The sequence below is a fragment of the Netta rufina genome, assembly GCF_964035555.1.
Source record: "Netta rufina genome assembly, chromosome: Z".
NCBI classification, from domain to species: Eukaryota; Metazoa; Chordata; class Aves; order Anseriformes; family Anatidae; genus Netta; species Netta rufina.
In genome coordinates, this window is record NC_140126.1 from 52667574 (window position 1) to 52811752 (window position 144179).

Genomic DNA, 144179 nt, shown 5'->3' on the forward strand with positions numbered 1-144179 from the left:
AAGTATTGCTATTCCTTGATTGCAGTATGAAAATACAAAGGAAGCAGAATCCATAGAAACCGAGAGGAAGCTTTGGGATTATAAAATGGAGTGCTTGCTTTATCCTGCTAAACTTGAAATTGGTGTGGGTGAAACCAGACTCTTTCTTCTGTAGTACAGAATGATTATCAGCCTTGATTTACACAAGGGAGGAAAAAATGGGACTGCTATAAAACAGAAGTGATATCCTGAATGTCTCAACACACATGTTTAATAGTACTAAGTGAGTGAAGTGTCCTTAAGGACCATTCTCAGGATTACTTCTGGATTTTAGCCCATGACAGCTTTATAGGTAACACTCAAAGCAGGACAGAGCAGTGACTATTCCCCAGGTGTCCTGTCCTAATGTTTCAAAATCATGATTCTTCTTTCTTGAATCCCCCTTTATTTTTGAGGTGTACATACGTAGCATGTATTTCAGTGGGTTCCCCAACTCCTACAGAATGTGTGTGCACACATAACAGCCCAAACATATATGCCTACAGACAGACAATCACTACAAACAGACACACACATGCTCATTCTCTAGCATTAGTTTGGGTGCTGCAGGCTCAGATTACTGAAGTCTCAGGCACCAACCATTCTGCACAGATCAGGAGATTAAACTGTAAGAGTTCTGTTTGAAAAGGGGGTTTTTATCCACAGGCAGTTGTTGGTTCTTTTTTTAAAAAGCAAATAATTTAGTTGCCCATACCCAACTGTGTGAGATAGACACCTAATACTGAACAGTTTCACAGTTTCTGCCACTGAGCCCCAGTCTCAAAGAGGAACTTTCCTCAGTGTTTTTATTAGCCTACTAGGAAGGAGAGAGCACATTCAGTTCTTCATTACTTCTTTTCAGATGTATTAAGGATTTTGGTGCTCAGTATACTGTCTTCTGTGAATGCCTTTTGGAGTGTCTAACTCTGCTCAAATCGCAGTAGAGAATTTAGTTATTTCAACTCAGCATTGTGAATTTTATTTCTAAGAAAGAAATCTAACTTGTAGACATGGTAGTAGATGCAGCACAATATGTTATCCCCTCCGGGCATTTGATCCAAGAGCTTTGCAAAGATGTAGTGTAGGAATTTTCAGACAATCTTAAGAGTCTCTCAGCTCAGCCTCTTGTATGTTCACTAGCTGTCAATTATCACTTTTCAGTAGTGTTACCTTTTTAAGGTATGTGCACCTCGATTTGTGAATGTATTTATGATTCTTTCTATCCAAGAATGTTGCAAACTGAATAAAATATTTTGGCCTTTAAAATAGTTATGGAGTAAATACTTTATAAACATTCTGTATTGCTGTTTCTCTTGAGGAATTTCCCGGTAGGGGGTTAATGAAAATAATGTCATTCACTGTGATAACTATAGCAGTTTCTGTGCAGATAAGGCAGCTGGAAATGTGATCAGATTCTCCCAGGCTAGTTCTTCACAGAGTTGTCTCATAGTCACTTATCACAAGCTCTGTTGTGGTGTGGAACCAGGTATTACAACTGTGTTCCCAAGCTTTACACCTTATCATATGTTAAGACTATCCAGGTGGCAGGTAATATAACAGTAATAACAATCCCTTCCTCTGCTTTCTATGTTCACAATAAATTGCTGACAAGTTTTCCTGATAACCTAATAAAAATAGAAAAGATCAATTATATACAACACATGGTTAAAATGTTGAGCCCATGCTGGAGTAATGGAGGAATGGAATTGTTGCAGCTCAAAGACTGATGTAAAATTTACAAGCACTATCACTAACTTCTCATGAACATTTTTTATTTTTATTTTTTTAAGAAAAAAGCAAATGAAAAAGAAAAAAGTGAAAGTGCCAATAACAATCCCTCTACATTCCTGTCACATACCGAATTTTACTAAGGCTTCCCCCCTCCAAATAGATGAGCAGGCTGAAAGGATCAAAGAGCTGGACAATCTTTGGAAGTAAATGCAGCAGCTTGTATTTCTTAATGGATAAAAAGATCATGAAGGAAGAGGAATTACCTTATTTATGAACATTTGCCAAATCTAGATGTACAAACAGGACTAAAATAGCTGTGTAAACATAAACATTGCAGTAAGAATAGAATGATCCAGAAGACCAAATACTTGGGTTCTTCTGTTTTATGGGAAAGCAGCTCAGATGCCTAACGAAAAGCTTGGACAACACAGTCTACCAGAAGAGAATGTACATATTCCAGACTGGCAAGTGTAATACACCCCAGACATGAAATGAAGAGCATATTAGCAACTGTGAAATCACTTTTGGAAAGGAAACCACCAAGATAGTGAAGTCTTTATAGAACAGTACAAGTTTAATGCAAATTCTAGAATGTGTGAATCAGATTACCTCATGTGCACGCTAACATATAATTCTGCAACATTTGCACAAAATGTACATATTTTTGTAAGTATAATTCCATTAATCTAGTCTCTGAATCATTTTTTCAGTGTCAGACACGTCAAATGCTCTTGCACTACTTTTGACAGTTTACCAGATACAAATAAGGGTATAAAGTTCAACAGACTCTCAGATTTTGGTAACATCCCACCATATAGATCACAAACCTGAAAGCACTGAAGTGTGACAGGCAGAATTCATTGGGAAACACAAAAAAGTGACACAGATCTCTGAATAATTTCTGCTTCTTCTCTAGCCTGATTATTATGCTGATCCTAAAACGCACGAGGTATGCCACAGAGACATTGCTCATTCATGTCAGATCATGGTTTATGTGTTTCCTTCTAATTACACAGAAAACTAAAACAAAGGCTGACATCTCCGTTATTGCACCTTCACACACTGAATTTTCAACAGACTGCATACTGCTGCTTTTATATTCCAACTACAGCTATCATATAAGGATCTTGACAGTCAACTGAGATAGGAGTTTGAGCAGTAATAATTTCAATAACATGGAAGAAAAAGTTAAACATACATTATCATGATCTGCTGCTAGAAGACACTGAGAAAATGCATTAGACACACATCAGCTATTTTAATTACCATTTTTAAAGCTCCACCAGTTCTTTTATCCTTTGTGCTTAATAAGCTTTTATAGTAGCTGTATATTATCTTCAAATTAAATTTTTTTTCTACTCTATTTTTTTCTGTAGAAACTAAGAAGCAAGTCAAATATTTTGTTTCCAATACACAACCATTAAAAAATAATAATAATCTTAGTGTCTCCTTACCACAATATCGTCTGAATAGCTAATGAACATCTTCTACAGGGACAATATTTCTCATCTATCTGTCTTCAGAATACAAATAAATATGGATTGATATTCTACTTTCCTAAGGACTTCAGAGAGCTTACGAGCTAATTAATGTCTTGAGAACAGGTTGATACTGCAATACAAAGTCCTAATATTCAAATCTGAAATGATGTGAAACCTTCTTTGACACATGCAGAAATGTGTTGTGGTTGACATATACATCCCTTTAGTTGGTAAAATTCTTCACAGTTATTGTACTCCATGTGTTTTTCTAGTACCTTCTGAACAACAAAGGCCATGATTTGTAGTAGAGGATTTCTCTCAGGTTTGTTGCCCTTCAAAGGAAAGGTATATTCTAAGAATTTTAGAACATTAAAAAGATCAGTGAGAAGTCTAGGGAAGAATATTTATTTTGTGGAAGACCTCTTTCAGAGTTAGATAATTAGAAACTGTTGGTTTCTGTTGCTTCTGCTGTTACGTTGTATGATGATTCACAAGAAAAGGAAGGAGAAACTAAAAGAGGTTTCTCACAAACAGTCACACACCATGCTATGAGTGATTAATTATTCTGATTTCTACATTCTATATATTATTATTATTATTGTCAAAAAAATAAAAAAAAAAAAAAAAGGAAAAAAGAAATTAAGCAGGAGATTCAAAACAGAAAATGACATACCATTTTGGAAACAATTGCATTTTCAACTTTAGCAAAGTATTCGATCTTGTTATTTAAGTTATTGGTTTTGTTGACAAGACATCATTATTGGTGCTGCTTGCATTGCTTAAAGAGAACAAAGAAAGAAAAAAAGGGAGGGGGGACGGGGCTTTGCAGACAGACATATTAATCACAACAAAGATCTAACCAAATGAAAAGTTAGCACACAAGTTCCTTGACTTTGACAGTCTGCTACATTTTGATTTTAAGAAATCAAAATGAAAAAGATAATGTACAGAATTAATTCCTGGTAGTTATGGCTGTTATTTCAATTATATGAATATTCATTTTTCAGCAAACTGCGTTTTAAAAGCTTTCATCTAAGAGAAAGATAGTAAAAAAGATTTAATGACTTCAAATTATTACCATTCATTTTCAGGGCCTTTTAAAGTAAGGGGCCTCCCTTTGCTGCTGCTCCTCAGGATTACGTTCACAAAGCTCTGTGTTTCTGACTGCAATTATATCAGTTAGTGGTAATCAAGGAAGACTAAAATACTCATAGGCCATATTTCTTCTACTTGCATCTAGGAAAAGGCATAATAAAATCTATAAGGACTCCTTGGAGGGATTTTTACATGTTTTATTCTGATCATTTTTAAAAACAGACTGTTTAAATATGTTGTTTTTTCACTTTTGCCACTGTAGCCAAAGATATATAATTTGGGTATGCAAATGACTTAGCAATGACTCCAACATTGTTAAATGCTGTACCATACAATTCTGGAACATGATGTTGTTTTTGAGGCAGACCATGAAATAATTCTGAACATCAGACTCAGGGATAGGTTCTTCATTGAGACATCATTTGAACTAGGAAAATGAAAGTTGTGCACACAGTAAAAATAGAAAGATGGACAGTGAAGTGAGTGGGGCTTTCTAAAGAGACCATTCAATGTTCTTTTCACCCACAAATCAGTTCAGTTCTAATCCTGTGCTGCTCAATCCTTAGTCTCCTCTTCTCTAAGCTAAACAAATCAAGTATCAGCTTCTCCTTCCAAGTGAGGCACTCTAGAACTTTCACCATCTTTGTTGCTCTCCACTGGACACATTCTAGTATTTTTATATCCTTTTCATATTTTTTAGCCCAAAACTGCACACAGTAGTTGAGGTGAGATCATACCGATGCTGAGTATAGAGGGACACTCACTTCCCTTGATAGGTTAGCTTGATGCACCCCACGATATGGTTGGCCCTTTCGGCCAACAGGGCATATCATTGACTGATAAGTCACCAGCCAAAACACTCAGATCCCTCACAGTCTTCCAGCCACTTGTCTCCCAGCCTACATATCCAGGATTGCACTGTCCCAGCTGCAGAATCTGGCATTTGTTCTTATTAAATTACACACTGTTCATTATTGTCAAGTGCTCCAATTTATTGAGATCTTTCTGAGACTGTGTTGTTGGCTACAGGTGACCAAGGGAGTCTTGGTCAGCCTTGACAACACAGATGTGTGTTTGTGTGTATGTGTTTGTGTGAAAATGTCTGTGGCAGCCAGAGGAGTGGGGCTGTGGCCTCAGGGGCTTGTATACCCAGGTGCCAGCAGCTACAGAAACTGGAATTCAGGTGCAGCTACTGGGCAGTGCAAGTGTCTGAGCCCAGCTGCTGAAGGGACCCACAATGTAAATACATGTATAGATGTGCTCTCTACACATATGTCTGCTGGGAATGCACCTTCAGTCCCACAACTGGCCATACCTGGGCTATGGAGCTGCAGTAGCTTCAACTACCTAGGGCTGTCAAATATGGATAGTATATTTTTCTCCTAATAATATTGACTACAGTGATAAATGTGAAACTGAATCTGTACATGTCAGGCTTACTATCCTGGGCATGGAACAGAGTATCTTGAAGACAACTTATAAAAAAGCTGAGATCTGGGACTCTGAGCACACGGATTGTTTCTACTTTTACCTATACTAAGGAAAAACAGAATGTGCATCTTATGGGGGAGGGAGGAGGTACGAGAGAAAGAGAGAGAGAGGGACGGAGCTGCATAGAGAAACCTAACTTGTCAACAAGCATTTACATGCTGAAAGGTCAAATGTTCAAAAAAAAAAGTTTGTTTGTCTCAAAAAAGACACTATAGCAGAATTTAAAATATTTGACAAATCTAAAGTATTGTAGAGGATAACCTAAATGTACAATCGGTTTTAAAATGAGGAAGAGCGGACTGTACTAGTCCTGTGAGCTACTCTGACCATGTGCAACAAATGCTCCTATTATAATCCATCTTTTCTATTCTTCATCTAGGGTAAACAAGTGTCTCTTCTTCACAGAGTTAATCAAGATAGTTAACTGGTTGCCCCTCTCATCCATGTACTTTATGGTAAACTTTACTGTGGCAGCAGTATGGATTGAACAGCATATTTTGCAAAGAAAATGCAAGACAAAGACATGCTTACATTTCAGCTGTCTTTCCAAAAGAGGCAGTTGTTCTCCCACATTCTACCAGCATGAGATCAGAACAGCTCACCTTTGCTGAAGCATAAACTAACAAGGAATATATCCCAGAAGATTACATATAACAAGAGGAAATTACACCTGAGTTCATCTAGCACATCATTGCTGCTGGAAAGGGTGTTAGATTGGTTCATTCCATGTTGTGCAATTTTACCCTTGATGGAATACCTGTGCAGCAGCAATAAGACTCACTAGGTATTGTCAGTTAAATCTTTGCATCCAAATTTATAACAGAAATGTGGTTACATTGAATGCTGTCTCTTATAATCTATACCTTAGATTTGTTTAACTTTGTTCCAGTTCTTAAAAGAGGTTGGATCTGTCAGATTAATCAAGTTGCTGACAAAGGAAAGACTAATGCATTTTTGTTTGTTTGTTTTTGCTTTGCTGTTGTTGTTTGCTTGTTTTCCCCACATGTTAAGACTTTATCCAATTTCCTTTCAGATGGAAAAATAGTTTGTTGACTTGATCTTCAGGCAGTACCTTTATGGGTTGCAGACCAAGCTCTGGAGTTTCCATCATTTTGCTTGTTTTGCTCATTACTAAACACATAAGGATATATAAAAAGGAACAACAACATGCTCAAAGCATTTAGTATGACTGCCTAGTACTTTATTTTATGCACTACAAAGCTCTTCATATTAGGCAGGTTTATTACGGATTTTGCAAGCTCAGTCAGCTGCAATACTGTTTCAGAATTGATCTTTATGGTAATATAAATGTTAACTAATAAAGTAATGGTTATGTTCTTGGGGCATGTTCTCCTTCCCTAGTTATCTTTTGTTGCATTAAGATCAATATGATGACAGAAAGATAGATTGCTTTTCCACTTCCAAGGGCACATCTGGCAAGCTTTTAACTATGCAGTTATTACATCATAGTGTTTAGGAAGATATCAAAAATAACAGTAATGCCTAAAATACCAATCACTTTCGTCTTCCCCTGTCCATTCGTGATTTATTACATTCACGGCAATAAAGTCCAGAGGAAGATAACCAAAATTATTTGTTCTTTGTGTTTGATGTTGGTAAGAGCCCCTGAAGGTCCCAGCAGGAAGAACAAGACAGGAGTACTTGGAGGGAATTTAGGCTACGTAAAGTTGAGCCAACTTTTTTTGACTTTGTGCCTATTACTTTTTTAAATCTTTTGGCTGGCATTCTTGTGGACTTCGAGGGTTTGTTACACTTTGGATCTTTGATAATGTGTGTCCTTCACTGAATGAAGGACATTTTTCATCTTGCAAATCAGGCACAATGGCTCTGCAGCTTCCAGAGGTGCTATTAACTTCTGCTATCTAGCTGTCATGCACTACATGACCCAAATAATTCTCAGCGCATTCCTCTGTCCTTCTCAGTTTCTGCTGTAGATACTGTCTCCAAACAATGCTAATTCTCTTTGCCTGGTGTCTTATTGTGCTCACATTGCAGCAAATACATCAGCCTATATATGTACTACTTTCTTCAAAAGCCAGTGTCTCGTTTAAACATTGTCTTAACCTTTAAGGTCCTAAAGTATTCAACCCAGAACCCTCATTCAGAGAATGGAGGATAAGTAAGATTGTTTCATTTATCTAAATTTAGAGTTCACTTACAATTTATTTATTTATTTATTTTTAATTGACAACAGCATGCACTAAAACCCCATTTACTGAAGTCTATTGTTGCAGTGAGGTTCACTATCATTTGTGGACCTCACTTTTTTTTTTTTTTTTTTAATTTATTTTTGTGCATGTGTGTGTGGTCCATTTTGTGGACTCACCTTTTAGAGGCTATAAACCCTTGTATTGCTAACAGCTAAGGATCAATACCTCAAAGATCAAAAGAAAGAACTCTTTAATTTTGGAGCCAAAGACTTTAATTCCACTGTTATATGAGCAGTACACATGGAATGGGATATATGATAACTTTTGATTCTTCTTCTTATAAACATCTTACATGACAAGCAAATGAAGCTGGAAGATATTTAAGACGTCAGATAAAAGCATAAAGTACATGTTATTTGTAACTTCACAGAATCACTGAATGGTTGGAAGGGACCTCTGGAGGTCATTTAGTCCAAACCTGCTGCTAAGGACACCTAAAGCAAGTTGCCCAGGACTACATCCAGACAGCTTTTGAGTGTCTCTGAGAAAAGAGACTGCACAACCTCTCTAGGCAACTTGTGTCTGTGCTCCATGACCTGCACAGTAAGGAAGTGCTTCCTGACCTTTGTACAGAATCTCTTGTGTGACAGTTTCTGCCCGTTACCTCTTGCCCTGTCCTTGAGCACCACTGAAAAGAGGCCACCTCCATCCTCTCTACACTCTCCTTTCCAGTATTTACACACATTAATGAGATTCCCCCAATCCTTCTCTAGGTGGCAGTCCCAAATCTCTCAGCTTCTCCTCATAGGAAAAGTGCTCCAGTTTCTTGATCATCTTTGTGGCCCTACCTTTGATCTTTTCCACCTAAACTCATTTGGTTTAGATGCAAAGTAATGAAGAAATGGATCTAAAAATATTAAAGTATTTGGTACCTAGAAATTCTAAAGCATTTGGTGAAAATACTAGTAAATTGAGATAGACAACAGTGTGAGTTTGGAAACATACTCAAGTGTCTTACAAATGGAATAAATCATAGTTGTAAATGTTTGTTGTAGTTCAGTGAAAATGGACTGTGTATTCAACTTGAAATCCTAATGAATACTTAACTATAACTGAAACTGAACAATATTGAAATCAAATCAATATATCAATGAGTTAATAATAACTGGGAATTAAATCAACAAATCCAATTAATAGAAATCTTCAAGCATGATGTTATCCAATTTAGTATAAGCTCTCTGAAACAGCAACCCCAGATAATCCGAATAACAGCGCTACTCTGCAACACATTTAGGCTGCAACTGCACAATTTCAGAGTACTATTTTCCAAGCAACAGGTGTAGCAAAATCTTATCCTGCCAAAATAATTTATTGGGATACAGAACAGCTTGCAACTACCACTCCCACTTTTTAAATGTTGTACTAGTTTTATTTAGATCCTCCAGACTCATGGTGAGCAGCTAGTTAGTAATTTCTAGAAATATATCCATGGACACACTGATATTTTAATTCAATTTCACTCATTCTATGAAATTATGGATTGAAGTAATAAGTAAACAAAAAGTTACTGATAATAATGAATCTTTCTTTACTTTGCCTATTATTGTAGCATAGATTTACAAACAACCATAGAACATGCCTGTAGAAGCCTTTCCAGAACCAGTATGATGTTCAAAGCAGACCAAAAAATACACAGTCAATGAAAGTCTCCCCTAAGCAACACCAGTTCTGCAACAAGCAAGAATCAAAGCTGCCATTTCAGGTACCACAGTTTTTAGTTAGTATCTCTGAACAGTTATCCTATGGACCCTTAACTCTTGAGTTGATACATTAAGAAGAATTTCTCACTTTTTACTGCCTTTTAGACTGATAGGATAGCAAAAGTTTGAGTCTTCCAGAATTATGAATATGCTGAAGGAGGACATATCTTTCTAATATGTTTGAATACTGAATTTCACAGCTGAGACATTAGGCATTTCTCCAGAATTATTCTAAACCAAATAGACATTCAATTGTTTGCTGTGATAGTTCTAATAGGATAATAGTTTGACGGCAGACCATATAGGTACATCCCAAAGCTCACTTCCCACCAGTCGAAACTGTTTTTCAAAGATGTGAAAAGAAAGGTTGAAAGGAGATATTCTCACAGGCTCAGTGTTAATGTCATCACCTCCCTCCAAGTGCTATTGGCACAATCCCTGATGATTAATCTGCTTAATGTCCTCTCTCATTCTTTTTATGCTCAGTTACCAAATAAGTAATACTCAATACTCTTGTTTCTTGTTTTTCCTCTTTTTTTTTTTTTTTTTTTTTCCCCCCTCTCAACTGAACTCTCACTTGTATTAATACAAGTTTCTTAAGTATCAGTTGCTGCACATCTTAAGGTCAAGTTTGCACGTGTTCATTTTACACACATAAAACTCTGCTCAACTAAGCCAACACATCGACAGTAGCGCAGGTTATAAAATAAGATTTAAAGTATTTTATATAAAGGGCATGTATTTGATTTTGCAGCAGTGAAAATATATATGAAAATAATGGAGATTATTTTTAGGAGATTTTTCTTTAATGTTAAATGTTATAGTGCTTCTACTTTTCCTACAAATAACAGTTTTTTAATATTTTTAATTGGTACTTTACAGTGTGATCTATGTCTGTGAAGACAAAATCATAAACTGTAAAAAAAAATCCTTATTCTTGTCATTCTTTAGGAAGTACAGAACTTAAAGGCTTAATTACTTCATAAGGTGAGACAGATTTTTTCTTTGTTGGAGCTATAACTACTGGTCTATTTATTTATTTATTTATTTTACTCTGAAAGGCAGACTGTGTAAAAACATAATTTTATCTCCTCTTCAAAGTAGGGCCCACCATCCTTTATTTTCACCTTCTAAATTTAGGAACCATCAGTAAGCACTATGGAAATAAAAAATCAAAATCAAAAACCTATGGAAATTTTGTTTTAAATACGCTGAAGATATTTCCAATAACCAATGATTTTTGTTTGTTTGTTTGTCAGTTGGTAGGTTTTTTTTGATCAAGTTTAAATTTAAGACCACTTTTAGCAGGAAACCAAACTGACAGAACCTTTTGTCATCTTTGCATATGATGATATGAACACTGCAGAAGTTTGCTGTGGTTACAGCATGGTCCCACAAGCTTATATAAGAATAATTTTTATAAACTCAATATTAAAAAAAAAAAAAAAAAAAAAAAAGAGCAATGATCTCACCCTAAGTGTTTTCACTGTCAGATGAAATTTCCAAATGCAAACTCTTGCATTGCATGAAACCACTCTTCCCTCACCCTAGTGTTTCCACATCATTCAGATAAGCACTGGTCCAGGAAGTGAAAGAATGAGTGAGACTTTCATTTCTCCAATCTATCAGTGTGGAAAGTTTTTGCAGTCTGATCTGAAAGCATTGATTTTAGAAATGGCTACTTTCCATCATATCCTTGCTTTCTGTTGAAAGAGGGACACACAGAGCAAAAACTAAATGGGGTGAAGCATGCCACTGGCAGAGCACACACGGGGGCATTAACAAAATCTGGAGTAAATCATCCCTTTCCCAGCAAACTTCACAGTTCTCTGAGAATATGGCCAGGCTGAAGGACTGCTCTGTGTTGATTAAAATGCCAGAGAGAAGTGGACAAAGATGGGACATGCTTGCCAAAATTAGAGTAATTGGCCCAGTAATGATTACCAATGGTGTAGACAATGCACAGCTAATGAAATATCAGCCAATATCATAGAAGGATTCCTTTTTCATCTAAGTCCACACACCATGGGCTTTTACAGCCTTCAAAAACAAAGGTAGATAAAAATTCCAGGACAAAAAAATGTGAATAATTAAAAGATAACATGTAGCACACATAGAACAGAGTAATAAAATGGCACTACTTTTCGAGGAACTGAAAATCTTGAAGAATCATATGCAATTTGGCTAGGCTATCTATATGTATATCTATTATAAACAAATTTTGCTTCAAAAATTCACTGTTCTCTCTATATGTATCTATGTACATCTATGTATATGTATGTTTTAAACCTATCAGATAAAAGGTACAAATGCACATTCAGAATTAGTAAAACAAGAAACTAACTCCATGTCCATTGGGAATTAGGAAAATGAAGAACTTCTGGGCTTAGAATAGAAACCGATTTAGAAGACTTCTGTGTTGTAGAGAACCTGATGTGAAACAGACTGACTTCAGCAGTAAGACAACAGTTCCCTAATACCTTAGTTTCCTGAAGTTACAGAACACAAAATATCTTAGTTTTTCTGGGTGTGTTGTCAGGGAGTCCTGAGATTCCCTAATGGCTAGGCATAGAAAAAGTAGGCACCAGACCTCAGAAACCCAGCCATGGTGTCATGAATAAAAGAGTAAAGGTCAGGCATGGGAACAGTATCCCCAGTGCACTGGTCACAGCACCAAGCCTGCTGGAGTTCAAGAAACATTTGGACAATGCTGTCAGACATGCGGTCTGATTTTTGAGTGGTCCTGTGTGGAGCCAAGAGTTTGACTCATAGACCCTTGTGGGTCCATTCCAAATTGGGGTATTCCATGAGTCTTGATTCTATGAGCAAAGCACACAGACTCCATCATTATTTGTCATGGAAGGCTAGAGAAATACAATTTTGCCCTTTCTAGGGACTAGATATCTTCCAATTCCCCAGAAGTTCCCCTTTTTTTTCCTTGGGATAACAATGTTTTAGAGGCCTGTCAAGATCTTCTCCTGTTCCAGCTTAGCTGTGTACCCACCATTCTCCAAACTTAAGTTCTGGGGCAACCATGTGAGGGAGACTGTAGAGTAGTAGGCTCCCTGTTTATACAGCCATTCACCTTTATTAAATCCAATTTTTAAAGTGCTTTTTTTTTTTTTTTTTTTCCCAATGGATGGTGGATGGTGGGCTTGTAATATATAGGAATGGAACAGTTTCATTTTAGAAGTTAACAGCTGTGCTTTCAGGTCCTTATACAAGTCTCTGTTACAATACTAAATTCATGCATTTAGAAACAAAAGCTGAGCTGACAAAATATAAACAGGAAAGCTTGTAGTTGCCAAGTCTCTCATGTTTTCTTAGTCTGTGTGCCACTTTATGGTGAGCAACCAGGATGGTCTTAAAAATATATACATATGTGTATATAAGTGTGTATATATGTATATATTTATAATATATATATATATATATATTTACAAAAAAAAATAATAGGGTGAGATAAATTGTTTTAAAATCCCAATCTCTGGAGATTTTCAAAACTTCACTGAACAATGTAAATAAACTCACCTATGCTTCCATCTCCCATGAAAAGTTGAACCTGATGATCTTTCAAGGTCTTTTCCAACCTGGGCTGTTCTATGACTTCACAATTTAAAAATCCTTACAATAGGCTTTGGAGACTTCAGAGAAAGTCTCTAGCATCATGAGGGTGAGCATATTTCCCTTCTCATGCACTCAGTTTGTAATGCTTTCATGCGTTACAAAAAAGGGTGTTTTTTTTTTTTTCCCCTTTTTTTTTTTTTTTTTTCTTCCCCCTTCATCTGTTTTGCTTTATGCACACACAAAATTCACAGTAAGTCTCAGTAAGTCTGAAGGGGAGGGAAGTGTTTCCACTATATATTCCTACTTCACTCTGTCGCTCCATGATATAGTGCACATGTTTTTGTTTGTGTTTTTTAACCTTCTTTCTGATTCTTAAAAACTCAATTTATTCTGATATAATCAGTTATAATAAGTCAGTCAAGAAACGTGTTTGCCTCAGGGGAAGGTTTCTGGAGTATCTAGAAACACACGTTACAAACTCCCCTGCAAACCATGGTATGAGCCTGGGATTAGACAGAGGTCAGTTTAAGCCTTTCCTTAGATGTGTGATGTAGATTATGCATTCCTGGTTGCATATGTAAAGTGCTCAACAGCACATCAATTATACACCATCATTCTAGATTTTATCAGCATTAAATGGATGCACATCCCGTAGTTATTAAGGTGTCCACTCTGGTGCACCTAGGCATGTTTGCTACTTGCTTTATTCTCAACAGCAGTGAATGAGTTAGATGACATGGATAAATTGTACTAAAAGGAGAGTGTTTCTAAGGCCCTTTTCCATTTCCACAATGAGTGGCCTAATGACCAGTCAGCTAATGCTTTGACTGATAGTCACTTTGCCTCTGGTTCATCTTCTTCCCAAACATCTTGTTCTTTTTAGTGATTCTTCAGCTTGATCCTTAGATCTTGATGTTCATGTTGGCTCTCTACAGAAATTAAAAGATCCCAAAATAAACCTGCACAAACCAGTTGAAATGAAATAACCATAAGAAGCAAATATAAAGATTAGCTGATACTCCCAAAAATCAACCTCAGCTAAATACTGAGCTGAGAAAGAAATATACTTGGTTGCAAAGCTGAACCAATTAGAAGCAAGTAAAGGAGAATAATAGTATCTTTCCATTTCAGACACTGGTTTAATATATCATCATCTGCTATAAATGACTATTCAAGACTTACATTTTTATGTTATTCTTCCTTTTCTATCATTATAGCTGACTAAGATTAGGCTGAAAAACGCTTTAGTCTGTTTTATGCACTCTTTAGTAAAGAAAGAAAAAGAAAAAACCTAAATAGTTTCATATCCCCCTCTAACCTGTAACTTCAGGAAGATTTGTTTAAAGAAAATTTCAAAAATAAAAATTAAAATAGGGTAATGTGGTGTGGTGGTTTTAAGCTCCACCACAACCAAACTCTCACTCTCCTTCCTCAAACAGAAAGGGGGAGAAAATATGATGAAAGGGGCTCAAGATAAGGGCAGGGAGATCGCTCAGCAATTATTGTCACAGGCAAAACAGATTCAGCACCGGACTATTAATGTAATTTATTACCTCTTAGTAACAACCTAGAGAAGTGAGAAACAAAGGAAAGAAACCAAAAATGCCTTTCACCCAACCACTCTTTTCCACCAAGCCGTACAGGGAAACAGGGAATGAGGGCTGCAGTCTGTCCCTGATGCTTGGTCTCCACCACTTTTTCATAGCCACTCTCAGCCCCTGGGCTGCCCACAGGCATCAGCTCTTCAAGCACTGCTCCCACACGGCTCCGTCCCATGGGCTCCATCCATTCCCCAGGAGCAAACTGCTCCAGCATGGGTCCCCCACGGGTGGGCGGCAGCTCCCCCCAGACCCCCTGCTCCTGCGTGGGCTCCTCTCCACGGGCTGCAGCTCCGGCCCGGGGCCTGCTCCTGCAGGGGCTCTCCATGGGCCGCAGCCTCCTCCAGGCCACATCCACCTGCTCCACCGGGGGCTCCTCCACCCATGGGGGGGCTGCAGCGTGGAGATCTGCTCCATGTGGGACCCATGGGCTGCAGGGGGACAGCCTGCTCCACCAGGGGCCTCTCCCTGCACAGTCCGCAGGGGAACTGCTGCTGCCTGCCTGCAGCGCCTCCTGCCCTCCTGCTGCGCTCACCTGGGGGGCTGCAGGGATGGTTCTCACTACTATCTCCCAGCTGCTGTTGCTCAGCTCCTTTTTTATTTATTTATTTTTTTTTTATTTATTTATTTATTTTTTCTTCTTCTTTTCTTTTTCTTAAGTCTGTGCTCCCAGAGGCACAAATAACATCAATTATTGGCTTGGCTCTGGCCAGAGGCAGGTCCCTTTGGAACTGTCATACTGCCCCTTATCTAATATGGGGCAGCTTCTAGGCTCCTCACAGAGGCCATCCCTGCAGCCTGCACTACCAAAACTTTGCCACGTAAATCCAATACATGGGGAAAGAAGGCGTAAAATATAAGAGTGAGATTGGAAAGGTAAAGGAGTACAACAATTCTGAATAAACATTTAGGAGATCAAAAATGAAAGACAATCATAGACATTCCCTGCAAGACATCACCTACATGTTTAATTAAACAAGCATTAATTATAGCTTATTTAAATGGGTCATCAGTTAAAGAAATAGTATGTGGGTGAGAAAATAATTTCTACATATCTTGTCAAAATGCTGTTTACCTTAAACTCAGAGGGGGAAAAAGCAGCATTACTAATTGAATTTTCCGTTTTGTTATTTTCACATGAGCTTGATTAAAATGCCTTCCATTGATAAGAGTTTGATGTGAAGACATAGGAAATGCAAGTGTCATTATCAAAATATAAGAGACTTTTACAAGTATTATAGAGTAAAGTAAATATTAAGATTTTGTACTTAATCTCATGTATATATACTCAGAAGCTTCATATCAAATAAGATTTAATCAATGTTATGAGCTCAGGGACACAGCAAGGAGACCCAGGAGAGGGCTTTCTACATTCTTAATTGACTGAACTTCAAGAAGCAGAAATCAGATCATCAGAAGTCAAGGACCGAACATCCAAATCAGCTGCTATTCATATAGCCCAGTTTCAGCTGAGACACTCTGCTGCAAAGCAGCTTATTTGTCTTCAATTTTGGACTTTATGTAGGCAAGTAAAAGGGAGTACTGATCACTGGAGCAGAGACCACAGTATCGTATGTTTAAAAATTGCAATGCATTCCTTTTATCCCAGGACTTTTGTTTTGATTATTTTACCATGTCTAAGTCTCCATGTTTACTATGCTTATGACTTCCCTGACAAAATCCATTACTAAGGTTTTCAAAAGGCTGGGAAGGATTAAAACAAAAGTAGGCTTTCTTACTGTAACTTGCTGTGGCAGAAGGGTTGATAGTGAATCTCTGTGTTCAAGAATTTAGAATTGTGAGGCATCCAGAGGAAATCTGTTTCCAAGAAAGACTGAAAGGGAAGGCAGGGGTGGAGGGTAAGAGGAGAGAGAATGAGAGAAACAGAAAGAAGGGAAAGTGAGAGAGGGAGAGGAGTAAGAAACTGAGTGAGAGGGCATGAAGGGGGGAGGGGGGAGGCGTGGAGGAGAGAGAGAGAGGCAGAGAATGAGAAAACAGAGGGGGTACAGGTGAGAGTGTGTGAGAGAACATGAGGAGAGAACTTTATCTTGGTATAATCAAAAATTATTTCAGACATCTAACCAGCAACTTTCTAATGAGAAGTAAACATATCTTCACAACAAACATTTTCCTGCCATCATTTTTCCTATTTTGTTAAATTAATTGTCATCTTTATTTTTCTGAAACTCTTCTAAACCAGAAGTTTTCCCCTTTTTTGCTGCCCATGCCAACTGGCCATATCCACAATCCACTGACTGCCACGTCCTTTCAGGGTAACTGGTCAGCCCTGTCAGAGGCTACTACATTTGGACTACCATGCTGCAAAGCTGTGACATCAAAATGTTTCCAAAATGCCTTTCTACCACTAAGCTGGTCAGTGAGTTCAAGTGCAACATGGATTTTTGCACTTAAAACATGGAGTTTAATCTCTTTGCTACACATTCAGCTGTGAAATGGTGAGTGGCTATTCAGGTTCTGTCCCTTCAGGCACTGTGATGTACTTAGCACAAAAGCTGTACTTCTGTCAAACTGTGTTTAAGGGTCATTCTATAATAATTTAGTTTGAGAATCATTAGCAGTTTTATAATTTAGAGTACAGAAGTAACAAGTAAAAATATAAAATAAAATCCCCACAAACAGCCCACCCCCTATTTGTCACCTCCTGAAGATTCAGTCTGCAAGAGGCAGTTCATTGTGTGTCCTGTGTGCACTATATAAAATCTATTATAGCCACTGATTATAATGAAGACAGTGTTTTAATAGGGTGGCATCATCTGCAGCACTTCAGCTGGGCTATGGCTGCTTTTGTTAAAAGAGTTTGATTTGTCTAATCACAGCCATTTTTCTGGGATGCTAACCACAGACTTCAAGCAGAACACATTCATCCCTCATGGTGTCTTGCAGCATACAATGTGGAATAATATAAATGGGGGCCTGAAAAATGGGATCAACACAGAACTAAAAGCCTCTGCTAGAACAACCGGACAGCCTGAAGGTGAGTCACAGGGATGTGAAGGGTTATTGAGAACTTCCCAATGAGCCATCTTAACTCTGAGCAACTGGTCATAAATTAAATGCCCGTTCAATACTTTTCATTAATGTGATTTGCATACTGTTTTCCACTTTTTTTTTTTTTTTTTTTTTTAACGAATTTCATCTTAGAATATCTGCTAAACTGCAAACAAAAAGACATACAAAACACCTAAAACACCTTGAAAATCATGATGGTATTATGTTTTGATCCATTCCTGTATCAGAACATAATACAGAATGAAATGGTCCCATTCAATTGGACAGTTTCTCTACCAATATTCACAGTCGTCACTGGTGTTCAGGCTATTCCACGCTACTCCCAAGTACTACTGTGCTACTGTTCCCTGTGTCTGTCCAGCACAGTAGCCTCTGAAATTAACAGGATGCAAGAGACATCCTGTCTGGCAGTAAAGCTCTTTTCGCTGGCTGTAACTTAACAGCAAAACCAGATTTAACTTCCTCTTCTGTCTGTTACTGGCAGGGAAAGGAAAAGGGTGTGGTGGTATGATAGGGGCTGTGACTGCATCATATCACTTATCTTGCATCATGCTTACCAGAATAACTTAAAACACAAGATAACAGCTTATTAACCTTTCAGATATTTTTTTTTTCCCTGTATATTATTTCAGTTAAATTTTCAGTCAGGAGGAATGTAGATTCTTTAAAACCCATTGCTAAAAATTAACAGTTTTCACTCTAGCAACAAGAAGCATCAAAGAGTTATGTATTCCTTTGATTCTCACTAGCAGTTATGATTATTTTTAAAACTATATGAATGCCTGTGGTATACAAACCAATTACATACACATCTGCCTAACAATGGGTTAGCATGAGGGTATTTGATGCCAGCAATGTTTAGTCCTATAGTCCTCATCCAGGCACTTTTCAGAAGACACTAGCTCTCTCAAATAAGATTAACAGTGCCAAGCTGTGTACAATAGAATTACACAGATGTCCTTTTCTAACTGCACACTGCTACCTGTTTTTGAAACACAAGGAAAAACAGGGAAAATTAACAAGGAAACACAAGGAAAAAGGGAAAATTAACAAGCTAAAACACATGCAAGGTGACTTTCTCATCAAGATGAGAATTGCCCACAGAACCTCTGCTGTAGGCATCTCACCACTAGCCACAGACACTGCCAACTACCTTACAACAGCCAGGAGATCAGTAATGCAAAGTAATTCATGTTCTGCATAGAGCGATCAGGGACTTTGTCAGTCTTTGTAAACAGCTCTATTAAAAAGGAAGATATACCTCTCTACTGTATTTTGCTGATACCAGAAAAAATTTTGCAGGTGCTGGGTTTTCTATGGTGCTTCCCATGCTGTTTTCTGCAGGCAGAATGACCACAGATCATAGGATTTCTTCCTTCTAACAGTTCAGTGACTGACAGGTCTCCCAAGGCCACTTCAGGTCAACTCAGCTGAGCTCCAAGAATACTTTGATATTTCTGAGGGGCTGCTCCATGGATCAGGGAACACAAAGATGGACAATCTGACTTTGCAGTTTGTTTATTTTATCAGTCAAACTTAAAATGCCAGAGTTGCAGCCATCCCATTAAATTACATATATTTGAAAGTTATTGCCCTCTGAAAATTTGCATAAACATTCCATGCATATTTTATAGAAAAACTGACAAAACACATTTACAGAAAAATGGTATTAAGCAGCTGAATAGTTTTGGGGAAAGAATATATGCAGGCCAATTATGATCACATTCATTTAGTGATATAAGATAATGAGTTAGGAAAATGACAGTATGAATGTTATCTGCTTTCCAAGGACAAAGCTTGTGGAACACAAACATGAAACATCATTTTAGATGAGAAAGCCATTAAGAACCCTTTTCCTTTTTTTTTTTTTTTTTAAGATAATCAGAGTAAAAGGAGTAGTTACAGCCTTCTCAATGATAAATGTTAAGAATATATGTGACAAATAAAGACTTTATTTTTGTCTTTGGCATTTAGGGCTTGCTCTGATCCTTGAACATCAAACATACACCTTCCCTCACCCCCCTATTTCCCTTTACTCACTCCTATATAAAATGAGATTTCACAATCACAATAAGACACACAGATGCATACATACAGACCTTTGTTATTAAGTACTGAGTTGTAGTTTGTTGTTTGATTTTTAAATACTCAGAGGAATGAAAAGCTAGTGTTTTACAGTCTTTTAAAACCAAGCTTTATTTTAAACAGCATTTCAGTAAGGAGCTCCCTTTCCAATAGACTTGAAACTTTTGAATATATTAGCCAATTGCTTTTTACACAACTTGTATTAAAAGTTGTCTTAAAATAATGAAAAACAAACAAACAAAAAAATATATGATATTTATTAAATAGGTTTTACCTAAAATATGCTTAAATAGACAGAATGTATGCTTACAGTCCTGAAGAAGGGTAGCTGCACTGCCCCAAAAATGAATTAATAATACAGGAGGAAGTATTCTATGCAACAGCATGAAAATATTTTACTGTAAAAATTGCAACTATGTGCACTTCTCAGCAAGCTGATATGTGTCTCTGTTGGGAAAACTTTTGTTATGTCCCTCACAGAAACCAGGCAGGAATGTCCAAAAGGCATAACTTCCACCAGAGATGAAGGTTGTCTAGAAGAGTGATCTTGCATATTTATAACCACCCAGTTTTCCCTGTCATGACATCTTATACTTTCTAGTAAATAAATTTCACCAGGTAAAATCCAGCTGAATATATATATATATATAATATATAATATTATATAGAAATATAGTTATATATAATATTAATTAATATTATAATTATTAATTATTAATTATTAATTATTAATTATTAATTATTAATTATTAATTATTAATTAATATTATAATGTATATAATATATTATATAGTTATAATATATAATATAATATAATATATTCTATATAATATATATAATATAATATATATAATATATTCTATATAATATATATATATATGTTATATAATATAATATATTATATAGTTATATATAATATATAATATTATATAGAAATATAGAATATATATATATATTTCTGTTTCTGTCACTGATATTTGAAATTGTGATTAACTATGTGGGTAGAAATACAACAGAAAACAAATGAGAGGGATGATCTGAAAATGGGTTTGCAGTTCTTAACCTACGTGAAGATAATTCATTTTCTTACATAGATAAATACAGTACATATAAGCAATGGTAACTGTAGGTGAGCACTGATAACTTCAGTTAAGGAAATATCATTTCTTGTTTCTTTCCTGTCCTCTGTTATTGTTAAGACTAATTCCACCATCCCTGAGGTACATAGTTTCCAAATACCAATTACCTTTATCGAAAAATTGTTTTTATACATAAGCAGTACAGAATATATGTCTGTACATATATTTCTGCATTTTCCCAGAGTAACGTAAGTCCCTTTCAGTAATGGGATCTACTCAACATGGTAATTTCATCATTTATAAATAAATTAATATATAGACTCTTCTGAAATACTTTTAGTCATCTCCAGTCCTTTTGAACAAAACTTGTGTCAGCTTTCTTCTATCATCATGATAGAAGATATTTTCTGACGATATTTTAAGCAAAACAGAAGGAGCCTCCAGAAAAATAAATAAATAAATAAATAAAATAAAATAAATCAGAATGTCTTACCAATCAAGTTCTGAAAAGCATACCCTTTGAAACAGTTTCATCTTGAATATTAGGCTTGTATGGCTGGTCATTTGAGAATACTTTGTGTTGAATATTTGGAGTAATTCCACATCTGCTTCACCATCAAAATGTTTTCTAATACCAATTTAGCACAACCTTTCACTTTATTCTACATGACCGAAGTGGAATATACTTTGTTAAGGGCTATATGATTCTTCTAAACCTCGTGGAAGTCTTGCTATGATTGATGTATTTTTCTGGGGAAAATTAATGTTCCCATTCACTGTTCTAGACAAGTATACATGTGAAGTGATAACACCCGAAAGAAAAGAGGAAAGGATTGGAAATATATAAACCAAGGGACTGATGTGTCTGCAAATTTACACCTGAATGAAGATAAATAGGCTTTACATTATAGACATTTATTCTCAGTAAGTGATAATAAAACATTGCTCTTTTTATCTGCTATCTGGCCATGTACAAAAGAGAATTTGTTTTAAAAGCATGAGGAACCCGTCAAAAACCAGGACTGGACCGTAAGTCTGGAGAATGCTAGAAAGGTTGCACTAATTCCTTACTTTATACAATTAAGAGAGAAGTGAGCCAGCTAACATTTCTTCTTTCACATATATTTGCGAAGTAAACAGGTGGCTATATTGCTTTTTCACTCAGCAAATCTTTTAGGTAGGCTTACATTATTTTGACATTAAAGAGCCTGAAAATTGAAAATCATCTTCGACCAGCTAATCATTGCCTAATATCTGGGAGCTTGAAAAAGATTGATTAAGATTTTATTGACTTTCCAGTGTCAAATATTACATTTGAAGAGATGCTCTGTCATTTCTCAGGCAATATGATAAATTTGATAGTGATACTTTGCAAAAATATAGCTTACAGTAATGGCTTGTGCTCTCTAGTAAATCTAGTTTACACCTATGTATATATACTTATATACCTATGTAAGCTCACAAAAAGCAGAACATTACTTGAAGACTTTGACCTTTTGCTTTAAAAGAAAGGGCAAGGACTTGGCCAGAGAGAAATAATTGAATTGCTTACCCTTTTCTTTTTTATATCCCAGTGCTGGTTGAGACACTGGAAGAGGAAAAAAAAAACAACAACAAACAAACAAACAAACAAACAAAAAACAAAAACAAAACAAAACAAAACAAAACAAAACAAAACAAAACAAACAAAAAAAAAACAAAAACAAAAACAAAAAACACCTTTATATTAATATGTATACATATGCTAATTAAGCAGAAATTGAATTGAATTCCTCAGCACTCTGTAATGATTCCCAAACTGTTTTGTGTGTGTGTGTGTGTGTGTGAGAACAGTATATGGACTACAAAGTTGTGATATCCCTAGTTAAGAAACACTATATCTCTTCATTTCTGGTTCTATTTCCTCTTTTATTTCTGTATCTTCAGCATGCTTTTAGCTTCAATAGTCTTCTTAGTGTGGTTGTTCAATCAAAAATGGCATATTTTATGATTACAAGTGTGTGACAAAGTCAAAAGCATTTATTCTGTGCTCTCTTAACCAAAGATTAATGCAACACAAAGGTATTACATGTAAAAAATAATCATCAATATCACAATATCTTTAGTCCATAAATTTTTCCTGAAGCAGACTTATTACAAATCTGCAACTAAATTCAAATGCTGTACTTCCTTTCCCTCCCTACCCCAACCTGATTTCAACAAATAAAGAATTGAGAGGCATTCAGGTTGTTTTTCTAGTTCTAAGATGAAATTTGTGGTTTAAAATAAATAAATAAATAAATAAATAAATAAATAAGTAAGTAGGAAGAGAAACCACTCCAGAAACCACTTCAGAAGACAGAAGTGTTTGGTCAGTGGTACTTGAAAGATGGGATTTCACAGGCTGCTGTTACGCTTGTGCGTAAACAAACAGCCCAGTAAAACCCTATTGACATTGCTAGTAATATGCCATGAGCTTTGCAACTAGTCTTCAGGGCCACAAGACTAAGGTCACTAGCTAGCTCTGATCTTTTCTTCCTTCTTCTTTGCAGTCTGGTTTTGTGGCAACAGCAATTTCTAACTGACCAAAAGTCTATGGCTAATTTGTTGTAACACATATGTATCCTTCTATGGCACAGTAGTGATTTTTCTGTAGATAGCAAGCAGCAGTCATCAGATATAACATGAGATAATATTCTGACTTTGTGCTGAGAAGGTCAGGCCTGGAACCACACCAAAAGCCTCACAGGCATGAGACACAAAATGTGGCATAGGACAATGGGGTGAGTGTTGGGGCACAGACTTGCTCGTGGAGAACCACCATCTCAAATCACTCACCAGTAATTAGGTAAAAAAAAAAAAAAAAAAAAAGCAGACCTGGAGCTAGAAAAAAAATGATTTTATGTGTAAAAAATAAAAAAAAGTGTCTAACATACACCGGCATCTAAAATATACATATAGTAAATTTGGGTATAAACAGAAGCTGCAGGCTAGTGAAGAAATAGCAAGATGTAGAGGTACATTAGTAAATATAAAAATGTCCCCAAGTGGATTTTAGGGTGAGAAAGAAGTAGCCACCAACGTGAACACTGCACTTATCATGGCAAACAACTCCAGAAGCTCATAACTCCCCTTAACATACCATGAACCATGAGAATGACTATATTCACTTAAGGACCTGAAGGAGAAGAGGGAACAGAGAAAAAGCAGAAACTAAGTGATTGTATTATAACATAAACTGTGTTGTTACTATTACTGAATTTTTTTTTCACCTTGTAGTCTAACTGTATTATTGTTCCTTTTCTTTAGTAGTGAGATCTAGCGTAATAATGATTCTTAAATAAGACTCTTTGGATTTCATTGATGCTGAAGAACCTTTTTGCTGACCTCTGCCCTCTGGGGAAAGCGACAGGACCCAAGAGAGTGGCATAGTGCTGGGACAGGAGAGGATCAGGCTTGGTATTAGGAAACACCCAGAGATGGTCAGGCACTGGGACAGGCTCCCCAGGGCAGTGGTCACGGCACTGAGCCTGCCGGAGTTCAGGAAGCATCTGGACAAGACTCTCAGACACATGGCCTGATTTTTGGGTAGTCCTGTGGACCACCCAAGTTGGACTCAATGATCGTTGTGGGTCCCTTCCATCTCGGGATACTTTATGGTTCTATGACCTGCTGATCACAAGATTACTTTCAGCACTGAAATAGGCCAGCTTTTTTTTTTTTCTTTTTTGCTCCTCACCCACTGTGGGAGTAAGACAGACAAGAGCAGAATGGAGAGCTCATCAAACAGCCATCACAATGTAATTTACTATTTTTTGTATTGAGTTGGAAGTGGCCTGGCTGGTAAATTCAACAAGTTAAGGTGGACTGAAATATGTTTTAATAGTTATTACTTGGAGACACTCCTTCTTTATATTGTTACCTCAAAATTTCTAGCCCATTGATTCAGGCTTTTGGTTTGGTTTTAAATGCCTGTAGCCAAAGATGTCATTGTCATCAAGCAAAATATTTTTTTCATTTAACTTATCAGATTCAGTATTTAAGATCTTTAGGATCAGTTACGAATGTATTTAGAGAAGGGAGACTGATTTCCACTCACATTTATAGCCTGTCACACTGCTATAGACATGCAAGCAATCCTCAAGAAAAAATCATTAATCTCCTTTCCACCTCAAAGCTTCTGGCAGTGCAGCAGTAATGTAAAATTGCTGCAGAATCATTTCCTGTACTTCAAGTCTGTGTATGAAACTTCGTTCCATAAGCACTGAACTGTTTCCCAAAGTATGCAGAAAGGCTTCTGGTTACTGGAGTTTTCTGAATTGTTTCTATACAAGGCTTAATAGCTCTTTGTTATTTAAAATTCATGTTCCAGAAAAGACCACAATAAAGGGAGAAGTCACCACTTTGCTCCTTAAGTCCTTTGACATAAGTGGACAAAGACAGTGGTGCATAAATTCCTTACATTTCAGTTTTGCTTACACCCTTGTTCAGAGTCCTGAGAAAACGAACAAAAGTTCCTGGTGATGAACGAGGTAATTTTTGCCTTCTAATAAGCAGAAATCATTGGGCTTATTGCAAGACAAAAGCCACCACAGGGTAGTTAAAAGGACTAACAGGAATTTTCAAAATAATATGGTTCCATGATCCTAAAGATCCCTCTTCCTCAGTGAGGCAGCAGCTGCCTCTGCTGCACTCACCAGGAACCCTGTCTTATCCTAGCTGAATTGACAGGCAAAGGTGACTGAACTGCCATGACTCTTCTGGTGACACGACTGCCATGGTCTGCAGGCACTGCCACACCGGCCCCTCCTGCTGCACTAAGGGGATGTGCAGCACTGAGGGGTTGTTACCTGCTTCTTCTTAACCCATGAGGTTCACAAAGTACATTCCAGCTTTATAGCTTTATATACCCTTTTTCGCTGGTCTGTAGCTTCTCACGTTCATATTGTTCCAAACAGAACATTTTTCTACTTTAAAGTAAAAGACTTGTTTCTGTAAAACAGAGTAGGAAAAAAAAAAAAAAAAAGTTTTTTAAAAAACAAATCTAAAAGCCTTGCTTCAGACTTAAACCTATTACACCCTGTGTTAGTCCTTTTCTTTCTACTAGATTCAACAGGGTACTTCTTCCAGAATGGTTTCATTCTTCCAGGCCACCACACCTATCTCCAGTGTATGTCAGAGTCTTTAACCACCCTCCCTGCTACAATGGTATTGATTCTGCTTTTGAATTTGTCTGCCTTCACTTCTAGACACTCATTCCTTTCAAAGCTTTTTTTACACTTTTTGCTCCTGGTATTTTCCCTGTGTAACTGTATATAGAAAATGTTATCTCCTGGATTATTTCTGCATCCTACTAGCTATTCACAGTGGTATATTAAAACAAACAAACAAACAAAACCACCAAACCAACCCACAAATGTGTGTTTGTCACACATAACATACTAAAACCATCTAGCTACCAGCTATCTCTAATTCTTGGCTTGCTGCAAGATATCTTCTAAGGTAAGAGAAAGCCTGATGGCCGTCACCTGTGATGCATACTTGCCTGCTCCAGAACTTGCTCATTAACCTAAAAGGTAGTGTTTTTGTTTGTTTGTTTTAAGAAAGGAATGATAGGCATGTGGTAATATGTGAACAGAATCATGGTTGCCCTTTGTCCACACTAGGTATTGCATAGAAAACTTTGTTTTTTCATGTTTTTTCATTTCAATACATTTGTGTAGCATCACAATAACTACTGTGTTAAAGGACCCGTAAACTGAAGGTATGAACAGGAATGTTTATGAAGCTTCTGTGCTAATGAACCTCATTTAAGTAGCTTATGATTCAAACAGCCTGAGCACTCCAGCTCAAATTCAAATCAATGAATCAGTGACGTAGAAGCTGCAGTCAATGCCAAGAAGGTAACACTAAATTTAACTGATTATCAGCCTATGGATGCCTCATGAATTTACCCAAATGAGAATGTATTGGTCTGTTATCCTCAAAGTCACCGTCTGTAACTGGCAGTTCTTAAGGGGCTAAGCATATTCTTCCTCCTCAATATTTATTGTTGAGAAATTTGTGCAGCCAAGAGCACAAGGACCCATTCCATTAATAACATGAACAGCTTTGTTGTGACACTATTCCAAAAACAAATTCACACAGAAAACATTTGTTGGAAGCACTTAAAAGAGCCACACCCCTGCCGTTCCCTCTGTACCCCAGCAACGCCCTCAAACAAAAAGTGACCATGATGAGCAACCCTAACCCTGCCCCTTTCCTTACAGCTGCCAAGAGGCTCATGCAGCCAGGCTGCCCCAGCTGCTGGAAGAGCACATTTGCACATCTGATCACACTCTACTTACACTACTACAGCTACAGGATCACTCCATTAACATCAGATTTCTAAACACCCACTGTCTCTCTCTCACACACATTATTTTTATAGTCCTCATAGTTTGCCAGTTACCTCACTGTTACTGATGGCTTTTTTCAACTAAGTTTCCTTTCATTTGCTTATCTCTGCCTGTATTTTCAATCTTTACTCCAGAATGCCTTTCCTAAAGTGGCAAAATTTCTGTTCTTCAATAAAACTAATTTATTCACATATTAGCTACTTCAGACACATGTCAAAATACCAGTACTCAGTTACTATGCTCTTGCTGCATCTGCTTCCCATCCACGCTCTACCCTAACTGCAATAAAGTGACCACAACAGTGACTGTGCTCTAATTTCACTGTCTATGGACTATAAATTTCCACTGGCAGGAAATATTTCAATTTATCCTAGAAACCAGCAGAGAAAAGCTGTAAACACACTGTTAGCCCAAATCAAATCTAAAAACAAATTACATGTTTTTCAGATTTCTGCATTACGTGTTTGGGAATTTGTGTGCATGTGAAAGCATGCTCTGGAAACTCCTTTGATTAAGTACTGAAGAAAACATACTTTCATCAGACACAACACACTTTCAAACAGGTAAAACCTAAGCCAGTTCTATGTCCATATTTTGTATGTTTTACTCCAGTATTAGCCAGGACAGTGACACAGGTGAACCTGGGGACTTCACCTAAGTCAAGCAACAGAAGTGTAACAGACTTCTTTCTTATGTGAGCATAAAAAATTGTAGGACAGCAATCCTGCCTGCATCATTATCAGAAAGTAAGCTGGCCTCATACGTAGGCTGATAATCAAAAATAACCCAACGATTTACAATGCATTCTGCATTCCAAAGCAACAGTTTTTGCCTTTTGCAATTTAGAAGTTTGCTTAAAATTCATATTGATCATCTTTACTGATTCAAACATGTTTAACTAATCTAGACAGTCAACAAAATGTCTACACTTTGTAAATTAAGTAAATATGTATCTGCGTGTTTTATATCTGCGTGTTTTATATATTCTACTCCATAAAATATTTACTAGCTTGTCAAGGCAACTCAAGAAGAATTGTCTTACATTAGAATCTCTACACTTCTCTTCATCAGCTAAACAAAACAGCACTACCATCAACCGGAGACATTTCAGAGCAATAATTCTGCCATATGGTGTTCTGCCAGAGGGTACTGTCATCTCCCGTGAAGTCCAAAGACTGTTATAAATAACACAAGGGTCATTTCCCATAGAACTTCTCCTATTTCTTTCTCAATAGCTGCATGTCTAACCTTTCTTTCCAAGTTTTGACCTGGAAATAGGAGCTGTCTGTATGAGAGCTAACAGGGCATTACTCACTGTTACTGACAGCTTCCCCTCAGGTTACACAATTTTATTGTTGCTGAGCTCTCCCCACTAGTTGGAGCTGAGAACCTACGTAGGTGAGAGTAGAGTGACTGCCCTGTAACAGAAGATTGGCTGCAAACAGGTTATCCTGGTCTGCAGGGTTTCTGCTAACTTTCCTCTCCATGATGGCTGGTATTTATTGGATATAGACCTTACATGTTCTATTAAAAATATCAAGTCAGAAAGGAAGCAAGAACACCTTGAAGAGAAAAACACCTCCATTAAAACAAGCAAACAAAAACTATCCACACAATGAAGTCAGAGCACCATCCTTGAACTTTACATCATAAATTTTAATTCACTAGAAGTATTCCTATATCAGATTAGATCATCTGCTTACTGTCTAGGCCCCACTTAGATGTGCACAATATAAAAACAGAAGGACATTTGTCTTAACTCTGCTACTTCTTTTCTGTGCTTCAGTTGACTTTCATTAAGGCAGCAACTGAACTGAAACTGGAATTTAGTAACACTTTGCTAGTATACTAATTAAAAAAAAAAATCAAGTAATTGCTAGGAAATAGAATAGAATAAAGAAGAACAGAGAAAATAGAACAGAACAGAACAGGATATTCTCTATTAGAACTGTTTTTATGCCAAACGATTGCAAACATATATTCTAGCGTTATGGGCTATACCACAAATAAACAGGATACAGACAAGAACAATCTTTCCGACTTTTAGAAAACCACTTGTTTTCCAACCACAAAGTTCTCTTTTTCTTACTACTGGTTTCAACAGGAAATTGGAGCAAATCCAAAATCATCGTCTTCTTTCAGCAAACACTTTTGTCTGCAAACCATCTCCCAGATTTATTCCTCTATTTAGCTCTATAAACGAAGATCAGAAGACAACCATGTGTTTTAAATACATTTCCTATTAATTGAAATCCTGTTTAAAATATTGGAATTAACCAATACATAAGTGTGTCTAGGGCTCATTGCTTTGACATAGTCAGCTAAATATGAGCTCAAGCGTATTGTGGTTACATGACTATAATCTATTCTAGGGATTAACCGGAGTCTTGGAATTTTTTTATCAGTATTTTCACATCATCTTTCCAAACTTCTTCATATGCTCAGAATAAGAAGCCACTAAAAATGACAGGTAGAGAGTATGGACTGGATTTCTACTCACCTGCCTTTCTTTCTCAACTGATACTCACCAGTGAGGGGGGTTTGAAACACTGGGAGTACTAGTACAGACTGAACAAGGATTTACTTTTATTGACAAAATAAACACTTAGCTTCTCTTCAGGCACCTGATTTCCGTCTAGTCATATATCTCTGCCCTTACCTACAGCTCACTTCAACCTGTTTTGCTAAGTCAGTAAGGATTATATGACACCATTGCTTGTCTGTCAATTCATCTTAATAACTTGACAAGAGAGTTCAGCACAGGGCCATTAAAATGGTTAAGCATCCTCTCACATGAGGAAAGGACTGTTCAGCCTGCAGAAGAGAAGGCTTAGAGGGGTCTCATCAATGTGTATAAATACCCGATGGGTGGCAATGAAGAAGAGGGAGCCAGACACTTCTCAGTACTGACTGGACAAGAGGCAATGAGCACAAATTAAAAACAGGAAATTCCATATGAACACAAGAAAACACTTTTTTTTTTTTTTTTTTTTTTTTTTTTTTTTTACTGTGAGGTTGGTGAAACAAGGAAACTGACTGCTGAGAGGTTATGGAGACTTCACCACTTTCAAAATCCAACTGGACAGGGTCCTTGGCAACCTGCTTTGGCTGATCCAGTTTGAGCAGCAGAGTTTGGAGTGGATGATCAAAAGGTCTCTAACAACAACAGTAATTCAGTGATTCCGTAATAAACTCTTGACCAAATTTAGCCACATTTGCTGGAATACTAGCTGTCATTAAGATCCTAAAACTTTTTGAAAATAAGTTATAGGACAGAGGGACAGTGGGCACCTCTTATGCTACTGCAGGGGAGAGAAGCTACATTCTGTACTTCCTCAGCAGCAACAGCCAGATCCCTAATTAGGGTACAGGTTTGTTAGGATGGTTATATCAGCCCTTGCATAGCTGTAAACTGGAATTATAGACACGTTTATTTGCCTGACTTCAGCTTCTCCTGCCTTCAAAAAAACAGTCTTCTGTCACGTATTGCAGCAGTGGGTATTGGAGGGATATGGGATTGTTGAAGGGGGAAGCAGCTCAGTGAGAGGACTCTGGAAAACTGTGGAAGCAGAAAAGTGAAAGGTGCACACGCAGTGATACTGCTGTCATATGAAGAGCGGAGGTTACCTCAGGACACTGCTTAATGTAAAATCAAGCTTTAGACACTCTAACAACTCATAGGGTGAATTGTCTGATGAACAGAGTTAGAACTATTACAGCACTGAATGCTGTTTGTATATTACAGAGCACTCTTCTATGCCCTGTAGAAGCAGAGTAGAGAGCATTACCATGATGCAGTGCCCAGGCTACTCCATTCTTCTTCTATAAGAAGCAATTCATCCACATGGAGTACCATACTACAGCAGCTATTCTTCCTCCAGGCTGATGCATCACTACATAATGCTGCCTCATTCTTCAAATATTCTCTCTTTGCACACAGATTTAGGAGTCAGCTTGCATTTGCCAAGGATTCAGCAGGAGTAAGGACAGAAAACTTAGAGAGCAAAGGGACTATCCCAGAGAGGAAAGTGTAAATCCTGTATATTCATTAGGAGTGGAACAGAACACCTGAAGGCATCTGCTCTTTTTTTTTTTTTTTTTTTTTTAATGTTGTTTTTTCTATTATAATGGCATTAACCTTCAGTTTCACTGTTGCTTTCTTTTATCAGGGGATTATACAGGAAAATAATGTGGGAACTAACTGCTCAGTCACTGTTGTTGAAGTTATTGGACCCAAGGCTGTTTTTTTGTTAGCCCAGCAAAGCACTGGATGGAGATAAGGTTTTGTATGCTCCAACAGATGCTGAGTCATGAACCTACATCTGAGAAAGCTGATAGCAAGGCAGGCAGGTTAGTTGAATTTGATAGCAGTTGTCAGTCTCTGAAAGCAACAGAAGCCTCTGAGAATAATGTTTACTCAGACAAGACAGAAGTCTGAGTAGCATTACGTGGACAGCACACCTAGTACATGCATATTCTTTTGTTTGTTTGTTTAGGTACTATTTGAGAATAGGTGTGTACCAGCAAACCAAGACTGTATCTACCTACTCACTAACATCCACTAAAACAGCCCACTCCAGCCTTTCTGTTTTATTGAAACATTTTGTGAGTTTAAAGCTAAGACAGTCTCCATCACATTTGAAAAACCATGACAGTCAGGTGAAGTCCCCAGTGACTGGAAAAATGGAAACATCACTTCTGTTTTTAAAAAGGGTAGAAAGGAAGATCTGGGGAACTACAGACTGTTGAGCCTCACCTCTGTGCCTGGAAAGATCTTGGAATAGATCCTCCTGGAACAATGTTAAGGCACATGCAGGACAAGGAGGTGATCTGAAACAACCAGCATGGCTTCATGGTAAATCATGCCTGACTAATCTGGTGTCTTTCTATGATGCTGCATCAGTCAACATGGGAAGACCGACTGATGTTTTCTACCTGGACTTCTGTAAGGCCTTGGACACAGTTCCATATGACATCCTAATCTCTAAATCTGAAAGATATGGATTTGAAGGGTGGACCATATGGTGGACAAGGAATTGGCTCGATGGCCACACCCAAAGAGTAGCAGTCAATGGTTCTATCTCCACGTGGAGGCCGGTGAAGAGTGGTGTCCCTCAGGGGTCTGTCTTGGGACAAGTGCTTTTCAATATCTTTATCAATGACATAGACAATGGGATTGAGTGCACCCTCAGCAAGTTTGCAGATGACACCAAGCTCAGTGATGCAGTTAATACCAAAAAAGGAAGGGATGCCATCTAAAGGGACCTGGACAGGCTGGAGAAGTGGGCCCATGTGAACCTAATGATGTTCAACAAGTCCAAATGTAAGGTGCTGCATCTGGGTCCGAGCAATCCCAGCCAGGAGTAGACTGGGAGAAGAACTCATTGAGAGCAGCCCTGCAGAGAAGGACATTGGAGTTAAGGTGGATGAAAGGCTCGACATGAGCCAGTAGTGTGCACTTGCATCCCAGAAGGCCAACTGCGTCCTGGGCTGCAAACAAAGAGGTGTGACCCTCTTTGTTGAGGATGGAGGTGATTGTCCCCCTCTAGTCTACCCTCATGAGGCCCCACCTGAAGTACTGCGTCCGCGTATGGGGCCCTGTTGTGGTTCCACTGGAGTGGGCAGCCGAGCTCCACCACAGCCGCTCTCTCACTCCCCCTCCTCAAAGAAGAATGGGGAGAAAATATGTGAAAAGGGCTCAAAGGTTGAAATAAGGATGAGAAAATGCAGTAATTATTGTAACGGGCAAAACAGACTCAGCATAAGGAGATAATAAGATTTATTGCTTATTACTAACAAGCTAGAGAAGTGAGAAACAGAGGAAAGAAACCAAAAGCACCTTCCCCCCCCATCCACCCTCTTCCACCTCCTCCCCCCGAGCAACGCAGGGGAACGAGGGAACGAGGGGTTATGGTCAGTCTACAGCACTTCTCTGCCTCTCCTTCTTGGTCACTCTCGTCCCCTGTGCTGTAGGGTCCCACCCACGGGATACAGCCCTTGATGAACTTATCCGGCATGGGCTTCCCACAGGCAGCAGCTCTTCCAGAACTGCTTCAGATATGGGTCTGTACCATGGGGTCCATCCCTCAGGAGAAAACTGCTCCAACCTGGGTCCCCCACGGGCAGCAGCTCCTGCCAGGTCACCTGCTCCTGCGTGGTCTCCTCTCCACAGGCTACAGGTCCGGCCTGGAATCTGCTCTGGCAGGGGTCTTCCACAGGCGGCAGCCTCTGTCGGTGCAGGTCCACCTGCTCCACCGTGGTACTCCATGTAGTACCCATGCAGGGGGACATCCTGCTTCACCATGGTCCTCACCACAGGCTGCAGGGGACTTCTGCTCTGGTGCCTGGAGCACCTCTCCCCCTCCTTCTTCACTGACCTTGGTGCCTGCAAGGCCATTCTTCACTCCTTTCACTCTCCCAGCTGCTGTGTGGTGCAGCGTTTTTTTCTCTGTCTTAAATATGCTCTCACAGAGGTGCAAAACAACATCACTTATTGGCTCGGCTCGGGCCAACAATGGGGCCCTTACCAAACATGGGGCAGCTTCTAGATCCGTCTCACAGAAACCACCCCTACGGCCCCCCGTTACCAAAACCTTGCCAGGTAAACCCACTACAGGCCCCCAGCACAAGAAAGATCTGTTAGAATTAGTCCAGAGGAGGGCTATGAAGATGATGAGAGGGCTGGAGCACCTCCCCTTTGAAGAAATGTTGGGATAGCTAGCACTGTTCAGCCTGGAGAAAAGAAGACTCTGGGGAGACCTCACTGCGGCATTTCAGTATTTAAAAGGGTCTTATGGAAAAGATGGAGAAGGACTCTCGGGTAGATAATGATAGGATGAGGGGGAATGGTCTTAAACTAAGAGAGGATAGATTTAGACTAGACATTAGCAGGAAACTCTTCACTATAGGGGTAGTGAGGCACTGGAACAGGTTTGCAAGAGATGTTGTGGATGCCCCATTCCTGGAGGTGTTCAAGACCAGGTTGGATGGGGCCTTGGCCAATCTGATCTAGTGGGAGCCATCCTTGCCTATGGCAGGGGCATTGTAGTTAGATGATCTTTAAGGTCATCTAACTTCTAACCTGAGCCATTCTATGATTTTTCTATGCCACTCCAGGCATTTTTCTGTGGATCAGACAAAGAGCTGAGAGCTGAGCTGAGATGATTTTTTTTTTCTTATTTGTTTTATTTTTATTTTTTTTTAATTATATTTGGAAATGCCTATAAATGTACTTTTGGCATTTGGAGCACTTTGCCATTCCTGACTGGAAATAACTTCTTTTATAATGTTTGCCTAAGCTTTATGGGACTTGTATTTTGGATGTGTCCACATTTTCCACTCTAGGATAGAAATTCAACCTTCACGCTGCCTCTCAGAAAGGAGATGAGTCCTAAGATGCCCCCTGGCTCTTCAGCACAGGATGGTTCAAGAGGTGCTCATCTGTAGAGGAAAAGGATGAGACAAAACTTCTCATCTAACTCTAGGCATAAACTTTAAAAGCAGCAGAATCTTTGAGGTACATGTAATATCTGATGTGTTTATTTACATGTATATGTCTATGTATTTTTTATTTTTATTTATATTTATATTGCACCTATCACCATATTGATAAACACTCTGTTTCCAACCAATTACAAAAACAAACAAACAAACAAACAAACAAACAAAAACAAAAAAAAACAGCACTTTGCTGCCAGCCTGGCTGGCTGGCTGGTGTTTAATAGTGCTACTCCATCAGGACTGGAGGGAGACCTACTGCGAATGGCAACAGTTTGCACCGTGACTCCTCCAACTGTGCTGCAGAACACAGCAGACATCACAAACAGGCAGTGGGCTGTGAAGGCCCAGATGTGTTACCAGCCAAAACATCTCAGTAGCAGGAAGCATCTATTAGGAAAGAGCAAGCTAACTTTGTGCACAAAGCTCTCGCTCTGTCAGTGAACCATCTGGATTCTTGCCATGTTTCAGTAGATCACCAGACAGAAATAAATGTCAGTTATATACATGTCATGTCAGTTTTGGTGTGTGTGTGCGTGTGTTTACAACGGATAAAGGGAAGAGAAAATGTCAATGGATATGATTCTGCAGGCATTATATAAATGGCATTTCTTCAGGTATCGCCCAGCGTAAGTGTGCACAAAATCTGACCAACAAAAGCATATTCCAGGTTTGATCTCGGCATAAATTACTACTGTATTCAAGGAGACATGCTTCCTGTTTACTCTAAAACCATCAAAGAACATTAAGACTTGAATACTATCTCCTTTAGAGCAGATTCTTTTTGTTCCATCTTTGCCATTTTATGTTTCCATAACACTTTAAATACATTTTGGTCTACAGAAAAGAATTATTCTTTTTCCTTGAGATCACAGCCTCTCTACTGTGCTGTCTAGCTATCTGTACACTTGGATAGCACCATTATAATCTAACTGCCATAAAGGGACGACTAAACTGGAAGTGGAAATTACACTTTCCATGGCAATACTCCTTTGAGAAACAGTCTTTCGTATTGCTAATCAGGTTTCTTAAGGCTTAGAGAATGTGCTTAAATCATTTCAGATACCTTTAAAGTGCAGTTATCCATGAACAGTTACCCAAAGATCCAGATGCAGTCAAGTGCATGTGACCCACATGGCAGAAGTTTGTACAGAGCACACCATCAGTGTACGCCAACTCATTGGAAAATGGAGACTTGGTGGATGAATTGGTTGGCCAACTCCAGCAGTATGAAGAAAGTCTCTCTTCTTTCTTATAGGTCTGCATTTTGTCTGTGGTGAAACTAGTTTAGCAGGTTAAAGAGAGAGAGAATAAGTCTTTCCCCTCACCTCTACAAACCTCTGTCTCAGCTATTAGAAGTAAGCATTCCTCTGCCCAAAAGCGAGGATATAGCAGGTACACACCACAGGTCACCCTCTAGTTTTATCTGCAGGACCACAGGGAGGACATGAGGAAGTGGGATGGAAAATCTACCTTGACCTTAGAGGTGCAAGGATGCAAGGAAAAACAATGGAAAAAAAGGGGGTCCTTCCAAAGAAATTGTTATTCCAGTTTCCAATGTGCAGTTCTCCAGACAGAGTAGATGGGTTGATCTTATTTCTGACTTTAATGAAGGGACATTTGATTCACATTTACAAAAAGTGAGTAATGAGTTTGAATGCAATGACCAGGACTAGAGGGGTCCTGCCTGCAGCCAGGTGGAGGAAAGGTTTATTGGACTGTGACAGGGGGATCCTAATAGATAACTATATTGGAGGCTGAAATGAGCTTACCTGGAAATACCCTATTGTGACTGGCTCAGAGGCTCTGAGCATCCTTGGCATAGACTGCCTCAGGAGAGGGTATGTACAAAAACCTAAACAGGTACCAGTGGGCTTTTGGCATAGTTGCCTTGGAAATAGAGATGACCAAACAGCTTTCTACCTTGCTGTGGGGAGGACCCTTCTGTTGTGAGGTTGCTGAGGGTTGAAGAACAAGAGCTGCCAATTGATCCAACGGTGCACTGGTGGCAGTATCACACCAACAGACATTCTCCAATTCCCATTCATAAGCTAGTTCATCAGCTGGAGAACCAAGGAGTGATCAGCAAGACTTGCTCACACTGTAATATTCCCTTATGTACAATATGAAAATTTTTGAGAAAAGGAAGAAAATAGTCCAAAATCTTTTTGGTGCATAATACGGAAAGGTGGTAAAGTCCAATGTGTACCTCAAGGGGACGTAATTTGGGGTGAGAATAGCCAAGGATTTGACTTGTGTGATGCAAATTGGTATATAATGCTATATTTCATGACTAATAAGGTTGTTATATGTCACATAGTGGTATTACAGTAAGAATCACACAGATTAATGAAGAATGAATTTTGATGGAATTGAGCAAAGTGCAGTGGAGAAAAAACAGAAGTGTAGCAATGGTGGAACTAGAGCTGGCATCAGCATGCAAGAATCCCATACCACACAGCATCTCTTCTACCCCAAAGAACTGCTATGAAAGTTGGAGCCCAAGTCATAGACTAAATCAACTCACTGGGCATTTGAGAGGGACTATATGATATCTGTGCATATATATCAAAAGGCAAGAGAGGTGGTGATGACTTGGGATGTAACAGAAAGTATGGGACTGAAGCATAATGTAAATGGTATGGAATAAGGGGTGGATATTGTCCTGGTTTCAGCTAGGATAAAATTAATTGTCTTCTCAGTGGCTGGTATAGTGTTCTGTGTTGGATTTAGGATGAGAATAATGCTGATAACACACTGCTGGTTTAGTTGTTGCAGACCAGTGCTTAAGTCAAGGACTTTTCAGTTTCTCATGCTGCACTGCCAATGAGGAAGCTGGGGGGGGAGGGAACAAGAAAGTGGGAGGGGACACAACCAGCACAGCTGACCAGAACTGGCCATTGGGATGTCCCATACCAATATGACATCATGCGGAACAATACAAACTAGAAGGGTTGACTGGGATTCAGGGGTACGGGCTTGTGATGGTTTTGCTCAGGTAGGGAGCTGCGCACCACCACAACCACTCTCTCCCTCCTAAAGGGAAAGGAGGAGAAAATACAATGAAAAGGGTTCAAGGGTTGAGATAAGGATAGGGGAGATTGTTCAACACTTATTGTTATGGGCAAAACAGACTCAACACAGGAAGGCTAGAAAAATGTATTGCCTATTAACAAGTTAGAGAAGTGAGAAACAAAGGAAAGAAACCAAAAGTGCCTTTCCCTCATTATCCAATCTCTTCCACCAAGCCATACAGGGAAACAGGGAACGGGTGTTGAAGTCTGCACATCTATAGCACTTCTCCTCTATTGCTCCCTCACGGTCCCTCTCTGCCCATGCTCCCCTTGGGGCCCTCCCATGGGATCCCGTCCTTCCAAAACTGAGCCTGCGGGGGCTGCCCACAGGCAGCAGCTCTTCAAGCACTGCTCCCACACGGCTCCATCCCACGAGGTCGATCCATCCCCCAGGAGCAAACTGCTCCAGCACGGGTCCCCCGTGGGTGGCTGGCAGCTCCCCCCAGACCTCCCGCTCCTGCGTGGGCTCCTCTCCACGGGCTGCAGCTCCGGCCCGGGGCCTGCTCCTGCGGGGGCTCTCCATGGGCCGCAGCCTCCTCCAGGCCACATCCACCTGCTCCACCGGGGGCTCCTCCACCCATGGGGGGGCTGCAGTGTAGAGATCTGCTCCATGTGGGACCCATGGGCTGCAGGGGGACAGCCTGCTCTGCCTACAGTTGAACATACACCCTGAAAACCTCTGGCAGCATGAGAACCTCCATATGTTGCCACAATTTTCATATGTATGTGTGTGTGACCCTACAGTAAGAATACGACAATTCTCCTTTCTTCTCCCTCCCAGCATCAATTCTTCTGTGCCTTGATTTCTCTTTCTTATTCTTAACCAATTCTTTTCCTTTCACTCTCCATGAACTCCAGCAAATCCAGTTCCCTCTCTAGCAGTTCAGGAGGTTCAAGGTGCTGGTGGTTTTCCCACTGGCATGTCTTTGCTTCCACACAACAAATTGTCTTGTGCTTGTCTAAAAATAAAAATCCACGTCAGTGAGGAAACAAGCAACATGGAAAAGAACTAGAGAGTAAAACCTAGCCTCTGAACATGTTGCCTCCTGGCTGCAGACATGTTGGCCAGAGAGGCCGTAGCCCCAGCCACCTGTGGTACCCTGCATACCCAGTATGCCTCTCCCTGCACAGGCCACAGGGGAACTGATGCTGCCTGCCTGGAGCACTCTCTCCCAGCTGCTGTTGCTCAGCTTTTTTTTTTTTTTTTTTTTAACTTTCTTAAGTCTGCACTCACAGAGGTGCAACAACTTTATGTATTGGCTCAGCTCTAGGCAGCAGAGGGTCCCTTTGGAGCCACCTGAAACTGGCCCTTATCTAACATGGGGCATGGAACCTTGCCATGGAAAACCACAGCTGGTTGTCAGTTGGCAGGAATTGCACTGTGCACCACATGTTTTATATATAATATAAATAATATATAAATAATATAAATGATATATATATATATTATAATAAGCATGTATATACACACACATTAATAATTAATAATAATATACATTATTATTATTGTTATCATCATTATTATTGTCTTTCATTTTCTATCCTGTTAAACTGTCTTTATCTCAACCTATAAGTTTTAACATTTTTTTTTTTTTTCTGATTCTTTCCCCTATCCCACAGTGGGAGGTGTTGGGTTAGTGAGTGAAGGGCTGTGTGACACCTAGTTGCCTGCCAGGTTAAATCACAACAAATCAGCTCAAATGTCTTTAAGGTTTGGCAATAATAAAATGGCAGAAACATCTACATGACTTAGGGATATATTCGTGTTGAGTTGTAAAAGACAAAAAGAGGATAAGAATGCATAAACCAAGTACAGAAAGGTAAGGCTCACCAGTTTGCTGTTAAAGGACGCAGGAGAAAGCACAGCTAACTATTGTCAGTGTAAGTAGATCTTCAATATAGTGCAAGATTTTTTCATGGTCGCAGTTACTAATAATCATTTATATGCTTACATTTTTGCTGTGGTAGGTAATCAAAAGGCACCAGTTTTCCAATAAGTACTGACAGTCATTTAAAATAATCTAATCAATAGCACAGTACTACCATAAGCAGGATTCAGCAAAATCTTGCATCTGTGCTATGTAAAAGAACACACATCAGCAAAATATTGACTGTCATAGAATACTCAAATACACACAAGCTCCAACGGTGTTTGAAGGCTGAGTCTGAAATTATAGAATAAAAATAACAAATACATTATGGAAAGGAGATTTTTTTTTCTGGTTTCTTTTGTAAGGATGGGGTTGTGTATTTGCTTCTGCAACATGGCTGGTAAAGGGATAGAATTTTTTCTTGATTGATTTAAGAGTCTTTAAAGCATAGTGTAGGTTTTTTTCAATATTTTGTCAGATTTCTACAAGCTATTTTTTCATTTTATTTTGAGCTTTGAATTTTATATAGAGGTTAATTCTATCCCTCATAGGGTAAGTTTTGCTGTACTGTGAACCACCTTCAGCATTTTATAGTAATCAGGATCACGGCCACCCCCTTCAGCCACTAAATCCCAGGCCGCTGTTGCTTGGCTGCTGTGGCCCAACCTGGCTCCTGGAGTCCTAGTGTCTTGCCCAGGCATGGCTGCATCTTTTCCCTCAGCCAGCAGTGAAGCTGAGCACCTCTCTCAGAGACTTTCACCTCCGTTGACCTGCTGGCTCCAGTTTGCTCTATACTCCCTCCCTTGACCTACTGTTCTCCAGTGCAGCCAAGAACACTGTTAGAGTTCTTTGCATCAAGGGCGCATTGCTAGTCCATGTTCTACTTGGTGTCAACAAGGAGCACTGACTCCTTTTCTGCAAAACTCCTTTGCAGCTGGGCAGCCCCAGCATGTCCTGGTGCCTGGGGCTGTTCCTCCTCAGGTCCAGAGGAACAACAGAGGTGCACCTGCCTTTCCCCTCAGTGAATTCCATGCTGTTCCTGTCTGGGCAGGGCACAACCCTGGCTTGCTGCAGAGAGAAGCAGCACCAGGCCATGACTGCACTCTGGGGGTATCTGGGCACCACCAGTGCCACGATGTGCCCAGCAGGGCAGGCTGACAGGAGAGCAGAACCCCAAGGCCCCCTGGTGTGGGTAAGGAATTTGCAGGTGGCTTGGCACAGTTTCACATGTCCCTGGATTCAAGATAATGAGGAAACAAGCAGTAGAAGTAAAAACTTGAGCAAGGTCGAGATAAAGAAAATTGGCTACAGTGTTAAAGATGAGCTTTGGGGCAGTGGCCAATTGCTGGCTGGCTCGAGGCACGTGTCTGAGGGTCCCTGACCAATTGTATGACAGATTCAGGCGTGTGGACAGCACGTGGGGCTATGGGAAAAGTATATGTAGTAGTGAAAAAGGGCAATAAACATCTGTTCGAGAGCCATCAGGAGTCCGTGTCTTGCATCCCTACACCATGGGGCAAAACAGGGGTGATGAGCAGGAGCCCAGGCCAGGGGTGATGGGGATGGGGCACAGGTTGGCCTTCTGGTAATCTCACACACATCTGGGGCTACAACAATGCCACTGTCCACTGCAGCCACCACATCACTTGCAGGCCTGCAGCTGGGCAGCACGCACTTTCAGGGGGAGCACAGCAGTGGTGCTGGGCACCTGGGGAAAGAAGCACTGAGACAAACACCCCAGCCCTCCTGGTAAAAGACATCATTACCCTCTCCCACCAGACCAACCCCATCAGACTCCGGGTGCAGTGGGCATGTGAGGAGGCCGTGGGCACAGCAACAGGAAGAGGGGGGAAAGGCAGCAGGGGTGGGGATGGCAATAACCAATGTGTTGTTGGCAACACTGAGACTTTTTCTGGTAATTTTATTGCTTTGCTACCCTGTGTGATCAGGGTCAGGGTCCCTCAGGAAGCAAATCCTCCCAGCTGTCCCAGAAGAGGTGGCCCCACACCGCTCATTGCTGCTGCGAGCACGCCTCATGGGTGCCCTGGCTGCCTGAGCCTGGCAGGGCCAGGGAAGATACAATGACTCTGGAAAGGGCACTAACAGCTGCTGTCAACAACTCCCAGAGCATGACACCAGCACCAAGGTGATCCTTTATCCTTGTGTTAGCACTCAGCCGGAGTGCAGGCACAAGCCAGCAAGGTGAGACTGCACCCAGATATAAGCAGCGAGGGCCATGTGGTCACAAGCGATAGCTCGGGGATGTCATTGTCCCTTAGCGGTAGACATCACAACAGGCTCTCCTTGCCTATAGCACACACTCTGGCAGCACTCTGGTCAACACACATGTGTCTGGTGCTACACAGTACCGCTGTCCACTGCGGCCATCACATTGCTTGTGCTCAGCTCCAATGCTTCCAGCTGGAAAGTGAGGCCCTGGACATACCTTCTCAGGGCCCCATGCAGTTGCCCTTGCCGTGGTTCACATCTTCAGGCCAATGCAGCAAGACGGTAAAAGTGTGCCCTTGCCTCAAAGAAAGCCAAGGATATCCATGGCTGCAGTATGAGGGAAGGAAATGAGAGCACCCATCTGCCACAGAGGGTCCTGTTGAAGTGGGGGAAACAAAATGCCAGCACCAAGGCTAGATCCTGAAAAGTATACAGAAAACCTATGCTGGAGGGTGACAGCACAATCACCTTTCTCTTTGTCCTGAGCAAACACCATGGGGCCTGGCCTTCTGCTCACTCTGTGCCTCCTCCCCTGGAGCTGAGCACCATGCAGCACTGCCTGTGGGTCTTGCCAGGTCTCCTGGTCCCAATGTGGGTGCCTAGAGAGCACAGGAAGCAGCCCCATGCAGACAAAGCAGTGCACAGAGGTGCTGCGAGAGCAGAGAGCCCAGCCCCATGGGGCCCTCTCACCTCAGGGCACTGAGGTGGTGCAAGACCACATGTCCTATCCCTGTGGCACTTGGATCAGGGCATATGGGACCTGCAGTGGCAGCAGAACAGGCAACATAGCCCTCAAAGCCAGGCAAAGAGGTCACAAGGGCCAGGCCCCAGGCTGATCAAGCGAGGTGAAGGAAGCCCTCAAAGACCAGTGGGCTGGCCAGGCCCACAGGCCTTGAATGGCAGCTTAGAAGCCCTGCAAGAGCAGAGGACTGGGTGCCATAGTGCTTGAGTCAGGGAAAGAGGCCCTGCAAAGCCATAGCACCAGTACCTATGGCACCCACCTGATGGGAAAAGTCCTTGAAGGACTGGAGGCCCAGCCATCACGGTGCTCTGTTTTGGGGAAAGAGTGCCTGCAGGAGCAAAAGACCAAGTGCCACATTGTTCAAGTGAGGAAAAGAGGTCCAGCAAGACCACTCGGCTGGTCTCAAGAATGCTCAAACAAGAGCAGAGATGCCCTTCATATCCCTGGGGTGCTTCATATCCCATGGTGCTCAAATTAGGGGAAAGAAACCTTCCAAGAACAGAAGGCCTGGGTCCATGGTACTGTGCTCCAAGGAGAGATGACCTCAGAAAGCACAGGTCCAAGCCCCAGAGCATCACATCCAGGTCAAGAGGCTGTGCAAGAGCAGTGACTACTCAAAGAAATTGCAGCCAGCTTCCCCCATGGAGTTACCGAAGGACACAGTCACTTTTCCTGGCAGCTTCTTGTGGTCAGTTCTAGCCTTGGGCTGCGATGGACATAGTGATCGGGTCCCCGCTTGGATAGGGGGCAGAGTGGGACCCAGCAACTCCTGGTCAATGTCCTTTTCTGTAAATATCTTGCAGCTGGGTGGCCCTCAGAATATTCTGGTGCAAGGGGCTATTCCTCCGAGGGTGCAGGACTTTGTATTTGGCCAATACATTTATTTAAAAAAAAGAGTCCATTCTTCACAACAGAATAGTTATGTGGGCATTCTTAGCAAATTGTTGGATTTGGTGACCTTCAGAGGCCCTTCCAGCCAGTAGATGCTGTGACGGTATGGCCAGGGAGGTGTATGCATCCTGCTCTCATTCTGTCAGTGCCTGTACATCTTTGTGTAGTGTGCACTAACCACTGAGATATCCCCATTGGCTGTAATCAGCCTGCTCTCCAGGTCATGTAATTTCTCCATAAAGTCAGACTTCAGTGCTTTATTTAGTATCTGTAAACAAATTCCTCTCACTGTTACTGTCTTATACTTTGGGGCTTGCCAAATATCAGAGTGAAGAAAAGACTGTCTGATCATGACTGTCCTCTAGTGATGCCTAAAGTTAGCCAGCTCAGCCTTTCCTGAATCTGCAAGGAAATGTGCAGAGACACCTGTAGCATGAAAATACTCCAAGAACAGCATGTCCCAGCAAGAGCTCTCCTGAGGGTGGTGCTAAGGGTTGTGCTTAAAACCCTTTCATGCCACCATAAAGATGTTTCCAGCAGCAACTTTTGACTCTACAATGTCAATGGAAAAGTACCACTGTGTTCTCCATTCGTCTCCTGGCAAGAGCTCTTATGCAGCCAGGGATGAGAAACGAAGAGGAAGAGAAGGAACAGTGAAGAATCTGAGGATGTAAATAGCTTCATTGAGTTTGGAAAGATGCTTTTTCTTTATGGACAGTTTGTCTGTTTCCCATGAGGAAAAGTAAGCCAGTGTCTGATATACTGTCATGGCTAAACTCAACTCTTACTCTGATGGAGTTTGCAACCAGGAAAAGATCTTAGCCTGGAAATCCAGGCAGTTCTCATGTATCTAGGTGGAGGTAACATGTGAGATTGTCTCTTAAATCTAGTAAAAGATGTTGAGCATCTGTAGAAAGCCCTGGGCAGGATGTCTGCTTTTTGGCAGTGCTTGTTTAACAGCCCAATATTAATGGTGGGCCAGTACACAGGAGGTTGCATTTATGGCAGTGGCATTGTAAAGACTTGCAGGACAATAGCCAAAGCTCTGAAGAAAGCTCTGAAGATGTAATGTTCTTCTTTTTGGGTACAGTTTGTTCTGGGATCCTCTTGCTGTGAGCAGCCACACAGAGAAGAAAAGCAGGCTACTGCCTCCACAGCATTGTAAAGAATACTAGGTATATTGGATTTAGTTTGATTTAAATTCATCATTTGAACTATTCTTAAGATCTGAACCTTTGAGATATACCCCCTGGTAAATGGATGTTTCCAATACCCTAATGCAACAGGCACCATGTATGACCTGGCAAGACCCAGGTTAAAGCTGAAGTTTTGCAAGGGGTAGGACAGCTCCTTCCAGGCCTGAACATTCCATCAGGAATCAGGACAGCTGCTTTTTGGTCATTCCAGGTTATATATGTAGATGGATTAATTGGCAATTTCATAACTCTAACTGGTGCTATAGGAAAATACTTTCAGAGGAGGATATTTGATACAGAGATGTACAAAAACTAAAACACTCATTTTAGTATGGACAGCAAATTGAGAGGGCAGAAAAACAACTGCTAGTTCAGAGATAATGAACTGTGCTCTGAAAAGCAGATAAAGTAGAATAAACAAAATAATCTGATATATTCTTAATAATAATCTGTAGGATTTGCTAGAAGTTCTGAAATGAATCAAAGCACACATTCCCAGGACAGTGTATACTTTGCCCAAAAGGGGAGGACTCAGCTCACAAATGTAATGAAAATAAATAAACAATAAAAAAGCACGGAATCAAACACTAGCCTTGGTGGTGAAAGGGGAATGAGGGAGCACATTGTGTTCCTAGGAAATGATTAAACAGGCAACTCCAAGCGGAGAACTATAATAAGGTAAACAAACAGTAAAGAAAATTTTGCAATGGTATGGAGAAGGAGTCTTCAAATGCATCACGTCAAGCAATGAGATAGGTAGCAGTATGCAAGAAAATTGCTGCCACAGACTTGCAGATTGCAATTGGAAAAGAAGCAGCATGAAGTGTGAGTCAGAAAGAATTTTTAGTGCTACTCATGGGAAAGCTGATGGCATGCACTTTGAAGAGTATGCTGGGGAGGAGCAATACGTAAATCAGTGCTGGAGAGTGTGCCACTATGGATTAGATGCTCTGCAAGAGGAACAGAGTGTTGTGAAGACGCACATACTTAGCAAAATGGCATGGATAATAAGACTTGATTAAAAAGAGATGTAATTTGAACAGTGTGTGTGAACGGGAAACACAAAACTCTGCTGAGAATCCCTAGGTGTTGAGATGCCCCACAGTGATAATACTAATGAGAAAGATGACCACTAGCTGGATTAAACAGCAACCGAGGAATCACAAAAAAGACTTGACACAAACAAGGAGTCAGCTTGAAAGAAACACAAACTTTTGTGATGTTAGGGAAGGAAGGCAGTAAAGAGAGAAGCAGTCATGTTATTTGGCAGTGCCAGAAGTGGAACCTCTGGCATTGCAACCTCTAGCCTGATGAAGCAGCTTCCCCATCAATGCCACAAGCAGCTCACCCTGAAGCTTGTGGGGCTGCCAGATGAGGCATGACATGTGGAGCTAGCCCAGGGAGTACTCCCACCTGAATGGGCAGGCACACATTGCAGAGAGCGGCCTGGGAGCACCTAAAGCCCAAATACTGACACTTACTTTCTGTGCAGACCAGTGGGGAGGAATAGCTCAATGCATGTCGCTCGAGCATCTCTGGGTTTGGAGAGCAAGGAGGACAGACGAGGTGTCATTGTGGTGCCAGAAATGTTCGGCTGCATGCCTCAGCACAGACTTAGTGGGGAGGAAAGGAAAGAGTCTTTCTGCCTCATACTTTAACAGCTAATGCCCCTGCCTTGTTGGCTCTGTTCATAAGAGAAGCTATGGTCATGGGGAGACTGGATGAAACACAGAAAGCTGTTTTTGTTGTTGTTGTTGATGATGATGATGATATTTTGTTTGTTTGTCTGTTTGTTTGTTTTTAATTCAAATTAACTTCAAATTTTGGATTTATTTATTTATTTATTAGCAGCAGAACTCTTCTGAGAAGGAAGACAGGAGTAGTTATGGGATGAAGACAGAGGGCTGCTTATGGTGGTACTGCTGCTGAGACATAGGTTTGGCAAAGCACACCCTGGAGTCTTTCAGGATAATAGTGAAGGCATCCTTGAACACACTGCTGAGGATAAGAATTTTTGAAGAAGAGAGGAAAATAGAAAAGTAGGCCCTGAGAGAAAGACAAAGGCAGATGCAAATGTAGATGTGTTATGTTTATTTTTAACCTTGTAGTTGCCCAGTCAGTATGGCTGTTTATCTTTTCTGGAATTCTCAGTTTGTCCATCTGTATATGCACCTCATTGACTTTTGCCCTCTGGCTGCACCCATTTACACACTTAAAAATGACTTTAGATTCCTGTTGTGCAGCAGGTAGGAATGAGTAGAAACCAGAACAGTTTGGTAGATACTTCAGTTCTCGCTGTTCCTGTTCATTGTTCCACTGCTCTTGTTCTGATCTCTGTTCAGGCACAGACCTCTGCCCTGTCTGAAAAAAAATGAAAGATTTCCTCAAAGATCCTTTGTTCACCTAGTCCACACACATGTTCGTCTCACTAAGCCAGAAACATAAGGGTCCTGGATATGGAGCAGGGGAACAGAGTGAAGAGGAAGGAGCAGCAGAGATGGAGCTTTATGAACTGATTACAACCTCCATTCCCCCTCCACTTGTGCCACTCAGGGTTGGGGGAGATGAGGTAGAAGACTCAGGAGTGAAGTTAAGCCTGGGAAGAAGTGGGGTTGGGAAGATTGTCATCATCATCATCATCATCATCATCATCATCATCATCATCAATTATTTATTATCACTTTTCTACTCTGTTATTAATTTGCAATAAATTAAATTATTTTTCCCCAAGCCAATTCTGTTTTGCCTGTGACTGTAACTGGTGAGTGATCTCCCTGTCCTTATATTGACCTAAACATTTTTTCACTGCACTTTTCCCTTCCTGTCTTACTCAGGATGGGGAACACGAGAGTGGCTTGGTAGGCACCAAGTGGCAAGCCAAGGATAACACATGACACATGCCTTCCTGAAGGTAGACACAGGGCTGAGCACACGGTGCACTGCTGTTGCTCCATGTGAGACCCAAGGTCTGCCCTTTCCCCTAGGAATACCAGCACCTTTTTTCCCACATATGTGGTGCCTTAAATGAGACTGTGTAGCAATATAGTCTCAGAAAAATAAGAAAGCACATCTTTTCACCACTTGCTGCCACTCAGAGCCTTGGCGTCTGTGGTGCACTGGCAGCTGCACACCCACAGGTGCCGGTCCCACAGCAGGGCCTGCAGTGCCGGCAGCGAGCAGGCCATGTGTGCTGCTGCTGCTCAGGCCGTGAGTGCTGCCACTGCTCGCAGGCAGAGCTCTCTGCAGCCAGGCTGTGATCCCCAACACTCATATGGCATTCATGATGAGCAGGCTGCCCTGACAGGTATCTGGGACCCATTCTGTAAAGGGGTTATGCCTGGCATTCTACACTGAAGAATATTGTACATTGCATACACTCAGTGGCACCATCACAAGCCCAGCAGCTGACAGTGCGTTTGCTTCCAGAGTACTGAGACCATCCACAGCCACACCACTGGGCCGGCTATCAGTGCTGACCCAGTGCAAAGTCTTTCTGAAGGAGAGAGAAAATAGATACGTTTCCTGGGAATCACATCCAAACGTACTAGTAAGCTCCCATAGAAAAGGAATACCTTGCCAGATGGATATTGATAATGTGTATTTGAAAACTAAATACAATGTATTAATAAACAATTTTATCCTACTTCAAGATTTCTGATGTAAACATGGTGTGGATTTTTGTTTGTTGTAAACCACCGTATGATCAGAAACTTCAGAAACTCCCTCCCCTTCCTCCACTGAGTCTTGTTCAGAGACACTTTTCCTGAAAAACATTTTCCTTGCCCTTGGGCAAGAGGCTTTAATGTATCCCAGTTCTCACTTCTGAGAGATATACTCATCTGGATAATATGCAAATTGTAAGGGGAAAGACAGAGAAACAAATGAAGGACTGATGGAGCTGCTTAAAAGCTGTTAGTTCTCCTAACAAAATTTTAAAAGTGATAACTAGAAAATTTTACCTTTACTGACTCCTGTTTCTTAATTACCTCTTTTGAAGCTGAGTCACTTGCTTTGACAACCCTATTCTAGTTTTAGTCACTACTTGTCATTATAGAATCACAGAATGGTTTGGGTTAGAATGGACCTTAAAGATATTCCAGTTCCAACCCCCTGCCATGGGCAGGGATGCCACTCACTAGATCAGGTTGCTCAAAGCCCCATCCAGGCTGGTCTGGAACACCTTCAGGGATGGGACATCCACAGCTTCTCTGGGCAACCTGTGCCAGTGAGTCACCTCCCTCTGAGTGAAGAATTTCCTCTTAACATGTAATCTAAATCTCCTTTTTTTTGGTTTAAAACTGTTCCCCCTTGTCCTATCACCATCTGCCTGTGTAATAAATTTCTCTCTATCTTTTTTAAAAGCTTCTTTTAAGTACTGAGAAGGCTGCAATAAGGTCTCTCCGGTGTCTTCTCTTCTCCAGGATGAACATCCCCAGCTTTCTCAGCTTGTCTTCATAGGAGAAGTGCTCCATCTCTCTGATCATCCTCACGGCCCTCCTCTGGACCCAGTTTAACAGGTCCACATCTTTCTTGTGTTGAGGACCCCAGACCTGGATGCAGCACTCCATGTAGGGCCTCATGAGGGCAGACACTTCTCCATTCATGTAACACCAGCCAGACTCGAAATGCCTATAAAGTGCAAAAGTTAGGACAGAGGAGGACACTTGTTCTGCCTGCTGGCAGACATGCCAGTTGGGCAGCCTTGTCTGTTCACAAGGCTATGTAGTAGCAGTAGTGAGACAGTTTTTTGAACCATTACATGGAAAAATATAAAAAAGAAAAAAAGCAAGAACTTCCCAAAATCACATGGGGATGAATGGATCACGATGCATTTTACTCATGCTAATAGTGGGAGAGAAGGCATTCCTTTGCAAGGTGATATGCTGAGCAATCCCAACGCTAGTAATACAAAAGGAAGAAAAATTATTTTTTTATATTCTAAGGGGGACATCCTGCCCTATTCATCCAGCTGAGACTCCAGAAGCTTATTTGGCTTCCAGTATAGCTTTAGACAAAGCCAAATCTCTTTCCTCCCAAACTCATAATTGACCTTTAAGTTACTGAGTGGGGGTGGATGGTGTAAATTTGCAACACATCTCTTCCCAAGGAAGCTGTAGGGTGTTTCCTGAAGGTGGCATGTATCTGTGGTTTATTTTAACACTTACAGTATTTTGCCACAATTCAGTATTTACAATTCACCTACAGGACTTATCACAGCTCAGAGCAGTGAGATGTCAAGAAGCTTTACTCTCAGTTACTCTCAGCTGACTGAATGCATTCATATTGATCGCGGACTTCCTCATCTGTTCGTTTTCAGTAACTCTACATCCCTTTACAGAAGGCCAAGAGTTTAATAAGAAGCATTTGACAATACACATTTCAGGGTCAACCATTGTGAAGTGAGAGGTCTTATTTGTAAGATATCATAATGATATCAGACCTGGCTCTTGAGTATTTACAGGTTGGAGATGTAAACCCAAATCTTCTAGGATCTCTTTTACCAGGATTAGCAACACCATGTATTAGTAGGGTGTCTCCTAAGACAAATTAAAGTGGGTGCAAACATGACGACAGGCCAAGGCACCGTGTTCTCCCTGGGGTAACCATAGCCTTTAATGCTGCTCCATTAAATGATGTTAACTGAGCTGCCACCAGTCCCCTGGGCTGCTCTTTAATTCTGATTCCTACACTCTCTCAGAATAACAGTGCTCAACTCACATGGCTTAAAAAGAGCTAGATTCAAAGTGGCTTACTGGCTTTTTAATTACATGCAATTAGCAGCCAATCAGCTTGTTCTTCCAGTCTTAAGAGACTGTGCTGTGGCCTGGGAGGGTGGACAGGCAGGTCTTGCTTTAACTTGTGTCCCAGGGGACTCTCAGAGGAGGTCAGTACCTGGTGCAAAGTAGAAACAGAAAAGGCAGCCTAAATTGCTCTCCCTGGCAGGAAGAAAACAGCCTTGGCACCATCCTGAGCCAGGGCTAGTTACCCCCAAGCCACAGTGAGAAAGGAAAACACAGCCCATAAGTGTTATTTCTCTCCCAGGTTTAGAGCAACATCTTCACACTGTGCTTCAGCACATCTGCTTCTATGTCTGAAAACAAAAGTTTGGAGATACTGCCTGCCTGCCAGCTCTGAGGGGGTAAGAAAGACCCTTAGTGTGTTAGAGGAGCTGCAAATACAGGCTCCTGGTCTCTGGGGCAGTCAGGAAGGTGATGAGCCCCAGGGACTGCATGGAGAGGTCTGTGGTGCAGCAGGTGCAGCTTAGGTGCTCCCATAGAGACACACAGCTTAGGAAACATGGGTAGAGGAGAAGGGCTACTTTCATGACGGCAACCATGCTCGCTGACCTTTATCAACAAGAAGATGCTCACCATGGGAGTTTAAGAACTCTGTGATGGGAGTTTTGAAAAGAGCGATCAATCTGTCCAATGTCAAACTTCTTAACTAAACTTATCTTGAAATCACTTCACTTCCTGTCCTGTGGGTCTGTACCACTCTGGTACTCCTGGAGCTGTGAGTACAGACTAAAACAGAGCAAGTGTCACCTTCTTTGCACCACAGGAGGAAGCAGTAGATTGTTCTCCTTGCCCCCTGGGCTGGCCCCACTGTTGCCCCTGGGAGCAGGAGGACTGGGAGATGGCCAGGATGCAGAGTTGTAGCTGCCCCCTCAGCCAACATGGGAGGCAGGTCAGCATGACCCCAGTAGCACCATGATATGCTTTGCTTTTGGCCCTGTAAGTGCAGGGCTACCTGGGGTTTGGTGGGCCACACAGAGACCTACCACCCACCACCTCTTGGAGTGGAAACTCTGTAGGAGCTTTTGTTACAGTGCTGCCAGTGGGGCTTGTCATGAGGCAGAAATCCTCAAAGCAGCTCTGTGAGCAGTGGCTGGTCTTGGTGCTGGGCCCCTGCTGCTGAGCACAGATGGGGGCCAGGGAAAAATTTGTCTATATTTGTCTCTCAAGGGAAGTCCTAGTGATGTGGGGGTCAGTCTCTCCTCCCAAGCAAAAAGGGATAAGAGGAAATGGCCTCAAGTTACACCAGGGGAGGTTTCAGTTGGATTTTAGGAAAAATTTCTTCACCAAAAGGGTTGTGAGGTATTGGAACAGGCTGCCCAGGGAAGTAGTTTAGTCTTCATCCCTGGAAGTATTCAAAAGATGTGTAGATGTACTACTTAGGGACATGGTTTAGTGGTAGACTTCGTAGTGCTAGGTTAACAGTTGGACTTGATCTTGGAGATCTTTTCCAGCCTAAGTGAATCTATGATTTGTAACTGGAGCTGGCTGAATTCACCAGTGCCCACACACTCAATCCATGGACACCCACATTCGCAGCCCCGAGCACCAGCATGGGACCCCCACCCGCCCGATGCCTGCAGTCTGACTCCAGTAGCCAGCAGCCAGCCCACTCACCCCAGTCCCCAGGAGCTGCCACCGGGTCCCTGCCGCTCCCTCCCCCCCCCCACAGGACAGAGAGTAAGATCACTCAGAGAGGTTGCTGAGAGAGGTTTTAATGGGGAGACAAGATAGGCTGTGGCAATCAGGTGCAGGGCTCGGCCAGACAAACGTGCTGACCGGCTACAGCTCACACGCGACCGGCCCCTTTCCTACCCTTTCTGTCTGTTCCCCATTTTTCTGCCCCCTGGCCCTTTCCCCTGCTCATTGCCTCATCACCTGGTACAGTCCCAGTGACCCCCTCTGATATCCTGGACCCTCAGGTCTGCATCCTCATCAGTCACTAAGTCCCAGTTCACGTGCAGTTTCTTGACAGTCCATACGTTAGTGTGAGTGACCGTCTTGTCTTTGTTGCCATTACATTTGTTTACCATGTTTGTGTCTCTGTGTACTTTATTGCTTCCCCCTTTTCCTCAGTGCCCACTTGAGGAGGTCTTCAATCAGATAACCGTAATGGAAGAAACGTTCTCACACTCCATGTATCCTTACCAGCAGTGTGACTGACTGGACTCGGTCCTGGTTAATACCTCTGTTACTTGTCGGTCAGGTTTGTGTCTGTCTGTGTTCTTGTTTATGGCTTCCTCCTTTTCTTAATATCCCCTTTTGTGTTGAGAAAGTCCTTGAACAGACACCCTTAAACGAGCAGACACTCTCTCCTTCCACATATCTTTACAATTAGCATGTAATTGAAAAATACTATCACAACTGTGTTAGAAAGGAATATGGAATAGAATATAGCAGAAAAAAAAATGAAAAAAAATCTTTATTTTACAGTTGTACAAATAAAAAAAACAATCCCCAATAGCTATACTTGAAATAATATTAAAGTGTCAGACATGACAATCCTGACAGAATACATATCAATACTTTAAACCACAGAAATTGTATTACATATGCTCAGTAGCAATAGTACTGTGCAGGAATGATGCTCTCTGTAAACGCTCTTCCTCTGTTTTATCTACATTTAGAAGAATTGTGCTTTTCCCTACACAAAGTAACAGTGCTCTTAAAAATAAATAATGTGCAATTTCAGAGTCATATCCTGAAATATGCTAATCTAGATCCCCATCTAAATCCTGGACATGTCTCACCCAGGAAAGTCACTGTAAGGAGTGCTCAGCACTTTTCCAGATCAAAAACACAAATAAAAGGTACTGAACCCACAGCTCTTTTTCTTCAAATTGCAATGAAATTAAAAAGAAAAAGAAAAAGAAAAGAAAAGAAAAGAAAAGAAAAGAAAAGAAAAGAAAAGAAAAGAAAAGAAAAGAAAAGAAAAGAAAAGAAAAGAAAAGAAAAGAAAAGAAAAGAAAAGAAAAGAAAAGAAAAGAAAAAAGAAAAAGAAAAAAAAAGAAAAAAAAGGTGCTGTCCTCAAGTCATCAATGTCTTGATTTTATTGTTTAACAAAATAATGGTACAGTTTTTATTAGACATTAGATTGTGTAAACTGGCCAAAGTTTGAAAGGCTCAGTAGATCTTGTGTCTGGAGAGTGGTTTAGAGCTGTGGGAGAAAGAATTGTCCCAAAGCTGAAAATGTAACAATCAAAGGTATTTATCTATTATTTTTATGAAATATAAGAGAAAAACTCTCTGCCACAGAAACATTAACATAGCAATTTGAAAAATATACACTGCTGTCCTGATGTAGCTCCCGGTTCTTATTTTTAACATACATTTAGGAACCATAGCTGGCAATTGATATGATTTATGTGAGGATAAATTTGAGGAACACTCAGTCTATAGGTGTTCCACAGATGATCCTCAACAGCGCAGATATTGTCACAGTATTAGGGATCCTTATTTTTATCCTATATACTTCATATTAGCTGTTGATAGTGTTGGATGATAAAAGTAATAATCATAATAAAGCCTGCTTATCTGATATGTGCTGTAGGCAACACACAATATATGAATGTTTATGAAAAAGAGAAATCATCCAAGGCAGCTACAGAGGCTTAACCTGGTGACTGCTGCACTGAGAAGGACCAAAAGGTGAAACTTATTCTGCTGTAAAGTCCCTATTCATCTAAGGCATCCCTCTCCTTCCCCAGTCATCTGTAGGGAAAGTGTCACACAGGGGAAGTTAACTGGTCTCTTTCAGGACCTGGGCTGCCTGGATACAAATACACAAAGACTTCCAGGGCAATATAGAGCCATGATGTTTAAGGGAAGGGTGTGAGAGGATGTGTGCAATGAGTCCACTGTCACAGCCTCCCAGCAATGAGAGGGCTAACAGGAAAACATCTGAGCATATCCAACCTCAGGTCACTCTACTATAACCGATGGTCACAAAGCACCTCAAAATGGACACTTTGCAGCACACCAAACTGCATACATGCCAGGGACCCCCAGAAGCTTTGGGTTCCATCTGGACACATGCATATACATGTATATATATTTTAATTCATACAAGAGCAATAGCCTAAAAAGTCTCTTTGCACTTGTAAAAACCTGCATGGTCAAAGATTACAACTGCTAATTGCCTCAGATGATGTTCTGAAACCTGGCACTCACCTCCTTACAATTCCAACTCAGGACAAAGCTGAGGCAGGTGAGACAAGAGATGGGTTAGTGAGGAGTCACTATGCTTTCTGTGTGGAGACACACCTGGGTGTCAGTTTGAGAGGATGGTGCTTCAAGAAGCATTGGGGGTGAGGATAAAAAGCCACAAGACCGCAGCTCGTGGTGCCAGAAGTGTGAAATATGAAGTGTGAAATATGAAGTCTGCAGGTTAAGGCCCAGTTTTGAGAAGGTATAGACAAGCTACTGTTGCCTTGGAAGCAGGTGCTACTGTCACAGCATGTGTCAAAGCAGCTTTGAGAAACCTTGCCCTGAATCACCGTATCAGACATTAATCACAAGGTGGAAATTTGGACTCCATGGCTTGTGTATTAAAGTTTCTTTCACAGAGAATCAAATGTGACTCTTGCAAAACAGGCTCAGGACAAATTTTTCTTCATCTGCTGACTTGCAAAGGCAATCTTTGGAGTGGATGATATGCCAGAGGGTCATGCTGCTATCCAGAAAAACCTGGACAAGCTGGATAAATGGGCTGACACGAACATCATGAAGTTCAACAAGAAGAATGCAAAGTCCTGCACTTGGGAAAGAACAAGCCTATTGTGACGGTGACAGAGCACTGGGACAGGTGACCCAGAGAGTGTGTGCAGTCTCCCTCCTTGGAGGTGTTCAAAAGCCATTTGGACATGGTCCTGGGCAACCTGCACTAGGTGGCCCTGCTTGAGCAGGGTGGTTGGACCAGATGAGAACCCTTCCACCCTTGGCCATTCTGTGTGATTCTCTGTGACTAAAACCTGCCCTGAGGTTAAACAAACAAATAAAACAAAACAAAACAACAAACCAACAAAACAAAAACAACAGCAACAACAACAAACTGTCAGTTTGTGTTTTAGTCTACTTGAATTCCCTTTTTGGCCTAACACTAAAGTGAAGAACAAAAGATGTTCTCAGAGTAAAAGGTAAAGCTCATCAGGTGCTTTTCTGAGCTTCTGTGAGACTGTTATCTGTGAATTCAACAAGGGAAAGTCAGTCAATGTATATAAAATATGTTTTAAAAAATTGACAGCAGCAAAACCCTAACAGAAGGAAGAGGAATGCGCCCACCCTTCATCAAGGAAATACCCTTGTCCTAAACTACAGGTTTATACAGCATACATAGAACACTATGTGGTTGATCAACAAGAATTAAATGCGTTCTGGTCTGTACTACCTACTACCTAGTGCTGTCTTGGTTTCAGTGGTGATCATGCTATGACCACATAAGCTGAAGTAAACTGTCCTGTGTAGGAGAGACAGGTGAATAAGAAAAGATGCTACTGTGTCCTAGGTACAGCATAATGACTTTCTGTTTCCCATCAACTTCTGGCAAACACGTTTACAAGGCAGTGGTTTACCCTACTGCACTTGCATAATCACAGACCTCTGGCCATGCATAATGAAACACATGTGAACTTAAGAGGAAAAATAGGTAACAAGTGATGTTTTTAGCTAGTAAATATTTTTGAGTATTGTGCTACATATGAAAGTGCTCAGACTAGCTCAAAGTTCAAGAGATGCATTGAATATAATATTTGGAGATGAGGACCTAAACTAGAGTTGAAAACACAGCAAGAAAATACCCACACATTGTACCTGCATGTCTCCTTCTTATCCTAGACTGACATGAAAATGGTGGAACCACAGTGTTCTTCCTTTACCTGCTCCATTAGAGATAACACATATCATTATGCACACACATTTTGTATCTTTGTACAAGTTGCACTGACACTCCACCCTACCCTACCCTAATGTAATTCCTTCTTCTCTTTTCTGAAAGAAGAGAGGAAAAGAATTCTCATTTTCATGAATAAACAAGATGCTCAGAAAAATCAATGTAAGATAATGCAGCTCTATGTTATTTCAGGCAATTACATATCAGAACATCAAGCTCACAGAAAAGAGGTATATTAGAGATATCATCCAACACCATTAGAAATTTAAGCTTTAAAAGAACTGCTTGATCTGCAGTTCATTTATTTTGCATTTAATTGGCTAAACCATTTTTTTTTTTTTCTTTAAACATGTTCCACTATGTCACCTGAGTTCCTTTAGACTTTATGTTTTCCTTTCAATTAGGAATAAAAAAATCATATTTATATTTGAATGCGTGAAATAACTTCTTTACTCCTGCAGATTTTTCTGAAGAATTAAATTCTATAGGCAAAGTAAGTCAAGAGTCTTTGCTTTGAGATGCTTCACTCAAAACTTAAAAAACATGTTCCCTTCAGCAGCAAAGAAACATCATACTAAATCTACTCTATTTCTTCAAGGAAAGGAAAAATAGTGTACACTATAAGAGCAATCTTTGGTACCAAAAATAAGGGCACCTTTTTGTAAGTGTGTCTTCAAATCTGAACACAACAGAAACACTTCTCATTAAAAAATGGCTCAAAATGACCTATCTCTGAGTGGTTCCATGTATTGACAGCTGTAGCTAGAAAAACAATTGGGAGGTTAAAGGTTGTGTGACAGCAGGATACAACACAACAACAATTGACAAAGTATTTGATATTTCCCACCACCCTCCCACCTCTTTTTTTTTTTTTCTTTTTTTTTTTTTTTTTCCCAAGACAATTCAATAAGATATTTACTTTTAATTATTCATAACATTCTCAAAACAGTTTAAGGATTCAAATACTCAAAAACAACAAAATTCAACCAACAGCAATAAGAAAAACAGCAACAAAAGCTGAGGTTATAATACAAGATCAGAAACAGTCCCCTGACTGAAGGCATTTACTTATTTGTTTGATCTTATGGACTTCACTTTCTCTACTCAATCCCATCATGATTTTTTTCTCTTTTCCTGCAAAAGCCTGGTTTATTTGCTCAAGAGAATATTCAATCCATGGGGGATTTCTTCTGTGGGCTGTCTGACCACAGTGGCAAGTCAGCAGTAAGCAGGCTATATTTTTCTTCTTTAATTCATGATGAATGTATCACTGGATTCTGTAAACACTACTGAGTATACATTCAAGCTTTGTTCTTAGTGAAAGTGGCACTTACTTGAACCCTTGCAGTCAAGATAGCTTAGTTTTATAGCACTTTACAGGTATAATAGCTGGTTATGTACTTCTGATAAAATTCCTTTTTCCAATGGCTTAGCGGGTATTGACACATATCCTCACTGGGATCCCATTGCCATTCCACAACATCTTTATGATGAAGTGCATCTTCTGTACTTCTTACTGTACTTTGCATGTGCTTTATTGCTGTACACATTTCCCTGTTGTTAATTTAAGTGCTCCTCTGTTATGTAATACATATAACGTTTTAAACTCTAATGGCATCCTGTGAGGACTGGCATTAGAAAAGTACCGATACTTCAGATCATCATAATAATGATATTTGACTGGTTTTCCATGTAAATCCTTCGGGAATGGCCAAAATCCATACAGGTGAATTTCATCACAAAATCTGGTGGCAAGCGTGTACATGAGGAGACCAGTGCTGGGTCGTTTGATGTGGACCTTGTTCGTCAGCCAATAGCTGCAAAGAAAAAAAATACGTTAAAATATCTCATACAACTTAGTGTGAATTAATCATGTCAATAATGTAAAAGTGCTGATTGTGGATGACACCAACATGACACATTGGAGTGTCAACACACTGGAGGGAAGGAATGCCATCCAGAGGGCCCTTAACAGGCTTGAGAGGTGGGCCTGTGTGAAACTTATGAAGCTCAACAAGGCCAGGTACAAGGTGCTGTGTCTGGGTCAGGACAATCCTAAACACAAATGCAGGCTGGGTGAAGAATGAATTGAGAGCAGCCCAGAGGATAAGGACCCAGGGGTGCTGGTGGATGAAAAACTGAACATGAACTAGCAATGTAAACCAAGAGTATCCTGGGCTGCATCAAAAAAAAAACTGTAGCTAGCTAGCAGGTTGAGGCAGCAACAAGAGAAAGACATGGACCTGCTGGAGCAAGTCCAGGGGAGGGCCACAAGGATGATCAGATAGCTGGAGCACCTCTACTGTGAAGACAGGCTGATGGAGCTGGGAGTGTTCAGCCTCAAGAAGAGAAGGTTCTGGAGAGGCTTCATTGCAGCCTTTCAGTACTTAAAAGGGGCTTATAAAAAAACAGATGGGGAGAGATTTTTACTAGGGATGATACTGACAGGAAAATAAGTAATGGTTTTAAATTAAAAGAGGCTAGATTTAAATTACATATTAGGAAGAAGTTCTTTACTATGGTGGTGGTGAGGCACTAGAACAGGTTGCACAGAGAAGCTGTGGATGCCCCATCCCTGGAGGTGTTCAAGGCTTGGTTGGATGGGGCTTTGAGAAGCCTGGTCTAGTAGGAGCTGTCCCTGCCCATGGCAGGGAGTTTATACAAGGTGATCTTTAATGGTCTTTTTCAACTCAAACCATTCTGTGATTCTAAACTTATTTTTATCTATTCATTTTTTTCATTTATTTTAAATATAAAACAAACAAAAAGTTTATTCTCTCTAAGCTGAGATCATGAATGGTGACACTGGATTTGGCATGCCTTTACACCACCTAGAAGAAAAGTGACAGTGCTGAAGAAAAGCTGTCTAAATGAAGTTCTCAGTTCAGGCTTTAAACCTAATAAGAACTCACAATTTCTGCAAATGCTAGAAAATTGCAGTTAACCTCCTCACTCCAGAGGTCAGGCAACACAGCCTCTTGCTATAAGCTTTAATCTCCTGCAGCAGCCAGTTCACCTTATCAAATCACCCCTACTCTGGCCAAGTGATTATTTCACAGATTATTTGACTAAAAAGAAAAAAAAATAAAAATACGAAATGTAACACGTTACAGAACTTAATACAAACGAAGCTTTACTTACTTTGCTTCTGAGTAACTACTCAAAGCTTCCTGTTTGCTAATGGCAGTCTTTGAAAATGTCAAAATCTTACATTAATAATTGAAAAATGGTTTGTATTTATTTATGCACACAATCCTACTGAAGCTATGGGACTGCTTGTTTGTTTGTTTGTTTTTCTGATCCAGTAATAACATGTCTGATTGCGAATTTAGAAGCCACAGGGAGTTTTCAAAGACACAAACAGTGGGTAGATACAGAACAAATGTGAGAACTGAACAGGATTGCAGCATGTAACTCACATTGGTACCTTCAAAATTTGTCACCAACATTGTTTTTCACCCCCAGTCTTTAAAAATAAAACTTCAGTGAAATACTGCTAGCCTGGTTTGGCAATATATATAGTAAATATACATAGTAAATAATAGCAGTCTGGAAGTACTGGTAAAATGCTTTTCCCAGGTCTGATTCAATATAGAGTTTATTAACACTTTACAGAAACACTGAAAGGCATATAGAAACCTAAACCTGGTCAAACTGTGGAAACAAGCAGCTGCAAGTAGGGAAACAAATCAGGACCTTACATAGCATTGCCACACAAACCTAAACCATTGCACTGTATTGCTGTTTTCTGAGGTAACTGTAGATTGTTAATTATTTCTACCACAGCCTAGACAAGGCGGCAAGGGAGATTAGCCGCACTGGACCAGAGTTAGCCATTTGTTAAACAGGGTTACAATAAGTTTGCAGTTTAGAGTATACAACCAGATTAATTTAAAGGCACTTAGGGATAAAGCAGGATGATACTTGATAACATCCACTCATTTGAATGAGAAAAGATACCAAAAAATATGTCTTTAATCGAATGTTTAAGTGTCTTAAAAGCATCAGGTGCTATGCAACATTAAAAATAATCATCCCATTGAACCTGGCCTCTTCAGTTTCCCTCTTTTCCAAAAATACACAGGCCCTAAAGGCTGATGTTTTTCAAATCACAGACATATATATGTGTGAAAGAGATTTTTTTTTCTATTGTAGTCAAATTCTTTTTAGAAAACTGAAGGATTCTATAAGCAGAAAGCAATTCTAGGCTGACTGATTGCCTTTCCAAAGTCCACAGAGGGAATGACTCAGAATTTTGTTTGGCTGTAAAAAAAAAAAAAACACAACAGGATGGTAGAAATCATATTCGAGAAGCAAATGCAATGGGAATAGTTACATGTACAAATGACTCATGTACTATACACCAGTTTTCCAATGTTTTCCTAAACCTGAGTTTTCAGACAGAAGTTCTGGAGATATTAAGCAGTTTGCTTCCTACTCTGAGAAAATTATCCATCATTTTAAAACAAGACAATCAAAGGGGAGATTCTAGTGACTCTTGGTCAACTGCTGGCTGAAGATGAGCCAGCAGTGTGCCCAGGTCACCAAGAAGGCCAACAGCATCCTGGCTTATATCAGGAATAGTCTAGCCAGCAGGACTAGGGAAGTTATTGTCCCTCTGTACTTGGCTGTGTTGAGACTGTACCTCAAATAGTGTGTTCGGTTTTGGGGCTCTTACTACAAGAAGGACACTGAGTTTCTGGAATACGTTCAGAGAAGAGCAACAAAGTTGGTGAAGAGACTAGAAAACAAGACTTATGAACAGGGGGAAACTTATAAACATCTGGAGAAAAGGAGGCTGGGGGAAGACCTTGTTGCTCTCTAAAACTACCTGAAAGGAGATTGCAGAGATATGGGTGTGGGTATCTTTTCTCAGGTGACAAGCAATAGGATGTAAGTAAACAGATTCAGGTTGCAACAGGGGAGGTTTAGATTGGATATTACGAAGAATTTCTTCATGGGAGGGGTGGTTGTGCATTGGAATGGGCTGCCCAGGATAGTTGCCATCCCTGGCAATATGTAAGAAATCTTTGGATGTGACACATAGAAGGACATGGTTTAGACTTGGCAGTGTTAGACTGATGGCTGGACTTGATGATTATAAGGGTCTTTTCCAACCTAAATTGTTCTGTGATTATTTTTTTCCTTTTTTTTTTTTTTTAATTTATTTTTATTTTTATTTTAATGTTTGCTTGTAGAGATGTTATTGAAAAAACAATGCTGACCACTTTTGGCAATTTGCATCACGGATATAAAACAGACTGAAACTGAAACGCAATTATTTACTTTTTGTAGAAACTAGCATTTCCCTCTTCAGAAGTAATTTGGTGCCCACTCTAATCACATGCAGTCAACTATCTACATGAATCTACATGAGTGTCTTTAGCCAAACAGTAATCAAACTTGTTGCATTTAGTAAAATACTGCTATTGTCTAAGCTGAACTTCAACTTTACAGGAATAGGAAAATGGCTGTGATGAAGAAAATTAGCAGTAAAAAGGTATATCTAAATATCTTAAAAGGCCACAACAACTACTTAGTGAGAGTTTCTGTACAGGAATAAGGATTAAAGATGTAATAAAGAGCTTCTCACAATTTTAGAATTTAAATGCAAATCCTTTCTTCTGCTTTTCATAGTCCAAAATCATAGATAAAGGACATTTAACTTATTGATTTCCAAATTCTGAATTCAAAATATGGTACTGGTTGTGCTTACTGTTGAAAGTTTGCAACCCGGCATAAATCCTGCCCCAGAACAAAAGAATACAAGTAACTCAATGAATGAAATGGTTAGAGGCATTCAGAGCTCCAGCTTCCTGCAGCACGTTTGATCTTTGCAAACTCCTGGCTCCCAACCTCTTCTTGAGTTGATAAAATGGACTGTGTGGTGTGAGTAGCCTTTGTGATTTTGGTACTGAAATATGTGTTATCTTTTAAGTCACTCAAGCTTAGTCACTTAGCTACTCAAATATGAAGCTTTGTTAAGGCTGAATTTTAGAGATAACTGATGTTGTAAATGCTTTTTTTTGCACCTGCTTTCAGTTTCTAAAGTTTTGTTATAACATCAGTTTAAGCCTAAACTTAAAGATAAGCCATAATATATTCTTCTTACCTGTTTACCTGATATACACTAATTCTCTGTGCAACTAAGATTAGAAGGTGAGGGAAGCACACAGATCCAAAAGCACACAGCACCACAGATCCAAAAGAGGATCATTTGTTTCTCACAGCTTGTCTCCAGATCTTCACTAACGACAAGGCAATTCCTGATTTTCAGGTAGGATAGAGAAGTAATTTAAATCTACAAAGGAATAGGTGAATCTTGCCGTGTTAGAAGTTGGAGTCCACTATTAAGCCCATATGTATCTGGCTGCAGTCACATACTGCATCACTGCAGTACTCCAGTGACTTGTTCTGATAATTGTGCTAAAAAACCTCCGTTGTGTGGCCATGCTGTAAAGCAGACTACTTAATTTAGAGAAATGTGCCAATGTGTAAAAGCACTTCATTTCTGTAGCTTTGATGACTTGAAGATAGGTAGCTTAGAAAAAGACTGCAGAGTTTGCCTGCCCATCCCCAAAGCCACTGCCAGTCTGTCCTCACAGGAAAAGGCTTCTCATTACTTACTGTATTCTCTCTTGCCTTACACATTTTTGCTGCCTGCCAAGATGCCCAGGTCTTTTCCAGGAGAGCTGATCTCAGCCACTTGGTCAGCCCCCAGCCTGCATTGTTACAAGGGTTACCCCTTCCCTGTTGTAGGACTCCACATTTGTTCTTGCTGAATTTCTTAAGTGTCCTGCTGGTCCATGCCTCCAGTCATCCAGCTAGGTTTTCACCCAGCTAGTTGTTCAGTCATCCACAGTATAATATCCTAAACTGAATACAAGAGTATTCTGGAAGACAGTGCCTAATGCCTTGCTGTCATTGAGGTGTATGACACACAGTGCCCTCCCCTCATATACAAAATGTAGAATGTTTATAAAATGCACTGTTATTTTACCAGCTAAACTTAATAAAAGTGTGCAGTTGTCCCTTCATAAAGCAAGTTCCTTTTATGTGACTCGCCTTTGTCACATAAGATCATTTCTATTCCTATTCACACTGACAACAAACAAATTCTAATTGCTACTCTTAGAAAAGATTTTGACATTTTCTTGTGGAAGCTTATTTTTGTATTTCTATAAGAATAAAACTATAATCATCAGCAGACAGCAGTAGTACTCGATCAATAGAAAGTTGCATATTGAGAGATTTTGCAAGGATGTGTCCTGTTACTATGTGAAAGTAACACAATGGTCTGACATTGTGGAATAGGAAACATTGCTGAAATGAATGGAGATAGCAGGGGCAAAAAGTTGAGGATAGGACTGAAAATAAAAACAGAGCTTGCTAGATTCAAGGAAAAAAATAAGATACAATTCAATAATTCATTTACTTCTTCAGAGGTGCATGCAGAGGTTAGAACTGGTCAAAAGCTGCATGTGAGCCAACAAGGCAAACTACCAATACCTTTACTATTATGTGTCTGTCATTTGAGATGCTTGCATGTCAATTCTTCTTATCCCAGAAACTGAAAGGAGTCTTTCCACTCCACATAAAGAAGCAGAAATTGGATGACTCTTTACCAAGATGTTGCCATCCCACACTTGCTGTACCTCTATCAGAATCAAGCAAATTACATTAGAAAAATAGAAGCTTAAGGATTTTTTTTTTTTACCATTGCAGTCAACAAACTCTCAGAATACCTAAGATCTGGCTTTCTAAATCTGCTTTTGAGTGTGTGTGTGTGTGTATACACTTGTTTTGTTATTGTTGTTGTTTTTAAATTTATTATTTCTTTCAATCCTCAGAAAGTCATATTTTCTTAACCTCAGCTGAGCTCAAACTGTTTAACTCAACCTTGAATAAAAATAATTGAAAGAAAGTAAAACCAAATGAAACGTAGAGTGTGAACAGAATATAATATAAATAATTCCTTCTTTGATCAGACAGTAAACCACCTGGCAAAATGATTACCTCCAATCACAAGTACAACACTCCAACCCAGTTCTTTGCCACTGGGTTCTGAAACAGTTACAATGCAGTGCAAGTTACAAATCAGGTTTACTGTACATTGGTCTTAAGCCTTGTGTCAGCAGTAAATTGGTATCATTTGTAATGATCTGGAAAAATGAATAGAACCATGAAGGAAAGGAGTATGAGCAGCAAAACTCCGTCTACAGTACAAAACTGCAAGAAAAGCAATTAAGGATGTAAAAGTCCACACTGTATGTGACATGCATCACTTTTATATACCCAGTAATCACTGGTACAAGATTGCTTTGACACTTGCCCTCATGTTTTTATGGAACCTCAATATTTTGTCCTTTAAAAATACTGAACCTGTTTCTGCAATATGAAAATATCACCTATAGCTTAATTGCAGTCAAAACCACCAGGCTTCCACATCTAGCAAGATACCTTTAACAATTATAAAAATTGAATGCGCTATTATCAGCATGATTTCACGTGAAATGTTAATTGAATAACGTGTTACTACCTGGCAATGACTCCCCACAGCTATTGACAAAAAATAAATTTGAATAAGCACACAAAAAATATAGGCATCCACTTTAAAGATAGTTGATAAATGATCTTGCCACAAATGAGTAATATATAGAAGAACTGATGCCAATCTTCATGACATAAACTGGAGAATTCAGATAACAATTGTTTACTCTGCTCATGTGGAATAAGTGACTTCTGAATAGATTAAAACATGATATGTTCTTTCTGAAGGCTGTACTCAGTCAACACGGAAAATCTGACCCGGTGGGCTACTTTCAGTTTAGCATATTTAATGTTTTTACTTGTTGAGTCTACATACCAAATTCCACAGGGTTGCTCAGTATAAATGGGATCAGAATCAGTCTGGGTATATTCCACTGCACTTTTAATTACTTTTCTGGAAAGGACTGAATCTGAGGAAACATATATATTTATAACACTGAATAGCTCTGCAAGATTACATATCAAGCTCTGTTCATTGAGTGGCAGGCTGATCCCTTTGTGAACCTATTCATACACATTTGCCTGTCACAGAAATTCCTTCTACAGCCACTAAATGGAGGGAGTATTTCAAACTAACAATCTCAGAAATTTGATACGGCACATGAAGAAGCTAGAGCTTGTATATTGTCTCACTTATGCTCTCTCAAAAAATATCCTCAAAAAAAAAAGAAAAAACCTGACATGGGGTAACGGGAGAAAAAAGTAACTTATGCATGAAGAGACAGAAAGCAGAGTAGTATTAAAAAGAGAAAACTAAGAAAGTTTCAAACTTATGTAGTGTGCAAAGAAGGTGAACAGGCTTTTTTTTTTTTTAACTTTAAAACAAGTACTACAACATAAAAGCTATGGACCCAATGGAGATATCCAATGGTACATCTAAAGTAGGCAGATGAAAGTACTTTTTCATACAATGCACAACTGAACTATGAAATTCATTGTTAGAGGATGTTTTGGATGACAATAGCCAACCTATTAAAAAGTGTCAAATTGGTAACATCCACAAATACAACATTGCAGATAAAGCTCCTTCTCAGGGATCTGTTAAACTGCTGAACACAACTTGGCATCTCTGCTGTTACTTTTATGTGTTGGCACCTGGCATCAATATGACCACAAGCTAGGGAGAGCTCAACTTGAACAGACACTTTTATGGTCTTAGATCCAGCATGGCATTGGACTTGATGATCCTTGGTGGGTCCCTACCAACTCGGGATATTCTATGATTCTATGGCATGCTGGATAACATGGTGCAAATAGCAAATTATACTGAAGAAAGAGGTATCTTGTCACGAGAGCAGCAGACAGTTTACTAGGAATTTATGTTTGTAAATGTAGTCAGTTACATATTTATTCCCAAAAAAAGAGAAGTTGAATCACTTGTCTGACCTTAAACTTTCTGTGGTCAAAGCCTAAAATTTCACTAAAATTCCACAACCCTTCATCTAACCCTCTCAGTTTATATGATTCTATTAATTAAAAATATGTATTTTCCCATTCCTTACTGAGATATGCCTTAGGCAGAAGACTGCATTACAAAAATGTGAAAGAATTAGTGTAAATAATACTGTTGTGAGTGTGACAGTCAGCATGGAAACACTGCTGAAGGTTTGCATAAGGCCTACTTTATAGTTTTCAATGTACTCTATTTTGAAATGGTATACACAAGAACTGTTTCAGCAAAAGAACATAGCACTTAATGAAAATCTGAAACACTCACCAAAACTGTCACTTGCTGTTTTGTAAGCTTAATTCACTACATCAAAATTAAGGGCTCATTTTTGTTTTCCTATTATTCTTTCACTTACATTGGCAAGTAAATTCAAATTCTTGCATATGAAGCAGATTTCTAAGAACACTCAAGAGCCTGGACTCTGCCTGGCAATCTTCCTGATAAAGAGAGTGAAAAGAACTAATGACATTAATGGTGAACACAGTATGTTGCATCACCACAGCTAAATGTGGGTATGGCCAGCAGGCTGCCTTCAGTGTTAACCACCATTCTGCAGAATCTTAACCACTGTGTGCAGGCTTTACTGTCTCTGGCAAAATAATTGAGAACATATTGAAGCTTACTTTTACCTATCTCAAAATAAAATTGTCCAAATTCCCTGTACAGGAGACTATTCTACTTTGCACCATTGTTCTAGAATGATCTGCTGCCAGAGTGCTTTAGTCAATTTATGGCAAATCACCTCAATAAGAAAGGATCAGCTAAGGATAAAGAAATATCAAGATACAGCATAACACTGCACTTCTGTTGCCAGTGAATAAAGAAACGGTGGTCGAAGTTAAGAACAGTTAAGCATATGAATCTGTTGCTCATACATAAAAAGATTTTGGTGTAATGGCTAGAATCCTCCACAGCCATAAGCCATCTAATACATATTATTTGGAAGGATGGGGCAGTAAAGCTTATAGCTGAAGTAGAGAGACTTCATGGCTAATTAACAAGATACTTTTAAGACGGAGAATGTCTTTGACCCATTTCCATAATATTTCCAAGCCATCACAATACTCTCAACAGAACCCACACAAGCTTCTTCAATTTTCATCTACAAAAAAGAAATATTGACCTACATTTAGAAGAAAATCATAGAATGCACAAATCTCTTCAGATATTTGATAAGAACATCCAACCAAAGGAAAAGACCCCTTCTTCAGTCCTTGAATCAATGACAACAGCTTTTTATGTTAAATCATCATTAGTTTTAGTATACTAAGATCCCATGCTGCAGAGTTTTTGACCCATTCTTCATGAACAAGGACTTTCAAAATTGCCCACATATTGTTTTGATTTTAAAACAGGGCAGAGAGACAACAACCTTTTCTTCAGAAAAGCCCTCCAACAGATACATGCCACAGCATGACAACAGAAAATATGAGCCTCAGTCTTGTCACATCTTGGAGAAATAAGTTTAAATCTTCATGTCCTTTGGAAGTGTTCTGCACTCCATGCTGTAGTACAAAGGGAGAGTGAAGGCCATCATCTTCCACCTGCTTCAGTAACTTCTGAAAGAAAAGAACAGCACATAGAGATGGAACCTGATTTTTAACAGGCACAGGGCATCCTCAAAGCGTACCTACAAGGCCAAGGTTTTCTTACAAGGCTGGGAGAAGGTCACACTGTCCATACCTCTGCAAGGCTAAGCAAGACTAAGCACCTGACAACCTGACCACTGCTGTCATGAGATGCACTCCTATTTTCTTTCAGAAGTTACTGAAGCAGATGAAAGAGGATCTCCTTCATTCTCCCTTTGTAATACAGCATGGGAGTGCAGACAACTTGCAAAGGACATGAAGGCTTAAACTTGCTTCCCCAATATGTGACAAGATTTAGGTATTCCAGAATGTGGAGAGAAAAAAAAAAAAAAAGTTAAATTTTATAACAAAATTCTAAATTTTAGAAAAATCCAAGTTGTTCTAAGTCTTTATCCAAGCCTGTTCTAAACTTGAAAGTTGTGCCTTTACACAAGCCTGTTTCTACAAAACATACTTCAGCTGAAGACAGTTAATTTCCTTACTTAGCCATGAAACTTTAGTAAATACTCTTATTTTCACACTAGTATGGGCAATGCTGAGTCTATGAAATTGGTTAATGGAAGTCATCTTAAAGTTCTATGGAATAAATAGGAATAAAATTCTAAACTATTTACAAATTGAAGAACCTAATGACTACATATCCAGACAGATAATAAAGACATTCAAAACCTACTAGAGTAAGAAAACAAGTGACTCTTAGGCAAGTAAGATTTCTTTTTTTTTTAATATTCTCTATAATTCCAAAGAAATTTCAAAGTTTCTATTAGAAACACTCTCCTTCTTGAAGAAGTTGAATGTCACTTGGTTTGTTCCAGCAGCAAATAGTAAACCCTGGAAGAAAGGACTTCAAGAAACAGTATCTGCAAAGCTTACAGAACAAAAAATAAATGAAAGTGAACCCACTATTTAAGTAATAAACAACATATATTTATTGCTATTCAATACTACACAATCCAATTAATTCTGCACTTAATCTACAGAAATAGTTGGAATACTTATCTATGTATATTTTAAAAAAATAATAATTGTACTTATCTTTGAAAAGACTTTGTATAAGAAAGAAAACTACGATTTAACACATAGTTCACTTCAGATTTATCTGGTAAGAATAGCTGTCATCACTATAAAAGTGATAGTGTACTAACCTGGTCTAGCAGGTTCATAAAGAACCAGTCTGTAAAGAAACATCTTTCTCTAAATTTCAGTCTCTGGGCTATGTGAAAACAGGATTGCAGAGATACTAGCAGAGGCCCGTATATTTTTCTTTTGTGACTGAAAGTTACTTGTAGCACTAACAGGAGACGCCTCCAAGTGCTTTTGTTGAAAGAGAATTGATGCAGCTTTCAAAATACTAAACATGTCAAAGTAAGAAACTGATGTCTTTTTTTCAAAAGACAGCTACAATGTGACTGATAATGCTTTGCTTTCTTTCCATGAGCAGTATACTAATGATCAAACAGGCAAGATAACTTTTCTGGCTATTTATACGGATACTATCATTCACATTATTTAGACACCAGCTGAGTACAGGTACTCAACAAAAAAACAAATTTCTAAAACTATTTTGTAGATACAGCAGTAGACCTCTTCAAAAATATAGATGCATACTGATTTCTCTTAAGGGACAATATCAGCAAAGGTTCACCTTCATACAAGCAACTTTCATGTGGCTGGGTCAAGTGATTGACATACAGACATAACAGTGTTTAAAGATAACTTGTTTAAAGATAAGGGTTGCAAAGGAGATTATATATGAGGAAAATTATCTACTTTGAATTTGAATGTTATTTACATGCTACTGGCCTGTCAGATGTTTTGAACTGACTTTAGTCTGAAAATGCTACAGCTACATGGGATTTTTTGATAAAATAGTTTAAACTCTTCTGTGAGTATTCCATGATATACAGAGAATCTCTGAAGCCAGATACTAACAGAGGAATAAATACTTTGTTATTCAGTTACCTGGATTTCTGGTCCCTCTGGAATCAGTTTACATTATTATTATACATCATCTGGAATCAGGTCTACATTAGCAAGCAGTGTGGACAATTAGGATTTGCTCTGTAGGGTGGGACAGTTGGTACTGAGTATGGGATGTCCACACCATGTACCTAACATATTTTTTCCACCTGGCACCACAAACTGAGTGTCCATTTGCAGCTGGGACATACTTCCTGTGCCACAGGAATAGCCCAGTTTATTTTCACCTGAAAATAATGTGCTTTAAGACCCTTCCATAACATAAAGAACAGTAAAGGATCAGGACATTTACTTCAAAAATGCCCTGATTCAAACTAAAACCACTCATGTATGGACATCCAATAACAGCTAAATATTGACTTAAATGGTGGCAGGAACAGTTTCCAAAATATTTCTTGAAGATTGTAATTAGCATGTTTAGGCTGTTCTTCGAAGTTTCATGTTAAAACTAGCCTACTGTACTAGAAAAAGCAACATATCCATCTATCATCTATCTATGTATCTATGTATCTATGTATCCATCCATCCATCCATCCATCCATCCATCCATCCATCCATCCATCCATCCATCCATATTTATATAGATAGATATATCCATAATATCTATATCTATCTATATATAATATCTATAATATCTATTTCCTAATAACGAAGGTGATGTCTTTTTTATTCTCCTCAAAGTCGACAAATCTGTCAAGAATAGAGATCATGAGAAAAGGTGCCAAATCTAAACTGGGTTTGGTACTCATTAAGAAGGAATGGTTGCAACTATGTTAGCACAAAAACTAGGTCTTACTTGGTATTGTCATGCTTTGGTTGCCACTGTGAAGCACAAAGTAAGTAAATAACAGAAAAAAAAAAAGAACAAAAAGGAATAACTATGTGCAGATGTATGTGAGAGTGGAACTGCATTTCTGAAGGAGAACATCATCTAGGAAACAGCTACTTATTTTTCAAGACAATTTAGACCAAAATAAAAGCAATGCAATAAGGATATTTTAAATGTGATAAAGACGATCCCAATTGCAGAAGTTGGAGGTAAAGATAACTATAGAAGCTTGAATAATTTAACTGTTTATAGCTTAGTGATATTGGCAGACTGGGCTTGACCTACTTCCAACTAATTACATGTCTATACATTCCCTATATTCACTTCACAATAACCATCTTCTCATAGCCTTACTGGGTAGGCTGGAATGCATACACATCCTGTAACATTGACATACTATTTTTAAGACTTCCTTATCAAGTTACTTTATGCTTTTGCACAAAATTCTAATCTTACAAAGGCCATGTTGGAGGAAAAGTTGCAATCTCAGGTATTTGGAAGTTTTCTGATCTTTTTTCAGTAGGGCTTTGCATTTGATCCACATCGCCTAACAGGAATCTTTCTTCATGACACAATTTCATTAATGATAGGAAAATGTGAGCTACACTATGTCCCCTGTTAAATAAGTATCTCCAAATCTCATGCAATTCAATCAAACAGAAATATTTGGTTGGAACTTCATAAACAACTCGTGTATAATCTTAAAGGCAGTTCAGCTCAATCTTTTGTAGGCCCTTCAGGTCTCTGAAAACCCAAGCTTTCACTACATGATTCTCTTTCATGACCAAGAAAGAAGAAGCAAAATACCCAGCAAAGCTTTTCTAAGTGAGACAGTTTGCTGGCTGGAAGGACATTTCTATCACACAGTCTTATAGACCTACATAATATATAGCGATAACAGCAACAGTCCTCTGTTACTCATGAGTGGAGACAGCAGGACATTCAGAGAATTTGAGTTAACGGTAATGCTCATGACTGGTGAATATGCTAAGCACAACAGAAGAGATATGTGCTACTTTGCTCACACAGATTTGCTAATGTGCTTCAACTAGAGAATGTCTCTGCTCTAATACACTTCATCAGACCAGCAACTTTAATTAGCGCTAAGCTCTGCAGTTTTCCTTTGTGATTTAACATACACTAGGGAATCTCTAAACTCATTGTAACTGGTTGAACACCATTATGTCCCTATTCTCAATCACCAATTCAACACACACAAGGAAATAATGGTTAGAAACATTAAGCATACTAACAGTGCTAGTGAAAAACCTCAGCAGGAGAAGTAGCATTGGGTTTCCATTCTGGAAAGCACACTGGGCCCAATCCTAACAAGGCAGTTATGGAAGTAGGCAAAAGAAAGCAAATCCATTTTAAGTAAATTTGACAAGAAATATAAGTATTTTTAAGGAGTTGACTTTTTTTGTTGTTCTTGTTGTTTTTCCTTCTCATATGCATTTTAAATTTTACATATATCTTTCTCTAAAAGATCATTGGGATTAATTTGGAATAAACAGAAATGATGAACCAAAAGGATGAAAGGGAGGAAGAAAAAGAATCATGATCATATTGTAAATGGCATAAGAGAATTTAATTGATCTTACAGAATGAAATACCTTTGCCTTCACAATTAATTTTCTGTTCAGCAAAATACAGCTACCTATTTTATGGGAATATATAATTTTTTCAAAATTTGCCTACTTACCGAATGACTGAATTAGAAAAATTCCAGAATTTAGAAATAGACCACAGAAGTTGCAGAGCTCGGTACATAGAGACAAACCTAAAGGCATATTTTCCATTTAAAACTGTTAAATGATTTGGATAGTTACTTGAAACAATGCTGGACATTACACAAGATGATTCTTCTCATACAAAAAAAAAAATGCTTTTGGTATATCAAACTTTCATACACAGAAACACATATAAAGGTGAAAAAAACGCTAAACAGAGAGTGAAAGTATGAAAAACATAGGCAAAATACATAAAGTATGTAAACAAACAAACAAAAAAACAGCATTTTCTAACAGCAAAATAAGGCAATCACATAAGACAGGTATTTTGTTTCTCTGGGATTTTCAAGATATCGGTTAATTTATAGCCTAAACTCATACACTGACTCACAATCATGCAGGTTTTGAATGAGAACACTTTCCTACACTGAAAGAAAAGCAATGTTGAAGACAACTTTTCCCCAACTAGTAAGACTGTTGGACAACGTCCCTTCCCTCTCCACTCCTCTTACAATTGCAGAATCATGGAATGGTTTGGGTTGGAAGAAATCTTCAAAGATTATGTTGTCCAGCCCTCCTGCCATGCACAGGGACACTTCCCAGACATAGGTTAACCAAAGCCCTATCCAACCTAGCCTTAAACACTTCCAGGGATGGGGCATCCACAACTTCTCTGGGCAACCTGTTCCTGCGCTTCACCAGCAACACAACGAAGAACTTCATCCTTAGCCTAAATCTACCCTCTTTTAGTCTTTAATCTTAACCATTATTCTTTGTCCTATCAGTATAGGCCCTGGTAAAAAGTTTATCCCCATCTTTCTTATAAAACCCTTGTGAATACTGAAAGGCTGCAGTAAGGTCTCCCTGGAGCCACCTTTTTTCCAGCTTTTACAGGAGAGGTGATCCAGACCTCTGATAATTTTTGTAGCCTTTCTCTGGACCCACACTAGCAGGGTCCATGTCCTTCTTTTTCTGGGGGCCAGAGAACTGGATGCAGTACTCATGTGTGGTCACACAGGAGCCCTCTTCTAGGGCTCCCTTCCCATACCGGTGTGGTACAAGAGATACCATGCTACTCCCTGCTGCTGGCACATGTTATGGGCTGAAAGGGGTGATCCAGACCAAATGTGATGGTGGGGTGGCTTCTTAGACAGAAATTTGTTATGTAGTATCAGAGTTGGAAGGGACCCATAAGGATCATCGAGTCTAACTCCTGGCACCACACAGGTCTACCCAAACTTTTAGACCACGTGGCTAAGTTCACAGTCCAAATGCTTCTTAAATTCAGACAGGCTTGGTGCAGTGACTGCTTCCCTGGAGAGCCTGTTCCAGTGTACAGCCACCCTCTTGGTGAAGAACCTCTGCCTGATGTCTAGCCTAAACTTCCCCTGCCTAAACTTGATTCCATTCCCATGGGTCCTATCACTGGTGATTAAGGAGAATAGATCGGTGCCTGCCCCTCTACTCCCCCTCGTGAGGAAGCTGTAGACTGCAATGAGGTCTCCTCTCAGCCTCTTCTTTTCTGGGCTCAACAGGCTAAGTGACCTCAGCCACTCCTCATACGTCTTCCCCTCTAGGCCCTTCACCACCTTCTCTGGACACTCTCCAACAGTTTTACATCCTTTTGGTACTGTGGCGCCCAGAACTGCACACAGTACTCAAGGTACTGTGAGTAGAGTGCAGTGTAGAACAGGACAATCCCTTCCCTTGACTAACTAGCGATGCCATGCTTGATGCACCCCAGGATATGGTTGGCCCTCCCAGCTGCCAGGGCACACTGCTGGCTCATATTCAACTTGCTGTCAACCACAACCCCCCAGATCCCTCTTTGTGGGGCTGCTTTCCAGTGCGAGAAGTCCACCTCCAGCTGAAGGTTGGACAACACAATCTGAAGGCTGGTACCCCACCCACCGTTGGGGCTAAAACTGAGAAGTTAGAACCTTAGAGTGTATCTGATTTCACATGGCCCACTGAGGCAATTTCAACAGCAGAGATCAAGAAGAGTAATAAATAAGTTTTCTACCAGCCATATTCACTTCCTGAATATGGTCTTTATTCATATGCCTCAAAGTAGTTATTCAAGCCTCAGAAAAGCTATTGAAACAATTTCTTGGTAGGAATCCTTGACAGTGGCATGGATCAGTGTACTGGGTTTAGAGTTAATATTCCCCACAGTAGACTATACATAGCTGTGCTCTGCACCTGCAGCTAGAACAGCACTGGTATCACACTGGTGTGTTGTCTATTGCTGAGCAGTGCTGGCACAGCACCAGGACTCCTTTCAAACCTCCCCCCTCAAAGCCAGTAGGATGGAGATGGGCAAGAGCTGGGGAGGGGTCATCACCAGGGCAGCTGACCTAAACCAAAGAGATATTCCATACAGTCTGGTGTCACACCCAGCAATAAGAGGTGGGGAATGGGAAACAGAAGGGGAGACTCTCGTTATGAGAACGTCTGTCCTCCCAAATAACTGCTGCATGTATTGAGGCCCTGCTTCCCAGGATGTAGATGAACAACATTTACTGATGGGAAGTATGGCATCCCTGCCCATGGCAGGGGGGTTGGAACTGAATGATCTTTAAGGTCCCTTCCAACCTAAGATATTCTATGATACGTAGAGAAAACTTGTTTGCTTCTGTAAGGTCTTTATTTGTTTTCCCTCTCTGTCCTTATCAACATGTGAGCCCTTTTATTTCACATCATATTCCCCCCCTCCTCCCCCCTCCCCCTTTGAGGAAACCACCACAATTAGCAAAGAAACTACAACTACGGCCAAGAAACAAATTTGACCTCTATAATTCACAGTAATGATAAAACTTCTAATAAACTCATGTCAATCTATTAGAAGATTGTTTTACTACATAGAGAATGATAATTTTCCTGTTGCATGATCATATTTCAGCTATAAAGAAGTAGCAAAATGTTTTATTTTAATTTTGAAAGTTAGTTACAACTGAAATAATATATGCCCATATCACTTAAATAGTAATATAGTACAACATAACCACGGGTTAATCTTGAACTTAGGTACTTGTTTAAATTGTTCTCTAGGGCCCTGGCTTCTTCTGGGAAGTAGTGAGGTCATGACAAATCATTCATTTAAAGTAACTGCATGCAAAGCTATCTCCCATGTCAAACATGGCCAAACAGACTGGGAAAAGAGATGGGTTTCCAACAATACAAGAATGGGACCGAGTGCATAAGATTCTGTAACCACAGGCAATGCTTCTCTGGGAAAGTTATATCAAATGAAGAACAGGGAAATACTTTTTTTTTTTTTTTTTCAATGAAAATGACAATTTTTTTTTTTCAATGAAAATGACAATTCAGCTAAGCAAGGGAAAAAGAACAATGTAGTCTTACTAAAAAGTTACAATAATAGTAATGAGCAGCAGACTGGGGGATTTAGCTAAGTGGTTTGAAACAGTTTACATTTATAAAATGTTTATTTAAAAAGAATTCTTATAATTTTATGAAAGTATTACTACAACTTAGAATTGATTAAAATTTTTCCTCTGAAAATTGCAACATGTCACCAGATTGGCATAAAGTTAACAATATGTGCTAGTTTTACCTTTCACCATTAGATCTAATTTTTCCTACTGATGTAAATATAAGGAACACAACAGTGGAAGGACCTACATGAATTACTGAGTTTTGTCATCATCACTTCAGGAAAAATCTGGATTAAATTTTTAGTTCACCACAACAAATATTCCACAGGTTCCATATTCCTGATTGTTTTTGCACCTCTAATATCAAATATTAAATCTAGCCTAAAAAAGACAAAAAGACACAACTATGGGAAATTCAGTTCTCTGCTGTAGAACATTATATTCTGTGTCCAATCTATAATTTATGTACATGATCACAACATGAGGACAGTGCCATGTATCCGTGACATTAATGAAATGCTCCTGCATACTGAAACTCATGTTGAGAAATGCTAACTGTGAACTTGAGCACATCTTCAGGATGCACTTTGCTCACTGGACTGATGAACAGCTTAAAACTGCTTTTGGTTTACGCTCATCTCCCCTGAAAGGCTGAACTCAATGTTCAGCAGCTCCTGATAGATACAGTAAAAGAACATGTTCTTTGAACATGTTCAATGTTACATTATTTGTTAGACTTACTTCAATTATATAGAAAAAATCATATCTGACATCATTTGATTTAATCAATTCAATTTGGAGTCTCCCTTTTAGAGATTATTATATAAAATATTGACTGCAGGTACTTAGATTTGATCAATGCAGTGAACCAGAACAGATTAATCAGATATAAAAACTATTGATTTTACCATAGTAAATCCCACAGCTGTCATTGCATTAATCAACCAAAACAGACAGGCTTCATACAAATAAAGTAAACTACTTCAGTAAAATAAGGAGGTATAAATTACTCCTTACTCCTTAGGATCAAGATTCTACGAAACTACATACAGCCAAAAAACAAAACAAACCAAACAAACAAAAAATTCACAAAAGCACATTTTCAACAACACGATCAAATAGAAACAATTGGTTGCACTACAACCTACTGCACAACTCAGGAGAACTGAGAGATTCACCTCCTTACAATGGTCATCAAATATGAAAAACACACTTTACTAATAGAGAGGAGTCCACATGCTGCCATGCCAAAGAAACACCTATAAAGACAGACTGCTGTTCAGTTTTCACATTCTATTAAGCTCTAGAGTCACTGCAAACAATACCAACCATAATGTCAATTAGCAGCAATATGATATGATTGGAGCTCTGCTAAGCCCACTAACTGGTTTCACAAAGACATGCTGCGAAAAAACTGGTCTTGGTCACTGCTACACTAGCTCAGAAATAAACATGTGATACCTATGAGGAAGGCTGCAGATTTCACTACTATTTTTTCAAGTGATTTTTGACATAAATTCCTGTGGTTTTCAGGTAGGGAGATTACTGTATGTTTTTTCTTCAGAAAGATTTCCCATCTTTAGCTTCCAAGTTTTGCTGATGTGACAGCTTTCTTCATTAATTTATCTTTTCATCTACATATTTCAGAAAGGAGTATAGAGAAATATGGAAAAAAAAATAACAGCAACCACTTTGTCGTGACTGGTTAGTACGTGCAAAAAAAAAAAAAAAAAAAAGGCGATATGTCCTCTCTTTTGTTTAACTTACTTTATTTTTGTGTGTTTCCTACATTTTTAAATGCATCAATAAAGGTATTTAGGTGAGTAGTTTTCTACTTTTATTTCTGCTGTTATAAAGAAAAAAGTAAATATATTGAAAAAAAAAAAACAAACAACAACAAATCAATTAGTTCACTTAACTGCAAGATTACATAAAAAAAAGTAGCAGCATGAATGCATTTTTAACATTTCTTTTACAAAGAAAGGAAGTATTTGTCACTTTCTTCGTTAAAATATTTAAGAAAAAAATGAACTCCCTTACTTACTTACTATTTAGCTAGCCATGGTATAATGTCCATGGCTTTACTAAGTTACCTTCAGCCATGTAAATTAACAACAATTTGAAGGGAGATCTTCAGTCTGAATGCAAGCTACTCAATTTCAAACCATCAGTGTTACAGGAACAAAGTGTGTTTACTCTTTGGCATATTTCCCAGATATTTTTGCCTGAACTTGCTTTGCATATTACAGACAAGTTAAAGAAATTGAAAACAAAACCAGAAAGACAGATTTCCTCTTCTCTTTCACCTGTTTCAGAGGACAATCATGGTAACAAAACAGCAACAAATGCTTGGCAATCACATAAGCTAAAACCAGAAGATGGTCAAGCAAATCCTGCAATCTACAACATTGCCCTTCTGCATTACCCTTGGCAGTGAGAAGCCAACTGCTCTCTAGGTGGATTCAGTAGGAAAAGGACAGATGTTCACTACCAACAACATCACAGAACTGAGATTTCCAAATGCATCAGCCAAATTTTCATTTACCCACATACCCGCAAACTTGTTCATCTCCCTTCCCAGAATTCATGCAGTTCACCTCTTAATTGACTCAACAGCCAGTCAGCATCATCCCTGTGGATTTGTTCCTGCTGTGAAACATCCCTGGGGACTCAGATAACTCCACTAACTAAAGCTCATCAGTGTCTCTACTTAAAAAAAAAAAAAAAAAAATAAAAATCACACAACAACACCTTGCAAGCAGCAGAAATCTCAATGGTTATCAATGGTCTACAGGTCAAACCCTGCACCAGCTTACACCCATCCCCTACAGCAAGCACACAGTTTCCACTGCAAGGCTCACAGCTATGCTTGTGAGGTTTCATGTGGCCATGCAGCTTCCCAGTGGGTGTACATCACTATTGAGAAAGGAGAACACACTTTGAAAGAAATGTTCTTCCTGGATCCAGTCTTTATCAGCCCTGAAGTTTTTTGCCTGTGTCATTTTTAAAGGACTCCTAGCTCTGCAAAAGGAACTAAAACATAAAATATCAAGCAAATAAACAAAAAATACACTCAAGATTATTTTCTGAAAGCTTTCTGTCATCAAGAGCTATGTTTCATGGTCTGTGTTCCATAGTGATCTTCTGTCCCTTATAGATTAAAGGTGAAAAGGGCCATTCAAACAGTCTGCAAAGCCCACAGATGAATTTTACATTGTAGGAGCACTCTGGAACAATCACAAGGATACTATCCTCTCAGGCCTTATGCATATTACACATTTCTGCATATTACATGTCAAAGATTTTGACATAAGACTAAGACATGCCACCTGTTGGTTTCAGTATGACTCTGATATGCCCACTATTTCCTCTCCTTCCTCTTTGCACCTCTGGTGAGTGTACCCACATTTACATTGAAATGAAGAAGGAAAAACAAACAAACAAACAAACAAACAAACAAAAAACTCATGAGCCTCATAAACATTCTGAAAACAGTAGTTGCTCTTACTCTTGGTAGGGTCTTAGATCATTTTGCATGTCTTTTTGACTTGTAAGAGGGAACTATTACTCATTCGGATTGGAAATTCTGCTCTATCCCACTGCTAGCCAATAAAGCACAACTAAGTTTAAAAAGAAATACAAGATCTAGCAATAACTTTCTCAAAGTCAATTTTCTTTGAGTATTTCACTAAATGCATGCTTCAAAGAACGTAAATAATGACTCTTGTGCCCACTAAAAAGCAGAAAGAAAAACGCAAATAAGATGTCTCCAAAATGCTCATGAGGTACATCAAACATTTCAATATGGAAATATTGAAAAACAATGTAAAAATAAAAGGTGGTGTTTTTTAGTTTGTTTGTTTTACATTTCACAAATACAGGTTGTACTCAACTTTTCTTGTGGCCCGTAATTTCACTTCCTGAAGTCTGAAGGAGAAACCTCAAAAAAATTTACTTCAGTGCAGCAAACTCATCCTATTATGTCTATAATATGAATCCCCACAGAACTTAATCTCCCAAACGTATATGAATGTGTCCTCATGTCTACATAGGAGCATGAGGACAGCAGGAGCCCTAAAAACAGTATCTCAAGGAACCAGCCTCTGCTGAAAGTGGTGCTTAAGACAGATGTACAGCAAGGCAGAATCTTCAGTCTAGCGTGGGAAGGAAATGAGGCCTCACAAGAGATTTAAATCTCACTCCCCCTGAAACTCAAGCACCCAGTTTCTAACTCAGCTACGGTGTGTCTTCTAACTCTAAGAAAGCACAGAACTACCACCTGACCAGTCATGTTTGTTCAAAATATGTTCTGTGCTCAAAACCGCTGTACACATTACAGTAGTGACCTAACCGCCTTGCCTTCTAATTTCATGAGTGCCTTAAAAAAGTAATGTTACTCATTATGTCACCCTGTAACATGCAAAGTCTCTTAATTCTCTGATGCAAAGCCAAACAGGCCAGAAGACTTCCTCGAGTCACCAAAAAGCCTATACTTGGCTGATTTAGCACATACTCAAATACATTCCTTCCCTCATGTGGTGACCAGCAGCCAAGCACTCATATAGGTGTTTGCTCCCTCCCCAGTGGGATGGAGGAAAGGGCAGGAAGAGGAAGAGGGCATGACAACTCACGGGTAAAGATAAAGACAGCTTACAACATGAAGAGGCAAAAAAAAAAAAAAAAAAGGCAATGCAAAGGCAGTATCTCAGCACCTTCCACAAGCAGACTGATGAGGCCCAGCCCATCAGGCTTTCACCACCAGCTGTCTTGGACGACAAAAACCCCTTCTTTTTCTGATTTATTTTAATTTTATTTGGCCAAGTGTGACATTATGAATATGCCTTTGGTCATCCCAGGTCATCTGTCCTGGCTGTCTCCTCCTGGCCTCTTGTCCACCCCTGACTACTCCTTTTGGGGTCAGATATGGAAAGACCTAGATGCTTTGCAAGCTGTGTTCAGCAATAGCCAAAATACAGGTGCATCATCAGCACTGTTTTAGCCACAAATCTAAAAAATGGCACCTGCATTTTGGCACAGTGCTGCTATGAAGAAAGCTCCATCCCAGCCAGACTTAGTAAATCTCACAAAGTGGAAGGAACAAGAGCTTTTCTTGTATATAATGGAAGTACTCTAAATCCTGAACAGCTTGTGTAAAAGGAAGACATAGTCTACTTCCCCGCAAACTATCTTTGGGAGGAAGGTAGCTATTAGCCTTGACATTTGTTAACTTTAGGTATAAAAAGCCTAAATTGAAGTCTTTCTCAATGCATAAAAAGGAACCCAAACCCATTAAGATGTTCTTGAAGAAGCTTGAGTGAATTAAAAGGGGACACTATGAAAGACATTAGGCCAAACTGCTAATTCTTACAATGACACCATTATAAGGCTTATCCTAGCATATTATTTAACTGACGGACTGAACTGTTTATTCACTTTCATAAACAATCCAATTATTTGAGTTGGAGTAAAAGGTAACCTTCAGGGCCTGCCATCATCACCTGTCATCTATCACAGTCATCCATGTAGAAAAATATAGCTTGCACTGCTATTTTTCTAGCTCTGTTTAAAGTCAGTGTGACAGTCAGAAGTGTCACAGAACAACAAGAGGAGCTCTTCTGTCCCCCCAAAACAAAACAAAAAAAAAACACAACACATGTAACATAGATCAAGAGAGAAAATCACTTAGCCTAATTGTTTTTTTTTTTTTTTTTTTTTTTTTTTCCTTCAGATGAGGGATCAATTTGGTAAAAGATATTAATATGTTTAGAACTAGTAGAATTTATCATATCATAACAATGCTCTTCGGTTTTACTGAAAAGTTCAGAAGCAAGGCCATTTTTATCCAGATCATTTAAAGCTATATTTGTTTGCTTATTTCCACTTTACATCAGTAATTAACTAATCATAGGAAAAGATCAGTTACTGGTAAGATACTCCACACAACTGCTACTCATCATAAAAGTTCACTAAGATGAAAGATAAATACACACATCTTTGAAAACTCTAAGCATTCCAGTGAAATCAAAAGTAGAATTGTTGTAAGTTTTCACCTTCCTTTAAAATAGGAAGTAAAACTGACAGAATCTTCTCATCCACACATGTATCATACAGAATTTACAGACAGTTCAACTGATGTATCATAAAAACAGAAAAGCTATTCCTCATCCTATTAACAGTACCTGTCTAAGGTGGCTCTCTGTAGAAATAAAAACAGTTTCTGGTTTGCTTTTCCACTGAACATCTACAATTACTTTTACAGGATATGGAGAAATTAGAGTTAATTAATTTAACATATTTGTATATTTTTCAGAAACACAGAAATTAAGAGATATTTTTTTTTTTTGCACACAAAGATTAAAAAAAAAAAAAAAGAAAAAGAACAGTGGCAAAATTGCTGTACAATTTAAACATATACTATTCATACAGTTTATGCTGTATGAATAAACTACGTGTAATTTATTCCCTACTTAGTTGCTAACAGTCACTGACATCAGGCACAGTGCTGTTGCTCACAGTAAACAAACTAAACGTCAAAAACTTGACAAAAATCAATTCCTTTACTATTTTTCCTATAACTAATTTCGTTGCTTTCCTCTACTTGAAACTGAAATTTAACCTTAGGAGAGTAAATTTTACAAGTCCTAAGTACATTCATTGCTGATAATTAGGAACAAAGCAGCTGATGCAGCAAAGAAAAACAAGCACAAAAACAAACAAACAAACAAAACCAGGATCTTATTATCAGCAGATTAATGAAAATAAGAATAAAACTTCTCTCCCTACAGTCATGACCAAACTCTTCAGGGTCTACTTTAGTGACTACAAAAAATATACCGTATAAAAAACAGACATGTTCAATTTCCCTCTTGTGTCCTCCACTACTTTAATTGGGTTTGCTCCCATTAAAAATATGACTTTTTTCTCCCCAGAAGTGTCATATCTCTTGACAGATCTTGCTAAACATTCCCCAAACATGAGAACCTTGTGCAAAGGAAAGTGAAGAACATGCTGAGAACCTCTACACCAGAGGAGTCTTTTGGTCTGCCATGGTCCTGCTCTCCTGGTCATCAGCTGCTGGGCCAAGAGCAGCTTTGCAGCTTCAGGAAGGGAAGTGCCACCTACTCCTCTCACAAGAATTCAGAGAACTAGGAAAGAGTTCAGACAATAGGCAAGTTCTGAAAATCTGAAGTGACTGGCATCCTATTTGTTTGAAAAACCTAGTGAACAAAGCCAGCTCTACTCACAGATTATTCATGGCCAGAAGGGTACCTGTAACACATAACTATTTTAACACTCGCATTTATGGAAAATGGGAGTGTACTACACTGGAGAGTGGGCAACCGTGTGTTTTTTGTTTGTTTTTGTTGTGTATTTTTTTTTCCCCAAATATTTTGAATATTTGTCTGACATGATATGAGAGATATATTATTTTATTTTCAGCCTAATAGCCTTGCTTTTCTTTTTTTTTTTTTTTTTTTGTTTTCTGCAGTGATTGTCATTCATGTACATGAAAACATCTTTTTTTTAAGGAATATATTTTAGCAATGAAAAACAAATCTCCTAGCAGTACAAGAAAGAAAGGTGTTTTACAATATTGATTGCTCCCAGCAATTGTTTCTTTATTAGCACAAAGCTGCTGGAGAACTATTCGATTTCTGCATGTTTCAGTTTCTCAGAGTACTTCTGTATTTCCCAGAGTGAAGGACTCTGGAGCTGCGGTGAAGCTGTGTAAAAGGTCACTCTACTCAAACACCAGCTGTTTGGTTTCACTAACAAAAGGAAAAAGACTCTGCACTGAAAAGCGACCATAAATAGGCACAGCATACTCTTTACACAGGCACAGCACAGAGTTTTCAGTGGGAATTCTGCTGTGTTTAATGTAGGATCAAGTCCAATACCACCACTCTCATACAGGCAGTAGCAAGGAGGAAGCAAGCAGAGCCCAGGCAAATCCCACAGGATGTCCACATGATTGTTCCATACCCAAAAGGCCAAGGAATTTTATGTGAAGCAACTGCAACAATTTACTGCTGCCGAGTGACTAATAGCTCATGGGATGACTCCAACAGGAAAAAAAAAAAAAAAAAAAAAAAAAAAAAAAGAAAACATTCTCACACATTAAGATGTGTGTGAGAACTTTGTTTTGAGGAATCAGGGGAGGAAACATGAGAAAAAACTTCTCAGAACACTACAGAAAACAAGACGGCACTGGAAAGGGTGAGGGGGTTTCTCCATCTTTAGGCTGTGTCTTCCAGTATGCACCAGGATAGGCAGACGTGGGCTCTGGGAGTTAACCCTGGCCTCCACCTATTATTTTAACATCATGTCTAGCCTCAAGAGTTCTCCTTACTCCCTCTGGGGAACTGCAGAGCACGATCTATAGCAGAAGGTATCTTCTGCTATGTAAGATAATACATAGAACAACTATGTTGTTCTAACATAGAACAACTGGATTCTGATCCCAGTAAACTCAGTTCCCATTTGCTTGCAGTTTAACGCATCTTCCAGTAGAGCTCTGCTACTGAGAGTAGACACACTCCACACCTCAAAAAGTATCACTTACTTGGAATAATATATCATTAAAAATAATCCTAATGAAAGGATTCAGTTTGAAATCTCAGATCTATTAATAAAACAAGGTTTTTGAAATTTGTTACTAAATTCAACTAAAAAAAAAAAAAAAAAAAAAAAAAAAAAGGTAATGTGGTTTGTACATCGTAATTACTTTATAATTAGCCTTCCTAGAAGTGTCATCAGGGAACATAGAATCCTTTTAATCAACTGAACTCTTCATCTATAGATTCTACTTCCATCTTACACTCTGTTAGGTACTGACTACCTCAATTATTTTGTCAATAACATGCACAATTAAATTAAAAATTCCATAAAAAAACACCCTTAGAAACACTTCATGAGAAAATCACCAACACCCTTAGAAACACTTCATGAGAAAATCACCCATCTGCCCCCAAATCACGTTCCAAATTCCATGTTCTAACTTGAAATACAAAATTTTTGCCCAACTGTAAAAGAAAAACAGAGAAAATAAATTATCACATGAAGCTACTTGATCCTCTTGGTCTCTACTGAAGTCTAACATCTGAATCCATCAGCCATTTAAAATTTATGGTACTGGTTAAAAAAGTTACCATGTTAGACTTAGTATTTACATAATCTATTCTCAAAACTTTGAATCCCTCTGAGATTTTAAAGGAGTAGCTATCACTCACAGATGTTTAATAAGGCATGGAATCTGCCAAAAAGCAATTTATTTTTCAAACACCACATTACCTTTTTTATGACCCAAAACCTGCGCAAATGGACAGAAAAAAGTTTTTTAAAATGTTATCAAAATACGCATTTTAATGCTACAATGTGATCAAAAGCAATTCCCAAACACTAGGTGTAACTCAGAAAGTTGCTTTTATTAAAAGTGAAGGAAAAATAAGAGACAGAATTTCAGTGCAATATCTGATTGCAGCAAAAATGCTCTGTTATTATTTAAAACTGTATGCAGAATGTAGTGATTCTAGATTGGAACACCAGTCTAAGAAAATTAGTGTCCTATGTTTGGAAGAAGCTTATGCTTTAAAGATAGATGAAGGAAAAAAAAAAATAATAAAAAAAAATTGCTTGAACAATATGGCAGGGTGGTACAAATAAAAAGAATAGAGAGAATCCTTTCCAAATGTTATGGCTATCAGCTTGGTCTCTTCAGCATCACTCATCTCTGTTACTACATTATGTCAAATTGAAATTACTATGAGCATTATTAAATCATTTAGCCCAAAATACATTACATTTCCATATTTTTCATAAAATTTTAGGTGAATTAACTCAAAGAATTCTTGATATCAATTAAATTTACATGAGCAATTTGTTTTTCAGGGAAAAAAAAAAAAAGAAAGAAGTTTTAATTCTATCTATTCTAAACAATAGATATTGTCTCATCTTAGGCAATTGTTAGGCCTGGAACACATTTTGTATTTTTAGATTATGAAGACTTGTAGTTGTAATGAAATACGTTTAAGTTTCAAATATAAGCCTCATTTCACCCAGGTAAATGATATAAATGTGGTGCAGCCCTCAAAATTTGACCTTTTATTCATCTTCATAAGCAAATGCTTTCAAATTAAAGACACTAGTTCAGTTGAGCCTCCTGGTGTTGTCTTTGGAACAGTTGAAGAAAACTTTCATTGTGTTTTAGTTGTTATGACTTTGGGAAGATTTTACAATATAGGAAGCAACATGAGCTACACTGACTTTCTTGAGTGATTCTCTTATCGTTAAAGTATAAATTAAAGTAGCACTAACTAGCTTCAAATGAATACCCTGCATTAAGTAATAATTTATTCTCAAATAAAGATGGAATGCTTTGACACTATCAAGACAAGAAAAGGGAAACAAAAGTGGATTTTTATTTGAATAAAGATTGAAAGGAACTTGGGGACGTTACAAATATTAATGAAGGACAGTGATTACAAATGCTACATTCCTGTCTGTCCACTCTAAGCATTTTTATATTTTAATAAAAATCATTCATTAATTCGTTCATTCATACTTTCAGACACGAAGATAGAAGTATTTGAGAATGCTCACAATCCACAAAACAAAGGTTGCAGGTGTATATGCCAATAATTTCCTCATGTAAAGGAAGGCAATCTACAGAAAATACCTCCTGCAGCTCATATTTCCTTATCATTTTTTTTTCTCAATAACTCAAATTCCATCACCATATTATGGCTTAAGACACCTTAAGATGTAGCATAAACCTTGCGTTTTCAATCTTGTACATGTGCTCAGACACCCTATTAAGGAGATTAGATGCTCTGCACAGGTCTTGCTATGTGTTTTAACATGCACTTTTGAGGGTAGATTTCCTGTTTTTTCATCCAACTAAAAGCAGTCTTCACATTCTGTTTATTTTATTTTGTTGTTGTTGTTGTTGTTTTGCACCACCACGGGCCCTCACCAGATCATCACTGTTTACTTAACATGGTTGCAAAGACTTATGCTTAAAAACACACACCTTGCAAAACTATCAACAACAACAAAAAAAATACACAAATAGTTCAGATTCATATGACAAGGAATGTTCTATAGGAGTTTCATTTTAGGAAGTGTCTCTTCAAAGGCTCATAAGTTATCACTTTACAGTAGATTTGAAATAAACATAAGTACAACAGATATCTACACCTAGAATACAGCTTTATGAAGATTTTCCTTAAAACTAAGATTAAGTAGCTAAGTTGCACACTTTGCTTTAAATAGCAGTGGAGTTAGCTGCACTCTAGTTTCAAACTAGTTACACTCATAACTCGCTTAAGTCTTGACAAGTCTTACCATTCAAAGTGGAAAGATTCAATCATACTATTATTTGTGGAAAGTATTATTTTTTAGATCAGGCACAGTTTAATTTAAAAATATTTTTTGCTTATCTATTTCTCATACTGCCATGGTATTCCATTTAAGATATAAATGAACGAGATCTTAAAGAGGTGTAACGCATCCTTGAAAGAGACAATACTTGATCCCTAAATTTAACTTTTCTGTAATACAAACCTCATTATTATGGGCTGGTGTTCCAAATGCATTGTTGCTAGCTGTATCATATCCAAATTTGACTCATAAAGGCATACTTGCCTCATGCATCACACTTTTTAAAGTTGTTAGACTAAAGATAAATTTCACATGTAATTTTTGACTTATTTTGTTCTTTTTCAAATTACAAAAACAAACAAACAAACAAACAAACAAACAACAACTACAAAACAACAACAACAACTACAAAAAGAACAGCAAAGAATATATGGTTATATTGAGTTATCTCCCAAAAGAACAACAACAACAAAAGCAATGTGATAAAACAAGAAGGTTTGAAAGTGGAGGGGCTAAGGATTAGAGGACAGATTCAACAATGTGACAAAAATGCGTAGTTATATCAGATGACATTGCTAGTTATAATTTGACATACATTACAGTCTAAATTTTCATCAGCAATTCTGATGACAGCTTCTGTTGCTTTTCTTTCAAAGAGAAAATAAAGATGCTAATTCTCTAAGTTGAGCCCCTGTACAGGAGTTTCAGGTTGGTGAATTGAAAAACTAAATATTCTGAATTAACACTCACATTTTATAATTTTGCATAGATCTAGAAGACGGAAATGAGAACAACTGTTTTTAAACTGAAAGTGAACTTAATTTCTTCAGATTTATACACACTTGTAAAAACTACTGCACTTATCCATGTGCTATAGGAACCCTGAATATACAAAAATTCAACACAGTAAAGGCCCATAAATAGCTAAATTGCAACTGTACAACAATACAACTATCCACCAGCAAACTGAACAACACAGCAAGAAATCATAGGAGACAAATTCCGAAAGGGACAGTCTTCTTTTTTTTTTTTTTTTTTTCCCCAGCTAGAATTATACCACATGAAGAATGCCACATTTATCTATCTGGAACATGGTAGGAGGAGAAGAGCACATCCAAAAGCCTTAATATTCTCAAGAACAACATATTTATAAGCTTCATTCTCATATTCTCATACTGTATTGGGTCATCAGATCAACTTCCTCTGTTCTTATCTCTCATGTTGTAACAGAGCAAGCTTTTCAGTCAGACACATAACTATTAATTGTTGTACAAACCAATATGGTAAGACATTTCCCCAAACCCTCAAAGGATAGTTCAAGGAAAAAAATCTGAGTAGTAGCATACTGTCATAATTCGCATAACAGATATTACAATACCATTATCTTCTGAATGTTTTGTGTAAATGGCTCTACATACTCTTATTTGGAGTGGCAAAGACATTGGAGACTTCAACTAAAAGTCTTGTTTGATTATGAGCTTGAAAAAACAAGTATCTGCATGAAGCATGGACATATATATACCTTTTTTCAACAACTTGTCACATTAACGTTTTCAGTGATTCTGGTCACTGTTCTTGAATTGACCAAGCATCCGGCTAAATTCAAAAATAGAAAGTGTGCTACAAAATCCTAGACATTTTGGGAAGGGTCTAATTTTCACATCTGCCAGACTTCGTTACTTATATGGTTGTTACTTTACCCCTCTATGCTACCTAAATTTATTTTTTATCTCCATAGCCTTGCCCAAAAAAAGACATGCAGCACTTTCATTGTCTTTTGATTTGCTAAGATTACCACATATCCTTTGAATACAGTTTAATTTTCATCAATTTCTCACTGTAATGATCATAAAGATATATTGTACATAAAAGCAGAAGCGAAAAGCTGTTGTGCTAATGCATTTCAGTTGTTTGTATTAGAACAGGCCAGATGAGTGGACATTTATTAGCAAACAAGCTTGTTTCATCATTAATGCAATCCATTAAATCGATAATGGAAATATGTTAATCCTTTTAACATTTTACTTGCTCTTTTTTCTGACTGCTAAGAATTCTAGTTACGAGTTTCACTGTGCCAAGGACAGACCAGTCTTTTCCAGACACTTACCCTCTGACAGCATGAATAAGTCTCAGTGATGGATAGGCGGTTCGCACTTTCAATTTATTCTTAAGGATTAATGCATTAACCCACTCCACATGCTTCTCTCCGCCTTTGACCATGAAAGCAGGGATCCAAAGGACACTGTCATTCAGCATGGATAGTCTATGCACAAATTTTTCTCTGTCACTCTCATTCCGAAAGCCTCCAAATGCTCTTTGTACAACTGATGGGTTCATGGTAATAAAATCAGATTTAGTTCCCACATCTGCAGCAAACTCCACCACAGGAGCTAGATTGCACCTGAAGAGGAAGAAATCAATGGAAAATGAAAATAAATATGAAATATTAACTCAGAAAAATGTATGCATGAAAGAAAAGCTGAAAATGAACAGGTAAGTCCATTTCAATCTACATGAAGGAAAGCTACCAGTGGTAATAGGTGTGATAGCATATAGCATTTTACCACCTTGAACACTCTTTAGACTTTTTTTTTAAACATTGAATGTAAGTGATTCTGTGATGAAGACAGCTTTCTGTACAACTGAAAGCCATGTAATCATGCTTTAACATGCATCGCCAGCTGGAGTATGCCTTCTAACACCTGTTACCTGTCATTAGCATTCATTGGTCATCTTGTTACCAATTGCTCACAGTCTTAAAGGAAACCAAATCAGCCAATTAAGGTATAATTTATACAGGTTAGTCGTTGCATTTTTGTACAATAGAGTATTTAAATATCATTTACAAATTATCTTTAGCCCGTGATAAAGTTTATGTTGTTGTTTGTTTGTTTTCTATTTTAGATTATCACTGCAACTGAGGATGTTTTGAAATTTAGCTTTTATTTCATTTCACTTCTCCATAAGCAGCACTGGAGGCAGGTTGCAAAATGTAATTCAGAAACTAATTGTGATTTTTGTGATGAGCTTGACCCAACCAAAACAAATCACTTCCAGAACATCTTCAGTGAATTCACCTATAGCTGATATCCACCAAATCTGAATCTTGGCATACTATTTTCACAATTTAGCAAACTGTTAGGTTAAAGGATGCTAAGAAGCGATATTAGATCTAGGTCTTTTGAAACATCTGCATGCTACCAAGTACAGTGTTTTTTTTTTGTTGTTCTGCAATTCTTTTCTGGCACTGTGAACTTTTTACTTAAGCTTAATCCTTTAGCATCTTCAGCATCTTCTAATGGCCAATCTTCATCTGATATAAAAATAACTCAAGTCAGCAGGGTGATACTAACACCATCTCATGATCTAGCTGTGGATGATAATGCTAATTCCTCAGAACAACATTTTTATTCTGTAATTGCGACGTAAAGTGGTCCAGTCTTCTTCAGAAATAAATGTTCTTAACACTATAAACCCTACATATGCTGAGGAGATAAAGCTGTTCAAGTTTCTGATGACATGTGAGCAGATGTAAGTTTTCTTAGCAAATGGATTTATGTTCTTCTGTATTTTTACATATCTGTTCCACAAACCCTCTGCATGTATTACAAGCTGCTAAGAGTCTTCTAGAAAATGATTGTTAGGGCACACACACACAAAACAAAACAAAAATTTTTACTAGCTTTGAAAATTGTTGTGAAAACATTAACATGTGAACCTTTAATCTAGAGTTCTCAAAAGTTTTGTGTTTCATAAAATCTAAAAATAATCAGACAGAAAACTTAAAATCAACACATGAAATTCAATGAATTACTGTGGCTCTTTAAAATGTCTCTTCTAAGGATGGACTGTTCAACATAGGATTCTTGCCCAGCAGGATTTTTTTTCAGCACAGTCAGTTACATGCAGGTGACAACATCTATTACTTACAAACATGAGACAGAGCTTAACATTGCAAAGCTCCCTCTTTGTTCAACTTTGAGAAGAACCTATGCACAAACATAATCTTGTTTAAAAAGCTGTGCATTATATTTATAGTGTGCACAAATAACATAGGCCATATGATTCTAATATGATTATTTCTTTGGACAGCTCTTTTCTTACCTGTCAACAGAATTAGTGCCTAATTTTTTTTTTTTTTTTTTTCTTTCCAGTTTAAAAGCATGTGCAGTTTTAAAGCAGTGTTTCACTGTAAATTCAAATAGAGCCTAAAAAAAATATCAAACACAAGGTCTACCTGCAATGCATGTCATTACTGTTTCAACAGTAGTATGTTTAATATCAACTACTGTATTTTAGAAAGGTTTACAGCATGTATGTAGCAGCATAAATTCTTAACATGCTGTATATTCAGATTTTTCAGGTAGAAAATAAAAGAAAGCAAATAGCAAATGTACTCTATAACAATGGGGTTGTTTAAAAACTTTTTTTTTTCCAATCTTATGCGCCATACTTTTCAAGCTTCAGTGTCTCACGTTGAATACCTGATTACAGAATTAATCAGGTATTAAGACATTTTAAAAATATAAAAGTAAGACATTTTCTATTCCAAATACTGAGCACCTCTTAGCATATGATCTTTCAAAAATTCAAGTATACAAATATGTATTTGTAGTAGTACTGAAGTTTGAAATGATGTGGTAATAAAGTACATGTGAACTTTGTAAGGCTTTGTTTGCAAAGAAGTAACTAGCTGCTGTTACCCTGCCAGTGCTGACATTGTTAATTCAGTAGAACGCAAATACAAGATAAGCTTTACAGTACTTTCTAGCTGTGTTAAGAAAATAAACATTACCATATCAGTTGTAGTTGACCAAGAAATAAGAGCATTACTTTCATTAAGCCACTCCTAATTTTCTTAGAGTTTACTTCCTTCAATGAATAATTCTAGTGCTCATTAAATCAGAAGCATCAGAATTCAATATTTACTTCATATTTATCTACAGAGTTGGAAAATATTAGTTCCAGTAATTCTTCAGTAGGGAGTAAACAGAACTGTTACGTCAGATGTGTTTCCATATGTATTCAAGGGTTTGTGTAACTTTAACACTCATCCTAAACTGCTAGTACCAGATTATACATATTTCCAGATGAGTGCTAGAAAATTTCATAGAAAGGATTGTTTCAGTGCTAATAACACTGGCTATTGTGTATTTGCTTGTACACCTGAGTATATGTTGATAGTTTTTGTTACCTGTTTCTGAGCTTTGATCTCCAATATACCTTTATGCTATACTATAGCTTCATACAATTGTGGCAATTTTTATTTAAATTGCTAGTAGATATCAATAATCTCACATTGCCAATTCCCAGGACTCTTTCATTAAAAAAAAAATAATAATCCTATACATGGACACACATAAACATATACTTATTTTCTATTAAGTAAGTAAAGAAGTTTATTAACTCAGCAGCTCTGAGTTAATGTAATGTCCTACCCTGCTTATATTCTTTAATTCCAGATCATTTGTGGTAAGGCACAAAACACCAAGTATATTCACAAGAGAGATGAGTAGGTGAGGGGGGCTTTGCAGCACAGTTTTGCCATTAAGTGCCTGGGAATTTGTACAGAATAAATAAAACCTTTTTTTTTTTTTAAATTATTTTTATTAGTATTAAGTTGTCATTGCTATACCAAATCCAGCAGGAAGTATAGAAGACTGTCATTTACTGAGTTTCCGCTTTTCACATGCTGGGTTATTGACACTTTGAAACTACACTACTGCTTAAAATTTGACCCCAAAACACAATTTTCTGCAATATACCATTATTTTCCATGACATACATACCCTTTCATTCTGAAAATACTTTGGCATTGCCTTCACCTAAGCCAACCCAAGAAAGCAGACTACAGGTCACAGCTAAGCAGAACAAACTTACTGCAAAGTTACTCATACTGAGATCATAGGAACATGTTGAAATTAATAGCCACACATAGCACTGAAGACCTGACTTGGGCAATTACAAAAATAGCTGTAAACATGAGCATTGAGCACATCCATCACATTATATGATGGCTTGTAGGACTCCTTCTCCTGAGCCCAAGCTATTGACTGTTTATAGAGAAAATGATGAAATGCTGCTTGCCCCAGCAAAAACAACTTTGCAAAATAATGATTTTCTTGAGATCCTTTTCCTTTTTCACTGTTGTCGTTATTTTGTTTTGTTTTCCCATAAAATTAATTGTAAGTGTATTCTTTAAAACTAACAGGCTATGGATAATATAATATATATACATAATATATATTATATATATATAAGCATTTATATATATATATAAACAGAAGCTCTAGCTACATCATTTTTACCTTGCACTAATATAATGACTAATTGCTTCCCTATTTCTTCTAAGCGCTCTTCTTCAGAAGTGTTCAGACATTGGTCTAATGAGACAAAACGAAAAGCTGAGAGAGGGATTTAGGACAAAACCTAAATGGGAAATGTTCATAGTTATAGAATACAAGGAAATGGCACAAAACTGCACCAGGGCACATTCAGGCTGGAAATTAGGAAAAACTTCTTCACCATGAGATTGATCAAACACTGGAACAGGCTTCCTAGGGTGGTGGTTGATGTGCCAAGCCTGTCAGTGTTCAAGAGACATTTCGATAATGTATGAGCATGTGTACATGCTCATACATGTGTATAAGCATATGCATGTGTATATGGGTTTATAGAAGTAATTTCTTATTGAATTACCCTTCTAAACTCAGATCCTTAAATCACCTCCTATATTACCTAATTAATAGTTAACTTCCTTAAAATAAAAAATAAAAAAATTGTTGTTCCAAAGTTGGAATGTTAAATGCTTATGCACACTGCTTGAGCCATCATTGTACAACTGCAGCCCAGAAGGCCAACTGCATCCTGGACTGCATCAACAGAAGAGTGAGGGCAGCACGGGAGGGAGGTGATTGTCCCCCTCTGCTCTGCCACTGTGAGGCTCCACTTGGAGTGCTACATCCAGGTCTGGGGCCCCCAGAATTAGAAAGATGTGGATCCGTTAGAGTGGGTCCAGAGGAGGGCCACAGGGATGATCAGAGGGCTGGAGCACTTCTACTGTGAAGGCAAGCTGAAGGAGTTGGGGTTGTTCATCCTGGAAAAGAGAAGGCTCTGGGGAGACCTTACAACGGCCTTCCAGAACCTAAGGGGGCCTGCAGGAAAGCTGGGGAAGGAATCTTTGTGAGGGAGTGTAGTGATAAGACAAGGGGGATGGTTTTAAACTAAAAGAGGGTAGATTTAAATTTGAAGTCAGGAGGAAATTCTTCACTCAGAGCATGGTGAGGCACTAGAACAAGTTGCCCAGAGAACCTGTGGATGCCTCATCCCTGGAGGTGTTCAAGGCCAGGTTGAGATGGGGTTTTGAGCAACCTGGTCTGGTGGGAGGTGTCCCTGCCTATGGCAGGGGGTTGGAAGTGGATGATATTTAAGGTCCCTTCCAACCCAAACCATTCTATGATTCTGTGATTACAGAATGTATCCAGTATTGTGGTCTAACAGTAGGTAGCAACAGGTGTTATGGAGTCAAACACTTTGCTCTGTCAGCACATAAGAATACATCTCTGCATTGGTGTTCAGTCCCCACCACAGGCTTCCTGGTGCAGCATGGAAGTTACAGTAGGGTTAGCAGGGTTCTCCTGAGGTGGAGGCTACTCATGTCTATGGGAGGCCACTTAAAGCACTGAGTAAGAACATTTGAAGGCCATATTTGTTTAGCACTTTGATGCTAACAAAGGAAACTAGAGGCCAAAAAGGAGCTGACACATTTAAGAGCTGAAAACAGTCTAATGAGATAGTAATGACATTATTCAAGGAAGAGTCATGTTTTGAACTAAGTCTGTTTAACTGGCAACTTCTCTTTCAACAGATCTGCTTTCTTTGTCTTTGACTGCACTGGCACAATGGTAATGCTCCAAGTAAGGAACATTAAATAAATATTTGGATATAAAAGCTGTTACTTACATGTAACAACAACAGCAAAAAATTAGTTTCAAAATGTAACTAAATTAATACCCTCAATCTTATGCTTCTGACAAATTTACAACTGCTTTTTTTTCCTATAAATTTAAGGAACAACACAGAAAAAAGAAGGTACTGCCACTCTTCACTTAGATATTAAGATTAGCAGAGATGTAGAGAATTTTAAGCTATTCTCCTGAAATGAAAAAACACATCCCAGAGTACAGTTAGCAGGTCAGTCATTTTCTTCTTTTTCTCTCTTCCTTTTTCTTCTTGAACAGAGCTGCTAACTGTGGCTGCTCACATCACAATTGCTCGCTCACAAAAAGAAGACATCAGGAAGGAAGTGGGATGGGTTATCTTCCTCAGTGCACAGGATCAAACAACAAACATATTAAGAAGCAATTAAATACTAATATCTTCTTGTGGCTGTTCCTTGTCAAACAGCTCTACAGCAGTCAAGCAACTTCAGTCCACATGTGTTAGATATTTCAGCTGTGTTCTCCACATAGGCTAACTAAAATGAAAGGGACTTTTCCAGAAGTATTGTCATAAAACAAAAACACAGGATTCCACTACTTATTTACCCTTTTTATTTTTTAAGTAAAAAAACAAACAAACAAACAAACAAACAAAAAAAAACACCCTGTAACTCTATTTCATGTCTGCCTTTGCAAAGTTCCTGTCAAGAACACCAAATTAAAAAAAAAAAAAAAAAAAAAAAAAGGAGGGAAAGGAAGTGGAGATGAAGGAAGGAGCAGGGAGAATATGTTTCCTCTGATCTTTGGCATCATTTGAATCAGAACCAAAAGCTGAACTGTATTTCTGAATTTATTATGGTACTTCTTGGCTGTTAGAAGTAATTCCAATAATCTGAAAATTATTACTTGGCAATGTTTAGTATCATGGTTTTACATCACATATCTAGAACAATTTTATTTTTCAGAAAGTTCTACTTAACTACTGCATTACAAAATGTACCACTTACCATAACTAGCTCATCTGTTCTGTAATAGGTAACACAGATGGCAGAGCCCTGGCTTGAGAGTTCTGGCATGAGAAAGTGGAGATGATGGGAGGGTAAATCTTATTTAAATCTCAGATAGAATGAGCACCATATATCTGAACCAACAGGTAAAGAAGAAGCTGCTGAAACAAGAAGCAGCTGAAAACAACACCATGTGAAAAACAGCTGCTGCAAAAGAACGGTGCCTTTCATACATTTTGTGTAGACAGGTTAATTATCTTATATTTTAATTCTAATTTACTTTATGAAGTCAGATTTTAGAATGTTTCAGAGCTTTTTCTGGGTATAGTATCAACATCTATCTACATCAAAAAAAAAAAAAAAAAAAAAAACAGTAAAAGGAAATAGTTATGAGAAACAGGAAAGTAGTTTATAGTCATCACTGTTTTTTTATTTTATTTATTTATTTATTTATTTTTACAGCAAAGTCTGTTTCCTATTTTAACTTGATGGTTCACATTTTCTACTGTCAAAGGAAGCGTGACTTTACTAAACTTGTGGAACTAATCCATTTTATCCTGTCAGAAGACGTCCCTAGACTCTTGATTTTTGATGCCATGAGAACAAAATAAAACCCTATGTGACCAAGTGACTAAAAAGAGGCCACTTTAAAATCTTCAGTAAATACAGTAAATCTGCTTATGTTGACAAGATATTACCTGGCTTGCAAAAATTACTTATTTATGCACTTTCAGAAATATCTAAAGAAGACTTGCATTGTGTTACTTGTAAATTTGTTGGATTGCAGGCATGCTTATTATTTGCCTCTAGTTTAGATGTCTATTTTTAAATCTTCTTATTGAAGTATTCTAATTATCTTGTGTCTTCGTTGGATCACTGTTCTTTTATAAGCATTGTTAAACAGAAAGTTGGAATGTCTCAAAGAACAATGGCCAATTAGCAACTTTGGATGACTTTCAAGACACTAATTTAAGCCTGATAGCATCTGCCAGAATATTAGGTACTGACTACCTTCTTTACTCTTGGAAAAGAATATATTCTCTGTCTTGATTAGTTATAACTAATATCTTCATATCACCTTTATAGAAACATTAAAATTTAGGATACTGGGGTTTATTGTACCTTATTGCAACTACTTCTGGATGTCTACCATGTCCTTTTCAATATCACAGACCTTCAACATCAGTTTAATCATGAAATCAATGGGATTAATCATGTTGGATCTAGCATTAGAGCTCCTGTTCTAAGAAAAAACTCTCAAACACATGTACTTATGCTTCAGATTTTATTAGAGAAGAACATAAAATACTATCAAAATCATCTGGACTATATTTTTAACAAATAGCATACTTTTCACAGCATACTTTTAATCGCACTTAGGCATAATGTAGTCAGCATCATGAAGTTTTATATAAATGTTGTTTATCATTCTACACACCTGGCTGCACTGATGATTTTCTTCGTATGTACATTAACTGTTTTTCAGAACAATGTCAGGTGGTAAGTAGAATAAGTACATTTTAATCCTAGAAAAATCAGGTGAAAGCAAAAAGAGTAATTGTGTGCCATGCTACAATTTAATATCAGAATCCTAAAAGCCAATGGTAAACGGTTATGAAGGGCACTGGTACTATTAGATCATTTGGTTTCATATGATACATACAACTTTTTTTCTGAACAGAAGAGGAATATGGGAAACTATAACTTTGAAGGATGCTTTGCCTTTCTCTTCAAGTTGGAATACAAATAAATTTCATGCTCTTTACTTTGAACAGTTAAGTCATACATGTATACCATCCAAATATACATAAATAATTATATAGGTTGACCATGGCGAATTGGTGAACTTTGTGATGTTCAAAGTATTATTTGTAAATCCAAAACGTTATCTGTATTAGAACTGTCTACAGATTGCAGTATCAAAGATGTGCTATTATCCTCAAGACTAACTACTTCTTATACTGATTGCTTTACCTACTCACACACCCAATGCTTTATCTTTCAAGTATAAAAGCATGACCTGCAGCTGTAACTTTCTAATGTTCCTATTAAGTTTTATTATTCATACACAGATCTTACAGAATCTTACCTTTACTCCATATGGTTTAAATTAATTAAAAGCTCCCAAGATATCACTACCTAGCTTCATGTCAAGTTAAACATGGGGAAGAAAATGCATCTAACTTCAATGAAATTTAACTCATGATTTAGGTAAAAGAACATGCTTGAATTGATACTTTCTGAATGGCATTCCTGAGTTTACCTTCTCAAAGAAATTTTCCTCTACAAAATCAAATGTATTAACTTCTCTGAAGTTCTGTTAAATGAATTACATTTAACTTATAAGAAAGTACAAAACCATGCCATAGGGTAAAAGATATTAAAAAATGTGGTATACATGTATATTTGTGGCTTCCTTCTGCAATAATTATGCTTATTTGAAAGATCAGTTCTGGTACAAGCAAAAAAACATTAAAAAAATGAATGAGTAGCTTGCTATTGTTTCAGTTGCTAGTATACTTTTCAAATCAAATACAACTTTCAAGTGTATAACCTATTTTGATTTAAGTAGTGAAAAACTGTAATTTTTCTTTTTGGTATCTTTTTGATATATATATACATATCATATTTTGATATATATATATATACTTATGATGAAAGATGGTGGTAAATATGTGTATATATGTATATATATGTATATACGTATATATATACACATATATGTATATATTTACAGAATCACAGAATCACAGAATTTCTAGGTTGGAAGAGACCTCAAGGTCATCGAGTCCAACCTCCAACCTAACGCTAACAGCCCTCCACTAAACCATATCCCTAAGCTCTACATCTAAACGTCTTTTGAAGACTTCCAGGGATGGTGACTCCACCACTTCCCTGGGCAGCCTGTTCCAATGTCTAACAACCCTTTCAGTGAAGAAGTTCTTCCTAACATCTAACCTAAAACTCCCCTGGCTCAACTTAAGCCCATTCCCCCTCGTCCTGTCACCAGGCACGTGGGAGAACAGGCCAACCCCCACCTCGCTACAGCCTCCCTTGAGGTACCTAAAAAGAGCGATAAGGTCACCCCTGAGCCTCCTCTTCTCCAGGCTGAACAAGCCCAGCTCCCTCAGCCGCTCCTCGTAGGACTTGTTCTCCAGGCCCCTCACCAGCTTCGTTGCCCTTCTCTGCACCCGCTCAAGCACCTCGATGTCCTTCTTGTAGCGAGGGGCCCAAAACTGAACACAGTACTCGAGGTGCGGCCTCACCAGAGCTGAGTACAGGGGGACGATCACCTCCCTTGCCCTGCTGGTCACGCTGTTCCTGATACAAGCCAGGATGCCGTTGGCCTTCTTGGCCACCTGAGCACACTGCTGGCTCATATTCAGCCGACTATCCACCATCACTCCCAGGTCCTTCTCTGCCTGGCAGCTCTCCAACCATTCCTCTCCCAGTCTGTAGCTCTGAAAGATTTACCACCATCTTTCTTTCATGTGAGAAGAAGTAGTTGTTATCACAGATTACTTTTCTGTATTGTATTCTAACACTGCCCTTCCACCCTTCTCATAGCAAACCAATGGAAACTTCTGCTCCAAAATCAAGGGGACCTATCTTTTGCCTAACCTCCTCTAACTGAAACCAGTTACTCCTATTCATTTCTTATTAACATGTGAAGTTGTGAAGTCCACTGGTATTGCACTGTGCAAACTTGACAGATACATGAATAAAAAGTGAAGCATATCTACTATTTTTTCCCAAACTTACATTTCTAGAGCAATATAAAAACACTTAACATGTGTGGCTTCCAGTTACCTTAATGGCAGCCGTCTGGTCAGCATCAATAGATCAGACTGAAATTTTACCTAATGATGCATAGTTGTAACGTAGTAATTTACTAAGCCATCTCAATTGGCTAAGAAATATATATTTTTTTTGATAGAGAACATTTTGCATTTATTTCACCATGGCTTCCATAAGAATGATTATTTTGTTTGTAATAAAAAAACAACAAGCAGCAAAAATAAGTAGCATGAATCTCTCTCCTCTACCCACATGTGCCTGTTGTTTTACTTTCACTGTAAAAATAATCCTTCTGTAAAAAAAATACAGAAGGATTTTTATATATTCAAATATGGGGAATATATTCAAATTTGGGGAATTCCACAGTGAAGGATACAGTTTAGCATTAATTGCTCAATATACATTTCAGGGATTATCTGAAAGTATCTCAAGTTAATGCATATCTCCTAGATTTTGCCCAAGAAGCAGAGCAGGTTGCATCATCAAAAGCCGAAGAAAACTCACCTTATAACAAAATCATGGCTATCAATCTCTTTTCCACACCCACTGTCCAGAAGGATGCCAGAATTTCCAACAACTGCACAGGTTTTAAATCGGCGATTCTTCATTGGGGAAACCTCAGGGAGAAGGCTGTGCAAATCCTGAGAAATGTTTAGGGTGCGACGTCTGTCCAGAACATAATGGATTACATCTCCTGGCTTGAAGCTGCTTTTGACCACTGAGACATCTCTTTCAGCATCCAAGAATCGAAGTATACTCTTCCTGGGTTGACAAAAAAAATGCACAGATAAGAAACAGAATTCACTGCTAATCTAATAGTAACAAAGACTGTACAGAGCATATAACACAATGTAGAAGGTATCATCAGACAGACTATAGTCACTCCTCATGTTCTAGAATGGAGTTAGAGAAAAGGTGTTCCAGGATTAAAATCTTGATTACAACATCATGTGTAAATACTGCAGTGAAAAATTTCAATCCCTCCATAGAGATGAAAGCACTTGGAGACCAAGGGAAGATGACTTTAAAAATTAGACAATATATACTATTTTAATGTTTTACAGAGCTTTGGAATATTCACCTATTTCCAAAAAGACTAGAGCAGTTTCTTTTCATAGAAACATGACAATTAAAAATATGATGTATTTATGAGTTTGGAAATAGATGTTTCACTGTAATCTCATGTCTCTCAAATCAGCTTGGTTCAGTAATGGTCCTGCTTTCTTATAATTCATTATTACACTATAAAGACACTGAGTTTATAACACACTGAGTTTATAACACAGAGTTTAACATAAACTTACTACTAATTAACTGAAGTTCAGCCAGAGTTATTCTAATTAACTTGAAATAAGAACACCTACGGTCTTTACACTGATTTAAGCAAAATCAGCTTAAAAACATGCTGCAAATTAAACTACTGCAGCTCAAGGTCTATTCATGCTGTTACCTGAACTCATAGAAACACTTCTTGAGAACTCAATCATTGTTTTAAATCAGTTTAGCTCGATCCTCTAGCTTGTTTCTCTGCCATTAAATGTTTAAACTATTAACAGGGTTCAGACACACATGATCAAGATAACAGGGTTTAACAAGCTACCACAGATCAACTGCACTATAATTAAGCATTTGTATAGTCCCAGTGCACAGCAAACAACAGGTGAAGTGCGCATACTTCAATGCCAGCTGAGAAAGTTAAATCATGGTAATTTGTACCTGCTTACGGGTTGGTAAAAGCTGAAGCACCTTAAGTACACCAGTTCAAAAAGACTCTTTTAATGACTGCAGCTACTTACAGACTGATACCTGCACTGGCAGCCTCCTGCAGGCTGCAGTACATGTCTGTCCCTGGGATAAAATGCTGTGAAAGACCCCAGGCCAGAGCTGCAGGAGCCACTGTTAGCTCAGGATTGCAAATGAGCACAGCCTGATGCACCTGTGCCCACCTCTGCTCTGCAAAGCATGAACGTTTGTGAGCAGGCATGAGAATCACACCGGATCTTAAGCACACACTTAAGTCCACTAAACATATGTAATAGACAGGTCATGTTGAACTCAGGCAGGGTATCACTACGTGTTAATACAAATAGCATTTTTTTTTCTCTGCAACACTAACTAGACAAGAAAAAGAGAAGTAACTTTACACTTTCCACTCCTGTCAGCAGGTAAAATGGGATTTAGAATAGAAAATTTGTTAAGTAACACAATGCTATTTTTACGTAATCAATTTTTAGAGCAGAACTTCCTTAGAGCAGATCAAAACAGGAAAAGATAACTAGAGATGCCACTCCAGCAGTTGCAACACCCACTGAGAGACATAAAGGGGAAATAATCTCATGCAAAGAGGGATGAACTATAGGAACACACCATGCCCACCAGCCAGCTCTTGTGCCACTGCCTTGAGAGGGAAGAATAAGTCTAATCCTTGCAGTTCCAGAAAGCACTCACTCTGGAATTGACCTTAAAAGCCATAAGGGAAATGAAACACGATAAAAAAATATTTTTTTAAGTGTTTCCTCTCACTTCCTACACAAGGACAAGGGAGAAAAAAAAAAAGGCCTGAGCTATCTTTTACAGCTGTCATGAATGAATCAGCATCAGAGCAAAGACAGCTTTCACTAAGGCATACATGGAACTCAGAATAATGGAGAAGGGTGGAGAATATTAAAATCCCGAGTACCAAAAACTTTTAGCAAATGGTGTAAAAGGCCATGCAAAGTGTTCTGTAAAGCAACGTAATGACCTCACTTCAGCCTGTAAGTTTAATGAAATTAAAATTCCCATGGGTTTGATAAGTTCATTTTGTGGGTACTCTGCAACAGATATAGAAATGGCTACAAAATGAAAAAAGAAAAAAAAAAAAAAGTAATGACTTGCCTGATCTAAGAGTATTTTAAGTGATGAGAATTATTAATTACCACTCATTAAACAGGGATGCAGTTTCCAAAATGTCTAATGAATTTCTTTTTCATTAAGATTTTGAGGTGAGCAAAAGTCACTGAATCTCAATATCATCTCCTATATTTTTAACCTGAAGTTGTCATTAGCACATTCAATTGAGTGCACAGATTTTACAGTGAACATAAGAAACAGTGTCAATAAGAGATTTGTAACAATGCTAGCATTAAAATTCGTAATTACCTGGCTGTATCCAAGTATCTTTTAATACTAGAAGAAATATGATTATAAATGCAGATGCCCGTGTTATTGTTTTTAAGTTCCTCTGTGCTACTGACTCATCTGTACCATGGAGATAGCAGTACTTCCCGTTTTCATGTAAGTGTTGAGAAAAAAAAAACAACAACTATGGGATATAACAAAACCTAAAAGTATGAAACATACATGGGTGTCTCAATCAGTCTTGATTATGGTTAATAATAAAAACATGTTTAAATATCTATTCTGTTAATAGCGCAACAAGGTTATTCTGATTAAATGGATATAACAAAATAACTTAAAATAAGTGTTAATTCACATCCTGCTGCGTATAAAATTCAAAAGCAAGCTCAATTAGAGGAAGGAAAAAAACAGCATGATTTTTAGTGAACCTTGAAGAAAAAGTGCTAAATAAATGGAGCCTCTGCAACATTAAGCTAGAACGTGTAAAAAAAACCTGTTTTATCCAAGGTAGCCTTACAGTTTTATTTTGATTAATAAAACAATACCTGGGGCATGGCCTGAGCCCTTTGTGGGCACATGTGGCTCATGCTGGATCCCAGCAGCTGTTTGTGGGCAGATGTGGCTCATGCTGGATCCCAGCAGCTGTTTGCAACATGTTTATGTGACTCACAGAAACATGGTGTCACAACCTGTGGTTGGCCTGGGATTTTTCTTTCATGACCAAAACCAGATGTTCGTAATATTTAAATACTGAATACAACTACTGGTTATCCAATAAAGTACATGTTAACAGCATTTTCTTGAAATAGCTTTCCAAACAATATAAAGTGTATTATTCTGGGTCAAAGTGGTGACATTATTCTACCTACGTGCATTTTTCTAGTTTGATTTTATATTCTTTGAACTACATGAGGCAATGGCTGCCTCACGTTCATTTGTCTCCGAACTGTGTGGTTAACAGAAAAAGAAAAAGAAAAAAAAAAAAGAATCACTGAAACATTTAGCTTCTAGGATTGCAAATAGATTTCCAAGCAGTTTTCAAGAGCAATGACATACAGCCTCTCAGTACAGGCCAGAGTAGGCCACAACTCCGTCTCCACTTTTCCTGAGAAAATCCTTACTTCTGTACAAGGCAGTTCTGGAATACCTTGATGCTGGAGTACCAGGGCTCATCTGGCCAGGAGCTCCAGCCATTTGGGAAAGCCTCTGACCAGCAACCTCAGCATCCAGGAAGCCTGGCTAGCTCACCACCCACCACATTATGGAAACAGAGAAGGACTGAACAACTACCCAGTCTACACCCTGCCTTGCTGAAGATATGAATTTATCAACTTCAGGCAGGCCCATGTTTACCTAACATATTCCTAACAGCCTCTCCAGTGGTGGAGACTCAGCAAACATGGCACCTATTTCACAGCTTCCCTATCCTTATTGGAGCACAATATTCTTAGTGCTTCCTTGCCACAACTGCAGCTGTTCTTTTTCCTTTCACTTTGTATGTGACAGATAATTATTCCTTACTATTGGCAACAGCCTTCATTTAACTGAGGCTAGGAAACCACCCAACTTAAAAAACAAACAAACAAACAAAAAACTTTTTGTTTTTTCAAGGACACGTATCTGTCTTTGACCTTCTCATTGCTCTCCTGCAGACTCTCTCCAACTGATTTACTCAGGCCTTTTAAACAACTTGGTTTTCCAAAGATTATATTCTAACCCTTGCAAGTCCTGATGTTGTTTCACATTCCCCACATGGAGAGCAGAAAGCAGCTCTCAGCCATTGGTATCACCGAGAACTATGACCTAAGTAAAGTATACTTTTTTGCCAATGAAATGCTGCTTCCCTTGAACACATTTTCTTAGAACTCCCTTTCAGTTACGCTAAAGAGAATTACACATTCCTCCTTGGTCAGACCATAGTCAGGTGCACTCGCAGACCCCCTGTCACCTCAGGAGGCAAACAGGAGCTGGAGCAATCTACAGGGGCAGGCTGTGACTTTGTGTTATGTCCAAGTTCTTTCTTGTTTTGTTGTTTTTATTCAAGAACGCTAAAAATAATCCTGTCCCAAAGGAGTAGTGCTCTCCAACTCTGCTTGCCTTCAGCACTGAAAATGAAACTGATACATAAAGCCAAACTGTATTTGTAAAAGGAAAAAATGAATAGTTCGGTTTGATTAATTATCTTTCCTGTCCTGGACATCCTTTTTTATGTTCTCTCAGTGCATACTGATCACAATGAGCCCCCTAACAAGCTAAGAACAGTTAGTTTTTTTAACCAGCTTTAACAGTGCAGTTCTGATTCTTGAACGCAACTGCATGGAAGATTTTTCACATGCTAACTAAACAAACTACATGTATCCAAATGATTTTATTTGCTTTGTAAGGCAACTAACCATAAATAATTATTTCAATTTCTAAATATTGTTTTGATAGTAACTAAACAGTCTGTTAAAGTGCTGATTTCATATCTCTCTTAAATTGAACCTAGGCTTTTCAAGTTTTAGATTTTTTGGGCTCTTTTGTTTGTTTGTTTGTTTGTTTGTTTTTGTACAACAAACCATACAAAATGTTTGTGATATTTAACTAGCAATAGTCCAGTGACATCACATACTCAGGACATTCCCATGTCCCACTGAAGTCACTGCAGACTTTTCCTTCCATTTAACTTTGAAAATTTTCAAAGATTTTGGTTTGTTAAAAAACACGCATAACTGCAAGTAACCAGGGAAATGTTCTGGGCAATCACCAGCCCCTGGAGGACCACACCTCCATAAGTGGTGTATTGTAATACAGCACTTATGGAGGTGTGGTACAGGCAGTTGCTGTCTGACTCCATCTCAGTTCCTCATGCCCTTTAGGGCACCCACGCTCTCCCTTGACCAGAAAGGTCACTTCCGTAGCTGAAGCATGTACTAATCAAGCTACAAATCTTCAGTGATTTCCAGAAAAAAAAAAAGAAAAACACAGCATGACACTACTGCTGCTTACCATATGAAGACCAGCCATATGCCAGCTTTTAATGAGTCAAAGGAAACTGGAGTCAGAAGAAAGGAGTTGATGGAGTTAACCACCACAACTGACAGAGAACACTTAGTTTTCATTGACATAAGGAACTGAGGAGGAAAAAACCTTTAAGGTTTATTGTGACTATACCAGATTGGAAAGCCCCAGTTTGCACATCTTAGAGATGCAGAGGATCTGAAGGAAACAGCACAGCTGGCCCTAAGATGTTCATCGAAATGCTTCAAGCAATTTCACTGCTCCATTGCCAGTTCAGTCTTTACTGCTTGCACTTCAGCAACTTATCATTGCTGTTTCCTATTCACTTGAAAGACAAAAAATGATAATAATCAAAACCCTTCTAATGGGCAAGTCACATGTGCTTTTTCTTGTGTTTTTTGTTTGTTTGCTTTTTTTTTTTTTTTTTTTTTTTTTTTTAGTTTTAGTTTTAGTTACCCTGTTTGCATCTTACAAGTTCTCACACATTTCTGACAGGAAATTTCCACTCATCGAGTTCTCTATCGCATTGCAAAGAGATGAATACACCCTAAGCACACATTGGTTTTTCGTTTTGCTTTCCTGCAATTCAAAATATCTATCTGTTCCTTCCAACACAAATATATTCCCACATTTAATCAAAAATAATTGGAAGAAGAAAGTCGAGCACTGAAACCTCAAGCTGTAGTTTGGTTCACACAGCTCACAGATGTGCTAGCATCAGTCCTATTTAGTAGGCTTATACCATCAGGCAGGTTTGTACCATCTCAAACACATTTCCCCCCTTTGAAAGCACAACCCATAATGCCACAGAAATTTCCTACTTTCTGTAACAGGAAAGCCTTCATATTGCTACAGAAAGTAGGAAGGACTTAGGACATAAAATCTTGCAGAAGGTGGGTTCTCTCTCTTCCATGTGACTGAAATCATTCTAACAGAAAGGAGGCCGAGCAAGCAGTCTTCTTCCCTTAAGCACAGGAATTACTAATTATTTTTCAAATACGTTATCAGCAATCAGAAGGTAACATCAGGTGGAAAAATCACTCTCCCACTAGAGCAATCATGACTGGCAAAGCAGCAACAGTCTCTAGTAATTAATGATACCCACCATTCCCATCTCAATCACAGAAAACCTAGCATTTTTTCTAATGCTTGGTTAGCATCTCTAAAATGGGCTGCTGTCCTCCCAAAACAGCTGCTACACTCCCCAGTCTTTTCTGGCTGCAAAATCCCAGGAACATCCTGTTGCATTAGAAACTCAGGGGAGACTTGTCATGCTCCCATAGAGTCCTGATAAAAAAAGCTTTTTCACTAACTGACTCTCACTGAGTCTGACCTGGACAAGAATTCATAGGATCTTTTCTGTTGACAGAAACTGGTCAGTACCCTGAGCAAAAAACAGAGCCCATGGTCAACAGGGAAAACACCACAGAATAATAACAAAGTCTAACATTTCTGCTAGCAGACAACTATGTCCAGACATACCATTAAGAAACAGCCCTTGCACAAAGCAAAACTCACTAACAAATATTTTCCATGTTTTAAAATAGTTGTTGTGGATGTCAAGCTGATATAAGACACAAAGTGGCTGCAATCTATGGGTGATTACAAGTTTTATGAAATGTCTTCAGGTTACATACTAAGTTTCACAAATTATGTCTCCACTGCTAAGAAGTGATAACTTTTTATATGTTATTCAAAAGATGATAGCTTTTTTTTTCTTTCTTTTTTTTTTTCCACATTTCTCTCCTACCATTACTTGCTAAGGTGAATCTCACACCACAAGACTATCACCGCTCACATTAACAGTTGCTATAATAGAATGTGAATCATCTTCATGGTCTACACAGTGCACGCAACGTACTCTGGAGGGCAGAACAGTTAGCTGAACCATGAGAGCACTCTAGGAGGTTGCTAGCTACATTTGAAGTTAGTCCTGATAAGTCTGTAAGTATAAAAATATTTACGGCTAAGATGTTCCTCACTGCTGAGACACAGAAGAAAGGTCTCCTTTCTTCCAAAAAAAGAGCAAATCTCCTGTAAAAGTGAAAGAAGAATTAACGTTGTTTAGTCAGTGCCTAGTGTGGAACATATTTCACAAGGAAGGGTTCCTCAAGTAAAATCACACCAAAAGTTCCCTCCCTCACAGATAAATACCATAACTGAATATGCTACATATGTTAGCAAATAAAACAGGACTGGCTGATAGCCCTGATTCCATTTATATACTGTATTCCAAATTTTGTCCCTATCTCACATTAATCTAAAATCTTTTACTGGTTCAGTGAAAACACAGGCTCTCTGCCCCATTAATGATGATTGTTATTTCATCTCTAAATAACTTCAGCTTTATGCTCTCTTGTTTCAGAGAAAATCTTTACACTGATGGAACCTTTGCTGCTTAAACCAATGTTCAGGATATATGTTTTTCTTCTCTGAACTACTGAGACAGAAAGCATCCTTCACTGTACCATTTTTAAAAAGCACCATGTAATCACATCATAGGCTTCTTCAGAATACATTAATTATTTATAAAATAAAATAATTTTCCCACCCTCCAACAGGAAGGAAAAGAGTACTGATTTTGAAACTCATGTTTTTGGTGGACTGAGATGATACTCATGTAGGTACAGGCTTAAAAAAATAAAATAAAATCTAAGTTGCTCTCTACTGTTTGCCCCTTTTTCTAAATAATATATTTTGCTTCCATAACCTGTGAAAAATGAGCATAACCAAAGCTTCATTTTCTCTCTTAATTTCACTCAATAATCTGTTGTATTATTTCTACTTGTTTGTTTGACTTGAGCAGCAAGGTGTATTTGTTTTAAATGGTTCTCAAATAAGATAATTTTAAAAAAAAGGGAGGAGAGGAATGACTGAGAAGAATTATTACCTGTATCTACTTACAGTCTCTCAGTGGGTTCCAGATCAGTTTACTTCATAAGTAAACCAATGTGATATTTTCCTCTAATTGTCAGAACTATAACATGTGATTTGAAATTTCAACAGTGTTCTTCTGAAGTTCTCACTATTTCTCCAACTTAAACTGTCAGTTACATGCATATAATTTTTAAATATTGTTATTGGTATACAAAACATGCATATCTTTCTCAGGCTACCTTTGGAGCAGAACTTGACCATTACCTCACGACCAATATAGGTTACATCAACCAGACGTTTTTGGGAAAAACTCCAGTCCTGAGGCCTGGGATCACACCTCAGCTGCATTTTAGGGTGACTGCCAGAAACTCCACCAACAGGAACCCTAAGCACCTGAGAAGCAGTGAGGTGTCCAAGGGTTCCTTAGTCCAGGGGATAGAGACACCACAGGGCACCACAGAGCTCTTGACAGACAGCTGAGGCACAGCTACAGGCTCCAGATTACCAAGATGAGCAAAACTCACTGCCTATTCACCTTACTTTTTCCATCCTTGACTCTGTTCCTCTGCTGTCCCAGTGGGGATACCTTTCTTCCATCACAGCAGAAGACTTCCAGAATGGGAAGTATTCCACTTGCTCTTTTTACTACCCTTTACACATTAGTAATTTCTGTTCTAATCTATGTTCTACCTGTTTTAGAATTAGAACATAAATGGTAGTCATAAAAAAAAAAAAAAAACTTCAAGTTTTTCATTCAGAGAAGCCCTGCTTTTGTAAATGGAAACACTGCCTGCTTAAGGGGTTCGCCAAGATGTCATTAATTTAAAAAAAAAAAAAAAAAAAGAGTAGAAAGAAAAAAATAGAAAGAGAAAAGACATAGAAAAAGACATAGAAACTACATCTTAATTAGCTCAAATTCCTATTCATCATCCTAATACCCCAAAAATCAAGTCTACTCAGCTAACCAATTGGAACTAAAAATGTCTCTTTTCTACCATGTCTCACTCCTAGCCCTTCACACTGCTGACCCCTGCCCCACGCACTTCTCCCACTGGCCACCTTACTGATCAAGACAAGGAAGGTATGATGACAACACGAGGAGGCTTCTGCTTTCTCTCCCCTCAGGTCCCAGTGTGGATAGACCCACTCTATTACAACGCATCAGAACTACCGCCGTAATTCTTCTGCTGTGTTCCTACCCTCAGCATAAGTCAAAGGCTTTCACCTCTTTGACTCCAAGAGAAATGAAAACTGCATGAGATGTCGGTGTTGCCAGTGTCTGACCTTGTGAGTTAGACCAGATGCACATGAGGCTGAATTCACAGCACCTGATGTCTGAGCTTTTGATGGCTACATCTAAGTCATCTACCTCAGTGCTCTTTGTAGTTAGGGAAGAAAATTAGGTACTTTCAGATCACTCCCATCTGCCCTATTTTAGGCGTTTAGGATGAGAGAAAATCATGTCCTAGAAGTGCCAGTTTCTCACCACTAACTGCAAAAGGGTTCTACACAGCACACATAATGCAGACACTGTCCTCAAGGTCTTACTGACACAGCCATCTGAAAACATTTTATTCACTCTTATAAAGGATGACTTTACTTTGGTGTCCACTGTCATCTAGTTGCATTTAACATTGCACCCTAAGTAAGTACAGTCATAAAACATCCACCTTCAACTGTAAATCAAATTACTGTTTTCTAGACCACACAAATTATAGGCAATAGTAATACAAAATGAGCTGTGTGTTATTTAAGAAACTTACCTTATCTCCAGTACTAAAGAAGAATTGATTTTCCAACCTTCTACAGAATGCTGGAAGATAGCAGAGCCACCCTTTCGGATTATTTTATCAGAGCTATTGATCATTGATCTACTCAAACTCAGCTCACCATCTCTGCAATGCAATACAGATAAAACACAGTTAAGGTTAACTTTGGTTTTAAGTAATTTACTTCACAATCACCAGTGATATTTTCATTTATTCACAACAAACAGAAGCAATTATCTCCCCTTCTTGCATATTCTGCTTGCTAGAGCAAATAAGCTGTACTACAAGAAATCTATGGGACATCTGTAACTAATATTTGTATATGCAATTTAAGAGCCTTAATATGTTTTTATTTGTAATGAAACAGACCTGAAGAAAAACAAAAACAAAAACAACACATAAGCTCCAAATTGTGAAACTGGACTGAATTTCAGCATGTATGTAGGGCAGATTCTGCACTTCTGCATTCCAAATTTCCAGTGTTAAACTAAGAATTAAGTGTTAACTTTCAATCCTTCCCCCAGCAATTGGTCATGTTATATACAATTGCCGAGGAGCCTCCCTTTCCTTTCTGTTGATACTAACAGACTTTAATGCACGGGAATCTGGAGTTTAATGACATAAAGCCCACAAAATTACCCTATGATGCCATTAAACTTCTGTATGCACATACCCAAACAACCTCAATTGCGTTAGTCTTCTCTTCACCAATCTCATCATACTCGTAAATTTTGATAGTTACTTTAAAAAATAAAAAATGTAGCAAGCTATTGCTGATGACCACTGAACATCTGATGGAGTAGCAAAAATGTTACCAGTTGCAAGATATCCGGCAACAGGGTCACACAGATGTAACAGAGACTCTAAAACACCGCAAGACATAAGGTCTAAAATTTCTTTTTATCTCCATATATTTTCATCATCTTCCACACTGTTTCATTTTAGGCAACATTTAACTGAGTTCAAAAACAGCTATTATGTATACTTACATAAAATGTTTTGTAATAAATATATCAGATACCCTAAATGTAACATTCTACCATGTACAATGTCTTGCACTTGAGAAGGACTATGTATCTCAATATACAGAAATCTCTTTATCTGTTAAATAAGCATTGTCTCAAATACCATCAATAATAAAAACTTTGCTTGCAAACAAAACTTCTGACCGCCAACCATTCAATAACAAAATGTAAGATAAAAGATGTGAGACTGTTAGCCATCTATGGAATCACTGTTTTCACATGGCCTTAAATTCATAAAACAATTGGATCCTGGGCCTTAATGGAAGCTACAGCTACATTACTGCAGTACATATCTGTTCTAAGTACTAGTATTTAGCAAATTATATAGCGGACTGAACTTGAACTTCAATGGGACATTTATTAAGCTAACTTGGCAAAACTTGTAACAGGTTGTCGTTTGTAAAAACTGCTATGACTGCAAAAAGCCACTGTAACTAATAAACCAGTATTTTACACTTCATCAAAAACAGCCCAGCATCACTTGCACTGCTCTCCCTCCCTCATCCCCACTATGCCAACAATCTGCAGCACTGACACGCACTGACTCATAGGTAAGAGTGCCACCTACCGAAAAACCTACCACTATAAGCAATTCTGTACGTACAAGATGTGTATGCAAATCGTCCTAATCACACTAACTTAACAGATGGGAGAATGATGCGGAATGCTCTAAATTCAATAATCAGAAGTATTATTATTGTTGTTGTTGTTGTTGTTGTTGCTGTTATCTTTTATTTTTCTGTTCATTAAAATTTTCCATAATGGCTGTGGATGTATTTTCCTGCAGTAAGATAAAATGTTTACACCTAGAGAAAAATTACCAAAATACATCCTGGTAAAGTGCACAGTCTGGAAGTATTTCAGAGATGTCTCCTGTTTATGCTGCCTTAAACCTTATCCAGTAGACACTTTAACAGACATAGGTGACACAATGTAACAACAAATGACATAGACAACACATGAAGTACGACAGCATCTGAAATGTGGTTGTCTTCTACACTCACATTAACATGTGCAGCAAGCTATACATGTATGGTACGGTAACACAATGTTGAATTACATTCTCATGAGCCAAAATAAGGTCCTAGGCACTTTGTGTTAAAGTTTAAATATGAATACAAACGTGCTCACTTTCCTCCCTTTTACTTATTAGTAGTTTCATTTAATTTTAACTTAAAATAATATTAAATAGACTAATGCATAAAAAGCTCTATTTACTCCAGAAAATTTTTCACTGTGTAAAAAGTTGTGCAATAAATTTGGGCTTCATTTTGTCTTCCAGAATCACAGCAAATCCTCTCTGGTGGATGTTAATGAAACAACTGCTGTAGAATGATGGCAACTTCTGGCAGATGGTGTCAACCCTGACTGAATTACCTTGCTTTGGTGACCAATCAGACCAATACAATAAGACTCTCTCTTCTCCTTAATACAGCTCATTAAATATAAATAACTACCTTAAAGTTTTAAAATGCATATTCTAAATCAGAATAAGTTAACACAGTTTAAAAAACGCTGCTTCCATATAATGCATGTGTTTCATTACTTGCGTAACCTTTAAAAGGGCATTACTGACTAGTTGAAGAATGGCATGCTCTTGCAATTATTGTCCTTGCAAGTTTTTCTGTGAAAATACTGCTGATTTAAGGTGTATCACCGTATACTCAGGAATCACACAACAGTACATTTTAGAACACCTGGGATTCACCTGCATTGTCACCAATAACCCCAACCTTGGGACACCTTGCACCTTCAGAGTGCTGTGCTACTGGTACTTCTGGAAGTAAAACATCCCATGGAAAAATCACTTTGTTTTCCCATGTTGCCAGTCAAAAATAACCAAGCATTCCTGTGAGCTCTTCCTTCGGGAGAAGGGCAAGTGTAATATCGACAGCAGTGGCAGATGGTAGCAGTACACTTGCCTTTTGTTTTCTGCCTCCTACAGTAAGGGATGGGACAATGGGATGGGAAAAGAGACCATACTGCAACGTCCTCAGCCAAAGCAAGCAGCCCTGTTCTGCACAAGAAGTCTTACCAAAGTAGGCATAGCACTAAACATCTGGGCACAAGTACATTACGGATCTATCTTAAACTGCTGTTAAAAACATACATACCTATGACTAAATACACCTATTTTCTTTCATTTAATATTAAGGCATCAGGTCTCTTTAGTACCTTTTAAATCACATCAAATTAAATGTAGCATAAGACGTAGGGGGCTTTTTATGCAAATATGTATGGATTCTACCTAGTGACTAATTTCTGAATCATTTTAGCAACTACCTCTAGTTTGACAGGAAGGAGTAGGTACTAAGAAACATGGGTATCTCTGGTTAATGCTGATTCTCCCTCACAGATTCATTCTCACATGTATTTTTGTGCACCTATAAACCGAACATTTTACATGTTTGTACATCTTGCAAGTATGTGGATACCACAGCACCACAGAAGAAACTGGGCTTCCACCCAAGCTGAAGAATAGGGAAAGTTACCAGCAAGTTATGAAAACCTTTAACGCCAAGGGAAGCAAGCACCACATCAATAATTGTACACACAGAGAGACACAACCAGCCTGCTGCTCTGGGGGGGCACTGGGCCATTGTCCCCAGATGTGTCCAGCTGTGTCCAGCTGTGCCCACATCCCCCTCCCACACCGTTGTGCCTGTACAAGGAGCAGGGAACAGGGACACACCTACTGCTTTATTTCTGAGGACCATGGTGCCAAAGGGGTGTGTGCGAGGGGATAAGGAAGCTGGGGTTGCCCCAGCTTCTTCTCCTGGGCACTTACAACCCCTTTATTCCTTCTCGTCAAATTAAGGTAAGGGCTTACATCAAAGGACAAAAACCCGCGGTGAACGCATCTCCCCGCAGCAGATTTGAACAAGCAAATGCAAAGCGTGAGACCCCTCCCCGCCTTTGCCAAGGCTCGCTATGCTGCCACAGAATTTATGCATCCTTCCTACCAAAACAAAAAATCACATCTCCCAGAGAAGAAAGACCCTTGGCTAAAAATCCAACTTCTTTACAGGATAGCTGTAAGTTGGGATAAAAGGGAGAAAACACAAGCATGCACGTACGCAGGCAGACGCGATGAGGAACAAAGAAACAGAAAGCTGAGGTGCAAACAGAGAACGGCAAGGGACTTTTCGCCTTTTCTTTTCAGCCGAAGACGAGCAGGAGGCGGGGCGGGGGAACCACAACCCAGGGTCTCGGCGTGGGAGCGGGGCTTCCAGCAGAGGGGTCCCAGGAGCCGAGGGGATGCCCCCAGGAGCGCCCAAGTTACGCGCGGCTCCCAGGCAAACTTCGGGGAGGGAGGCGCTCGCCTCGGGAGGGCTCCAAGGGGCTGCAAACGGGACCCGGCGGCCGCAGCCCTCAGCCCACCACCACCTCCCCTCCCGGCCGTCGGGGAGCAGCCGCGGCCAGGTAAGCACCCTCCGGGCTGCCCCCCGGCCACCCCCCGTCCACCTCGCCCCCGGCCCAGCGGCGGCAGCACCGCGGGTCTGCGGTGGGCGGCCGGGGGGCGCCGGGGGAGGACCCGAGGCAGCGACACCGCCCCGCCGCCCCCTCGGGGACCGCATTTACCCGGCGAGCGGTGCCTCCTGGCGCTCCTCGGTCCGCGCTATTTCTTTCGTCTTGTAGAAGATGAGGAGGAGACTTATGGTGCACACAGTCCACCTCTTCCTGACTGAACGCATGTCTTCTGCGAAGCGCGGTCCCCCTCCCCCTTTTTCCTTTGTTTGTCAGGGGTGTGCGGAAAACAACTCCACGCGCGGCACAATTTGACAAAAAGACAGTAATATTTTTCTTTTCAGAAAAATTAAAAATAAAATAAAATAAAATAATAATAATAAAAAGAAAAAGACAAAACGCAGGCGGGATCAGACGCCGGGGGTTGTTTGGCGTTTAGTTTGTCTTTTCTTTCCCCCTTCCCTCCCCTGCCCGCCAGCCAAGCTGGCAGGCGGCGGCTCGCTTCCCTCGGCCCGGTGGGGACAAGTCCGTGTGCCACCTCTCCGCTCCTCCTCCTCCTCCTCCTCCTCCTCTTCTTCTTCCTCCTCCTCCTCTTTCTCTTCCTCCTCCTCCTCGCTCGGCTCCGGCTCCGCAGCGGCCCCGCTACGATCGCGGCGGCGGCCCGGGGGCGACACTGGCGCCTCCCTCCCCGCGGCGGGGCGGTGGCGGCGGGCGGAGCGCGGCCAATGGGCGCCGCACGGGGGCGGGCACCCAGCGCCGCCGGCGGGACACGGCCGGGGGGCACCCACACCACGGACCCCACACCACGGACCCCACACCTCAGACCCCACACCCCGGACCCCACACTCAGACCCCGGACCCCGGCTCCCGAAGGTGGCGCCGCGGGATTGGGACCTGGGGGGGTCTCGGCTCACGGGGAGCATCCCCCGGGACCGGGCCGGCCGCCCGCCCCCACCTCTCCCGCCGTAGCCCCTCTGTATTTGGGAGGGAACGACTTTCTGCCCTGGAGCGCGTTGCACCCCGTCCGCCGCTGTGTTTCGGAAAGTTTCAGCACAACCGCCGCCGCCGCTCGCGATGCAATCGCAAAGAAAGTGTACGCTTCCTTTTCTCCTGAGGATGGAGGTTTTGTGTTCTGCTGCTGTTTTGCTCTGGGTTTCTTTATTTCTTTTTTTAACTCCTCCCTCCCGATGCACGCGGGAGGTTTTTCCCAGCCTCGCAGCACCAGGACGGGCTGCGGCGTGGGCAGGAGGATAGGGGAGGCGAGCGGCGGTGACCGTGGAGGCTGGTCCGGGAGCCTGGCCCCCTGCGCCCCGGCGACCCTTTTCAGACCCTTTTCAGCCATCATTCACATTGTTGTGACTTGCCAACTTTTGCTGGGACGATTTCTCTGAAACTCAACCCCTCAAAAAAAAAAAAAAAAAAAAAAAAAAAGGACTTTCAAATGCATAATGCAACGTGAAAGAGAAATCGTGAGCTATATCCCCTTTTTCTGAGTATCATTTCACCCTTTTCAAAGTGACTGGGCTGTCCTGCACCATCCTTATTCGGTGTGACAGGGATCTGCCTAGAGCACTTAAGTCTACATTTATGGAGCAAGCTTCAATAGAAACATTCACTCTTCTCCCACAAGGATTCAGGAAGGTTTTGTGACAAATCTAGTGTGACCCTTCTCCTCTTAACTTAAGGGAGCTACCCACATGTGGGATGACAGAACCTTCCCTGTGTGTATGTAGTCTGAAATGCTGTCTCCAGAACTGTTTAAGATCAGATATTTCACAGCAAGAAGCAAGCAAATTTGGAGATTAGTAGGGATTTTTCTTACCCAAGAGAATATTCACTCACAGACATTTAAAGTGAAGAAATGTTTTGGGAAGTCCTTGAGAATGTCAGGGCTGGTAGTAGTTTTGATGCCTTAAAAATCAATTTCTTTAGTATGAAAGGTTTAATTCAGCTTCAGTGGAAAGGAAACTTTGCAACTTCCTTTCATACAAGCCAGATGAAGCTATGTTTTCTGTGCTCTTCTCTGCTGTAGCTCTGATAACCTAGTCTCAGAAAGTGACCTCAACAGCATTAGCAGCAAAAGGAGAAAAACCCTTTCTATCTTTTAGTAGTGTGAACTTCAAATTTCACTTGGTATGATTGGCATTAGAAAATTTCTTCTAGAAAAACAAATAGGTTCAATGCAAAATCCTATCTTGACACAGTTGTAAAAACTGTATCTCTTGTTAGGCATGAAAGCTAGGGTTACATCAGTCCTGTCAGCCTTGTTGAATACTTGTAATACTCTTTTTCATACTTTACATTATTTTTACATTGTTTTTGTAGTTAGATTGGCTCATCAGTAACAGATACCACAATGCATACAGAAGATCCCAAATTCTCTCATCTTCAGCGGTGGTTTTACTCAGTACCACAACCACCAATGGCAGCTTACAATATCACCATTAGCCACAGCCATTCTTGGTTTTGTGCCAGGCCATGTGCATATTCAGAAAGTAACATGCCTTCTGCTTCCATGCTTTCAGCTGCACTTTCTGCCCCCTTAAGGTTAAGACCTGGCTCCCCTGACATCACCCCACACTGATCTTCACCCCACACAAAGGTTGGCCTACTTGCATCCAAGAGGATTTAAAACTAATGGGGATGGGTGCCACGAGGAAAATCTCTGATCAGCAGTGCACTTTTCTGTCTGCGCTTCACCTGCTTGCAACCAGCCTTCCTATAACCCATCTCCACCATTTGAAGAGGCCAAAAATGTTGACTTCAGACTGACTCTACATCCAGGGAGCCACAACAGTCTCATCCAGGAAAGAGGACTGTTTTTTTTATTGTGGTTTTGGTATGTTCTCTTGCTCTTGTTGTTGTTGTTGTTGTTGTTGTAAGTTTTATTTATTTATTTACTTACTAATATATATGTGCTTTTAAATACCATTATGAGTGCTGTGTGATCCTCCCAGCACTCCTGAGGAATCTGTCTAATATTCTGGCTATAAGCCATGAACCATCAAGTATCCAATACTTTTATTCACTTATTAAAAGGTAAAACTATTTGTTTATACTTTAGTGAGAATAGATATTGAGAAAAAAAAAAAAAAAAAAAAAAAAACTTTCACAGAATCACAGAATGGCTGGGGTTAGAAGGGGCCTCTGAAGATCATCCAGTCCAACCCCACTGCTGACCAGGATCACCTAGAGCACGTTGTGTGGGATGGCATCCAGGCAGGTTGTGAAGAGAAGAGAAGGCAGGTTGTGAACAGAAGGTTATCCTTCCCTCCAGAGAAGGAGACTTCACAGCCTCTGTTGCCAACCTGTTCCAGTGCTCTGTCACTCTCACAGTAAAGAAATGTCCCCTCATATTCAGCTGGAACCTCCTGTGCTTCAGTTTTTGCCCATTGCTTCTTGTCCTCTCACTGGATACAACTGAAAAGAATCTGGTTCCATCCTCTTGACACCCTCCCTCCAGATATTTATTGATGATATCTTCCATCAGTCTTTCCCAAGGCATGCTTTAATAATGAGTTCTGTAAGTATGATGAATAACTTTTTGATACAGGTGCTAAGGGAGATGACAAGGAAGGATGCCCTCCTTGCTCTGTTTTTAAACACAGTTAGTTGTTTGTAAGCATAGTGGAATTCATGATTGTTAGCTGTTTTGGCAACAGTGATCATGGAACTGTTGAGTTTAATGTCTTTGACTGTATGAGAAAATTGTCAAAGAGCTACTAGATTTTGGGAGAACAGACAGTAGGTTGCTCAAGAAACTAGTAAGGCCCCCTAAATGTATTCGGGTCTGTAGATGCTGATCACTTTTTAAGAGCACAGGAGTAGGCAATTCCATTGTGTCAGAAGTCAAGCAAATGGGACAGAAGGACAGTTGCCTGAATGGGATCTCATCCTGGAATGCTGGGTGGAAAAATGTATTGGGTTTATGTGGCAAGGCTTTGGTACTGGGAAGTTCCGGGGTGGCCTCTGTGAAAAGAATCCAGAAGCTGCCCCATATTAGATAAGGGCCAGTTGCAGCCAGTTCCAACGGGGACCTGCTGCTGCTTTGAGCAGGATAAATAAGTGATGTTGTTTGTGCATCTGTGGAAGCAGATTTAAGAAAGGGAAAAAAATAAATATAAAAAAAACCTGCTGGGCAACAGCAGCTGGGAGAGCGAGGTGTGAGTAGTGAGACCCAGCTTTGCAGACCCCCAGGTGAGTGCAGCAGGAGGGCAGGAGGTGCTGCAGGCAGGCAACAGCAGTTCCCCTGCAGCCTGTGCATGGAGAGGCCCCTGGTGGAGCAGGCTGTCCCCCTGCAGCCCATGGGTCCCACATGGAGCAGATCTCCACGCTGCAGCCCCCCCATGGGTGGAGGAGCCCCTGGTGGAGCAGGTGGACGTGGCCTGGAGGAGGCTGCGGCCCATGGAGAGCCCCCGCAGGAGCAGGCCCTGGGCTGGAGCTGCAGCCCGTGGAGAGGAGCCCACGCAGGAGCAGGGGATCTGGGGGGAGCTGCCCCCACAGCTATCTGTGGAGGACCCATGCTGGAGCAAAAAGCTCCTAGGGAATGGACCCCGTGGTACAGAGTCATGTGGAAGCAGTTCATGAAGAGCTGCTGCCTGTGGGCAGCCCCCACAGGCTCAGTTCGGGAAGGACAGCATCCCGTGGGAGGGACCCCATGTGGAGCAGGGGCAGGGAGTGACTGTGAAGGAGCAGTGGAGACCAAGCAGAGACGAAGCACAAGGGATTGACCTCAAGCCCTCTTCCCCCATTCCCCTGTGCTGCCTGAGGGAAGCATTTGGAACAGGGTGGATGGGGGGAGTATTCTGGTTGCTGGCTTTTGAACATGTCTTAATTACAATTAAGATAATTTGGGTTCTTCTCACATGGGTCTTCCTGTCCCATGTCATTTTAGCCTCTACTGAGATCATTTATCTGAGGACATTGAGTTGACTCAGTTCAGCTGAGTTAGAGATGATCTGGAGACAGTTTGGACCCAGGCTTTATTGTATGCATGAGCAGGGCTACCCCAATGCTAAGGTTTGTCAGTGATCCTTCTTCAACTTCTCTTCTGCAATATGAACAGGTCAATTAGCACCATAAGAAGGTGTTTGCAGTCTTTTTAAAGTATCACTAATTTCCCATGACTCCTAAGGAAAGTCTCGGAGGGGCTGGACTAATGAAGGTTTTACTGATTAACTCTCACAGTCTGACCTGGGAATACTTAAACCCTGGGCCTAGGTTTAGCGTTGACAGAAAATGTGTCCCGTTCCCTTTATGAAGAAAGGAGTTGGAGGTTAGTGTAATCAGAGATGGGAGTTCTTACTGGAGTTGTAAAAATTTACATTTAAATTGTGTTTATTATTTACAGGTTGCTAATCTGCAAGCATGCACATATGACCAGAATTTTTTTTGACTTTCATTCATTTAACAAAAAAGAAAATTTTAAATAAACAGCAGTCTCCTTGCTGATCCAAAGCAGAATATTATCAAACTGGTGAAGTGAACTTGGGGCTTGAGCACAGGTGCAGGTACCTTCAAGCAAAGCAGACAACTGTTAGTCTTCCTTTTAAAAATTATTTTTTTCTTTGGCTAGCACAGGAAGGATGAATAAAGGCAAAAGACAGACAAAACCATAAGTATTTCTTACGTCAGTTTCTTCAATATGAATGAGTTAATCATCCTCCTGCATTAAGGTGGTTTCTTGTCCCTTCTCTAGTCTCTGCTTTTGTTCTTCCTTCTTTTTCATTGAACTAGATACATAACAGTTTCCTTCTCTGACAGTTCCAGAATGATTAATCTCTCCATCCCCATCCTTCTTCTGTATCTATTTCCTTTCTCCCATTTTCTTCTATTAGTTTCCAAGTGTTCTCTAATCCTTATTTCTGCTTCCTATTTTTTTTTTCTGGATTTACAGGATGATCATTTTCCCTGAAGGCAGACTGTCTTGAGTCTCACTGAAAACAAAATATGGGTAGTAGTGCTCATCATTATTGAATTTCATGCATATAGCCTCTAGGAATATGATGGTCATTTTGATTTAAAGCAGTGTGTTTTTAGCCTTCCTGAAAGGCATAGTAGCTGACAGACACTTTGAATTAGTAGAAAATTTGCATATTTATACGAAGGTCTATGGGACATTCGCAACATCCCATGTCACAAAGGAAATGAGGAGATCATGACAACTGACAATGTCCTGTTTTAGGTTGACCTCTCTCTGCATGATCACTCTTCTTGAATATTAATCTAGTTTATATTTCACAACTGTAAAAAACTGTGTCTGGATCAGGGAAGTCTGCAATGCAATAACTACAGTAGTGTGTACCCCTAAATTAAACATCCTTCCTTGCTGTTACACTGCAAATTCAGCTGGGGACCTTCTGCACGGGTTAAATACATGACTGCAGAAATAATGTAAAGCAGAGAATATGTCTTAATTGGGATTTAGTTCTAACACTATCTAAGGACCTACTGTAGCATTTTTTCTAGAAAGAAGTTATCTTCCTATCACACACACAAAGACACTGCTCAGAGATTCATGTAAGCTTATTGCAACTGTCTCTACACTATTGATCCTGCAGTTGTTCTGTAAAGCAATTGCAAACAGTAAGTCGTCATTGCATGTTAGTCACAAGAACAAAAGTAGCAATGAATTTGAATACAGATTCTGACCTGCTTTTAGTGTCTTCGAACATCATGAGAAATTTAAGCATCCCTAACCCAAACTTTGAATCTTAGACAGTGGAATAAATGCAGTTTACAATACCAAAATGCTTACTGGTTCATCTTTAATTCTACAGCACATAGGAAAGCTATTGCATTATAAAACTGATGTATTTGAAATGCTGCTATTTGCAATACTAGTAATGCTTAAAATGTGATATAAGACTATGTTTCTAGTATAATACCAAGTAGATTACATTTCAAAGAGAAAGACATCTTAACAAAAGCATGTATGGATAGTGACAAATAAAGGCACAGAAGATATTCATAGTTTGTCTGTAAGAGTATTTCTTTTGCACAGTATTAGTGTTTTGTGCACATTAACTTAAGCAAACAATGGGGATGTCTGGTATCTTTGCTTTAGCCATGAATGGAAATATTTAAGGATATTGATGTTTGCATGAAAACAGATGTAAGTACCAGTTTTACTTAAAAGTATGATAAAGAATCATTCAGTGTTTTAAATGATGTTTCTTTTATACAACAAAACTTGAATAGTTGATACTATTAAGCATGTTGCATAAAGCAGAGTTTAAATTTGTTAAGCAAAAGCAAGAATAAAGCGTATTCCTGAAATAGAAGCATGGACATGACCTTGCTACAATATTAAGTATTCTGTAGGAAGCTATTAAACAAGAATCAGATACGTATACTTACTGTAATTTGAGGAGATTTACATTAGAGTCACACACACACACACACACACACAGTAGTTAGAAGGGACCTGAAAATGTTGCGTCATCTGTACTTCCATCATGAGTTAAGAATCCAGATATTTGTGTAACTTGGTCCAAAAGACATCCAATGACAAAAATGTTATAGCTTTCCCAGGCAATCTCTTTTAGTATATCTCTATCCTCAGTGTTAATGAGGACAGAATTAATTCAGAAGATATTTTCTGGGCACCCACATTCAACATGAGATAGTCTTAATGCAAAAAAGGCTTTATATGGTAATATGTTTCAGTGAATGTAAATGTCTCAAGTCTTGAGCTACTTTTTTCAGCATGAAATGCAGCCTTTTCAAGAACTCTTTGCCGTAGGAACTAATTAGCAGTCTGAAATTTGAAATGCTTAAATGCATGATTATTTGTATTATTCACATTTTTGCTCCTCCAGTAGTCTTCATGAAAGAAATTTTTCTGTCATCACCAGCTGCCATGAAATAGGATTTACTGAACATGTTTCTGGGTCCACAGAGCTAAACCACTCTTTTAATTCATATAAAATAAACCATACTATTTGATATAAACTCTATTCATTATTTAAATATCATTAGATTGTATGAGAAAGAGGAAAGCATTTCAAGGCATAATTTAGATAGCTTGTTAGAGTTATGAAGTGCTGTTGATGATACATTAAAGAAAGGTAATTAAAGGAATTGGTGAAGTGCTAGACATGAATGTTTAAATTCTTTATATGGTAAACTCATTTTGTATTGTAATAAACTTTGTCATTGCAAATGAAATGCACCACCTGGCCCAATTATGTTACATATATATAATATATCTGTATGCTATATACCTCTGCCTGCTACTTAATATATGTAAGAGCTGAAGGATAAAGGTATATTAGGAGGGTGTCACAATATCATAGAATAACCTGAGTTGGAAGGGAACCACAAGGATCATCGAGGCCAACTCCAGGCTCCACACAAAACCATACAAAAAATCAGACCATGCATCTGAAAGAATTGTCCAAATGCTTCTTGAACTCTTTCAGGCTCGGTGCCATGACCACTGTCCCAGTGCCTGACCACCCTCTGGGTGCAGAACCTTTCTCTAACCCCCAGCCTGATCCTCCTCTGTCCCAGCTCCATGCCATTCCTTCGGGTCCTGTCGCTGTCCCCAGAGAGCAGAGCTCAGCGCCTGCCCCTCTGTTCCCCTCATGAGGAAGCTGCAGGCCACCATGAGGACTCCCCTCAGTGTCCTCTGCTCTGGGCTGAACAAGGGCATCCACTCCTCCTCATACATCTTTCCCTCTGAACCTTCTCCAACTCTGTAGCCTTCTTTGGGACACTCTCTAACAGTTTTGTGTCCCTCTTATACTGTGGCGCACAAAATAGCACCCAGTACTTGAGGTGAGGCTGCAACAGTGCATATCAGAGCAGGAAGTATCACTTCTTTTGACCAGCTAGCTATGACATGTTTGATGCACCTCAGGGTGTGGTTGGCCCTTTTGGCTGCCAGGACACACTGCTGACTCATGTTCAACTTGCCGTCAACCAAAACCCACAGATTACTTCCTGTGGGGCTGATCTCCAGCCTCTCATTCCCCAGTCTGTATGTATAACCAAGGTTTCCCTTTCCAAGGTTCAGAATCCAGCACTTGCTCTTGTTAAAATTCACGTTTAGTGATTTCCCATCCCTTTAGACTGTCAAGATCTCTCTGCAAGGCCTCTCTACCCTTGATGGAGTCAACAGCTCCTCCTAATTTAGTATCATCTGCAAACTGAGTATGCATTTTAGTCCTGTATCCCGATCATTTATAAAAACATTGAAGAGTACAGTAACCAAAACGGAACCCTGGGGAACCCCATTCATGACTGGCTGCCAGCCTGATGTAACCTCATTTACTGTAATCTTTGAGCCCAACCCATCAACCAATTGTTCATATATCATATTATGCACTTGTCCAGCTGCATGCCAGACATTTTGTCCAGAAGGATACTGTAAGAAACAGTATAAAAATTTTGCTGAATTCCAAAAAGATAGCATTTACCAGTTTCCTTTGGTCAACTAAATGGGCAGCTTACCATAAAATGAAATTAAATTGTTAAACAATACTTGTCTCTCATGAACCTGTGTTGGCTGCTGCCAATGACTGTGTTGTCTTTCAAGTGTTTTTCCATAGCTCACAGAATAATCTTCTCCATCACTTTACCGGGCACTGAAGTGAGACTGACAAGCCTGTAATTACCAGGGTCTTCTTTCTTGCCTTTCTTGAAAACTGTGACTACATTAGTCAACTTCCATTCAACTGGGACCTCTCCAGATTTCCAAGATCATTATCACAGAATCACAGAATCACAGAATCACAGAATTTCTAGCTTGGAAGAGACCTCAAGATCATCGACTCCAACCTCTGACCTAACACTAACAGTCCCCACTAAACCATATCCCTAAGCTCTACATCTAAACGTCTTTCAAAGACTTCCAGGGATGGTGACTCCACCACTTCCCTGGGCAGCCTGTTCCAATGTCTAACAATCCTTTTGGTAAAGAAGTTCTTCCTAACATCTAACCTAAAACTCCCCTGGCACAACTTTAACCCATCCCCCCTCATCCTGTCACCAGGCACATGGGAGAACAGACCAGCCCCCACCTCACTACAGCCTCCTTTGAGGTATCTGTAGAGAGCGATAAGGTCATCCCTGAGCCTCCTCTTCTCCAGGCTGAACAAGCCCAGCTCCCTCAGCCGCTCCTCGTAGGACTTGTTCACCAGGCCCCTCACCAGCTTTGTCGCTCTTCTCTGGACCCGCTCAAGCACCTCGATGTCCTTCTTGTAGCGAGGGGCCCAAAACTGAACACAGTACTCGAGGTGCGGCCTCACCAGAGCCGAGTACAGGGGGATGATCACCTCCCTAGCCCTGCTGGTCACACTGTTTCTGATACAAGCCAGGATGCCGTTGCCCTTCTTGGCCACCTGAGCACACTGCTGGCTCATATTCAGCTGACTATCAACTCCTCTGTTGTCACAGCAGAAATCAAGTTTAAGGAACTACCTGAAACAGATAATAATTCTAGCTTTACATCTATTAATGTAGAGGATGCTTGGTGGAAATTATTTGGTCTGCTTGTTTGTTTTGGGGTTTTGTTTGGTTGGTTGGTTTGGTTTTGCAAATGGGTAATCACAATTAGAAAAGCAAGGGAGATATAGTATTAAATAAATTTTATATAGTATTAAATAAATTTTTCATTCATTTGAAAAACTATGCTTTATTTTCATTGATTTATAATATTCCTTAACTCATTACTACATGCAGAGCAATATGTTTCCAAAACAAATCGTAGAGAATATATAAATGAGAGATTGCTGTATGAATTTTCCATGTCTGAGAAATGGAAAAAAAAAATCTCTTTCTGAGAAGCTATATGGTACATGGATTTGTAAGGTTCTACTATATTTTAATAACTATGAATGATCTCCTAGTGAGAACCATCATTTTACTAATAGTTCCCAGCAGGATATCCACCTAGGCACTGTAGATTTGGAGGTAGAGATGGAAGCTTTTGTTTGAATTCAAACCACAGCAGGAGCCATTCATTCTTTAGAAACTAATTCCCATTTTTATTATCGCTATTTTTAATTTTGCTTAATTTAATGGTGGTTAAAATGTATAGATACTACAAAATTGCCTGACTTTTCTTGCTTTGTGTTAGGAAAAAAAAAATCACACAAAAGAGCTTCCCATATGCCTTAAGCTATATTTTCTTACTTATCTCTGTTTGACAGCAACACTTTGAGGCATTTGCTGAGATCAAGACTATGGCTTGTTGTGAATTTTTCTCCGTTTTTTCCCCCCTCTAATTGGAAAACTAATTCAACAACACTTTGTGGCATCTTTATAAGTTTCAACAAAAGGAAACTTGCTATATACAAAACCGAATTTCTGGTTGGTGGGTGAGGTTACAACTACAAGTAATTTCATCTGTTCTGCACTCACCCAGCATAAAAAAGATTTGGACTCAAATCCTCCATCTGAGAAGGTCTTCTGGATTGTATGTGCAGTTGAATGAGCAACCCCTTTTTCTTGACAGGTAAGCTACCTCAAAATGATCTTGTATTCACTGGTGATAAGAGTGCCTGTGCAAACAGTTACTGTATAACATCCAACAGACAATGCAAGTTCGCGGTACATCTTTTCCTGTGGTAACCTGTTGGTGAAGCTGTAGTCTCAGCTTGTGTTGCTATGATTGAGTTCATTTTTTTCAAGGTAGTTTTTGATGACAGTTTCAAAGTTTGAGTGGGAGAAGAAGGAAGAGAAACTCCATAGCCTCATGCTTAAGAAAGGGCAAAACTGCTGGTCTATCACACTCTAAGTAAGATTTTTAAGCAGTGGCTTAGGAAGGGCAAGTTTCTCTCTCTAAAGGGCATTAATATCATAATAGCCTCTCTCATTTTTTTTTTTTTATTTTTTTTTTCCTTCCCCTTTCTATTTTATTTCTCTGCACACTGGAATTTAGCATTCCAGCAATAGAAAATCAGGGTATTAGGTATTTAAATTCCCAAAGGATAGGCAAATATTCAAAAATTACAGTTCACATAGGAGAGACTGATGCTGACTGGGGCAGGAAAAACACACAATGTAATGCAATTTTCCTTTTGCCACCCAGATCAGTGGTAATGCATGAAGCAAATCTAAGGTTTAGTTTCTGACTCTGCTGAAGAAAATGCTAAAATGTTCATTGACTTCAGCAGGGTTAGGATATCACTTCAGCTCTCCTGCCTTCGAGCCCTATATTCAAAATATGAACCCACTAAATATAACAAAAACATGTCATGAAAGATAACTAATTTAACTAAAGTACATTTCATTAAATATTATCTCTCAGGCTGAAAAAATAAAAATAAAAGTCAAAAAACACAAACACATCCCATAGAAATTGCATTAATAATCTAATACCATTAGTTGTAACCTGCTCAAAGATGGTGTAGAGGATTTATTTATTTTTTTTCCCATATTTTGATGACTCAGGAAAAGCATACAAAATCTTAACTGGTCACAGTTATAGAAGTCCTTTAAAAGCTTTTCAATTTTAAGACTTCTTCATCTGAAGAAAATGTAAGCACTGTATCAACTTCAGAGACTTTTTCTCTTGACTTTTAAAAATATGATTTGCATTAAATAAAATGCAGAGGAGTTTTTAGTTTTGCTTAGAATACTTTAAGTTTTAGTGCTCTTAAAAACAAATTATGTCACAAAACCAAATATAACTATGTTTGATGGAAATAAAGAGCATAGTAAATATTTTTATAGTTCAGAGAAATGTTATGGAAAGAAAATTTGATTTACTAAGCTTATAACAGACTGTGAACTTTAACATTAAAGCTAAAGGGATGTTTGATTTTGAAATCCCTGTTTCAGCCCTTCCTGAAAAAGATTATTGTCTGAAGAAAAAGAACATATACATAGATATATATATGCACACACACAGACACACACACACGAAGTGCAGTAAACCACAGAATGTAAAAATACTCTAATTACAGAGAGAGACAAATGTACATTCAAAGTGCTTAAACAGGAAATTACCACCTATCTGGGCAGCATTTTGACAAATGGTTTTTATATGTCTATTTCAGCTGACTGAATAGTTGAATAGGGGTAAAGTCTCTCTTGGGCCTAGGCTAGACAAAAGTAGATAATTAATATAGATTTGTGCCATAAACAAATCATTTGAAATGCTCAGCTTCTGTAAAGTACTGTTGTCTAGTTGTGTGCTCCCTGTTGAGAATTTCCACAATGCATATCACAGATGTGCCATGTCTAGGTCTGTGCTTCCTCTCCACCTCCTTGCCTCAAAAAACAAAACAAAGCAAAACAAAACAAAACAAAAAAAGAGCATGCAAAGCAAAGAGAAAAGGACACAGAACAGAGCTGTAGTGTGCTATGTCAGTCCTCCCCTGGCAGCTGAATTTGTTCTGGGGCCAGTTTCTACCAGTCCGAAGTCTGATATGGAGCACAGGCATATTCTGTTCTCAGTTTCAAGGAGGAGCTTGGGAAGCCCTTTTGGCAATAATAGTAGTTTTTGATGAGTTCCAGGTGGTGCTGGCTTCCCCAAAAATAGATAGCTTGCAGATTTTATAGTATGATACAAGAGTCTTCCTCCATTTGAGAGTATTGACCCCCAGCACCTGTGATGTATTACCTGGTTTTGATCACACCATTGCAAAGCAGCACTTTTCTGAGAGTTTCCCTGGAAAACCTAGTGCAGGATGTAGTTTGAATCTAAGACTCCTCCAAGCATTTCTGTCAGCATCTCGGATTATGAAGATTTGAGGTGTGCATCTCACAATGCAGCATTACTAGGGTGATGATTTTAGAACTGAGACTGAAGAAAAATATGTGCTTATTGGTAAGCAACTTTGACAGTCAGCAAGCAAGTTGGTGACAAATGAGCTCAGGCTTGCTTCAAAAAATCCCTTTTCCTTGTTAGGTTAATTTTTAATCTGAGAATCTGTGCTGTTCTGTTTTATTGCCCAAAAAACAAATTGAGGAAATGGAATCTTGCGCTGTTATATATTCAAAGACTTGTTTCTTTGCTGAAAGATTCTACACCACACAAATGATTTTTTTTATTATTTTTTTTTTTTTTTTTTGTGTCCCCGAGGGATACATCTTTTCCTGAAGACCACCAGTGTTTTTGGGTTTGTATAAAGAACATTTTCTCTGTTTGATTTTGTGTTGTTTCCTCATTCTTCCACACCATCCCTCTCTCCCCTCTCACCCTGCCTCACCTCCACAGCACTGCCTGTTTATTTTGCTTTGTCTGCTTTATGACACTGGAAGTTTTTCTGATTGGATTGTGTGTCACTAACTTACATTCAGCTTTAGATTCTACCTTACTGAGCACTCCCTTAACACTGGGAAATGTGTTCAAACTCCTGAAAGATGGATTTGATCCCTTACTCTTCAAGGAAAGTAGCATTTTCATAAGGTAAAGCTTTTAAAGCTTTTAAAACCATGCTGAATAACTTCGCTTAGCAGTACAGTGCTCTGTTGAAGCACATCTCATTCTTATATTCACCAGGAGAGGAAAGTAGAAGTAAAAATCTTACATTTAAGCTTGTTCTGCAGATGTTCTCTTTACACACACTGTACATGCTCTATGGGTGCTGAACAGCTCATGCAAACCCTGCCGCAATTCTTGCATCTTTTTTACCAGTTGCCAGGTAATGCCCTGTCTTCTGCTTGTTATCACAGTATGTATCTTCATCTTCTTTATTTACATTCTGGATTAAGGTTTTATTATTTTAGGCAATTTGAATTTGCAATCACTGTATTAAAGTACAGTTTATTCTTATCTCCATTTTTTTTTGTCCTTGGTACAGTAAGTCTTGGGGCATTAATCTTTCTGTTGTAAGGGGTTGTTCCATATTACAGCTACTATTATCTTTCTCTTAAGAAAGACTCATTTTAATCAATCAAGACTGGAAGACTTACTCCTCCGTAGTTTGAATTCTTCATGACTTTGCAGTTGAAAACTACTACATCAGCATGTTCCAATTCCATATTAACTAAAGCTGATCTCTGATTTCTGTCTCAGGTCTTTAAAGAACATTAACTGAAGCACAGCCACGTCAGCCGGTCCCCTACAATCACAATTAACTCTGCTGTAATGAATACCTCTCCTTCCAGCCGCTCCATTTCTACTCCACCTCCTGTAGGCAATCAGTCCTCACCTGTAGCCCCAGGCTGCTCTGACTTTTCATGCAGTGACAAGTCGCTCTGAACACATGGTGATGATGTCCTTCCTCAGGGAATCTGTATCTGAGATGTGAAAACAATTTAAAACTAAAGCTCCCAGTTGAAGCCTTTATACAGTTGGTCTTCTCAGATGTATAAATGAAGTTGAAATGGGAGTTGAGGTTTCACAGCAACAGCTGCAGTGAATATCTGGGCTTCTCCTGTGTTTTGTTTTGTTTTGTTTTGTTTTCCTATAAATAAATAAATAAATAAATAAATTGGAAGGTGGATATGTAAATTCATCTCCTTGATCTTTTAAACTTACTGACATCCTTGAACACATGGCTGCCGATATGGCAGCCTTTTGGATGACTTTCTTTCCAAGCTTCTGGACTGTTCAGCTAAGGGGGTGTGTAAGAGCAGATGTTAAAGCCAGTAGTTTTCAGTAACACTGGTAACAACTGGTAACATCTGATGCCACTAGGCATCTGATAGAGACCAGACAATTAGATTTTTTTCCCCTTGACTTTTGTATGTCATGTTTTTATTACATGGCTTGAGAAAATAAATAATAATAATAATCATTATTAATAAAAAAGCAATAAATCAGCAAAAGTGAAGTAAAGCCTCCACAATCCTTCCTACCTCTCAGTCTGAGTCTCTGTAAAGCTTTTGTTTTCTTCTCTAAGCAAATCACAGCATAGAGAAATCAGATGTGTGAAATTCTCCTCATCTGAAAGATTCAAGAAGCTATGATGTATTCCACCAGGATCAGGAAAAGCTGTTAGTTCATGTTATTCAGAATTTAATAACTCTTTGATTCATGCTTGAGGGGATGGTTTGGGACAAATAGCACAATGCCCTGTGAAACTGCAGGCCCATGTTTTGACAGGCCTGTAATAAAGCTAGGTCATATGTCTGTGAATATTCCAGCCAGAAAATACTCAGTGGCCACATTAGATATAACATAAAAGGACATATTAGAAAGGAGGTGTTCCCTGCAAAGCCCAAGGAAAACCTTTGGAGTCAGTGAAAACTCTATTTCACAAGCGTTTTTGTTAGCATACAGAAAAAGAAAAAAAAAAAAGAACCTATTTAAAAACATTTAAATTTTAAAATTTATAAACCTGCACCTATTTAAAACATATATCACAGAAGAAATATACATCAATAAATCACTGACTGAAATAAGCTGCCTGCAATAAATGTTTTCTTATAGGAACATGCCAAGGTGTGCAGGACAAGAGACAATAGATCACACGATCAATAACAGCAGCAACAATGACAATGTGCTTTTTACATTAAAATAAATAAATAAATAAACAAAATTTCTGATGAAAGAAACAGTATGTGTTGATGCAGATTCTGTTGTTTGTCAGACTCTTTAACATATAATTTTCAGACATACAAGTGTACGTTATAAAATTAGCTCATATATTACATCAGGCTAAATAAAAAAAAAACAAACACACATGTTTTGAAATATATATTTTGGCATTTGAAGCAAGACCATCCAGTAGACAATGCTCAGTCAAAAACAGAAAATTGAGATGTTCATTTTCCAAAATATTTAAAGGAAAAAATAATCAAACAAACAAACAAACAAACAAACAAAACACCTTCTCCTTAATTTAAAGCATATGTGTTGTCCTAAGATGGTAGTATGCATGTACATGAGTCCATTTTCAGAAATTCCTGACTCAGTCGGGGTACTTAGAGAAAAGATTTTAAGTTCTTTTTCCAGATGCATTTTACTATTTGGTTGTAGGCTGAGCTGTTTTATTACACAGTACTTCAGAATGTTTTAACGTTTTAGGCAAAATAAACTCGATTTGCTAGAACAGAGTCCATTCAAATCGTTTTTACCTTTAGCAAATCAGTTTGCCTCATAAAGGATTGAGGACAATGAACAATTTGTAAAGAACTTCTATTTTAGGAAATATCCTATGCTAAATTAATGTAACTAAGTTACATTTGGCCCATCTGAAAATTATAATCCATTCACCCACTAAGTAAGATTTTTATATATATGAAAGCACAGATTTACCATTGTTCAACATTTGATCAAATTGTTTTTTTTATCTGAGCAGTAACTGAATCTACAAAAGCTGACAACGAATACTGACAGAATGATACCCTGACTGAGTCCATGTTCTCACCTTCTGTTTTAGGGTTCTCAGGGGAGAATCTGAAGGAATTTTAGACTAATGACAAATGGTTTAAAATAAAATAATAAGGGCAAAAAACACTTAAGACAAAAATAATAAGGCAAAAAAAAAAAAAATACTGCTCCCCTGCACACAAGCAATGCCTATTAAAGAATTTTTTTAAAAAAGGTTTTCTGATGACTGGCTTTATGGAAGCACTTACTTATCTCTAGGCATAAGATTAACAGCGTATTTACAAACATTAACACATTTATCAGACACTAGAGTTAGATTTTGAATACTAACCAGTGCTTGCGAGCATGTTATATGGATTGATTCACATATCAATATCAAGAATTTTTTGCTGTTTATGGTTGGACTATGATCGGTATGCTAGCTGCTGTCTTCCCTTACAGTTCTAAGTGGTACATGAGGTACATCTTCAGAGAGGACTCCACCACACTTTGGAGGCAGCAGGAAAAATCAGACTAAAATCATCTTCAGAAGACAATGTCTTGCACATGAATTCCTCAAGATCTGTGGCTGGGTTGTAAAATAGCAAGAGCATAGAAGGAGATAACACCAACCACTACACTGCAGTATGTACTGCAGGACTGTATTTCCCTTGTGTTATTTCAGAAATCACATTCATAATAATTTGCTTATGTTTTGGATAATGCCTTCTTTTTGATCATGAAAATATTGGAAGGATTTCAGACTAAAGCCCCCTGTTTATGATACCGCCTAGTTCTTACAGTTATTATTTACATGTTTCTATATTTTCTTCAGATTCATTCTACTTTTTGGGTACATTTAAGAACAGATGGAGAGGCTTCTGAAATGGCATAGTTATATTCATAATATAAAATTAGAAATAGGGTGCATATGTGGACTAATATTTATAGAAATAAATACAGATTAAGGAGCAGTGCCAAATACAGGAAGATTTTTGAGTCTGTTAAAATCCATAATCAAGTTTTGTGTTTGAAAACTAAACTACATTAAAGTAGACAGGCAACTGCAGTCATCACAGATTATTTTCAGAGGCTGCACTTTGTAAGTATTTAAAGGATAAGAGTCACTCTCACACGCTCACTTTCACATGAGATCCTATCTTACCTACAAGGAAAATTTTAACAAGGTGTTGAATTAATCCACTGAGAAGTCAAAGCACCAAACAAGAGCAGCACAGAGGCAGAACTACAGAAACTGGCTCCTAGCATGTGATTCTCAAAGGGCAAAATCCATTCATATTCAATTTGGATTTTATCTTAAGCATCTACTGATCAACTCTGTTCACCTTACTGGGACATGATGTGGAGTTTGGGACCTAGGTTAAAGGCTGAAGTGTGAGTAATGTTCTGTAGTTATGCTGTTGCTATCTTAATTTCAGCAAAACTTCTGCTAATGAGGAAACTCAATACAAATGCTATACCTTTTTATATGATCACATATTTTATTCGTATTAATCTAACTGTAGCTTCAAAAGATAAAAAATGCAAAAGTACACTGGACATGTTGCTGAGATAAGATGTTTCTCAAATCCAACACATCATTTCATTTGAAGAATTTCCAAGAAAGGATGCTCCAAGGATAAGTGTTGTGTCAGACCTTAAAAATCAAAAGAAATAACTTACTTCCTAGTATGTGAATGCACTACAACCCCGTCTGTTAAATGTTCCTAAGCTTTGAGTTAATTTTAAAGTGTAGAGGAGGTGCCTAGTAGCCCCAGCTTCAAATAGAGTTCAAAAATAATGTTTGAACATTTAAATGTTTGGAATCTTCTGCTAAAAGTAAGATTTAAATCCTGTTGCATTTCTATTCCATGTATCCATTTTTTTAAATCAATTCCTAAAGCATTTTGTTTTCTTGTTAAGTAGTATGTTGTTTATATGTAATATGTTAGAATTGACTGATTGCATAATTTTTTGCTTTTCTGCTTTCTAGCCCTAATTTAGAGAATCACTTGTGTGACAATTTTCTGAACAAGGATGTTCTTTTCAGTTAAGATTATAAAAAAAATAAAAGTTTGTTTATTGAATGGTTAAATTATTTTAAGCTATCTAAATAGAAACTATTTAAAAGTTTCAAATATAAATACCTAAATGTCTTCTATCCATGTACTATTTTTTTTCGACTGATAATGATAAATTGACATGTTGATAAATTGAAACTTAAAATTATAAATTATAGTGATACACACAAAGATTATGGACACCTGTAAATGACATTCTGACAGTACACTTTGAAGTAGTAAAACAGGCAAAGGAGAAAGGTCTCTCATTCCATTTGTCATCCTCAGTTGTCTAATAACTGCAAGAAGAAAATCCTATACCATTTTTTCTATCACAGAATCACTGGACTGATGAGACATCTGGTAGGTATCCATCCAGATAGTACTGAGTTCTTGATGTTCAAAAAGAAAACAGAAGGAAAAAAAAAAAAAAAAAAAAGTATTATATACCCTTGGGTTCACTAGTAAACTTCAACTGCTATGTAAATTTCAAATTAAGTTCAATTTCTATTTTTTTTATAATAAAAATTATTTCTGATGCCATATGTCCTGTAAGTTACTCCTTCTTTCATGTACTACTGTAAGTTTTTTCTTTCCTTTGTGTAAATCTGAAAATACGACAACATGCATACACATTGACAAATGGAACAAAAGGGTTGTTTTAAACCTTAGCTGAGTGTCAGAAATAAAGTTAGCAATGACATTTAAACCATGAAGTCTATTTTCAGTGAAAGAAAAAAAAATCTCTTGCTGTAGAGTTAAAAAACTATCACTTTGGCTAAGATATAAGTAAAATAGGCCAATCCTTTTAGAATTCATCAGAGTCTCAATTATTCCTAGCTGTTATTATAATAAGCACTCAAATGGCATACCCGCTAAAGAAGGAATGACACCTATTTTTGGAACTATTTTGTCTCTTATTTATGTGAAAATAATTCCAACTTTTCTGAATTTATTTCTGGAATTATAACATTACTGAAACACTGTGAGAGTGACACAGAGTCAGGACCAGAAGCATATAAGCATATAAGACAACCACAGCAAACTTACAAACAGATTGATTCAGCTTCTAGAGCCAGTCTCTTCTGGTTACCATCCCTACCGCTACAAAGTTTGTCTCTACATGACCTACTCTGAATGTGAGATGTAGTCAGATCTTTAAATATCAACCCCAGCCAATCCAAATGCATCTAGCTTACCCAAAATAGTCTTTTGTATCTCCTTTTCCTGTTCAAGGCAGGGATCTGACTCTTTTGTCTCTGATGGAATTTGTCCTATACACTTGCACACACTTAAAAAATGGAAACACATAGTTACCACACAAAAGCCATTAGCATTGGATTGTATTAAAAACATATAAATACCTGTGCTATTCTGCTGCTGGTAGCTCCCTTTGAAATATGGCAGATACTTACCAGCCTCTGTTTTTTTTTTTTTCTCCCCTCTAGTAACAGGGAAATTAAGGTTTGTAGAGAGTCTTGCCACTAATGAGCACTCTAGAAAAATGGTGATTTGTCATTATTATGCCATCACTTACCAAGCTAACTGTCTATAAAGTGATATTTTAAAATTTGTAATAATCCTTTTTATGTATCTTATACAATTCTCGTTTTAAAAACTTCATTTACTTCCATGACAATGAAGTATAAAAAGATTGAATGCAGTAAAACATCTGCTTGAGAGTTGCAATTTGACAGGATGCACAGTCATGGCACAATTTAATTGCTTTACTTTTATATAACAACATGTCATAAAGTCAATGCATTCCAGTTAGTACTCTCCTTACACTTTCATTGAAAGTTACTATGATAGGAGCATGACATGCATATTGAACATTAAAGATAACCATGTCTGCAGCTCAGGGATATGTGAGTAGTAACTGCCATAATGCATCAAAAAGATATTTCTGGGAAGGCATATTTGAAAAAAGTTTCACTACCCCTATGCCCCCCCCCCCCCCCCCTCTGCCCCCCTCCTCACTGTCTCCTGTATATGGAAAACAAACCTTTCAGTGAAAATTTAGAAAGTTCTGTTTTGGAAATGTTGTTGTAGTGTCTGATGGGGATCTTTATTTTTCAGAGGTCACTGCATTATTTTCCTGCACGGTTAAAATTTGATGACAGATGGTGGCTCCTACACTACACCATACTCTATTTTCCCTAGTCACTGTGATACAGACTGAAAGTCTGTTTCTGCTGTCCCATGAAAGTTGTAGTCCAGTTTGGAAAATTCATATTCATATTGAAAAAGATAATGCACAGCACAGGTACTTTCAGTGACAGTAATCTTCAAATTGAATTTTCCTTTGTATTAAGCCAAACATAAGTAGTGTTTTGTTGCCAAAGTACTAATATAATCTGCATTAGGAAACAGTTTTCATAAGGGAATCCAAGTAGCTGAAAATCCTTTGGGGGTCAAAACAAACAAACAAACAAACAAGTAAACAAAAGTTTTGACTGAAAACATTCAGTTATATAGAATAGAATATTTCAATCTATTATCCAGAATCAGACTTTCTAAACATAGCACAAATTAAATTTCCAAATATCAAAATACAATTTTATAAAATAAAAGTATGGAGATGAATACAAATTTTTTTTGGGGGGTGGGTGGATTGGGGTGCAGAGAGAAAAAGATATAATTTTTAAAGTTCCTAAGGTTCCTAAAAAGTTAAAGGTTAAAGTTCCTAAAGTTCAAATGCCCATCTTAAGAAAAGGTACAGAGAATTTTTTTTTTTTTTTAATGGTATTTTATTTGCTAGATTGATGAGCCCTAATAACAAAAGATTTTCAATAAATTAGTTACTATAGGAGAAGCAGACTCCACAAATAGATTTGAGGAACATAAAATCAATGTCTGTTGAAACAGAAAACATGCAGGCAGAGAACAAAAATTGAAGGAATATAATGCCATAGTTCTTAGAACAAGTGAATATGGAGAGATATGAAATCAGAACTAAATACTAACAAAAAATAGTTAAATCACTATCTACTTGTGAGGTAAGACAGTTTTCTATCAGAGATAATGTTTATTATGATTTCCAAAGCAGAAAAAATATTCAAGGCCTAAGAACTTAAGGGTTTTTAGCTGGGTCTAAGCCATAAAGTGATGATGGTATGAACTGAACAACTGTAATTAAGTGATAAATTATCAACTTTTAAAAAGTCTTTCAAACTCAAACTATGGTAGGCCAATGGCAAGACCGAGGAGAATAACCATGGTGAATATACTGCAGAAATGTAACGTAAACTGCCACAGCCAAGATGATGGAGGTGTAACAGCAGTGCACATGATGTCAGGCCTTGTCTCAGAATATCACTGCCCCCACAGAGAAAATAGATGTTCCCAGTTCATCCCAAAACTAAATGTTTTATATGAAAACATACATGGGCAATGCATGCTCATAGAAATATCACAGAATCACAGAATCATCTAGGTTGGAAGAGACCTCCAAGATCACAAAGTCCAGCCTCTGACCTAACACTAACAAGTCCTCCACTAAACCATATCACAAAGCTCTACATCTAAATGTCTTTTAAAGACCTCCAGGGATGGTGACTCCACCACTTCCCTAGGCAGCCCATTCCAATGCCTAACAACCCTTTCAGTAAAGAAGTTCTTCCTAATATCCAACCTAAACATCCCCTGGTGCAACAGTAACCCATTCTCACTCATCTCTTCACCAGGCATGTGGGAGAATAGACCAACCCCCACCTTGTTACAGCCTCCTTTAAGGTACCTGTAGAGTGTGATAAGGTCACCCCAGAGCCTTCTCTTTTCCACACTGAACAATCCCAGCTCCCTCAGCTGCTCCTCGTAACACTCACCTCCCTAGACCTGCTGGCCACACTGGTTCTTATGCAAGCCAGAATGCTGTTGGCCTTCTTGGCTACCTGAGCATGCTGCTGGCTCATATTCAGCTGACTGTCCACCAATACTCCCAGGTCCTTCTCTGCCAGGCAGCTTTCTAACCACTCATCTCCCAGCCTGTAGCTCTGCTTGAGGTTATTGCACCCCAGGTGCAGGACCCAGCTCTTGGCCTTGTTGAACTTCATACAGTTGACTTCAGCCCACTGGTCCAGCATATGCAGATCCTCCTGCAGAGCCTTCCTACCTTTGTGCAGACCAACACATGGCCCTAACTTGGTGCTGTCTGCAAACTTACTGAGGGTGCACTCAATCCCCTCATCCATATCATCAATAATGATATTAAAGAGAATGTTGTGAGGAACGGTGTCAAAAGTCTTACTGAAGTCAAGGTAGACCACATCCACAGCCTTTCCCTCATCCACCAAGCATGTCACTTTGTCATAGAAGGAGATAAGGTTAGTCAAGCAGGACCTGCCTTTCATAAACCCATGCTGACTGGGCCTGATTGTCTGCTTGCCCTGCAAGTGCCACATGATGACACTCAATCTGTTCCATGAGCTTCCCTAGCACTGAGGTCAAACTAACAGGTCTATAGTTTCCTGGGTGTACCTTCCAACCCTTCTTGTAGATGGATGTCATATTTGTTAGCCGCCAGTTGCCTGGGACCTTCCCTGATAGCCAGGACTGCTGATAAATGACGGAGAATGCTGATAAATGATGCTGGCAAATCATATGCATATCATAGAAAACCCTCAATTAAATAACAGTGTTAAAAAACAATTTGCTGTTTGTTTTAGTGTTTTAGTGTTGCTATAATGGTATTGTAATACAAAGAGGGGAAAAAAATAATAATTGCACACAGACAAATATGTATGTATTTTAACTACACTGCTTGCATAGTTGAAGTACATACAGAGGTGAGTAAGCAGTTTAATAAGAATATTGTTGATACCTGCAGCATGTCATCTTCGGTCTTACTGCCTGCCATTTACTGAAGGAAAAGTCTGACAGTTATGAAACAAATATCAAATGGCTGAAAAGAATACATGGGCTTCATATACTTTCGGACTGGAGCTTTTGTTCTATTACATGCACATTATACATGCTCACACTTTCTCTCAGCAATGAAGTTAATATCTCTGCCAACCTTTAGAGGTTAGAGAATGCAACCTTGAATTATAAATCAAAATTTACATTTCGCTGCTGTCATAACTCTGCATGTTACTGCTACCAAAATTCAAGCAGATTGGTCACCACTCTGAAACTGCATATTTATTAATAATAACCTTAACATCTCTCAATGGAAAAAGTACACTATAATACCGACTAAATACAACAAGTTGAAACGATTCATATACTCAGCAGTGACTGCACTCTAGCAGGGCTGTGAAAAAGTAAATAATGTACCATAATGGAATTTATTTTCAATTTACCTAGTCATTAACTTTTTTGGTCAAAAAAAAGCTAAAAGTTCAAGGTGGAAGTAAAAGTACGCATTCTCAATTTAATTACTGATTCCATGTTAACTTGTGGAAATTAATTTGGGAATTCAAAAGACACAACAGGGATCTAATTGCCAAAGAAAAATACTACATATTAGAAAGATTACGTTTTCAATGTGTACTAAGACTATCAGAGAGTTTAGTAGTTCATCAGCTCTGAAATTCCCCACTGCAGCATGCACCAGAGCTGATCGCCTCAACGAGTGAAGCAAAAAGGTCTCACCAACAAGCTTCCCTTGAGAAGCAGACCCCAGACACAATGTTTGCTTTATTAGCCTGTTCCTTAGTCTAGCAGCAGCCAGTTTAGTCAAAAAACAATGGAGAAGGAAAAGAGATGGGAAGAAATTTGTGTTGAGAAAAAATGGCAGGAGCACTGAGGCCAGCGGAGGAGGTGCTCCATGGCGAGGAAGGTACCCTCCCATCAGGGTTGAGAACACACAACATACTGGGGGAAAACTGCAAAACAGAGTGTCAGAGAGAAACTGCTGTATCCTGACTCTAAACCATTTGCACCGCTTGTTGAAGGGACAGACTGTAATTTGTGATGATAATGGTTAGAAGAATGAAGTCTGGAGTGACAGTGAGCCTGGCAATGTGGGAGGTATTTTGAATCAAAGAATGAATCATAGAATGATTTGGGTTGGAAGAGACACTGAAGGTCATACAGTTCCATTCCCCCTGCTGTAGGCAGGGATGCCACCCACTAAATCATGTTGACCAAGGTCCCATCAAACCTGGCCTTGAACACCTCCAGGGATGTTCACTCACCACTATCTGAGTGAAGAATTTTCTCCTAATGTCTAACCTAAACCTTCCCTCTTTTAGTTTAAGACCATTCCCCCTTGTCCTATCATTATCCACCTGAGTAAAGAGACACTCAATCCCTTTTGTATGCCCCCTTTAAGTATTGAAAGGCAGCAGTGAGGTCTCCCCAGAGCCTGCTCTTCTCCAGGCTAAACATCCCCAGCTGTCTCAGCCTTACTTCAAAGGGGAGGTGCTCCAGCCCTCTGATCATCTTTGTTGCCCTCCTCTGGACTTGTTTGAACAATTCCACATCTTTCTTGTGTTGGGGGCCCCAAACCCGGACAAAGTACTCCATGTGGAGCCTCAAAAGAGTGGAGTAGAGGGGCATAATCACCTCTTTTGAGCTGCTGGTCACACCTCTTTTGATGCAGCCCAGGATGCAGTTGGCCTTCTGGGCTGCAAACGCACACTGCTGGCTCATGTTGAGCCTTTTGTCTACCAGAACAACCAAGTTTCTCTCCACAAGGCTGCTCTCAGTGTGTTCTCCCAGCCTGTATTCCTGTCTGGGACTGCCTAGACCCAGGTGCAGCACCTTGCGCTTGGTCTTGTTAAACTTCATACAATTCACAACGGCCTGATCACTAATGAAGACCAAGGCAAAGAAGTTGTTAAGTACCTCAGCCTTCTCCACATCTGTTACCAGTTTTCCATCTTCATTTGTCAGAGATGTCAAGCTCTTCTTAATCTTTCTTTTGCAGCCAGTGTACATGTAGAACATGTGCATTATTCTTGTTATTCTTTGCATTCCTCGCCAACTTTAGTTCTGTCAGTACCTTGGCTTTCCTGATCCCATCCTTGCCCATATGGACAGCATTTCTGTACTCTTCCCAGGGCACATGGCCCTATTTCCACCATCTGTGCATTTATTTCTTTTGCCTCAGTTTGACCTGCGGGACCTTGTTCAGCCATGCCAGTTTCCTACCCTCCCTGTTTGATTCATTACATATGTGAATAGAGAGCTCTTGTGGTCTAAGAAAAATTCCCTTAAAGAGTTGCCAGCTTTGATCAGATTCTCCATCCCCAAGGACTGTGTCACATGAGATCTCATCCACTAATTCTTTGAACAGCTGGAAGCAGGGTCTTCTGAAGTTCGGAGTCATGACTTTGCTCTTAGCCAGGCCCATAACCCTCAAGATCACAAACTCAGCCAGGGCATGGTCATGTCCTGAAGGAAGCAACCCATGCTTCCTTCAGTCTTAACCACTTTAATGAGCTCTTCTGCATTGGTGAGTACCAGGTCCAGTAATCTTCTCCTCTCATTAACATGTATAACACCTGGATGAGGATATTGTCCTCAATGCACTACAGGCATCTCCTGGATTGCTTATCACCTGCCACGTGGCTTTCCCAGCAGACATCTGGGTGGTTGAAATCCCCCAGGAGGATGAGAGCCTGTGAGCATGATGCTTCCTGTAGTTGGAGCAAGAATGCCCATCCATAGGCTCACCTTGATCAGGTGGCCTGTAGTAGACCCCAACTACAAGGTGTCCTTTGTTGGTTTGGTCCTTAATTTTTACCCACAGGTTCTCAACCTGCTCTTGGCTGTTTTTCAGAAACAAATTTTCACAATCTATTCATTTCTTAACATAGAGGTCAATGTCTACATCCTTTCTTCCCTGCTTGTCTTTCCTGTAAAACTTGTAGCCCTCCATTCCAATATTCCAGCTATGTCATTTGTCCCACCACATTTCCATAAAAACAACTAGATCATAGTTTTCTAATTGCGCTGTGGCTTCTAATTCCTCCTGCTTGTTTCCCATGCATTTGCATAGAGGTACTTCAGCTGGGCTGTGGCCTGCATCACCTTTTTAGAGGAGTCCTTCCTAGTTCCTATGGGATGATTGACAGGTGTTTCCCTGCTGTTTTTAAAATTACTCACATTCAGTGGTTCTTTTGTGTCACTTACAGGTACATCTTGTTTTCCTATTAAATCTAGTTTGTATAATCTTCATGAATCTAATTTTCCTCCCTATGTGTTTTAGGGTTTGTCTTTTTGTTTCCAAATACCAATGTCAGCAATTAAATATGTGAACTGGCAATAAACTTGCTTAAAGTTGAGCCCATTTGGCCATCTACAGTAATTGGCAAGCAGTCTCCCTGTCCGTATTTTGATCCATAATTATTTTCACTTTTTTTCCTATTCCTCCTATGGAGCAGGGGTGCAGGGAATAAATGAGTGGCTGTGTGGGTGTTTTTCAGCCAGATGAGGTCAACCAGCCACACTTGGCTCACTTCTCACTTCCACTAAAGGTCTTATCGGCTCTAAAGAGTAGGTTGAAATGTCAGAGACATATGGTAGAGACCACAGGGAAACTCCTTTTGTAAAGGTTCACTGTACATTTCTTAGAATGATCAGACATGCCATTTATAATGACTCCCAATCAGTTGTTAATATATATGAAGATCATCTTTTTATCCTATGACAGGTAAGTTTTTTCCTAAGTGTATTTAGTGTTGAATATGTTAAGATTTGCTTTAATATAGGAGCAGTAAATTGTCTGGATCATCCTTAATTGCATACTCATTGACTCCTTCAAAAGACTGGTCATAGATTTATAGAGTATAATTTTACCCTGTAAAAGAAGTCAATTGTATCGCATTTTTATGTACCAATTAATATCAATAAATTCAACTCCCCTCCCCCCCCAACACACACACACACACACACACACACACACACACACACACACACCCCTCCCTTAATATTTCAATCAATTTTTCTAGTATGGAAACTAAACTCAATGGTGTCTTGCTTCCTTGATCCTCCCACAGCCCTTTTTAAGGGTGGTGAATACAGCTTTGTTTCTGTTCTGGTAGTAGAAGATATTTTAATATCTTATCCCTTCATTCTGATACCTTCACACCTCATCCTTTCAGTAATCCCGTCTCTAATGAAGTATAACCTTAGAGAAATGCTTGGTTGGACATCCCAGTCAACTGGCAGATAGCAAAAGTGATGCCCATCTACAAGAAGGGTCAGAAGGTACACCCAGGAAACTATAGGCCTGTTAGTTTGACCTCAGTGCCAGGGAAGCTCATGGAACAGATCATCCTGAGTGTCATCACATAGCGCTTGCAGGGCAAGAATATTATCATGCCCAGTCAGCATGGGTTTATGAAAGACAGGTCAGACAGTCTGCTTGACGAACCTGATCTCCTT

At 39.0% G+C, this 144179-nt stretch overlaps 1 protein-coding gene across 1 annotated transcript; it reads right to left on the reverse strand.

Moving 5' to 3' along the window:
• Window positions 1–57814: 57814 nt before the first annotated feature.
• ST8SIA4 (ST8 alpha-N-acetyl-neuraminide alpha-2,8-sialyltransferase 4) lies at window positions 57815–115859 on the reverse strand. The gene is made up of 5 exons (XM_084304845.1): window positions 115686–115859; window positions 111073–111204; window positions 100817–101074; window positions 89675–89968; window positions 57815–58482 (listed from the first exon to the last, which is right to left on the reverse strand). Exons 1-5 carry the CDS (start codon window positions 115796–115798, stop codon window positions 58200–58202), a joined length of 1080 nt encoding a protein of 359 aa, XP_084160971.1. The 5' UTR covers window positions 115799–115859; the 3' UTR covers window positions 57815–58199.
• Window positions 115860–144179: the final 28320 nt, after the last annotated feature.

What these genes read in the sequence shown, in the direction of transcription:
- ST8SIA4 (XM_084304845.1), bottom strand. Translation starts at nt 115,798, where the DNA reads ATGCGTTCAGTCAGGAAGAGGTGGACTGTGTGCACCATAAGTCTCCTC. An exon ending in CAGGAGGCACCGCTCGCCGG is followed by an intron (nt 111,205 to 115,685) that starts GTAAATGCGGTC and finishes ATTGCATTGCAG; the next exon opens with AGATGGTGAGCTGAGTTTGA. An exon ending in AGCCATGATTTTGTTATAAG is followed by an intron (nt 89,969 to 100,816) that starts GTGAGTTTTCTT and finishes CTTCCTCTTCAG; the next exon opens with GTGCAATCTAGCTCCTGTGG.